This window comes from Micromys minutus, assembly GCF_963924665.1.
Source record: "Micromys minutus genome assembly, chromosome: 9".
NCBI classification, from domain to species: Eukaryota; Metazoa; Chordata; class Mammalia; order Rodentia; family Muridae; genus Micromys; species Micromys minutus.
Genome location: NC_137978.1, coordinates 37984565 through 38095874, shown reverse-complemented (window position 1 = coordinate 38095874; position 111310 = coordinate 37984565). Strand labels below are relative to the sequence as shown.

The 111310-nt window shown below is 45.0% G+C and overlaps 2 protein-coding genes across 3 annotated transcripts; both read right to left on the bottom strand.

Moving 5' to 3' along the window:
* Positions 1–35780: 35780 nt before the first annotated feature.
* Positions 35781–77323, bottom strand: TRIT1 (tRNA isopentenyltransferase 1; the record flags this gene model as incomplete). Its single annotated transcript, XM_080921324.1, has 11 exons — positions 35781–36568; positions 38035–38152; positions 38445–38554; positions 41066–41143; positions 41358–41470; positions 41812–41923; positions 43742–43884; positions 46065–46210; positions 46882–46980; positions 50498–50638; positions 77150–77323. The coding sequence occupies 11 exons, from the start codon at positions 77321–77323 to the stop codon at positions 36399–36401; spliced, it is 1404 nt and encodes a 467-aa protein (XP_080777450.1). The 3' UTR covers positions 35781–36398.
* Positions 77324–90532: 13209 nt separating this feature from the next.
* Positions 90533–96774, bottom strand: MYCL (MYCL proto-oncogene, bHLH transcription factor; the record flags this gene model as incomplete). Of its 2 annotated transcripts, XM_080921638.1 has the most annotated exons (3): positions 90533–92930; positions 95826–96330; positions 96694–96774. In XM_080921638.1, 3 exons carry the CDS (start codon positions 96772–96774, stop codon positions 92320–92322), a joined length of 1197 nt encoding a protein of 398 aa, XP_080777764.1. In that variant the 3' UTR covers positions 90533–92319. The 2 variants fall into 2 exon arrangements, with proteins under 2 accessions (XP_080777764.1, XP_080777765.1); XM_080921639.1 differs by lacking the exon at positions 96694–96774 and having other exon boundaries at positions 95826–96336.
* Positions 96775–111310: the final 14536 nt, after the last annotated feature.

The following is a 111310-nucleotide window of genomic DNA, read 5'->3' as shown; positions in this document are numbered from 1 at the left end:
CTCTCTGACAGCGGAGGCTTGTGCCTTCAGGCTGGACTTCTCTAGAACCTGGAGTGGAAGGAATCAGTCTTCCCGAAAACTCTTATCCCTTGCCTCACAGGTACGCATGAGCTTCACGGCTGGGTAGAGGTCTCCATGCGTGGGCTGGCTTGGGCTCTTCTTCACGTAAGCAGTTGATGGAAGCCACAAAGCATTCAAGAACTAGCCTGAAAATAGCTGGGATTCCCCCTAACTTGTGCTGTCTGAGAAAGTGTCTGAATCCCACCATGTTGAGGAATTCATTATAGTGAATGTCTGAAAGGTAAGATTGTTTGACCTCTATACAGAAACGGGCCTTGCTGGACAAGGTGGCACACCGCTTTAATCCCAGTATTTGGGAGGCAGAGGTAAGCAGATCTCTGTGAGCTCGAGGCCAGCCTGGTCTACATAGTGAGTTCCAGATAGGGCCACAAAACAAACAAGCAAACAAAACCAGAAAAGAATAACCATGTTGAAATAGTTAGAAATATAATCAGGAATCGCCAGGACGACACCCAAAGCAAAGACAACAAAGGAAAACTAATAAATTAATTGGACTTTTAGACCTTATCAGAATTTTAAATGTCACCAGATGTGATGGGGTGCACCTTTAAGAGTGTGAATTTCAGGTCACCGTGGGGTACATAGCAAGCTTGAGTCTAGCCTGGGCTATAAAGTTAGACCTGTCTCAAAAGTAAACAAAACACTACATTTGTGTGCCAAGGAAGAATTTCAAGAGAGTAAAAAGCACAAGGCTGAGTGTGGTGCTCACACCTGCAATCCCACACACAAGAGGCAGAGGTAGTGAGTTCTATGATCTCTGCATCCAGTTTTAGGCTAGCCTGGGCTACAGAGTGAGACTGTCTCAACAAACAAAAAAGGGACCCCACAAAATGGGGAAAACTTGGTTATTCGCTTTGGGCAAATGGTTAATACCCAGAAGTGTATATTTATTATTTTTATTGTGTTTGGTGTGTGTGTGTGTGTGTGTGCACACGTGCACTCGTGGTAGTAAGAGGGGAACTGTGGAAGTTTCAGTCCAGTTCTTGCTCCCAGCCTCATGCTCTCAGAAATAAGCATCAGACTCAAATTACATTTACGACACCTTGGCTGTATAGCTAGGCTCGTCTCTGACAAGATCATAACTAGAAAAACCCATTTGTTTTAACCTGTATTCTGCCACATGGCTGTTTACTTGTGCTCGGGTACCACGTGTCCGTCTCGTTACCTCTTCCCCCATGAATCTCTCCTGGCTCTGTCTCACAGAAGGAAAGCAGGAAAGGGCCCAAGTTAACAGAATCAGAGACGAAGGAGTATTGTTGCCACAGACTCTAATGAGATCCAGAACATCTGCAAGTAGAGAAAACTTTGAAAACGTATTCCCAAAAAGCTGGAAAACCTAGAAGAAATTGATGGAGTTTTCAACACACATGGACCTACCAAAGTTAAAACCAGAAACTATTTTTAAAAGGTCATACTGGAGTAAAAGTGATCACTTAGGTTCCTACATCAGTCACCAGTCTACTTCAGAGCCCACTAACCTGTCAGCTCTCTGTGTTCCTCCCCTTAATCAGGAACGCAGAGAGAAAGCCATTCTCTTGGGGTTCTGTTTATTTTGCCTGGTGGTGTTTTTTTTTTTTTTAAAGACAGGGTCTTACTAGCTTCGAACTAGTAATCTCCTTGCCTCAGTGGCAGGTGAGGTGGGTAGGTGTATATGAAGGTGGGTGTATTATGGAGGCTGTAGGAATATATGGAGGTGGGGATGGGGGGCGGGGAGTGGTGTGGTTGTGGGTGGGGGGTGGCGGATGGAGATGGGAGGCTGGGATTCCAGGTCTGAAAAACCAGGCCCTTATCTGTCACCACCTTACAGGAATGCAGACCGAACTGCTGATTACTAAAGGAAAGGGCGGATTTCTCAGGACTCCTTCTGGGTCTGGAGCATGGTGTGAACAGTAGTTACTGCTTTATGGAATGCAGGCTTAGGTACTTCCGGACTATCTGCCTGTTTTATTTCTTTGCTTACTTCCTGCTTTTTTTTTTTTTTTTTTTTTTTTTTTTTTTTTTTTTTTTTTTTTTTGAAGCAGGCTCTGGCTATGCAGCCCGGCCTGGCGTCATATTTGTGATACCCCGCTCCTTCTTCCTCCAGAGAGCTAGGATTAGCAAGGGAGACTGGATCCAAAGGGCAGTGTAATTATCAGCTATTCCAGAGAACCGAAAGTAGCCCTGGGGGGAGCCCTCGTTCCTAGTGGAAAGACGTTCCAAGGCCCACTTTCCCCATCCTTAAGCCCCGTGGGAGACATAGTAGGCCCACTTGCAGGCTGTCCAGACAGAGGGGCTCGCACCTTTGCTGAACTCATAGGCAAAGGCCCATCATCCCTCCATCATGTAGCAAACAAGTCACGTCTTCCCTGGGGATGTGTCATTGTCCAGCAGTCACATACTGGGTAACCTAATTTCATTTGCTCGTATGACCAGCTTGGCATGGGGGTAGGGGGTGGGGCGGTAAGCCTTGATGTTTATCATGATCAGCAAGGATATGCCGGACCACCCAAAGCTCAGATAGACTTTCCCACCAGAGATGAGACTCTGGGAGAATGTATACGTCACACAGCTATGCAATCCAGACAAAATGGCTTAAAACTACAAATGTCCAGAACAAAGGAAAGGGCTCTTGTGTTGCTTAATTCTCAGCTGGTAATGCTACTGAGAGATGATTGGATCATGAGCATGCTAGCCTCATCAATGGGTCCACCCATTGGTCAGTTCGTAGCTCAGTGGAGGTGGGGGCCAGGTTAAAGGGAGAGTCAGTAGGTCAACAGGGATAGTCTGCAGAAGGTGTATCTTGTTCCTGACACTCTCAGTCTGTCAGCTCAATGTTTTCCCTTGCCTCGGGCCACGGAGATGAGACATCACTACAGTCTGGACCTTCTGAAAGCGTGAGTCAAACGACTCTTTCATCTTCCAAGGCGTTTTTATCACGGTGATGAAAACTGGCTAGCTTCCTGCTTAATTAGTAGTACCTGCTGTACCAAAGTGACCTTCCTGATTCCACTTTTTGGAGGGTTGGGCCGAACGTTGGCTTCGTTCTACGTGGGTATTAATGGAGCGTGATGTCTATAATAGAAATAAGTCAGATGGAATAAAAAAGCAAATGGCTGATCTGAGAGAAGGTGTGTAGCCATTGCACCATTCCCTAGCTCTCTGCAATGACCGGATGAAAAATAAATAAACAAAAGAAAGCTGTAATATCTCTTTAGATTTATCTATTTTATGTACAAACGTTTCATCTGTATGTATATATGTGCTCCAGGTGCCTGGTGCCCTCAGAAGTCAAAAGGTGTTATATCCTTTGAAATGGAAGTAACAGCTGGTTGTGAACCACCGTTTCTGGGTGCTGGGACTTGAACCTGGGTCCTTTGCAAGAGCAGCCAGTTCTTTTAACCACTAAGCTATCTCTGCAGCCCATGTTGTAACTCTTAATATCAGAAAATTTTGAGGCAAAAAAAATCATTATTGGAGATAAATATTTTATGTCAAAGTTCAACCTGCAAGAAAAGTAAAATAATTCCAAACCTATATTTGCCAATAGCAGAGCATCAAAAATCTTAAAAGATGCCAAACATAGTGGTGCACGTCTTTCCCAGCACTCGGGAGGCAGGGGCAGGCAGATCTTGGGGTACAATCACAGCTACACAGAGAAACCCTGTCTCAGAGGGGAAAATAAAATAAAATCCCAAAGTAGGAGTACCTGAAACCCCACTGCTTGGGAAGTAGGCAGGAGGATCAGGGATTCAAACTCTTCTTTGGCAGGCTTGGTTACATGATTCTCTTGGCTCAAAATAAACAAAGAAAGAAAGAAAGGGAAACTTTTAATGTCGTTTTTCTTAGTTCAGCAGGATCTTTAAAAAGTTTCAAAATGATACATAGTGGGCTTTTAAGGAACAGTTATCTGCTTGTTAAGAACACTTGTCACCCTGGAGCAATTACTTTAATGGCGAAGGCATTAGAAGGGTTTAATGTCTAATAATGACTCAGACAACAGTTTGACTTAGCTAGTGACAACTGAAGTGTCCAAATAATTTGACAACTTTTGGAAACAAGGTGTAACTTGAAAGTCTTTAGGATAATCGGGCAAAGGCATTGACACCTCCAACCAAATCACTTGTCAGAGAGTCACACAATGTGTAGTTTTGGTTTTGATCCATAAAACAGTAAAGGGGAGACGGCTGTATACCAAGTGATGGGTACAGTATAACTGGAAGCAAAGCACATGGCTGGAGATGAGAGAGAGAGGGAGGGAGGGAGGGGGAGAGAAAGAGGGAGGGAGGGGGAGAGAGAGGGAGGGAGGGAGAGAGGAGGAGAGGGAGAGACAGAGTGACAGAGACAAAGACAGAGAGAGATAAGGAAAACACAAGGAAAAAAAAAAGAATAACCACAGAGACTGCGCAGAGGCCAGCAGATCAGGTTTCCGTTCTCTCAGAAACCTCATTCATCGAGCTGAAAACGTGGACATTTTTTCATCCATAGAGAGGCTTGTCCGTAGCATAGCCTCTACTCACAAAAATCCAAATTAAAAAAATAATAAATGCACTAGAAATGTTGACAGACGTTGTCTAATTGCTCTCCACAGTGGAAGTACCGTTTTTATACTCTCTCTGCAACTTTTTTCTTAAACAGCTGATTAAGTCAATTCATTAAAACGTGAGCATCTGCAATAGTGACAGTCCCCACTCAAAACTGCTGGAAGCGATCTGTTTAATAGTCTCAAGGGGATTGGAGAGCCCAGTGAGCCGCCCATGGATCTCTTGCCTTGACCCCTTCAGAAGGCACAGTGATTCTTGGCATCCTGGAAGCTCGGAAATTGGTCCCTCGATTTTGGATTCTTTTCCTTTGTGCCTCTAATCAAATCACAAGACTTCATCGTGGGGCTGATGAGAATTCGAGTTCCCTGAATCACCACCTCAGGTTCTGAAGCTGTCTTTAAAAGCTGCAGCTGGAGAGATGGCTCAGTGGTGAGGAGCACTGACTGTTCTTCCAGAGGTCCTGAGTTCGATTCTAGGCAACTACATGGTGGCTCATAACCGTCTGTAGTGGGATTCAATTTCTTCTTCTGCTGTGTCTAAAGACAGCTACAGTGTGTACTCATATGCATAAAATAAATAAATAAATCTTTTTAAAAAGAAATTAATACAAGCCGTGGCTAAGGCATGTCCTCCTGACCTACGGAGCAGATGGAACAGTCATGCGTCAGGAGGGAACAGAGCCCTGAAGCACCCACATCCCCATCTTAGACTTTGGAATTCACCTCATTTCCCCACAGCCTTTCCCAATCCATACTGCAAAGATTTTATTTATTTATTTATTTATTTATTTATTTATTTATTTATTTTCGGACAAGGTGTCCCTTTGCAGCTCTAGCTGGTCTTGAACTCATGGAGATGCGCCTGCCTCTGCCCCCTGAGTGCTGGGACTAAATGCATTTGTCATCATACTTAGTTCTTTAAATTTGTTTTTAATGTTATTTTATTACTTAGTTTTCCTTGATATGTATTAGTGTGTGCCTGCCTGTATGTATATGTACCATGTGCATGCCTGGTGCTCACAGAGCCCAGAAGGTGACAGATCCCCTAGAATTGGAATTGCAGGCAGTGTGAGCCACTGTGTGGGTGCTGAGAAACAAACCCAAGGACTCTCATATGTTAGGCAAGCACTCTACTATTGAACTACAGTCAAGCTTATTCAGTAATGTTTTTTTAAAAATAAATGTGTCTCAGGGACTAGAGAGATGGCTCAGAGGTTAAGAACACTGTCTGTTCTTCCAGAGGTCCTGAGTTCAATTCCCAGCAACCACATGGTGGCTCACAACCATCTGTAATAGGATCTGATGCCCTGCCTCTGGTGTGCAGGTGGACATGCAAAATCGAGCACTCACATACGTAAAATAAATCTTTTTAAAAATTATGTCTTTGAGGTGGGTATGGTGGCAACTGGCTTTAATCTTGGCACTAAGGAGGCTGATCTCTGTGAGTTTTAGGTCAGCCTGCTTTACAGAACAGGATAGTCTACAGTTCCAGAACAGCTATGGAGATATATATGTACATGTATCTATATCTATACCTAGATCATCTATATCTATATCTATATCTATATCTATATCTATATCTATACCTCAGGTAGCTACAAAGGACTATGAAGAAAAAAGTTGGGAGTGTGTAAACAAAGACTTCATGTACAAACCTTGGCTGGGGTCAGTGGCCTTTAAAAGGGCTTTCTGGGTGGGCTTTAGCACCCAGCCCCTGTGGGAGCAGAAATGAGATACCTGCCTAATCCCCAGCCTCTTTTCAGTCCCATAGCTTGTGACTATGAGTGCTCACCAGCGTGACTCAGGTAAGCACAGGACCTGCAGCCTGGCACGGGCATCCCGGGTCGTGCATAGACTAAGCATGTCACACAGTCATAGTCACATAGCTGTGATGGGGTGTCCATGGGACAGACGTCCTCACACTCTGCACGGGCTCCAGCTGGCTTTCAGGGGCAATGGATAGATTCGCTTCTTCTGTTCTTGCCACAGATTCTATAGAAATGAAACCCATTATGACCAGAAAATTTTGGAGGTGACCAAATGATCCTGTCCCCATTCCAGACAAGAGGAGAAAACCGGCTCCTGATATCCATTTGTGCCAAGCTTGAATCGTGAGACCCTGTGCTTACTTACTCAATAGTGTACACAGGGCCATGATCTCATGTGAAATATTTACCCACAGGTCGGGTTGGCCGTTTAGCACTGGAGTTGTTAACTATTGCTTTACTTTAGAGAGGTTTCCAGAAAATGGTTACATAGAAAAGAACTCTTTTGGAAAGAGCCTTGTCTTAATGCTCCCCTCAAGCTTATATATGTATATATGGAGAGAGAGGGAGAGAGGCTCTGTCTTAAAAAAGAAAAAGATTTTAAGTGGAGAAAGTGAAATCAGTAAAGACATTGTGTATAAGGACCTCCTGGATACAGTGTTTCTGGGACAACAGCTATCACATAGAAACAATGTTACAATTCAAGGAATGTAACAGAAAGAGAAAAACAAGTAAACAAACAAAAACACCAAAACTGGAAGGAAGGATCAGATCAGGAAAGGGACTTTTTAAAAAATGCAAAAGATCCGCAATGTAATACATTGGTTTGAAAAGAAAAACAAGGGTCTCTAGAGACCACTCAGCAGTTAGAGCAGTTACAGGGACAGGAGAGAGGAACCCCAGCTGGTCTTTCAGAGGACCCCAGTTTGGTTTCTAGCATCCACACGGAGCCTCACGGTATCTGTTATTCCAGTTCCAGGAGATCCAACACCATCCTCTGGCCTCTGTGGACACACTATGTACATATATTCAAGCCGGCAAGACACTCATACACATAAAGGAAAAGAAATACCACTGATGAAAAAAATCCGCAGATTGAGAAAGTCTTTGCTGGACTAGCTGAGTAAAAGTGACGAGCCAAGCAAACAAAACATGAGCTGGAAAGGCAGATTGTAATCCATAGCACAGGGTTGCAAAGACCAGGCCAGGCATGGAGGCACACACCCTTAATCTTAGCATCGGGGATGCAAACAGGTGGGTCTCTGTGTGCTGAGATCCCATCTGGCTCCAGGGCAGCTGGGACTAAATAGAGAGACTTCATCTCAAACAAACAAACAAACAAAAACACAGGGGGCTGGAAAGATGGTTCAGAGGTTCCCAGACAGCCAAAACTATACAGAGAAGCCCTGTCTTGAAAAACCATAACTGGGCTGGAGAGATGGCTCAGCGGTCAAGAGCACTGTCTGCCCTTCCAGAGGTCCTGAGTTCAACTCCCAGCAACTACATGATGGATCACAACCATCTATAATGGGATCTGATGCCCTCTTGTGGCCTGCAGGCATATGTGCAGGCAGAATGCTGTATACATAATAAACCTTTAACAAAAACAAAACAGGAGATGCAACGATCACTGAGGATTATTATGAACAGCTGCGGGGCAACGAATGGGCAGATTTCTGGGCACATACAAACCAACCAACCACAAAGGGACAGACAATAACAAGTAATGACAATGAAAACTGAAACTCCTACGTCTGGGTACAGTCACTGCAAATTTTATCAAATCTTTAAACATGCCAATTCTTCTCAAAGGATTCCGAAGAGCTGAGAAAGAGGAAACCCTTCAAACTCATTCTTTCTTGTTGTTTTTCAGACAAAGACTTATTATAGAGTCCTGGCTGGCCTTGAACTCAAAGACATCACGCTGCCTCTACCTCCCAAGAGCTGCGCCACATCACACAGCCTCCAATCTCACTCTGTGTGTCCTGCATTACCTCGCCATCCAAACCAGAGTTGCTGCCAAAGCTGAGTTCGCTCCCTGGAGCTACACAGCGGAGTGGTCACACAGCAGCAGGTTGACCTCTGAACTCCACATGGGTGACACACACATACACAAAAAACAAATGGTTTTTGATTGTTTGTTGGTTGGTTGGTTTTGGTTTTTCTTTTTGTTTTTTAAATTGCTTGTTGTTGGTGGTGGTGGTTTGTGTTTGTGTGTTTTAGAGATTTATTTATTTATTATATATAAGTGCACTGCAGCTGTCTTCAGACACACCAGAAAAGGGCATCAGATATCATTACAGATGGTTGTGAGCCACCATGTGGTTGCTGGGAATTGAACTCAGGACCTCTGGAAGGGCAGACAGTGCTCTTAACTGCTGAGCCATCTCTCCAGTCTGGTTTTGGTTTTTCAAGTTGGCTTTGAACTCACAGAGATCCACCTGCCTCTGTCTCCGCCTCCGCCTCCGCCTCTGTCTCTGCTCTGCCTCAGTGCTAGGATCAGAGAGTGTCACTACTGCCTGTCGAATAAATTTTAAAAACAAAACAAAATAGAAAATCCAAAGAAACAATGACAACGTTGACTATAAAACAATATCCCCGACAAACACATTTTCTCAAATAAAATCCAACGGCACATACACAGGGATCCAACAAAAGCAAACCGACAAACACAGTAAATTATCCGGGAGTGTGGGCTCACTCCTGTGAACCCAGCTCTCAAGAAGCGGAAACAACAGAGTGGAACGTGAGGTCCCCCACATCTCAAAGCAAAATAAAAAACAAAACACACAGCCCAGCAGGACTGAAAGATGCTCACGCAGTACTTTTGCCTTACAGGCTTGAGGGCCTGAGCTTGATCTCCAGAGCCCACTTAAAGGTGGAAGAGGAGGAGCCAGGAGGTGGTGGTACTCTCCTTTCATCCTGGGAGGCAGAGGCGGGTCTCTGAGTTCGAGGTCAGCCTGGTCCACAGAACAGCCAGGAGTACACAGAGAAACCGTGTGTTTAAAAACAAAACAAACAAGCAAAACGTGGAGAAAGAGACAAGACTCCACAAGGTTGTCCTCTGACCTCCACGTGTGTGCCATGTTACATACATGTTCACATGCAACAATACCTAAAATTTGAGTCAATAAAAAAAAAAAAAAGCCCGCAATACATCACATTAGCAAAAGGCAAGAACTGTATAATCATCAGGGGTAATGATCAACTAGGCAGGCAGAGGCAGTAGGATCTCTGTGAGTTCAAGGCCAACCTGCTCTACATAGTGAATTCCAGGACAGTCAATGTGCGGGTCCCTGCAAAGGAACTCTGTTCAGCATGACTTAGCCTGGCTGGTTGAAACTCTTGGAGTCTGAACTGGAGTGATTTATTTTTTAAATATTTGAACACAGTAAAACTGGGATTTTTTTTTCCCTCACCACAGTTATCAGAACAAAGCTTAAGGCACGGCTATATGGAAACTCCTTATAAAGTCCATCTCTTTACAAAGCACCTATGACCTCTTCCACAAGAGTGGGTTGTATTTCCTGAGAAACGGTCTTTAGGATAAGGGTCTAGGGAGGAAGGGTTTGTAATAAGCAAAATAGCGAACTGTTTTGTAGAGTGCTTGGGAACTCTTTCATCAGCATAGGTTCTATTGACTGAGAAACAATGCTCAGGATATGGTTGGGATTCAGTGAGGGCTGAGAGGAACAGCAAGAGATCACCAGGCGGTTAAGCACACACCCTATCTCTTCTGCTGAAGAAAGAAGGCTGCGAGTTCAACAATTCTGGTTTCTCTGTGTTCTCTGTAAGACCCTGTGCCCTCCAACAGCCAAGGCTCTATAGAGAAACCCTGTCTCAGAAAGCCTGAATAAATAAAGAAATAAACTCACAGAACGTGGTGTGTGTGTGTAATCCCAGGGCTGAGACAGTAGAATAAGACTGGTGGGGAAAAGCCAGACAAACACAGATATGATACCAGGGACATTGCCCTTAACCTCTGGCTTCTAATGCCTACCAATACACACACACACACACACACACTCACACACACTTTCACACACTCACTCTAACACATTTACACATTCACACACACTCACACATTCTCACACTCACATTCACACACATACACACATTCACACATACATTCACACACACTTACTCTCACACATTTACATACACACATATGCATACATACACACACACATTCTTTCACACAAACATACACACACATTCACACACTCACTCTAACACATTTACACATTCACACACATACACTCACACATTCTCACACTCACATTGACACATACTTTCACACATATACATACACATTCACACACACATTCACACACACATACACACATACAAACACTCACACACACATGCACTCACACATTCTCTCACACACACATACATTCGCACACATACATGCACATTCACATATACATTCACACACACTCACTCTCACACATTCTCACACACACACACACACACACACACACACACACACACGTGAACTCAAGGTTCAGAAAGGCAGATGTGGGGGTCAGAGCCCTGAGGACAGGGTGGAGGGGAGTGGACTTAAGTATCTTGAAGGAGGGGTGTTGGGAAGTGGGTCGTGGGACTAGAGGTAGGTACTGGAGATGCAGGAGAAGGGGTGGGGCTGGGGGCTGGGTGGTGAAACTCAGAGGGGAGACAGCATAAATACTGACCTTAGCAGACATACTGTGAGAGGAAAGTCACTGGGGCTGAGTGAGTTCTCAGGTTTGGAGATCAAGTGGAAACAGAGGCGCTGATAATGGGGGACCACGGGTGATTTCCAAGTTATGATTCAGCACGTCTCACAGGCTCTCTAAAATTTAGTCCTCGGCACATTCTGATGACGCTGGTAGTCTTAGAACTTTCGTTTTCGATAAAACAAAACTATATTTAACAGAGGGGAGGAAGCCTTACTAGAGATGGCGCCGAGTCCCCAACTTCCACTGAGTCAAGGCAAGTGTTCGGCTGCCCTCTCCCCCGGGTGCTATTCTACTTGTGGCCGCCAGGGGGCAGAAGGAGGCCAGAAATTCAGACAGGCCTGGATGTTCTTGAACTTCCCTGAGCCTTTCTTTGTGGCAAGAGGATTTTGACAATCAAATGGTTTGACCTTCTGTTTTTCATTTTGCCACAGGATAAACTGAGTTCCAGGGAGGAACAGTAACTGGCCCAGGCTACAGGACCAATCACAGGCAGAAGTGGGGCCAAATACCCTCACACTCACTGCCAGCAGCTTTGTCCCCTGCCTGGACTCGGCACCTGAAGGAAGGAGAGAAGACACCGTAGGCAAGGATTCTGAGCCGATCCTGTCACTCCACGGACATGGAGACTCCACGTGGCCCACACTGCCCGGCACACAGAAAGGGTAGAACAGCCATTTCCTGAGTGAGGCTCATGAGAACCTGGGACAGGGCCTGTTCTGAGACACAATGACAAGGACAGAAGCACCAGGCATGGACCTCACAGGAAGTGGCTGCCCCATTGCTGCTGCTGTCACCAGAAGCACAACATACTGCAGTCACTCAGGCAGGTTTCTGTCCCATGGGTCACCGAGGGCTCTGATTCTGAAGCCGGAGATGTGCAGCCCTGGGTTGCGCACCTAGCTGGACGTTTGTGCAGACTGGTACTGTGCCTGGCCCTTTGATGGCCCTCCTGGTCCTTTATGGTAAATGACAGGTGAGAAGAACATGCAGAAACTGAGGCAGGCCAGGGAAAAAGCTCCCAGAACTCCCAGATTGGGCCCAGAGCAGTGACCCCAGGGAACCGAAGGCCATTCCTGGGATTATGGCTTGTGTCACCCCTGCCTGATCAGCATTTGTTTACCTTCCATGCAAAGTCACATAATACTGGTCAGTGCATGCTCCAGAACACATCCTGCCTTGGGGGCAGCTTTAGGGTTACCCCTCAGTCGGGGGCTACTGCAGGGTTAGCTGCATCTGCTGGGAAGATGCTCCTGCCCATTGGTATTAGAGTGGGGTGGGAGGGGCTTCACACTCCTAAATCTCTCTGTGTGAAGTTGATGTGGGTTGGTGAGGTCAGAGGTCACTTCTGCATTGGCCTCCTTTTGTCCTGCTTTGGGAATATCCAGGTCAGGGGGCAGGGTTTGACCAGGGGGCAGGAGCTCACGTTCATGTTTTAGCATCCTTATAGGCACCGACCCTGTATGAGGTCATGCAAGATGAATCTGCAACAAGCTCCAAAAGATGAGGATTGAATGAGCCTTGAAGTTCAGCTCCACCCCTTGCCCTCCTTCGCACAGCTGGGGGTCTTGGTATGGGCTGCTCCCACCTAGAGAAACACTTGCTGTTCCTAGCCGCTATAGGCAGCTGCAGTTCTGACTCAGTGGCCCCTATGCACTGGACTGAGTGAGGGTTGATGTGGGCTTGGCCTGGGTTGGGACCAGCCCTATCTCAACGAAAGAGCCCCATTAAGATAGTCTGTTTTCTAGACGTGGGCCTTGAGCCCTTGCTCAAGGAGAGGCAGAATTTGGTCCTACTCAAGGGGCCCTATCTCCCCTGTGTGGACCTCCAGGTGCGGGGCCAGAAATAACTCAGCTATCCCACCCTCAGAACGCACGCTGACTTTACCATCGGCCACTTTGCCTTGTTTCAGGTTTCCTCTCCCAAACGCCCATTCTGTGTTGAATTCCTCTGGAGGGTAATTCTTCATCATAGACCCAGATCTGTCTAGTCTGCACTTTAGACAAACACTGTCACAAGGTAGGTGACACTGTGAAGCCTGCATGCCCTAGAAGAGGAGACAGCATTGGGAAGCTCAGAAACCCCAGAGCCCTGTACATCTGGGGTGACATTGCCTACCTCCGCCAGTCCAGGAAGCATCCCAGGAAGGGTATTACCTCAAGGACCATTGACAGCCTCCTGAGGCCATGTAAGGACCTGACCTAGCCTGGCCCTGAGGTCAGGTTCCTCAGCTGAGGGTCAGCAGGGAGAAGGCAGCCTGCTTGGCGGGAGGCCTCCTTTGTACCAAGTCTTTTCTCAACGGTGGAGCTAGGCTGCCTGCCAGGTGCCAGGGTGCGGCTCTGGCCTCCCGCCCCACAAGCAGTTTTGCCGCCAAGCCTTGTACCTGGCTCAGTAGCAATTTCCCGCACTTCCTCTGCCAGACCCGGCAAAGTGAGAGGCAGGGTGTGTAAGGAAGACAGAGTAAGCTGGCTTCCAGCTCCCCCAGCCCACAACTCTGGCAGGGACTCCAAGTCTAAACAAAAGACTGACTAAGGTTTTAGCATTTAGAACAGAATTCTCCCAAGGGAATGGGTTTAAATAAATAAATATTAATATTTTAAAGGTGTGTGTGTGTGTGTGTGTGTGTGTGTGTGTGTGTACTCTTGTTCAATAAAATGGAACCTCAGCCCCATCATGTATTAGCTGGCAGACAGGGACAAGTGACTTGACCTCTGTGCTTCATTTCTGTCTTGTTTGTAACTTAGGTTACAAACCTAGTCAGGATTAGATGAGTTTGTCCAGACCTCACTCAGAACTGAGTCTTGGGACACGGAGAGCTGTGGAGGCTCTGGCTGTGACTCTGACAGGGATATGAAGGGGACAAGGGGACAATGTTAAACATGATGGTTGGTTACACAAAAACAAAACTTCCTAACAAGTCTTCTGAGGTAGCACACAGAGCCCAAGACAACCAAACACCAAAGGGATTTTTAAATTTTTTCATTTATCTTGCTAATAATAATTTCATTAATATTCAGATCATTGTGTGTGTGCGTGCAACACAATCTGGTGTAGATATGGAAGTCTGTGGACCACTTGAGAGAGTCAGTCTTCTCCACCATGTGGGGTCCTGGGATCAAACCTGGTGGCAAGAACCTTTCTCTTCTGAACCAAATCACTAACGGAAGAGCCAGGACCTCCTTATACGTCATTGAGCCTAGTCAAGAGACTCCTCTGTCTCTCTGTCCCTCGATATCTCCTGATGGCCCATCCCTGAACTGTCATCACGTTCTCGGGACTCTTGGCAGATCCTCTGTGTCTCTGAAAACATAGGCAAACACAGCTCTGGATACTCAGGTCAGGTAAGCTGCAGGAATGGGACTAAGCAAGACCCCAAAAGTTCATGTGCTGGGAGTTTGGCCCAGAGTAGCAGAGTTGAGATCTTCAAGAGGTGAGAGGAAGGTGAGAAAGTCACGGGGAGCCCTGCCCTTGGAAGGAAACAAAGTAGATCTCAAGGGACCCAGGGTAGTTAGTTCTTTGAAGGGCAGCTCTACTAAGGGGTCCTTCTTGACCCTCTGTCTTCCTGAGATCTCTTCTGAATACTGTATTGCTGTGTCCCTGGCCTCCACTGAGCCTTCATCAGAACTAAGAAGAAGCTGCCACCATATCCCAGAGCCTGCAGGAATTTAAAGAAAACTCTTGTCTTTAGAAATTTATTCAACCTTGGGCATTGCGTCACAGTAACACAGAAAAGGAGCTAATACCAACTGTCCCCTCTGAAAATCCTAACAGTGGGAGGGAAACCTATTAAACAGTTTGAGTTATATATCAAGAACTCACCGACTATGGCCAAGAGCCCCGGGAAGCAGCGTTGGATGGGCAGGCATCCTGAAGGCATCTGCTGCTGTGGAGATCTGGAGTGGTTGTCAAGAAACCTGTTCAGGGTGCTGGCACTGCCACAGGCATCCCAGCACTTAGGCCGGATGGTGAATGTCACCATCTCCCTCCAAAGGTTGAGATTTTTATTCATTCCTTCAACGTAGTGCTGCCATCGGCTGCTGTGAGGTCCTCTCAGAGGTCCAGCTCCCTTAGTCACGTAAATGGATTGGCCTCATTGCTCAGTTTGTTCCAAGTTTGGGTCTTTGCTTTTAGACTGAGTGTGGAGAACCTGCCCTCTGTCTAACCAGACCTTCACAATTCCAGCACTGTTGGGAAAAGCGGGCGTCTCCAGAAAATGGCTGTGATGACACCCCTTTGCTGCGTGATTTGGGGACAAAAAGGGGACAGCTGACTGGAGAAAGGCGTTGGCAGTAAATGGGAAGAACAGCAGCAGCACTGGGGTTCCTGCACCAGAGACAACAGGACCTCTAGGATGCCACAGCTGGTCACTCGTGTGAGTGTGTGTGTGTGTGTGTGTGTGTGTGTGTGTACAGACGCATGTGCATGTGTGTGTGGAGGCCAAGAGTCAACCTCAGTGTTGAATTCCTCAGGGCTGTCTACCTTGATGAGACAGACTCTCTTGCTGGCCTAGAATTCCCCCCTAGGCTAGGCTGGCCAGTCAACAATCGTTAAGATTTTGTCCATTTTTACTCTACTGTGCTGGGATCAGGTGTGAGCTACATGCCTGTAGGTGCTGGGAATTGAACTTAGATTCTCATGTTCACTAACTGAGCCATTTCCCTACCCCTGGGGATGTCTTTTTTTTTTTTTTTTCTTCAATGATTTGCTTGTTTTTATTTAATGTGCATTGGAGTTCTGCCCGAATGCGAGTCTGTGTGAGGATGTCAGAGTTCTTGGAACTGGAGTTAACAAAGGAGGAAGAGAAGTTATCTCAGATCTAAGGCAAACCCTATGAGTGGCCATGTGGGTGCTGGGAATTGAACCTGAGTCCTCTAGAAGGGACAGCCTCTGAATGTTGATGTTGCGCCTTTTCATATCTGTCTCCACCTTAGCCCAGCCAATCTCTTCCAGAGCCAACTCATGTTCCTGATCCCAGCCTGAGCTGCCCCGGCCCAGCCTCCCTGTGAGGAAAATAAACCAGATACCTCCCAATGGCCTCTTTAGTTCACCAGCTCATGACTCCTGCTTCCTTCTGGAATATCACATTGGATACTGAAAACAAATATGTATATAGTTGTTTCAAGACAGGGTTTCTCTGGGTAGCTCTGCCTATTCTGAAACTTGCTCTTGCTCTTGACCTGGCTGGCCTTGAACTCGAGATCCACCCATTGGTGCTGGAATTAAAGGCAAGTGCCATTGTACACCGCTGCTTTGTCTTTTTGCTTTCTGACTGTAGAGATCCTTTGACGTAGGAGCTGGAGAGATGGCTCAGCAGTTAAGAGCAGCTGTTGTTTCTGCAGAGGTCTAGGCTTTGGTTCCCAGCACCCACATTATGGCTCACAATCATCTGTAACTTCGTTTCCAGGGGATCCAATGTCCTCTTCTGAACTCTGTGGGCATCAGACATGCACTCGGTGCCCATACACATAAAATAAGTCTGAAAAGAAAATTGAATAACACACACACCAATTTTTTTTCTATGTTGCAAATTGAACTTAAAGCCTTGGACATGCCAGACAAGCCCTTTCTCCATGAACTAAACTCCCAGTTCCCAAGGATGGGCTTGCAAAGGCAATGTGAATGCCTCTGGCTGACTAGGGGACAGAGGGTTACATATAAGGAAACATTAGTATTTCAAGATGTTTTCTTCCTACATGTATAGCCAAATGATTGCAGATGCAATCTCCAAGGGCCTCTGGTTAGGGGTGACAGACTTCCCAGAGTTCAAATGTTGTAGATCAGGAAACAGCCAGTTTACCTGTCTGCAGTGGGAGGGCCAAAGGGAGGTCTGTGCAGAGGTAGTCATGCATGAGGCATGCCTGGAAGGGAAGGGCAAAATTTTCCAGGGAAACGTGGCTGTGGAGAAGGTATTCCAGAAGGCACCAGGAGGGCAAAGGAACACCGAAGAAAGTAGAAAAAGTGACTTTGTGCCAAGTTGTCTCTCAAGAGCAATTTAACTGTCGCAACCTTTGAGGGCTTCAATTTTCCAGGATGAGAAAGGAAAGGTGCAGAGAGGTTAAGTTAATGGCCCAAGAACAGTCTGGCAAGGAGTAGCTGAGACTCCGGCCTGAGGAGTGTGGTTCCAAAAGCCCTGTGACTCATGTGTCCCTGACTGTCAGTGAGAGGTTCAGCTAAGGGAGTGAGGAGAAGAAAGAGCTCAGATAGAGGCCTGTCAGCAGAAAGGGGGTTGGGAAAAACTCACCATCAAGGCTGAGGCTTATAGCAGAATGCTTACCTAGCTTTGGCTTCTATGCCTAGCACTCCCCAGCCCCAGTCATACTCCTAACCCCATCCCTCTGACTCCCACCCCACCCCTCACCCCCTCACCCCAACTCACCCCACTCCACCCCTATCCCACTCCCACACCACACACCCCACCCCTCCCACTTCCCACCCCTAACCCCCTACCTCCCCCCACAAGGAAGATGCATGGTGGAAGTGGGTGGGAGGGGCAGGACAAGAGGCAGAGACCAATCAGAACAGGCTAGTAGGTGCCGCAGCCTGAAGCTCAGAGACCAGAAGAGTTCCAGGAGCTTATGTGGGTAGTTTGGTGTGAAAGGAGCCTCCAAAGATGCCCACACCCTAACCCTCAGAACCTGTGAGGGCCTTTTTCTGTGACAAAGGAGACCTACAAATGTAACTAAATTAAGGACCCTGAGATGGAATGACTTTTAGGTTTTCTGAGTGAGCCAAAGACAATTATGAGGCTCCTTAAAAGTCAGAGGCAGGGTGGTGGGCCGGGGAGGAGGAAGGTGTGTGCTCTTGAAGAAGCAGACACAGTGCAGATACAGAGTACGTGGCTGCAGGGCCTGGAAAGGACAAGGGACAGATTCCACTCTGAGGCCTCTAAAAAGAACTCTTAGTCTCATAACTCATGTCAGATTTATGGCCACTATAAATTCACAGTAAAAATCTACGTGCATCAAGCCGACAGGTCGTGGTTACATCGGCAATAGGAAAGCGATAGAGGTGCCGAGGCTCTTGTGGCCTTTTTTCCAGATAGGGTATCTCACTTACGTACCCCTGGGACTCTATGTAGACCAGGCTGGCCTTAAATTCACAGATCTCTGCCTGTGCTGGATTTCAAGATGCCAACATACCTGGCTTCTTGTGGCCTTGTAGGTAGAGTTGAGGATGGCGACTGAGCTCTTGGTTTGGCTGACGGGACAGGGAATGAGAGCATTAGAATCAGGACTGAGGGGCCTGTGATATGGCTCAGTATGTAAAGGTGCTTGCTGCCAAGTCTGACACTGCATTTGATCCCTGGGTGATAAGAGAGAAGGATTCCTACAGGTTGTTCTCTGAGCTCTACAGTAGCATTCCTTTTTTTTTTTTTTTTTTCTTTCTGTTTTAAAGATTTGTTTTTATTTTGCTAGGAATTGAACTCAGGACCTCTGGAAGAGCAACTAGTGCTCTTAACCACTGAGCCATCTCTCCAGCCCTACAGTATCATTTTTGTAGATGTTCGCACAGGCAAACACACTACACACACATACACACACACTATACACACACATACACACACATATACACATACATATACACACATACACACACACCACACACACACACATACATACACACACATACACACACATACACACACACTACACACACACACATACATACACACACATACACACATACATATACACACATACATACATACACATACATACACACACACACAAGCACATAAATAATATATTGTAACAAACAAGGACTGTGAAGAATGAGTTTGGGAGGGTCCCTGGGCTGAAAGGACCATGGTGTGTTCAGTCTTAGGTTTAGCAACGTTGGAAGTCCACAGGCCATCCAGGAGAGCCACCCCCCTTACACCTGCCCTCTCACTGACTTTCACTTCTAGTGTCTCCAGTAGACTCTGACCCTCAAGTGCCTTTAGGGTACCCAGAGGCCAGAGGTCAAAGCAGATGAGCTCTGATGAGCCTCTCCGGGTTAGCACTATCGGCTTGGTCCACTTCAGGATGCTACTGGTGTTCAGGGTTCGAGACTGTTGCACTCTAAATACACCTGTGAACAGCTCTGGGGGCGGGAGTGGGGGTTCTGAGAGCACCAGGCTTTCCTCTGCAGAGGCCAACCCTGAACTCATTCCAACCCTAAACACAAGTGCATGGGGGTAAAGGTCATTTATCATTTATAATAAAAAAGAGCCTGCTCAGCCTGGCAAACAGGTGGAGGGTAAGGCCTGAAAGCAGCGAAGATAGCTTAGGAAGGTGCTGGTCTGTGTGCCAGAGGCTACTTTCAAAGATCTCCTGCCCATCTGGGTGGGAGGGTTCAGTGAAGGGAAAAGAGCACGAACAGGGAGGGGGAAGGGCCTCTGGCCTCCCTGTTGCTCTGGCACTGAGCTGAGCTGGAGGAGGGCTGGCTGGTAAGGGTGGAGTATAGGGGGAGCTTCTGGTGGTGAAGCTTCAGGAGAGCGCTCTTCCCAGGCAATGTTACAGCTCTAGTGACAGATGCTCTCAGTTAACAGAGTAATTCTCACACCTTTATTCCTTCTGGATAGAATCTTAGATGCAGTTTTAGGGTGGGCTGCGGTCTGACAGTTCCTATCGGTTTGGTCTGAAATAATAGGGCTATCTCATCTGCATATGGAGGGGCTTTTTTTTTAATCCCAGAAAATGCCAAAACCAAAACATCACCTAGGGAAAAAATTGTCTATTGTCAATGTAAAAAACAAAACAGATATATATTAGCAATCCAAATAACTAAATTAGGCATGTAAGTGTGAAACTTGATTCTACTTAGAAAGAGTTTGAATGTCTATGGCCAAACCAACTTGAACATGAACTTCAAGGGAAGCTTTAGGTTGGGAAAAAGGGGGACTAGAGAGTTCACTCAGCTAACAGAGGACCTGGGTTTGATTCCTAGCACCCACATAGCGACTCACAACCGACTACAACTCCAGTCCCAGAGCAGCTGGTGCCCTCTATTGACTTCTTCAGGCATGGAGTACACATGTGTTATACATACATACATACATACATACATACATGCATGCAAATAAAGTACTTAACTTATACACATAAAATAATAGTGTAAATAAAGCTTAAAATGAAAAAGAAAAATGGAAAAAGGACTTAGGATAACAATAACATGAATACAAATCCATCTCAGGAAAATGATGGTCTGGAGCCGTGAATGAAATGTAGCCAGGTATGATGTTGCATGCCATAATCCCAGAAACTCAGGAGGTAGAGCCATGTGGATCTCTGTGAGTCCTGGGCAGCCTGATCTACAGAGTGAATTTCAGGACAGCCAGGGTTAAATAGTGAGACCCTGCCTCAAAGAAAGGAATGGAAAAAAGAAAGAAAGAGGGAGAGGGAGAAAGAGAAAGAGAGAGAGAATGAGGAGGAAGAGGAGGAGGAAGGGAGGGAAGGAGAGAGGGAAAGAAGGAAGACTCATTTACCTTTAAGATACTGTTACAGACCTACAAATCTAGAAACAAAGCCCACATTGGCTGTGGACAGCAAGGGCACCATCTCTCTCTCTCTCTCTCTCTCTCTCTCTCTCTCTCTCTCTCTCTCTCACACACACACACACACACACACACACATACACACATACAACATACAGTGGTAGGGGCGCATGTATAAGATATTCACAGGAAAGCGGGGTATTTTCTTGAGAACAGAGCTATCTGGGTATCTGGGGAACCTGAGGGCAGAGCTAGGCCCCAGGAGCTTCAGAACCCAGAAGGACATCAACAGGAAGTTCTTTATCTCTCCTCCTTGCCCAGGCTCAGCTCCTACATCTGCTCCTTCCTCCCTCCTCTGTGGACTTGTCTTCTCTGTTTTGCAGGGCACCCATTCACACAACAAATATTTATTTTGTGTGTATGCCCAAACACGGCTGTTCTCTTCTGTGTTGAGCAGACCCAGCCTGGACTAAGCTGCAGTCACCTTCCTGGTAACAGTGGAAGTGGATGAACCTGTGGGTCTTCCACTGGAACTGAGGGGGAGGGGGAGAAGGGAAGCACTTACTGTCCCAAGGGACTCAGTGACTCTAATCCCTTTCTCTGCAGGGAAATCTGTCATCTCAATGTAAGTCGCCCAGTGTGACATGATAAACTGGGGAGAGGGAGCCCCAAGGCACAGAAATAGCCTTCTTTCTCCTTTTCCCCCTCTCCCTCCTTCTCTCTCCTCTCTCTCCCCCTCTCCCTCTCCCTTTCTCTCTCCCCCTCTCTCTCTTGTTCTCTCTCTGTGTCTCTGTCTCTGTCTCTGTCTCACCCCCCCCCTCTCTCCCTCTCTCTCTCTTGTTCTCTCTCTGTGTCTCTGTCTCTGTCTCACCTCTCTCTCTCTCTCTCTCTCTCTCTCTCTCTCTCTCTCTCTCTCTCTCTCTCTCTCTCTTCTCTCTTCTCTCTCCTCTCCCCCCACCCCAGTCTATCTGCCAGTTTTTTTACTCTATGACCCAGGTTGGCTTGGAACTCAGGTGCCTTAGCCTCCTAAGTTCTGGACTTACAGATGTGAACTATGAGAGATAAATTAATATTAATCCATCCAATCTTCTGAGCTCCAGGCCTTGGTCCCAGCTAAGATATTCTTTTCAACTCCCTTCCCCTCCTCTCTTCTTTCCTCCCCTCTCCTTCCTCAGTTTCCCTTTTATTTCTTTGCCTGCTTGCTTGCTTACTTTTTGAGACTCGCTATGTAGTTCTGGCTGGTCTGAAACCTGCTATATAGACCTAGACCATACTAGCCTCGAACTCACAGACCCATGTGCCTCTGCCTTCCAAGTACACATGCCACCATGCCTGGCTTCTTGTTTACTTATTGGCTTGTTTGTTAAGGTAGGGTGTCATTTCCTTCAAACTCTCTGTCCTCCTCCTCAGCCTCCTAAGTACAGGAAACAGGCAAAGGCCATCAGACCCGGCTCAAACTCATCCTTAACCCATGACTGAGGTTCTATTCTTCCACTAGGCAAACAAACAAACTAAAAAGATTTTTGTGCCCCTTCTATTGCAACTGAACTAGAATACAACCTACTTTCTACAACCTACCAGGCTTTTCCTGGATCTACCCCGAGACCATGAGTCTGCCTTTTACAAACTCCAGCATCCACACTGGTCACTGCTCTCCCTCCCTTTTTCTTCCTTCCTTTCTTCTAAAATTTTTATATTTTATTTTTGTGCATTGCCATTTTGTCCATGTTTGTGAAGGTTTCAGATCCCTTGGAGCTGGAGTTAGAAACAGTGGTGAGCGGCCATGTGGGTGCTGGGAATTGAACCCATTCCTCTGGAGGAGCAGCCAGTGCTCTTAACCACTGAGCCATCTCTCCAGCCCCTACTCTCATCTTTCTTCTCCTTGACCACACATCAAGATACTGCCACCTGGGCACTGTCTACAGTCCCCTCTGCTCTGTGCTGAGGTGTGACTGACTTTTGTTCACCCCGATTAAGGGTCTTCCCTGACTGCGTCTCATGAACCCGGTAGAATCAGCAACACATCCTGGCAGCCCACTGTCTTCCTGGCTTCTCCAGTTTGGCCTCCCAGGACTTACTGGGACACTCTTGGTTGTTGGCCTGTATATTCTCCCTCCTCTCCACGAGAAGAAAACACTATCTAAGCAGGGACCTCGTCTGTCTCACCCTTTGCTGTTTTCCCAGCAACAGAGCTGAATCTGGCAGCTGGAAGACAGCACAGACCGCTCAGATGCCTGCCTAAATAACACAGCACAGCACACACAGCACCCCAAAGCGAGGCTTCCCACCTCATGCAAACACAGCACCTCATGCAAACACAGCTTTTCTGCACTTCTTTCTCATCATATGCATGACTGGGAGGATACAGGTCTTACCCTGTGGTGCTGACACAACCGACCATGTTCTCACATGCCATGGAGCAGGCATGCAAGATGTGTGCACCATCTCATATATACTAGTCAAGGTCCATCCTGGTTTCTTTCTCTCTCCCTCCCCACCCCCCACCTCTCTCTCTCTCTCTCTCTCTCTCTCTCTCTCTCTCTCTCTCTCTCTTTCAGATTTATTCATTTTATTTATGAGTACACTGTTGCTATCTTCAGACACACCAGAAGAGGGCATCAGATATCATTACAGATGGTTGTGACCCACCATGTGGTTGCTGTGATTTGAACTCAGGACCTCTGGAAGAACAGTCAGTGCTCTTAACCTCTGAGCCATCTCTCCAACACCCCCCCCCCCACCAACTCTTTGTAGGTCTTGTTTTCAGAGCTTGGTCAGTTTTATTTATGACCACGTTATTTACCGGGTCTGTCTGCTCTGTTCTTCGCTTTCGACTGCTCATCTGGCCGGTCACTGCTTCCATGTGAATCCTTCCTTCTTTCCCCCCAGTAACCACCTCCCTAATTGCCTTTTGATCTTTATCTCTGGCTAGTCCACTGATTGGTTGTTGCCTCTAAGTTAATTACATAGCGTCTTTTGGAACCTACCGGAAATCCTTCAGGTGTCCTTTATCTTCCCTTTTCTTCTGTGGTAGGGTTTTTCTGAGGGAAGTAGCTTCTTAAAACCCTCAGAGAAGTCACTCATTTTGCAACTCTAAAGAATTCCTATCTTGTCTACAGTGAGGGTGGGCAGCCATCTTGCTTTGTCCTCTCTGAGGGGTTTTCCAGATTTCAGTCTTAAAGCCAGATAGAGGCGGAAAGAAAAGGGGGTGAGCTGATGAACCCACTTCCACTGACAGGCAGCATGAAGGAACAGCTTTGGCCTTTACATGTCTCACAAAAGAAGGAACCCACTAATAGCTGTCACCAATAGCTCCTTCCAGTTCACATTTAATCTTGGGGAAGTCTCAGAAACAAAGGAAAGACTTCCTCTGACCCTAAGCCTTTCCTCTTCCCAGGGGACTTCAAAGACACAGCCACGGCCTCTCCTTTCTGTCTTCAAGCCACTGAATTGTGTGGCTTCTGTTTTCTAACTCTCAGCTAGCCCTTCTCTATCCAAGGTTACCGATGATGTCCATGTCACTAAAATCCTTAGTATACTTGGTCTCTCTCCAGCCTCTTCCTTGCCTATTTCTCCCCTCAGAGCTCTTTGAGATGATGTGTCTTTGTTCCAGGTTCTCTCTGGACGGCTCCTCCCCTCTCTGTGCCCCCTGTTCTAGTGATCTCATCTTCCACAGCTTCAGATACGATCCTGCTGACTCACAGACACATCTCCAGATCAGAATGAGACCTGGGCTCAACCTGAATATCCAGTTTCTTCCTTACTTTGGAAGATTCTTTTTCTTTTTCCTTTCTTTTGTGCTGGGAATTGAACCCAGGACCTTCCACCTGTGAGTCACTCCGCTAATGAGCTACATTCCCAGCCTTCCCTGCTGAGAACCTGAATTAACCTACCTACCTTTTGCTTCTGGTGAACTTGCTTTTGCCAATCCACTGTCCACAGAGCTTCAACTTATTTCTCCCATAAACCCACCTGGCAGTGTGATCACCTGACAGATGGCCTAGAGTACACTTTATGACTGGTTCCTGCAGGTACTTTTCTGCCTGGCTTGCTCCCAATATGCCTTAGATGCCATTTCTTCGGGAAAGTCTTCCCAGACTCCTCTGCATGGGTCAGGTAAAGCCACAAGTGTTCTCTGATAGCCTCTCTTCTGTTTTTATCACTGACAACCTCCCCCACCTCCAAATAGCACAGAAGGCTAGAACTCTTTGAAGACAGGAATGGTCTTGTTTTTGGATGTCTAGCACCTAGAATGGTGGACAGCAAGCACTTATTAAGTCTGCTGAATACATAACACAATCCTAATTAGAAAGCTTTTTATCTGTTTATAAGGTTAGACTCCCAGAACCCTCTACTCACCTTCATGTTCGTTCAGCACAAATTAAGTTTTGTTGGAGGTTTATTCAAAAGATAAAGAGAAGTGGCACCATACAGTACAAAACACACACACACACATACACACACATACACACAGACACACACATACACACATACACACACACATACACACACATACACACATACACATACACACACATACACACATACACATACACACACATACACACACACACACACACACAGGGCTCCAGAGAGACCACTCTGTACTCACTTGGTTCTGCTGTGGGGAAGTAAACCTTAAAGTGTGTCTCACAGGGGAAACCCAAGTTCTACACAGAACAGTGGAATTCATCTGTAGCTTTATTAAAAGAAAAGAGGCAGGGGGTCTACAGATAAGAGAAGTCTAGATTTAGGGCCAGCAAAATGACTCAGTGGGTAGTGGAGTTTGCCACCAACTCTGATGACCTGAGTCCAATCTCCAGAACCTGAATGGTAGAAGGAGAGAGCCCACTCCAGGAAGCCATCCTCCAGCCTTCACACGAATCTCACTCTCCCTGCTCAAACAAACAAATAAATAAATGTTCCGGGCATTAGAGTGTATGACATTAATCCCAACACTTGGGAGGCAGAGGCAGGGGGATCTCTAGGAATTCAAAAGCAGCCTGGTTACGAGACAGTCAGGGCCACACAGTAAAACTGTTTCAAGAAACAACAACCAAAACAAAAAATAAAAGCAAAACTTCAAAAGTTTTAAAATGTTGTGTTAAAACAGCAACAAGAAACATGCTTAAAAATAACTGAACTTTACTCTCAGGCTCCTTTACACACTGACATTGAAACACTGAAAGTCGGGAATGCTTTGAAGAACAGTTTCCGGTTTTGTGTGTTGTTTTGTTGTTGTTTGTTTGTTTTTGTTTCTGAGACAGGGTCTCACTATGCAGCCTCTTCTGTGTTGGGATTAAAGCCATACAGCAGCCTGCCTCACCTCAGAGAATACAATTTCTGAACTACTTAGAAAGTTTGCTTGTAACCAGGAGGAGTTACACAGGAGGCCCCAAGGCAGAAGATCAACTCCAGGAGCCTGGAGGCCTGGAGATCAGCCTGGACAACCGAATGGGGGCTTGGAGTGGGGAACAGACATATAAGAAAGGAAAATACATAGAGGAGAAGGGAGGGGTGGAAGGAGAGGTTGGGAAGAGAATAATTCTGGTTGTAAAAGCTAAGAGTAAGCTGGTGCTTGTGTGCCAAAGGGAATCCACCCGTTCCCATCCAACTTCACCTCACACAGATCAAGCAAAACAGACATACTGGGAAACCAACCCAGGGCCTCTCTAGACAAGTCCTCTACCACTGAGCTAAACACCATTTGTTCATTTGTTTTTAAACTTTGAAATACGTTCTCACTAAGCTGCCCAGGCTGGCCTTGAATCTATTCTGTAGTCATAGTTGGCCTTGATCTTCTCCTGCCTCAGTTTCCCAAGTAGCTGGTATAGTGGCCTCATTATCACCAGGCTAAATTGGAACAGATATTTTTGAATCTACAAATAACATTCATATGGAAGCTTATGTCCCTCAACTCCCTTGGGTTAAACACTGATGCTCAGGGTCTTCATTATCCCATTTTTGGTGACATGAAGTCTGACCCCAGCCTCATACCCAATGATGCACCATCCCAGGGGCCTTGTAGAGATGAAGCACTCCACAGCAGGCAAGCCTGAGCTAACATGTGTTACCAAACCCTGCATCCGGGATACCTGGGCTTCATACTGTGACCCTGCCGTGGCAACAGATCCAATCTCTATCACATTCAGAAAACTTTCCCAGCCCCATTCTCATCAAAGTCATCCCATTCGATCCCAGTGGGAATAACAACACACACCTCTCAGTTTTAGCCGGGGATGGACTTGGGACTCGGAACCATGTCTCTGCCGTGGATGAAAAGTGTGGGAGCTACGTGGCCATTTGGGCAGCACTGGTCTGCATGGAGAGCAAGTGCGGCAGGCAAACGGCACACAGAGCAGACAGAACGGGCAGTGTCTGAGTCATTGGTGGCAGTTGTTCTAAAGCCCAGCTGCACCGGCTGCCCCTGGGGAGGTGGGGGGGGGGACTTAGATGCCTGACTCCTCCTTGGATTCCACGAGTCAATAAATCCTCCTTTATACATAAATTTGTTCAAAGTGGCCTTTAGTTCTTCACAAGTGAATAATGCCAGCCCTGTTAAGTCACTTAAATGCTGACTCTGGTTCTTCATTTATACAAAGGGTTTTTGGGTAAGGGCTTGTGAGGTAAGTTGCTCTGTGGAAACACTGCTAAGCTATGCGTTTATAGGGAGTGATTATTACAGATATCTGATGGAGACATGGCAGAGCCACCTACGTGCAGTTTGAATCAACTTCGACCCAGCACTGCTGCCAGACAGCAGGTCATGTGCTCCCAGGTCTCGGACTCCAGAGTAACAATGCTCACTGCAGGCCGGACCTCAGCAGGGAGATACACCGTTGTATCTAGCACCCTCCCCGTTCTTCCAACCCTAGATATGACTGCAAGCCAATTATATTCACTTGGTTTCCACAAGAACTGTCTCATCTTTCTACAAATCAATCCCAACCTGAACTCTCTCCCCTCACCCCTGAGATATTTCTTAGGTAGCCCAGGCTTTCCTAGAACTTCACCTTTTCAAGGGATAGGGTTATAAACGCATACCATTCCACTTGTCTGCTTCCTAAGATTTATTTGTATCGGGGGCTGGAGAAATGCCTCAGAAGTTAAGAGCACTGACTGCTCTTCCAGAAGACTCAGGGTTGATTCTCAGCAGCCCCATGGTGGCTCACAGTTGTCTCTAACTGCAACCCCAGGGCATCCTATGCCTTCTCCTGGCCCTTTCAACCATCACACAAATGTGGCCATGTGCGTGCATTCAGGCAAAACGTTCAAACACATAAAATGAAAATCTTTACAATGTCTGCGGAGAGTCTTGGCAATTATCATCTCAAACATTTGTAAGGAGGATCCAAACCATTAAGCAGGTTGATTTCTGTGCAACTAACATCTAGCACATTTGGTTCTGCACAGCCCAAATTCTATGCAATTAAACAATTCCTATTTTCCCCTCTCCCTGGGCCCTGGCAGCATTGGGGTACTTCTGTTTCTACCCTCCAAATAAGTGGAACCATCTCTATTTGTCTTTTAGTAACTGTCTTATTTCCATTAGCAACATGTGATCAAAGTTCACTTATTATGTAGCATTTGTCAATACTTCCTCTGTGGCTAAATATTCCACCATACCTATACTCCATGTTTTTGTTTATCCATCTCCTAACCCAAGCAACACCTGGGTTGCTGCCTCTCCTTGGCTATTGTGAATGGTACTGCTGCTGCTATGAAAACAGATGTACAGAGATCTCTGAGATCCTGCTTTGGGGTTCTGAAATACGTATTTGGCAGTGGAAATGCCCGATCATATGGAGATTTTTAAATAATGTGTGATATTTATGTGTGGTGTACATGCCCGTCTATCAGAGCTCGGGGTAGTGTCTTCCTCTAGTACTCTCTACCTTATTGAGACAAGCTCTCTCACCAAACTGGCAGTCTGTCGTTTTGGTTAGGCTGGCTCCTAAAACCCATTTGTCTCTGCCCCGTAACACTGAGTCATTGGCTAATGAAGAGTGGGTCTCCTGGAGTTGAAATTATAGACAGTTGTGAGATGTGGGTGCTAGGAAAGAGACCCGGGGCCTGTGAAAACAGCAAGTGCTCTAACCACCGAGCCATCTCTCTAGCCCCTGTGGTTTTGATTTCTTGCACAGTAATCTCTATTCTCACCCACAGCATATAAGCTTCCATTTCTCCACATCCTTGTCAACACTGCTTACTGTCAGGGCACCAGGAACCCTAACAGGTGCGAGGACTCTCTCGGTACCCAGAACCGTTAAGAGGCGAAGCGTAGGTTTGTTACTGCTTCTGCTCAGGAGAGGAGGCATGTTCATAGAAAAGCGGTGAGCTGTTGGGTGAGGGCATCTCCACAGCCATGAGCTGAGTAGGGCAAGCTGTGTCTGAAGAAAGTTGTGTGTTCCTGGCCTTGACTTTATTGTAGCAGGGAGGGTCTTGACACTGGTCTCATTTACTAAGCTGGCCTCAAACTTGTGGCATTCCTTCTGCTTGAGGATCTTGATCGCTGGAATTAAAGGCATGCACAACAAAAGATAATCTAGTGGCCCGGTGATAAATTCACCTCCATACTTGAGCTTGAATTGGGGTTTATTTAATTTGTAATCATGAATCTTATATAGTTAGTGCTCTAGGAATTTTTGTCATGTCTTCTCTAGGTTCCTTCTTCTAGAAGTAGATACAGTGTAAATGATTTGTACATTAAAAAAAAAAACAAACCCTATAGGAACATGCTTAAAGAAGTAGAACATGAGCTTGGAGTCAGCCCATTCTGGCTTCAAATCCTAGTTCAAAAAATGTTAGTGAATGTTAACTAAATGGGCTAAGCATTTCATAATATATATCAAATCACTGTTATATACCTTAAATATATATTTGGTCAATAACACTCAACAAAGTTAGAAAGATGTAAAGACTGACTTAAAGCACAAAGGATTAAAAAAAAAAAAATAGAACCTAGCCGTGTTGGCAGATACCAATAATCCTGGTCCCTGGGAAGCCGAAGCATGAGTTGAAGGCAGACCTCAGATGCCTGGTGGACTCCAGCCTCAAGTCACACAACTGCAGACAGCCTCCAGCAGCAGTTGTGGGCGCCTCGCCCCCAGCCAGTACTCGGCCAGCATTCTCAGCCTGCCCATTCCTTTGTATAGTAGGGACAACACAATGGCTGGTCTGTTTAAGGGGACATTATGAAGCACACATGTGTTTAGCCTACAACGCCTGGCACAGTAAGTGCTCAATGAAGGGTAGCCGTGACCAGTGAGGCATGCCTTGCAGGATCCAGCCTGGATATCGGACTGACCACTACTGTTTCAGGTTGGTCTAGGATAAGGACTCACATCCTGGCAGAATTTCCAGTCCAGAGGGAGCAGGACAGTTACAGGTGGGATGTGTCCCAGTGGAACAGGGACACTGGTCAGACTGGAGCCACTCACCTCACTTCAGATCCCAGCCTGGCCTTGACTGCTTCCCTCAACTGTAAAGCAGAGCTGATAACAGCAGCTCCTTGGCTCCTTGGGGCCGTCGTGAAAACTGAGTTAGCCTGTGTAAAGATGCTAAGAGTGGTGCCTGGCAGCCAGTGTTATGTCAGCCCTCCCTTGTATGCTGTGTGATGTGTAAGCTGCTAACTACCATACAGTGAGGGAAGAGGCAAGAGTCACAGGAGTTTTGCTCTGAAACTTTTTACTTTTATTTTTGAATGTGTGTGTGTGTGTGTGTGTGTGTGTGTGTGTGTGTGTGTGTGTGTACACATGAGCACATGTGCCCTCAGAAACCAGGGGTGTGGGACCCCTCTGTATGGGATATGTGGAGTTAGAGGCAGCTCTGAGCTGCCTGGTGTAGGTGCTCTTGCAAGCTCTTAACTACTGAGCCATCGCCACATCCCAAAGAAGCCTTTTCTCTAAGTAGAGGACGAGATCTCGGCCTTGACGTGTGCACAGGTGCTTACTAGGCAAACAGTAAGGGACATGGCACTTCAAGTGCAATATAGCCAGAGCCAAAAGCTGAGACAGGGAAGAAAACAGACCTATTTGAGCAAGCAAGCTAAGACACTGACAACCAAACATGGGAGGTAAGATGGAGGCTCCACTTTTGGCCTTAATGTTCAGCTGGAATCTGAGAACCTGTCCTGATTGGCACTGAGAACGGATGCCGTCCCCTAAGTCAGCATGTTGGCAGCGTCACAGGGTTTCTCCATGAAACAGATTTAAGTCACACCCACTTCTTGCTAGACACTGCAGGGACAAGTGCCAGTACTGCTCACAAAAGGGCTTCACTTAATTCTTCCAGTGCCCTTTGGAATGGAGATAATTCCATTGTGTATATGAAGAGGCTACTTAACAATTATATAGAGAACAGATTAGGTAAGAGTGTGTTCAGTTACAACTACAAACAGTGGGGTTTCCCCCACTTAAGAGAATCGTAGGGTAGGGTGGTCAAACGGTGACAACTCAGTGTCCACGCCCCAACCCCCACCTCTCATCCCCTTCAGCACCTTGGTAGTTGACCAAGAACTTCAAATCCCTGGAATGACTTTATTCTTCTACCAGCCAGAAATCTGAGACCAGCTCATTACAAACCTGTAATTTGACAAATAAGAAAGAGAGAGAGGGGAGGGAGGGGAGAGAGGAGAGGGGAGAGAGGAAAGGAGGAGAGGAGAAGGTGAGAGAGAGATGACAGAGAGACAGAGACACAGGTTCCTAGCAAATCAACAGAGACAACTCACTAAACAAGTCTAGTTTAGTGTTCTAAACTCCAGATACCGATTTTGTGGAGGCCACACACTAACTACCCAAACCTGCACTCCTCAGTTCATTTCTTTGGTGGATAAATGTGGCCATGAGTAAGTTCTGGCCTGTGGACAGCAAGAAGCAGACTGACAGAGGACCCATCTCCTGCCTCCCCTCCCCTTCTTCCTCCAGTCTGGGACCAGCGATGAGGACTTCAAGGACACAGATGAGGACAGTGTTCCAGAGGATGCTGAAGTAACACGATACAAAGAACCCGTGTCCCTGAATGACCACTGGGAGCAGAGCTGCTCCACTGACCTGGTCTGCACTCTTCGGAAAGGCTACCTCGGAACCCAGAGCTGTTACATGGAAAGAATGAGCATGTTGTTCTTTAAGCCATTGCATTGCTGAGTCTTGGTTACAGCAGCTTAGCCTTTTACCTTAACAAATGCAACATGCCCCTTCTGCTGTATTCAGAATGGCTTCACAAACGACCAGTCAACATTGTAGAAACTGCCCTGACATCCAAGCAGGCACTAAACAATGAAATTCCTGCCTGTAGCTACCACCTCAAGACTGCCTCAGCTTGTGTAGAAACCATTTAGTGGTTGAAACAGACCACTTATGTTAAGGCTCATTTAGTTCTTATGCAGCTAGCCCAATTAGCATTTGACTATTTCTCCATGCTGGGCTACAGTCACTGAACTCACACAAGGTTACTTCTCGTGTGTGTGTGTGTGTGTGTGTGTGTGTGTGTGTGTGTGTGTGTGTGTGTGTGTGTGTGTGCCTGTTGTGTTGTTGGCTTTTATTGTGTTGTGAACTTTTTGGTTTTGTTGTGCTGTGGTTCAAACCTGGGCTTACAAATAATGGGCAAGCAATTTCAGTAGCACAAGATACCCTACTCTGTGTAATTTGTATGTGCTGTTTTAAATGGAAAATTCTTGTTGACAATAGGAGACTGTGTACAAATGATTATTGAGCATTACCAACGTGCAAACCATGTGCATAGAGCAAGAATGAACTCTTCCTAACTAGTCTTCAAAAGAAAGAAAATACATCTTTTTAAAATTTACATCTTATTAAGCCAGGCAGTGGTGGTGCATGCCTTTAATCCCAGCATTTGGGAGGCAGGGAAGGCAACCTGGTCTACAAAGGGAATTCCAGGGTAGCCAGGGCTACACATAGAAACCCTGTCTTGAAAAACATAACTAAATAAAATAAAATAGGGCCTGGAGGAAACCTGCTGGAGAGCTGGCTCAGTTGAGGCCATGTACTGTTCTCACAGGGGACCTGAGTTTAGTTCCCAGCAACCCCATGAGGTAGCTCCTGACCACCTGTAACTCCAACTCCAGAGGCTCTGACAACTCTGGTCTCCCAGGGCATCTGCATCACACATAATTGAAAAATAAACCTTAATCTTTCCCTCTTCTACTATGTGGAAAAGGAGTCTAAGTTTCACTGTGTGCAGGAATCCATCACCAAAGGCTCTCAGACAATGCAGCTGGTAGCAAACTGAAGCGACCTGCACCAAAGCACTGCTTGTCTAGGGATTAGCTAAGGCCAGATGGTGCAGTCTGAGCAAACAGCTCCTGCTAGCCTCCATGGTCCTTCCTAGCTAGCCACAGATTTGCTACCTGGGTGAAGAGATACCTCAGGTTGTGGGCATATTTATTCACATAGATATTAATCTCCAAAGAAGGGAGAAAGAAATGAGAATTATGTTTTCAAGGTTACATAGACAACAAATAAATCAATCCAGACCTTTGATCTCAATACTTGGGGAACAAAAGAAAGATATATAGGTTCCTTTTGAGTTCAAGGCCAGCCTAATCTACAAAGTAAATTCAAATCAGCATGGGCTACACAGAGAAACCTTGTCTCAATAAATAATAATTGTTTTAAATGATCAAATTAAGATGGTTGTAAATTCAATAGTTATGCTGATATGGTACATCTTCTTCAAGAGAGGTCAAAATAGAACAGACCTAGATAAGAAGGGGGCTCCTGGATTAAATCAGTCAAGACTTTTAATGCCTTCAAATTGCTAGATAAACAATATATATTGGAAGGTTCTCCAGGGAGATGTGATGAGGACTCGTGGTACCTGAGCACTGGCAACCAGCCAGCTATGTGCAAAATGTGGGCTAGAATAAATGGGATATTTTTAGTTATGTCTACTCAGAGAAGAGCCTAGCTGCATAGCCAACATATATTTTGAGTCTGAGTCTTACTTTTGGGAGTATAGGGCTAAGAGGAAGAACCAAGGCCAAACTTCTACACCAGGTGTCCTGGCTTTGCCACAACTTGCTCTGTGACTCTGGTCAACCCATGTTCTGGTTTCAGCTTCCATATGTACAAAGACTGATGGTTCTCCCATGTCTGACGGAGACGAAATGCTGAAGACTTTCTCTGCCTGCCTTCAGCAGGCTACTCAGAGGGCAGCAGGGCAGTGCCTGTCTAGAGTTCAGCCAATACCAGGCTTTTTGTTGTTGGTGTAGAAACTCCATCTCTGATCCTATCGCTTCGAACATGAGCAGTGGGCTCAACCACACTGCTTGAATTCAGCAGGCACTTGATAAAACCATTAGACACTGATTGTTGGGTAAGGCAGGTAAAAACATTCTCACATTCCAACAGACATAGAAGTGAGTTTGGAAAAGTTACTGCTCCTGGTCGGTACTTCAGATGGAAGGATTAAAGGCTGTTTGAGACAGAATTAGTAAAACTTGTTTTTCTTGATTGCTGACATTTTTAAAGCTCTAAAATATATTTAGCAACCTAAATGAAGCATTTCAGAAAACTAAGCTTCCTCTAAACACAGCGAGTTCTACACAGCACTTAACAGCTCGACTCTGCTGGCCTCACGACCAGCCCTGCCCTGCCCCCTTGGCAGAGCCCCTCCTGGGCTGGAAGAAGATAACAGACTTATGTGCTTCACGCTGTTTGACTCACTGCCATAAAGTGCACGGGTAACCACAAACTTTGAAGGGCTCCTTTGCTTCAATTTTGTGTATGTGTGTATGCATATCTGTATTGTGGGGGCAGGCCAGAGAAATGACCTTAAGTGTCACTCCTAGGGCACCATTCATCTTGCTGTGTGTGTATATGCATGTAGAACTCTACCTTTAAAAAACAATTACTATCGTGTAGGTATGTATGGTGTGAGTGTGCACATGTGGGAGTCAGAGCAACTTCTGGGAGCTGTCTCTCTTTCTCCCTTATTGAGCCAGAGCATCTTGTTCATGGATGCTATACACTCCAGGCTAGCTGATTAGAGGACTTCCAGATGATTCTCCTGTCAACTGTTCCCATCTCTCAGGAGTTGTGAATTACAGATTCTCACTCACACTGCACCCTGCACCCACTTTTTTATATAGGTATTTTTACTTGATGAGCCTCACCAGCCCTCTACCTTGATTTTTTTTTTTTTTTTTAAAGAAAGGGTCTCTCACTGAACCTGGATTTGATGGATTGGCTAGGCTGGCAGACAAAGAGCTCTAGAGATCTGCCTTTTTGCTGTTTTCCCTTCTCTGCCTCCAAGTGCTAGGAGTCAGAAATCAGACCCTAGTCCTTCCAAAGCAAGTACTTTACCCCTGGAGTCTCTGACACACTGCACCCCCACTTTTATTGACAGCGCCTCTCACTTGTCTGCTAGCAGCATGTTATAGTAGGCTAGACAGAGAAGGGACAAGACAATCCTGTCTCTGCCTTCCTAGTAAATGATATTAGAAGCAATATTTGTGTGACTAGAGATGGCTCACTGGTTAAAAGCACTTGGTGTTCTTCTAGAGGGCCTGGGTTTGATTCCCAGCACCACACAGCACTTCCCAATCATCTGTAACTCAAGTTCCAGACATCAGAGGACAGGCGTGCTTGTGGTGTGCAGTACAGCAGCAGGCTGCCGTTGTGCCAGGGTTTTTCTGTGGGTTCTGGGATCTAACCTGGGCCTTGTGCCTGTGTGATGTGTAATTTACAGATCCAACTTGTTTGTGTTGTACAGGGGTTGTTTTTGGTTTCAATATATAGTCAAAGCTGGCCTTGAGCACATAATTCCTATATGGCCTTCCAAGGGCTGGGATTCTAAAAATTAAGACCAGCAGAAATGCTTTTTGCTGATTTTGAGACAGGGCTTCTCTGTGTAGCCCTGTCAGGAACTCACTCTGTAGACTAAGCTGGCCTTGAACTTAGAGATCCATCTTCCTCTGCCTCCTGAGGCCTGGGATTGAAGGTCTGCACCACACTTGGCTCGAAAGACTCCTTCCCTCTCTTTTACACTGAACTCTTCAGCTTCCATGCCTCTCAGTACTTCTGTCTACAGTGGATGATAACAGAGATGGTCCTCCCCGTGCCCCACAGTCCTCTAATGGAGCAATATAAGTGTTCAGTATATATCTATAATGAATGTGGAGTTTGAGAAAAAGAAATCAAACTGACAATGCAGCATGCTGTATATACACTAAAGGGCTTTTACAAACCTTTATTCACATTTCAAAAGAATTGGGAGATTTCTGCTCTAGATGGACAGCAACGACAGCCACCGTGCATGGGAGCAGCTCAACAGGCTTAGATTCTTTCTTTAGTCTTCAAGATCCAGGTCACAACCACCTCAGCCTGACCCCCTCTTCTGTAGACCACAGAGCTGGGACAGCTTGCTTAATCATCTCTCTGGGCTACTCCTTCCTGTCGTTCTCAAGTCCAGAGCTCCTGACTGCGCCTTACAATACTTCAGTCATCTACAAAAGCATCTGGGAACGAGATATTTTTAGCCAGCGCCAGGGACAAGAACTCTCTTTAAAGGATGTACTGAATCTTGGTATTCACCACTAAAGATCCTCAAGTAGAAAATGTGCAATCTGTGCCTCTTTCTAAAATAAAACCTTTAAGGTTCAAAGGAAAAATCCCACTCTGAACTACATCATTACCAGACACAACAGGCACACACGGAGCTGAAAGGCCTGCTGTTTCCACTGCAGAACACACCACAGAATGAAAGAAGATGGTGGGGCCTTCTGCCCAGTGTTCCTCAGTCCAGGCATGGGAGAGTGACTCTCCCCTCCCTTCTGGGCTTGATCCCCACATCTCTGCAAAAGCCACTAGGCATGTCTCTCAAACACCGGCCTTTAGCTCTTCATCACGCTGCCCTGAGGATTCCCCCTCTCTGTGGTCCAGGTTACAGTCTGATGAATTACTTTGGCTTCCTAAGGCATGGATAGCGTCTAAGTCCAACTTTCTTCTCTTCTTCAATTGATGCAAGTGAGATTTGGATTTTATATGTGCTGAGAAGACAAAGACCAAATTAACAAAAAGTCATCAGGGTTTTCTAGAATTAATTAAACAAAACAAACAAAAACCATTATAATATAACTATACAATCTTTTAAGCTGTTAATAAATAACAGAGTAGACATGTTTACCGCTATTTGTTTAAGACAGATCTTACTAGGTAGCCCAGACTGACTTCAAACTTAGGCTTCTCCTGCCTTCACCTCCCACGTGCACGATTCTAGGCCTGTACTAAACACTGGCTAAGGCTCTGCTGGGCAGGTCTGCAACATGAACTGACTGGTCCTCTCACTTTTACCTGCTATTTCATATAGGTTCATTTTACTGTCCTATTCTGCAAAGGAACACCTAAAGAGAGAAATGGCCAGTCTAATTTTTAAACTTATGTATTTACTTATTTGTGTAAATACACGGGTGGGAGACTTGTGGAAGTAGAAGGTGGTTCTCCCTATACCATGCTGGTTCCAGGCACCGAATTCAAGCTTGGTGACAAACTTCATTACCCACTGAGCCTAGGCTAAATTCTTTTACACACATTAAAAGCATCATTTAAAAACTGGTTTGGACGTGTGAGTGAGCGTGGCAGAGTTTAGAGGCTGAGAGACGTGAGGGAAGAAGAGTCAGCTTTATTCTCTAACCAGAGCTGAAGGCGAACCTGGGCTCTGGGCTGCTTTCCATGGCAGCAGGGGATGGGAGCACGGACTCGACAGATGGCACTATAGAAGGCTCACACAGCCACGCTCACAAAGGCTCCCCCCAAAGGACATTCGACAAATCGAACCACTAAGTCTCCTTTACAAAGCAATCAGACGCCCCCTCTCTTCCCTTTCATCATTATATTCAACAACAATCGGGGCTTCTGCTGCTGCTCGGGCACACAGCCGTCCCTGTCTCTGACAATGGCGTGCATTTTGCCAGAGATGCCAGTTAATAGACCTAATCGTTGTATGGGGTGATATGGAGAGAAACATCTATCTAGTCTGAGAGTCCAGTGAAGCACACTTTGAACAGGCTTTCTGTGGCTGGGACAGGCTAGCTCAGGCTAGCTCTCATAGCATTTCTTATCTTCCATCACAGTTTGAGCCATTCACCAGTTCATCAACTTAGCTTGAGAGGGATGAAAGGCCTCTGGGCCTGAGGACCCCGTGATGCCTGCTCCCCTCCCAAATGTGCTTGCCCATTTAGCTTGCAAGAGTTCCCTAATGACTTTATTTCTATCTGTCCCACAGCTAAGTTCTATATAGAAAAGGCCAACAAACTTCTCTCAGCAGGATGCTCCTATACCAGCTGCATCGGGAGGCAATGGTCTTTTGCATGTCAGGGACAGAAGTAACTCCCTAGTTTGGGAAAGGTTTTCAGGAATCTGTCCTGTTACAAAGTTGACTCCAGCACTCAATTATTAAAGATTAAGTTTTAGAAAGTGTGACACCCCTCCCCCCAGCTCCTCATCTTCACTTTACCTGCCCATTCCCGATCCCCAATGATGATCCGGTCACAAAGGTCACATAAGTGGTAACTTCTCTTATTCTCAGTTTCGTTGTATGGCATCTTCACTGGAGTGGCTGTAGGTTTGTGACCCTAAGAAAGCAACAGGACATTCAATGCAAAGAGATTTGGGGACAAGTCTCTGATGTTAAAAGAGAATGGGATTCCCAAGATTCCTTTTTCATTCCCCAGAGAGCAGGTGAGCTGCTAACAGATTTTAGCAACAACCTTTCTAAAGTGAAAGCAAAAAAAGCTCCAGAGATGTAGCAGCAGTCAGCCCTGCTGCTTGATCCCATGGAAGACATTTGGCTCACCAGAATAGCAGCAAAAGGAAAAGAAAGTGGTCTGCAACCCAGACCTTAGACTGTGCCTCCTTGATAGTCACCTGGATGAAACTTTGTACTATATTGAGAGCAGGCTCCAGAACAGACTCCTCCCACTTGGAAATATCAGATACTTCTAAGCCATATACCGGGGGAACACCGGGACCAGGTCCTAACGATGACAAAGAAAAGTTGTGAGAGCCTGGCTTACAAGACCCAACCTATTCTGTTTCCAAGACTCTTAAAATCCTCAAGTAGGACACACTGGGCCAAAGGAGTGAACTCTGACCATGCTATCATTCTACTCTTAGTATGAGCCACAAGCTCCAGGACCCATAAGCCTGACTCGCAGGCAGTAAATACACATGCATGACGTGTAAACAGGGACTTGGGCGCAGAATCTTTAATTGGTAAGGAAATCAAAATGGAGTAACAGCTCTGGTGACCACTACATGGGCTATTATGATACAAAGACAGTACTTTATAGGAGGAACTAAGCAAAGACTTTGAGTGAGTGCCTCTACTAGCCGTGGGGTCGATCTAGTGGAATCTCACCATGCAAAAGCATGGAGGCATGCTTCGGAGGGGGTGTGTCAGAGACTCAGGTGGCCTGGCCCAGGCTTCCTCAAATTCACTAAGCACCCGAGTTTGGTCTTAGACCCCTGATCCTCCTGCCTCTCTAACTTCTAAGTGATGGAATTACAGCCATGTAGTACTGTAGTTCCTGACCACCTTCATTTAAGAACCATATGTAAAGGATGATTCAAACCCCACTCTCAAGTAAATACTTCTAAATGGACATGAGACTGGAGGGAGGAAGAAAAGGCGTCATACATCTGAGCCAACGGTGCTGCAACACTCTAGCTTCAGTTAGCCTCTGCATTCCACAGACATACTAGACTGCCTTCAACAGCTAGGTGAAGTCAGTTACCTGAAGGCAAGAAGCATTGTCCTATAGACAAAAAATATCAAAGGCACAGGGATGCCAACGGCTGGCAGGTGCTGGCCTTTTGAGTGTGCCAACCGCAAATAAGTTTCTCCATAGACTGAAATGGCCTACACCTGCCACCACAAGGAAAGGTGAGACCAGGGGAGTACAGGCAGCACCCACAGCACACCTGCCTTAGGCAAGCTCTGCACCTGTTTCTAGGCCACTCTACATTTCCCTTCTCCTCTACTCCTTTGTTGGGCTTCTGTGCCCTGTCTAAGCACCTTTCAACAAGTTCTCGGCTCCCAGCTGCTATTTCTGGCTTGGGTCCAAGGCCAAGCTGGGGTGGGGAAGTCCCTCTGGCTCTCTGCCAGGCCATATCCCAGCAGACTAGTCCTGGCCAATCAAATGTGGCTCCTGACTTACAGGGCAGCTGTGCCTTTCACTCTGGCACCAAGATTGAGCCTGCACAGAATGAGATGCCATTAACCCCTCCGGTCTCAGAGACAGGAGTTACCATGGCCTTACCACAAGAGGAAGTTCTAAATCATTACAAAAAGCTTTTGTTTCAGACTTAGTGTCAGACATGGGAAGGGAAGTTGCACTTGAGATCTGTGGTCCTGAACATGGAGTTCAGCTGAGACTAAGACAGGACCTATCTATTTATCAAGACAGGAGGCAAAGGGTAAACTGAAGGAAGTGACACCATACACCAAGGTGTACATGGTCAAAAGCACCAGAGAACAAGGGTAGAGGCTTCAGCTGGCCTAATCTGTAACTGAAAGCAGAACTCTACTGGCAAAAAGTAAACTGGAGATGACTCAGAAGAGTATTTTAAAAGTGTTGACAAGAAAAAAGTGGAGTTTCACTACACTTAAATTAATCTCCTTTTAGCTCATAAGCATACAATGAGGACTTAAGGGCCAATATGAATGCCAGGTACCCAATGGCATAGCTAAATGAAACATGAGCCCACACTTAAAGAGTCAGGCCTGTTATTTGGGCTCTCTTGCCTAGTAGCCAGGGGTGAAGGGGAGTTACTTGACTTTCACTAGGTCTTCATGTTCTTATCTGTAGAAACAATTACCTTCACCTTGAAGCCTCTATTCAACTATATATAGCACTAATTTTAGTGCCAAAGACATAGTATGAGACTTTCCTTCCTATCCAAGTCTGGAAGTGGTTATATACACCTTTAACCCCAGGGCTTAGGATGCAGAGATAGGTGGATCCCTGTGAGTTCAAGGTCAGCCTGGTCTACACATCAAGTTCCAGGGCAGCCAGAGCTGTTATACGGAGAAACATTGTCTTGAACCTTCCTCCCCCAAAAAGTTCTGTCCAATTAAAGTTTTATTTGAAGCAGTTCAAGTACCATGTATATAATCACAAAAATAATACAAGAAAAACATTTCATTTTGCTCTTTTTAGTAAAGATCACTTTAACTAGGAAAGTTCCCTGCAGATTTCTGCCTGCTCTTCAGGTACAAAAGTGAAGTTCGAATCAGATCTAAACACCTACTCTACTCATATGGTGCTATACCGCTCTTACATCCAGTTTGCAGCCACCACCATCTGTTCAAGGAAGAAAACTCTTCAATGGAAACTTAAATTGTTTCTCGTTTTTCCCCTGAGATGTCACCAGAAAATACCCCCCAAATAATCACCTATGCAAAAGACCTCAGGGGCCAAATTTTTAGGACAGATCAACATTCTGTCAAAAGGGATCCAGCAGATGAGAAGAGAAGTAGGACTTACTGCTCAAAAAGCGATTTTTAACCCATCGGTTCTGCTTCCGGGCGTATCTCTTAGTTACTTGTTTCAGAGCCTCAACACCTAGAGGACACAGCAGACACAGGGCATCTGGGTAAGCGGGTAAGCCCTTCCTTCTGTGAAGAGTCACCACCCTCCCAGCCCACGAACAAAAACAATAAGCACACTATTAGACTTCACAGGTAACAATCTTGATTTTTAGCTGAGACTCTTCTAGCCTCAGCTCAGACTATCACCCAAGGATGTCCAAGGCTAGGTTACACGGAGGAATTCACACCTTTCTTTAGAAGCTGGTTACTAGTCTCTGGTGTGCATTTCCCCTCAGTGGTCAGGAACTCGTGAAATTCCTTGAAGCCAATTGACTGGAAGATACCATGTTGATAGTCCTGGCTGGGAACAGGAGAGTGTCAGCAGTGAGCCAAAGCCTCTGGAAGCCAGCAGGGGCTTTGGAGGTTGGCACTGATGAGAACAGTGAGGTCCTGAGTGGTTACTGACTGAAATGTTCCCCTTCCCACCCCACCAGCCCCTAGGTCACTTCCTTAAAAAGTAACTTCCGGGAATGTCTGGGGGGAAAAAAAGCCAACTTCCACTTCAACAGGGATAATAACCTCCTTCAACAGGTCTTGGCAATACCAAGGCCAAAGATTAGGAAGTAGACCAGAGCCAGTACTAGTCTGTCCATGGTCTTGCAACCATGGGCAAACAAAGGAGAGCAGCAGCCAAATCCTCACCTATTTTCTGAAATGTTCTTAAGATTATAGCGTCTGTGAAAATCTCTCAGCTCTTCCAAGAGTCCAGCAGCCAGCATGTCATCCACTCTCTTATCCAAGCGCTCATCTAGAACTTGAGGCAGAACAGCCGTGAATAAGTAGCACGTGCAGGGGCCTATTCCATACTCACAATGAATGGACCAGGCTGCCGAAAAGAGGGGTTTCTAACTGAATGAAAGGATCCCTCTGATATAAAGATCCATACTGTATTTACCTGACTTTTGGACGGTGTAAGTCGACAGCAAAAAAGAACAGAGCACACACCTTCCTGTTATTTGAACAGCACCTAAGACAGCTGGAACCAAGGGCAGGCTCTTTACCGTGGACTACACACCCACTGCTTTTCAAAGTGGTCGAGGGTCCCTGGTTGACTTTTCTCTTCTCTTTGGTTTCCTGAGACAGTGTCTTACTCTGTAGACCAGGTTGGCCTGGAACTCTCAGAGTCGCCTTCCTTTGCCTCCCGAGTGCTGGGACTAAAGGGCATGTGTGTCACTACGTCCAGTGGCTGACTCCTCCTAACTTTGTCATATTTTTTTAAAACTCTAACTTTGTGTTGTTTCTATCAGACTCCCACCGTGTCGGTGCAGTGACCACACACAGACAGCCATGAGGCAACACCAGTAGTTTATACTCAACTGTAAAAACATCTCATTATGGAAAAGTTACAGTCTTCCATAAACTTATAACTGAGGGACTCAGGATGAACTCTTCTCACAAATTAGGACTGTCTGCCCTACCTGCTCACTGCTGCTGCCCCTCGGCCTCTAATGACCACAGCTCTTTCTCTTACCTTATTAAGATTTGTTACCAATGTTTTACTGTTTGCATAAAGCTATGAGCACTCTGCTGGGAACTGAACACAGGGTCTTGTGAATATCAAACAAGTGTTTTACTACTGAGCCATACTCCCAATCCCACAAATTTAATATTAGTTTATTGAATCCTTAATCAGTACTATGAGATACATACTATTATTACCATTTCTATTTTACTGAAGAGTTGGAATATATAATGGTAAATTAAATGCCCTTAAGAACTCACAGAGCAGCCTAGAGAGATAGTTCAGCAGTTAAGAGCACTGACTGCTTTTCCAGAGGTCCTGAGTTCAATTCCCAGCAACCACATGGTGGCTCACAACCATCTGTAATGGGATCTGATGCCGTCTTCTGGTGTGTCTGAAGACTACTGTGTACTCATATGATATGAATGAGTACATATGAATAAATCTAAAAGAAAGAAAGGAAGAAAGAGAAAAAGAAAGGGGAAAAGGGAGAGAAGGAGGGAGGGAGAGAAGAAAGGAAGGAAGGAAGGAAGGAAGGAAGGAAGGAAGGAAGGAAGGAAGGAAGGAAGGAAGGAAGGACAAACTCGCAGAACTAGGAGACATTGGAGGGAGTATGTGAGTTGAAACAATGTTTTCAAGCCTTGGTGATCCACCCAAGTGCTCAGGGATGTTTGCTGGGTCAAACAGTTCCCAGCATAGGGCATCAGGACACTTTAGCAACAAATACTATCAAGTTAGCTAGCCAATCATCACACCCATTTTTCAGGCCTAATGAGTGACCCCGCCAGCAACAAACCATGAGGTCTGACAGGAAACCTCCGGCCACAGGAAACCTTCCTTCATTCTGACTTTTCAACCTTCTCAACAGCAGTCTCTCTTCATTCTGCACATCTCTTCCTAGTCTACTCTAGTATCTGAAAACCAGTATTCTTCCCCGATTTCTAGAAACACCTAAGAAAACAGCATGGGGCCCAAGGTAAGGCATGGTGGCTGACACAATAAACTTAGTAGCTTACACTATTGTTCACTATTGTTAGTTCAAAGTACTTGACACGTAAAATCCTAGTATTCTTCCTTTTGCTCAGATGGACTCTAGACTGAAGCATTTACCTGCCTGGTCAGCATGAAGCCAGAGGATGCATGGGTTAGGGAACTTGAGAGGGCCTCCGAGAGGACCACCGCCTTCCTCTGCGTGTTGACGATGAAGAAATTCACTGTGAGAGATTCCTGTTTCTTCAAACACTTGCAAACTCCTAAGTTGTTTAAGAAAGAAGGTGGGGAGCCCATTAGGAACAGTCATTCTCAACTTGAATAAAGAGAAAGACTGTCTTGCAGAAAGCCTCATTTTTCAACTTCATGCATAAATTCCCAAACCAAGAAGCTCTGGCTTTACTCTAATCCTAGAGCTATTCAGAAAGGCACCTAAACTCTGGTGAGAAATAACACTGTTCTTTTAAAAACACATTCTAGAATTAGTTAAACGAGATCAGAAATAACAGGTTTCTTCTGTACACACAGAAGGAGCCTCACTTTCAAGCGAGCAGTACAGCTTGTTTGGACACTTTGTACAAGCCAACAAGTCTGCTCTCGCTGAGATGCCTTTCCCACAGTGCCAAAGCATGCTGCACATCCAGCTCGTCCACTTTCTTTTTAAATATGTCTAAAATTAATCAAGAACACTTCTGGCTAATCCAGACTATCAAAGACAGGGCCCACACACTTGTTCTTAAGCGGCTGTTCAGGTCTGTGTGCAGCCTGTTGTCACAGCACCAGGTAACTGAGCTCCCACAGCCACACTGCCCCACTTGGATGGCTGCAACTTATCAGCTGGAAAGCAATCTTTCCCTTCCTAACCTACTTTAGTTTCCTGAAACCCTAACACCAGAGGGACACCCCCTTGTTGTTCAATAGCCATGGTCACAGAGAACATCTAGAAGAAAAAACCTAGCAGCACCTCACCTACTTAAGTGAAGAATACACTTCTACCCAAAAAGGCGATGGTAAAAGTTCCCCATCTTCTCTACAGAAGAGACACTGGAGTTCTTGCTTGGAAGTTAGTGATTCTTTTTGAGGCATAGTTCTCATGTAGCATAAAATATAAAAATCTGAACCAGGTGGTGGTGGTGCAAGCCTTTAATCCCAGGCAGAGGTAGGTGGAACTGAGTACAAGGCCTGAGAAAAAGTTCCAGGACAACCAGAGAAACCCTGTCTCGAAAAACCATAAAGAAAGAGAGAAAGGAAGAAAAAGAAAGAAAGAAAGATAGAAAGATAGATCTGATCTGGAAAGGAGAGAAAACTAAAGACAGACTGTAAAAATCACAGCAGGCAGAACTGTGAATGGAACGTTCACTACAATGTTCCAGAGCTTCTTAAAAAAAAAAAAAGGAAAAAAATTGATTGAAATAAAACGTGTGGAGTCGGGATGGCGGCAAACACCAGACTCCAAGCACTGCTGACACAGACAAGAGACTAGGGGTCAAGGCCACCCTCAGCAGTCAGGACTACCACATGAGATCTTGACTCAATGAGAGCAAAGAACGGATGCCAAACAGCATTTCCCCAGACTCTCATTCATGCCAAGGTGATAATGCCTTCATGAGAACAGCGTTAGAATGGGGGCCCTCCAAGGAACCCTCTGTGTGGAAAAAAACTTTCTCCCTTAATGTAAAATTTCATTGGAAGAGGGCACAATGGGGTGAGGGGCATTCTAAATGGCTCTTCTAAGGCAGAATAGTGGAAAAGTATTAAGAAACACTGGTATTAAAAAATCTTTTGAGTAGAATACTCTCTAAGCCCCCAACACTAATGTTACCATAGCAAGTGACATGTGAAGTTAGCGCCCAGTAAATCCTTCCTTAGATGGTCTCCTGTGCCAAACACAGGAGCCACTCCCAACACTGCAGAAAAATAAAGCATCATACGAAGTTTCAATTCCAAAACACCGGGGAAGCATGTGAAGAGTTTATTCACCACCTCTCTTCCCTACTCCAAAGTTTCCATGTGCAAAGGTGAGCTAACTTATAAGACAGCTTATAAACACCACCTCCCACTGGGAAAACTACTGGGGCACAACCCAGCATTGCACAACCAAATTATGAAACTCAAGTCACAATGTAAAAGGATTACATGCCAGAAAAATTTTATATGAAAACTGTTATACAAGCAAAGATCAAATAGAAAATGAAGCAAGATTACATAAGCCCTGGGGGAAAGCAATACAGTACTATGCCTTTAAAATGTAACAACAAAGCAGAGAGCAACTGTTTATGGAGGGAGGGCGAGGCAGTACCTCAGGGCCTCCACATACCCTGGACTACAACAACAAATCAACTTCCACCATGACCAAGGCCCTCTATCACCCAGGTGACACAAACATTTTACTGTCTCCAAGCTCTATAAAGGGACTCTGGGGCAGTGGCCCAGGCTTTCTTACCTGGCCACTTTGCGCTTGTCATGTGGGTGTAGCTTGGCGGCCATTTCTGGGTCCACCTGGCTTAGCCGTTTATGGAGTTCGTGACCATCTTCCTTTTCAAGTTCTACTTTCCGATCAACCACTTTCCCGGTGCCCATTCCCTGGGGCTAGTACATGAAAGTTTAGAATAAATTTAACCCAACATTCAATAAACATTGAGACTATAAATGAGCTAGACATCTTGTTAAGCCTTAGAAATAAAGAACAGAGATGGATCTGAAGATCGTACCATACAGTGAGAAACAGATCATACTATAAGGCCACAATAAACGAAGAGTAGGGCGCTTGCCTCTTAGCGAAGTACTTGGCTACTTTGCTTGTTTAACTAGGCTACCACAGCTATTTTACATATTCAGCAATATAGTCCACACTCCTTAAGGGTGACCAAAGAGTGGACCAGAACAGCTAACACACTGCCATTTGCAAGTCTTGCCCTACACAGTAGCAGCTCCACAGGGAAGGTCAGTACTGGACATCTCTGACATATACACTACGCTGGCAGCCAAGAAATGCTGAGTCAGACAGATGCACTGTTAATTTACGGGGATGCTAATTAATCCACAGAGCCTTTTTCCCACAAACAACCCCTACCCTAAGGCCAGCTTGGAGGAGTACATTTCACATATGGAGGTGGCATTTGTTCAGAATATTAAGTAGGAAAATTACAGCTGCTGACTATAAGAAACAGTTAAGAGTCAACCTTCCTCCCACTAAAATTATTTGGCATGAAAAGATGAGAAGCCATTTCTTTAGTGAGTTACAAGTGAACTAGACTTACCTTGGTAGTCACAAGAACTTTCCAGAGCAGAGACTCAATGTAATAATTGGTTCCTCCCACCACAATGGGAATTTTGTCTCTAGCAAAAATATCTTCAATGTAAACATTAAGAAAGTTATTTAATATCAATAAGTGAATACTGACTCATGTGGGAAGAAGAGTATTAACAAGAAATTACAAAGGCCAGCATGTGTATGCATACCTCAGGCTTCCACCCACTTATGCTTCCGTGCACATGCACATACATGCACACATACTAATGAGTATACACAACACACACACATCAAAAATAGAAAACAAGGAAGAAGGCAGGCAGGCAGAGGGGCTGGAGAGATGGCTCAATGGCTAAAAGCACCGGCTGCTCTTCTAGAGAATTGATTCGATTCCCAGCACCCACATGTGGCTCTCAACCATCTGCAATTCCAGCCCCAGGGAATCAACTGTCTTCTGCCCTCCCATTCATCAGCCACATATGTGGTGCACAGACTTAAATGCAAGCAAAACAGTCATGTGGCACTTAAATACAATGGTTAATAAGATTTTTAAAAATCATGTATGTTTGGAGAGTGGAGGTCAAAGGGAGAAAGCAAAAGGGAGTGGCCCTGCCTTCAGTGCTTCCTGTAATTTCATGAAATCATTTTCTATTAGACCCGGAGGGACTTCCATAAACCAGACCCAGTATATGGGGGATGGGAGCCCTTGGCTTCATCTGAGCACCACATAAATTGGATGTGGTGGCACATATCTGCAATCCCAACACTCAGGAAGGGGAGGCAGAAAGATTAAAAGTTCAAGGCCAGTCTGGGATATATGAGTCCTTGTCTCAAAACAACAAAACAAGAGGGGACTGGAGAGATAGCTCAATGTTTAAGACTGCTTGCTGTTCTTACTAAAGGACCCAGGTTCAATTCTTAACACCTACATGGCAGCTTACAACATCTGTAACTCCAGCTCTAAGGGATCCAATGCCCTTATTTGACCTGTACTAGTACTAGTATCAGGCGTGCACATGGTGCACAGACATACATGTAAGCAAAACATTTACACACATTTTTTTAAATTTAAAAACAGAAACAAGAAAAAAGAAAAGGGAAAGAAAACTACATATAAGTTCATGATGACACCTGGTTCTAGAAATGCCTAGGTCTTACTATTCCCAAGGATGCTCATCAAGGTGACACACAGTGTGTGACTTGGCTTTCTGAGATAAGACACAGGTTAGTTCTCCCACGCCACAGTTGTGAGTCAGAGTCTGTCACTACTGAGTTGTAGTGCTCAGGTCAGCCACTGGAGACCTCACCAGACTCCAATTCTTAGAGCTGTCTGACCTTCAGCTTTCATCTCCAAACCCCAGAGTGTTTGCGAACATTAACTATGACTGAATCTAAAGCCTCTCCTGCAGTGCCTGAAAACCAGGAAGTACTCAACTTGCTTCAGCCACATATCTTTGCTTCTTGGGACTGATTCTCTTTAGATTTTCTGTTGAGCAGATAATTATTTGCTTTAACTAGGGTTCTGCTTGTTTAAAGAGAAAGTTGACTTTCAATACACAGTTAATCATTCACTTGCTCCTTCTTCCTGCCAGCCAGCCTGCAGTGTAGAACTACATGAGGGTTTCCACCAGAATCCTTCTAACTGGAAGAATAGGAAGATACCTCTAACAAAAGATTAAGGAGGGCCAGCACCAGGCATTACAGTCTATAATCTCAGCACTCAAGATGCTGAGGCAGAAGAATTCTATCAGTTCATGGCCAGCCTGTGTTACATAGCATATAAGACCAGCCAGGACTACACAGACCTTATCTCAAAGAACAGATAAGGGCAAGCAAGATGACTCAGTAGGTAAAGGTGCTTGCCACCAAGCCTGCCAACATGAGTACGGGCTGGCCTTGAACTCTCCATCTTCATGTACTAGAATTCTGGAGCTCACTGGATTACTTTCAATTTGACACTGTGACTTTTATGCTCTTAACCAAACTCCTATGCTTGGAAAACATCAAGCCCTCCCCACGCTGTGTCATTCTTTATAAGCAACCCGACTGTCTCAGAGTAAGACCTCATCTTTGGTGATAGCTGTCAATCTGAAAGGGATTCATATATATACTACTTCATCTGACAACAGCCCGACAAAGTAGGTAGACCTGAAATTATTATCTCCATTTTAGTCTACCCATTTGATAGGCAAAACCACTACCTCATTGTCTGGATTTGCATGTCCATGATTAGTATGGAGGGCAAACCTTTTCCATGCTCATCATCTGTGCTTGCTCCTACGTGAATTACAGACCAGGCCCTGTAAGTGTATTCACATTCACAAGAGAGTTCTTCATTTATTAAGAACATTAGTTATAGGCAGGAGATGGCTCAGCGGTTAAGAGCACTGACTGCTCTTCCAGAGGATCCAAGTTCAATTCCCAGCAACCACATGGTGGCTCATAACCATCTGTAATGGGGTCTGATGCCCTCTTCTGGAGTGTCTGAAGACAGCTACAGTGTACTTATAGACATAAAATAAATAAATAAATCTTTTTAAAAAAATAGTCACTTGTTCCCTATTTTATAAACATTTTCTCCCAAGTTTATATATATCCTGTTTGTTGAGAGATGGGTTGAGCTGCTGTATAGTCAGTGGCCTTCGTCCATTCCTAGGTGCTGGGATTGCAGCTGTGCACCATCACAGGAAGTATAGTTTTGCTTTTTACCTTCTGTAGTTACAACGGTGGCAAAAACCCACACGTATCCTGTAGTTCTCAACACTTACATTGTTTATAAAATCCTTCTACACTAATTGATGCACCTGGCTACAGTTTACTCATTTTTACCATTACAAAGAACCTCTCTGCATTAAGCAAATTTTGTACATTTTTGAGAGTAAGAATTTGGGTGTTTATTGCTATTAAGGGCAAAATTTCTATGCATACCTGGTCGAACTGCATGAACAAGAGTGTCCTAGGGCACATGCCTACGTGTTCTGGTTTGATAAGCCTTTTATTTTTTTGAGACATGTTTTCTCTCATAGGTTTGTCTAGACCTTCATATGCTGCCATGACCTTGACCCTCTGGTCTCTTTGCTCCTACCTCCCAGGTGTTGGGATTACAGGAACGAACCATCATGCCTAGTTTATACAGTGCTGGGGACCACACTCAGGGCTTTGTGCATGCTAGGCAAGCAGTTCACCTGAATCTGCAGTCTTGACATGTACCCTTACTGATGCAAAATCAATCAACCTATCTATCTATCTATCTATCTATCTATCTATCTATCTATCTATCTATCTATCTATCACCTATCTATCTATCTTTCTTTCTTTCCTTTCTTTTTCTTTCTTCCTTTCTTTCTTTTTTCTTCTTTTTTGGTTCGGCAACTAGGGTTTCTTTGTGTAGCCCTGGCCGTCCTAGAAGCTAACCTTAAATTCAGAGCAATCTGCCTATCTCTGCTTCCCCAAGTGCTAATCTAAAAGGTATGCACCACCACGAAGGGCTTCCATTCATTCTTTACCATTCTGAAATGCATAAGATAAATATATACATCCATTTCAACATACACCAAGTCTCCTATTATGTGCACACACACATACACACTCCCAGGTCTGGGCGCTAAGTTTCGTTAGGATATCAAGGCAGTTGCTCTGTTCCGAAAGTCCACCACGGTATAGCTGGTCACAAGTGGATCCACAAAGCTGATCATGTGGTGCTGGCACATCTTCTGCTCTTGGGCAGAGACCTTATTGGTGATGATGTCTAGCCCTTCATAGACCTATGAGGAAGAACATAAATGAGAGTCATTAGCTTCCACAGAATACACACTTGATGAACAGAAATGACAGTCTATTTCTCCCTCCAGCCAAATACTTGGCTGGCTAAAAGCAACAGATCTAGCTTTTGTCTGGAAGCATAGCCAGAGACACAAGAGTTAAGTCAGAAAAAGAAGAAAACCAAGCACTGGCTTGCTTGCCACACTGTAGCTGTTAGCCTGATTTAAGAGATTAAGGAGGTATGTAAATCCCTGCCAGAAAGAAGAAACTCTACAAGTATCTGAGACTTTTCTGGGCATTTAAAAACAGCTTCTTATTCAGCTCACCAGTCTCTACAAAGGAAAGGATCGTTTATAACTTCTCCAAAAGGCTCAGTAGTTCTTGGACTTAAGGGGCTCATATCAGATTGGTTCCATTTTATGAGGAAGTGGCAAATCCATGAACACACACATAACACACGTGGATCCTCACTACTGCCCTGTTCTACTAGTGACATAATGACCGGCCAGTGACTGCTCAGGTCAGCACTTAAAGTCTACATATTATCAGGCAATATGCTGCCTGCAAGCTCCTGATCTGCCAATTCTACTAAGAGTTCAAGAGCTTCTGTCTGGACGGAAGGTCTCACGAAGATGGAGGTGAGATTTGACAATACTAGTTTGGGAACAGGAATAAATGTTTGGGATGAAATGTTCTCTCTGTAACCACTGAGTCTGTAAAGAGCACTGAGTCAACAAATAGCAAGTTCCACAGAGCCCAAGGATGTTAAAGGTGTTCTCTATCTCACATCTCTTACACTAGTGTCGAGTATGTAGAGGACAGTGCTGTGGTTACCAAGAAGAGCCCTGTCGTCACGCCTTGCTCCCTCGAGTAACACCTGGCTCTGCCACTTCCTGGTTTTTATTCTTGAAGTACAAGGGTACTAACTCCCTGAACCCAATCCTCCATAAGTACAGTGGAGGTAATAACTCCTAACTCAGAGGTCGTGAAGGCTAAATGATTTAATCCATATAAAATATACTTCGTTTTCACCTGGTCCTTGCTAAACATTGTGTCCCTGTTCTATCACACACTCAAAGTACACTTTCATCCTGGGATCTGCCTTTAGAAATATCTTCTAGGGCAGTGGTTCTTCCTAATGTTATGTCCCTTTATATGTAAATATGATATGCAGACAGTCTTAGGGGGCCCCTGTAAAAGGGTCATTCAATCCTCCCACTACTACCAAGGTGGTGATGACCTACAGATTGAATACCACTCTTCTAGAGGCTCTCAAGATGGGGGATGGGGAGCAAGTTTACATTCTGGAGGCACAGGCAGGCAGACCTCTGAGTTTGAGGCCAGCCAGCATTGTCTACAGCCAAATTCAAGGACAGCCATGTCTTAAGACAAGGAAGCACTGCCTTGAAAACAAAACAAAACAAGCAAACATGTAAGTGTAATTCTGACAGAAGGTAGCCTTAGAAGTAGGCCCAAGTTATTACACACAGAACTGCTTCCCATGTGGTTTATAGTGCATACAAATACCAGAAATATCAGGAAAAACAAAATATTGACAGTTTAACTTGTATTCATGGGGTTAAAGACTATAATTCATGTAAAAATTAAAAATTCAATTACTAATGAGTTACATTTGTAAGGTTATCCTCTGCTCCTATAGTATCCAATTAGTTGGAACAGGACATAAAGATATGGGTGAGCTGGACATGGTACACTCATCTGTAAAGCCAGCATTGGAGAGGCTGAGGACCACAAGTTCAAGGCCAGACTGTATTTTATAGTGATCTCCTGTCTGGAAGAAACAAAAACAAGAAAGGCATGAAATAAGGACATATGTCACTTGAAATCTGAGTCAGGCAGCTTCTTAATGTGAACTTCACAGAATATACTTCTATAGACTAGGTTTGCTACAGTGTCCCTGGGTCATACAATCACACTGTACAGTGTTCTATGCTAAGTGTAACTATAAGAATGATAATGAAGACCCGAAACATGGCCAGCTCATAAACTAAAGCTACATGTCAGGCTTCTTTCTCTGTCTCTCTCTCTCTCTCTCTCTCTCTCTCTCTCTCTCTCTCTCTCTCTCTCTCTCTCTGTGTGTGTGTGTGTGTGTGTGTATGTGTGTGTGTGTGTGTGTGTGTGTGTGTGTGTGTTTGTGTGTGAGGGTAAAGGTAGAGAACAGGAAGCTCAGTGGGTAATAGCACTTGCCACCAAGCCTGATAACCTGAATTTGATCTTTGGGGCCCATTTTCCATCTCCTACAAGTTGTCCTCTGACCTCCACATGAAAGCCATGGCCTGTGCACCAACCCCCATACTAAATATAAATATAAAAATGACTGTGTGTGTGATATTGATCTTAACTAGGATTAGGAATGCAGTATTTGCCTAACTAACACACACAGAGTCCTAGTTTGATCACGACAGCACACAGGTAGAGAGGTATGATAGTTGATGCTTGTTGTAATCAACACTCTACAGGTGGAGGCAGGAGGATCAGAAATTCAAGGTCATCCTGGCTATATAGAATTATCAGCCAGCTTAGGCTGCATTAAACTTTATCTCATAATAAATTAAAATCTGAGCAAGAGTTTTACTGTGTAGCCTTGGCTGGCCTGGAACTTGCTATGTAGACCATGCTGAACTTAAACAGATCACCTGCCTCTGCCTTCCAAATGCTGAGACTTCTGGTCTGTGCCACCATGTTCAGCTTATTATTTGTTTCTTTAAGGTCTCAGGCAAGGCTGGGAGCGTGACTTAGGTGTAGTTCGTTTGCCTAGCAAGTGAGAGGTATCCTCTTTGGATTGTTAGCACTACTAGAAACAAATAAAAGAGCACAGAAAACAAATGCTGACAAGGGACATAAAGAATGAAACTTTTGGGACACTAGTATTTAGAAATTTAAAACAGTGTTTATACTCCAGAGCAGGGAGTAGCGCTCAGGCTCTGGGCTGGCTCTGCAGTCCCAGCTGACATCACCATGGCCTCTAAGCTGACTTTACCTACCCTCCCTCTGTTGCTACTGTTGGTTGGAAACAGAGCCTACTCAGGTCCACTACAATCCAGTGTGTGTGCAAGGGTAGAACAAAGGAAGAGAGTATCTCAGAGAGACACATCCCCAGCAGTCTATCCCTTGAACACATCATGGAATCTTCCACCTGAACAACAACAAATTTGATAACCAACTTAATCAGCAAAACAATAGCTGCACTACTGATGAACCCACCACACAACCCTTCATCCAATGTCTAACCAGTTACCCACCTCTCCACAGGTTCTCCTCCTCACCTCTCAACCAAGCCCTTCTGCACAGTACCTGTCACTCAGACTCTGGACAGTCATTCAGTGGAAGTGGACCACTCCACACACAGGTCCACCTGCAGACTTAAGACTGCAGTGAGAGAAACCTAGAGAGCATCCTCTCCTTACTGCAAGGACTCCGCCTGTATCTACCATGCCCCAAAGGCTTTCATATCCACAGGCATCACCCAGTTTCTCAGCTTTCCACAGTCCAGACATGGCCACAAAGAACACTTCTGTGAGTGTCCCTAAGCCTGTACAGTAGCAGCCCCAAATTCCTAGGCAATGACAGTGATAGCAACTAGGAGCTTGTCAGCACCAAACATAAGACCAGACAGCTGCTGGACAGTTTGTCTCAGACACCTGCCTTGTCCTTCTTGGTACTGTCTATGTGCCAAGTGGAAAAAAATACTGATAACAAAAGCTGGAGTTTCACATAAATTCTCCATGGGAAAAGTTCTCATAATATAAGTAGTGAGAAATATCTGAGGCCAAGCATTTAGTGCACATCTGTAATCCTGGCACTTAAGAAGTCGAAGAATAAAGATCACAAGTTTAGGTCAGCCTTGGCTACACAGAAAGACCCTGCCTCAAAACACAAAAATGAGCCAGATGTGGTGGCATACACCTTCAAACCCAGTAGTGGTAAGCAGGCCTCTGTCAATTCAAGGCAGCCTGGTCTATGCAGAAGTTCCAGGCCAGTCAAAATTACATCATGAGACCCTGTCTTTAAAATTAAGTGAAATAAGGAGCAAGAGGGCAAGGAGAGAAACAGCAAACAACAAAAGGATCCTGAAAGGCAGGAGGAGGCAACAGCAGGTCTCCTTTGCCTAAGCTTCACAACCCCATAGAGAAGCTGAACTAACACCAGAGACTTGCAACAGGCTCTTAGCCCACTGACTCTAAGATCATGAAGCTGTGGTCCATGTTCTAACCGACTTTCCTTGGTATCCCTGCATCAGAGTGAAGAACATGCACACTATGATTCACCGAGAGGTCAGAGCTCTCTGACTTTACTTATGACCTCATCTGTAGGCTGACAGACAACCTACAGGCAGCACTAGACCATGTGGGAGCTGACCAAGACAGGTGCAAGGGCAGCTGTGGTCTTTGACATTCTGTGGCCTGCCAATGGCTGATCTCTGAAGTATAACAGTCCTTCCTATCTCTGCTCTAGGGACTAGCAACATAAGTTCTCTGTATTCATGGGGCTAGCATTCAATTTGGGGCCTGAGACCTACAGAGGGCGATGTCAGGGCAAGCTCTACTTGGGCAAGCCTCAGCTATTTCAGTTACAACTCTGCTGGCTGCTGACCATCTAGACTCATGTCCAGACATCTCCTGCCTCATCTGTCCCCAACTAAAGTGCTCCTTAGAGATCTTTAAAAAAAAAAAAAAAAAAAAGTACTTGTTCCTATGAGCCCTTCGCTTTGGACCTGTTGTACTTGCAAAACCATGTTTTTGTAGTTTTGACCATTAGCCTCTACAAATAAAACCTGATAAACAAATAAGACCATGGGGGGGGGGGCAGGGGCTGGAAAGATGGCTCAGCAGTTAAGAGCACTTCCTGCTCTGGGGGGGGGGGTGTAACTCCGTGAGAGGGGCCTGGACTCCTGGGAGTTTAAGGAAGACCATCCCCTTAGAGTCACCAGGGCTTCAACCTTATCTCAACCAGGAACCAGTTGTGGGGCAGGCAGGCTGTGAAAGGTATCCTTGTTCCAGCCCCCTCCCCCCAGACTCCCCGGTAGAGAGATTTGTGGCCATCAGTCAAGTTAAAGTGGGACCAATCAAGCTCTCCCATATGTAGATGTATTCCTAAGCTCTCAGGCCAAGCCCACAGGAAGTACCTGCTGTCAAACCCTGACCCATCCCAAAACTGTGTATAAGAATCCTATCCAGAAGGAATAAAGGTGTGCAGGAACCACACCGTCATCTGAGAGCCTCTGTCACAAGAGCTGTAACACTGCTGCTTAGGAAAGAGATCTGCTTTCCTGAAATGGCCACCAGAAGCTTCCCCGAATCCCTCATTGGCTAGTCAGCCTCTTGCTGGCTCAGCCCCATCTTGGAGCAACTGAAGCAGCACCAGCAGTGGAGGCAGTTCTCCCTCTCGGCCCGAGTTCTCTCCCCTTCCCCTGAACCCACACATGGCTGGACCAGAGATCTCCATAGAAAGCCTCCAGTATGCAGGCCCACAGCAGAGGACCTGGATTTAGCTCTCAGGAGCCACGGGGAAGCTCACAACCAACTGTGATTCTAATTCCAGGAGATCCCATGCATTCTTTTGACCCTGGGCATTAGGCACACACATGATACACATACATATAATGGACTCAAACTCACTTTGTATCTGAGGCTAATCTTGAATTTCTAATCTTCCTGCCTCTACTTCCCAAGTGCTAGGTTTACAGGTGTGTGCTGTATACCAGCTTTAAAAAGAAAAACAGAGATGACAACTTAGGCAGTAAATATCAGTCATTAGCACTCCCCACAGAACTGATCCCTTAAACTTAGTGTGGTTACTTATTTTTTCCCTTTTGACCATTTACTGAGCCATGTGGACACAAATGATATGTTTTCTGGGTGTTATATTTTGTCCCTTAAAATCAGCTGCCACGATAAACAGTAAAAACAGGAGACTGGACAGATGGCTCAGTGGTTAAGAACACACAATGCTTTTACAAAAGACCTGAGTTCAGTTACAGCTCTCAGTTGGCTCACCAGGGCCTGTAACTAACTCCAGGGGAATCTGACGCCCTCTTCTGGCCTCTGTGGGCACTGCACTCATGTTAGACACATTTGCAGGAAGTCATACATGTAAAAATAAATAAACAAACAGCAAAACCTCAAGAGTAAGCTATTACTGATTATTCAAACACACCTATAGGGAACTGAAGGCATAGCTAGCTCAGTGGGGAGCAAGCACTTGTCGAGCACATCCTTAGTACCACAGAGAGAAAAACAAACAACAATAAAATAATAACAAATCCCAGAAACAAATCATTTGTAAAATTATACTTTTAGCCAGGCTTAAGTGACATCCATGTCTCAGATACTTCAGTCATGTTTAGAATTTTATTATTTATTTATGTCTAGGACCTTCTTTTCACCAGGTCAAATTAGACTTGTGGCTAAATGCCTTGCATACAACCTCGTACACAGTTTCACTTAGGTTCAGTGTGCTTCTACTTAATAGAACAGTCATTCTGGAAGCTGGAAGAGCTAAAAAAGAAATCTTTCAAAGACAGCAAGCCTCTCTGCTCCCATGGGAGCCTGTGATGGGAGCACACGGAAATGACAGTGCTGCGGGGGACCAGTTGATAGAGCACTGTGGTGGTACATGCCTGTTATCACAGCACTCTAAGACAGGAGAACAGAAGTTTAAGGTCACTCTAGACCGCATAAGTAATTCAAAGCCTGCCTGGGTTAGAGACCCTATCTTTAAAAAAAAAAGTGACAACAAGACTCACTCCGAAAAAAATCATATTTTGACAATAATAAGAGAACTCAGCCCATGGGAAGAACAAGGTTATCAACCAAACAAACCCACCACAGCTCCCAGTAACTAAAACACCAACCAATGAGTTCACATGGAGAGACCCATGGCCCCAGGTGCATATGCAGCAGAGGATGGCATTTTCTGGCATCAATGGGAGGAAAGGTCTTTGGTCCATCGAAGGCTCATTTTCCCAGTGCAGGGGAATGCCAAGGTGCTGAGGTGGGAGAGGGTGGTTGGGAGAGGGAGCACCTTCATGAAGGCAATGGGAGGGAGAGGGATAACATCTGAAATGTAAATACAGAGAATATTTTAAAAAGTGAGATATAAAATAAAATTATACTTTGTGTGAAAAAAAAAGAGAGAATTCAGTTTGTGATGTCTGGAATGTTCTCAAAATTTAGGGAGGAAAGAGGTAAAGGTTCAGCAGGTAAAGGTGCTTGCTGCCTAATTTAATCACTAGGATTCACATGGTGAAGGAGAGAAAGATTCCCGAAGGTCATCTTCTGACTTACATATGCCATGGCACATGCAAACATTGCATGATGTACACTACATCAAGGCTCTGAAGATTTTCTAAACACTTAATTAGAGGTTTATGTCAGTCAATGAGCTGACATAACTGACTTGTGGAAACATACATTCACTAAGCCCGTTACATTCAGATGTGAAGGATGCAAAGAAGATGAAGAAAAGTTCCTGCTGTGATCTCAGTGACATCTGGGAAGCTGAGCAGAATGACTGCATGTTCAAGACCAGCCTGGATAACTGAAGAGAGATGGAGGTAGCAAGGGAGGGAGGGGAAGAAGAAAAAGAAAAGATTAAGGATGTAGTTAGTGGTCCAGTGCTTACCCAACCCTTGCCTAACACTCCCTACCTTAAAAAAAGAAAAGTTCCTAGTCTCATTGAGGCCAAGTCTTAATTTAAAAGGGGAGTCAGAGGAGGCTACAACAGGAGGAATTCTGTGAGTTCAAGACTAGCCTAAACTATACAGTGAAGTCTAGGACAGCTTTGGCTAAAGAGTAAGACATTTTAAAAATAAAATGTTTAGGGCAGGAGAGACGGCTTGCAGCAAAGAGCACCTGCTTTGTAACCATGAGGATCCATCCATCCAGCTGCAAGGAGCAGAAACACACGGTGACTGTGGCTCCCTTACTTGGTTTTTTTTCTTCCAAGTTACTGACCCTTTAGACTTCATTTCCTTCCCACTCCAAATCAGATCCTAAAATCCCTCCTCGGATTAGACTTAGCTAAAAGACCACAGCCTCAGTTTTACAGACCATACAGCCACCACCTCTCTTTTCTGATTGCTGCCCCCACCTCAAGTGCTCTGTGGATGTCACTTACTGAGGTCACCTACCTGACAAATACAGCATCATCCACTCAACTTTCAAAACAAGTTCCAGAAAGCAGCAATGTGCTACTGCTGAGCACTCCGGTGTGGAAACTGTTCTCTTCAGAAACTCCATGGCACCATTTCTTCTCATCTCACTAGCCTTTCCTCAGTCTCAGCGAGCCACTCACATCTTAGCAATGCCTACCATATGAACACTACTGTGCCTCAGACTCTCCACTTACAAAGTTGGGGTGACCTTAAATCTACCCTCAGAGTTTTTGTCACAGTGAAATGAGTCATTTAAACACAAGCACACAGACTAGGGCCTTCCTTTATAGTGCTAATAAAGCTTAGCTAGCTAGCTATAGCTAGTATTACTGCCTTAACCCTATCACCGTCATCGCCCCCAAACAGGCCCCTAAAACCTGACATGCCGCAAACTGAACTGGTTACTTCTCTTGTATTATTCTTGAGTGAACCACCTAAGTAGTAAACCAGAAACTTTAAAGGATTCCTAGTACCTCTATCCCTAACACACTCCCTATCGACCTCAACTTTCACCCATGACAGTTTGTTTTTATTTATTTATTTTTTGAGACAGGGTCTCACTATGTACCCCTGGCTGGCCTGGAACATTAGACCAGGCTGGTCTCAAATGTTCAGAGATCTATTTGTCTCTGCCTCATAAGTGCTGAGATTAAAGTTGTGTAAATTACCACCATACCCAAGTCATGCTAATTTAAAAAAGATATCTCAACAGGCCAGTGAGATAGCTCAAAGGGAAAAGATGTTTGCCCCCAAGCCTGGTAACAGTCCAAGCTTTGGGGGATGGGGATGGGGGTTGAACATATGTAGATGAAAGGAAGGAAAATTTTTTTATAGAATTGATACCAGAAAGAAATTGTTTTTGTTTCATCTATTTATTTAGTTTTTCTAAGACGGTTTCTCTGTGTGTAGCCTTGGCTGCCCTGGAACTCACTCTGTAGACCAGGCCGGCCCTGAACTCATAGAGATCCACCTGTCTGAGTGCTGGGATTAAAGGAGTGTGACACCACTGCCCAGCTTGTTTTATTGTATAAGACAGGGTCTTACTATATAGCCATGACTGACCTGGTGTTCCCTATGTGGACCATGTCCTCCTCCATCTTGTGGCTATGCAAGACCCTCTCTTGCATGGGGGTCACCAATTCTGAGATTATAGATTTAGGCCAACAGGTTCACCTAAAAAACTGACCTCCTTTTATCAAATTCAACTAAGCAGATGCTCAACAGGGAAAAGTGCTGATCTTTCAACTAAGTTCACTTTCTTAAAAGGTAAATTTTTAAAATTTACAACTATTCTTGGTTAGAAAGAATGAGTGTGTTAAAGAATCATGACAATTGGGCCTCTTAGGTTTGTTTAGCAAAAATTCAGCTGAAGGTTTGTGTAGCAGTTAACAGCAAGCACTGCGCTAGCAGAGGACCTGATTCAGTTCCAGCATCTATAGTAATGGCTCGGCTCACAACACCCTCTTAAATCTAGCTCCAGGGGACCCAATACCCTCTTTCTGGCCTTCAAGGGTGCCTGTGTTCACATGCCAGTGCATGTATTCACATGTACATAAGTACACATAATTAATAATAAATCTTTGAATAATTCGTGTGCAGATGAAGATGTTCAGCCCAGGCCTGGTGTCCTATCCTAGCAGCTGCATGACTTGGAAGTGCATGTCTGCATCTGGGAAGGCAGTTCTGTATACAGTAAAAAGGAGCAGGCTGCTGGCTTTCAGTTTTGGTTTCCTTACCCAGCTGGAGCCTTCATTTGGCGGGTTAAAGAGCTAATTTTTATTTTTTCCTTAAGTTTCCTCATCTGTAAAGTGAGGATAATGAATGTATCTATATTCTTCACTGAATATTCTGATAATGAGTTAATATATGTAAAGTGTTTAGAACAGTGCCAGCAGACAGTAAATACTACATTAATTGACTGACATTATATTTAATATATTTAATTACTAGTGATTAAACATGATTTTCCTTGGCTCCTGGAGATGAGCCCCCTGGCAAGTGTTTGAAGGAAAAAAAAAAACACAATGTACCAGAGCAAAAAGTGTAACTGGCCTCAAAGTGTCGGGAGTCAGAGGGCAACTTGAGAAGTTGGTTTTCCCCTTCTACCATGTGGTTTTCTGGGGGATCAAACTCAGGTCCTTGCTTGGTGGCAATTCGACGGGCTGAAGAATGAGGCTATTCTAAAAAGACTCCTGTGCCCTTCCTACTGGCCCAGAGTCTATTCAAATACTGATTCCTGAGGAACTGCAATGTCCCCAAAAATCTCATGCTAGGAAAAGGAAAATGTTGAGCCCTAGTGCTACCAGATGAGGGGCTGAGGAAGACATTTCAGAGAGTTCTAACAACTTGTCAGACCACCCAGAGAGACTGGAGCTGAGACGGTGCTGCAACTCCACACCATAACCAGGATGTTGACCTCTTACATACCACTTAAACCTAGACCTCATGCCAAGACCACGCAGATGGACAGGGTTGGGGTGAGGTGTTAAGGATCCTGTTCTTTATCTGTTCTTACCAATGTGGCGATAGTTAACACACCTGCTTCCCAGCTTTCCACTGTGCTTGTCTGCTTAGCTGGCTCATTAAAGATGGGTGGTGGCACACACTTTCAGACAGAGCACTCACTTGGGAGCTAGAGGCAGGCAGATCTCTGAGTTCAAGGCCAGCCTGATCTATATAGAGTGTTACAGGCTATATAGTAAGATTACCTCAAAATAAATAAATGACAGGTGGCTAAACCGAACAGTCACGGCTGGCATGACCCAGGCTTAATCTGACCCTAACAGCTCCAATGACAAAAAGTGTTTTAATCACGAAGGCAGTGTAGGACCCTTAAAGCCTAAAATATTTACTAGTGGCTCCTAACAAAATATTGACAGCTGCTACTCTAACCCCAGCACATGTTCCTATTCTAACACATACAAAGGGGAAGATGAGAGGCAAAGAATCATGACATGTCCCGTTATACAGTAGCAGAGCTGAAAGCAACACCAGCTTTCCAGGTAAACAAACATGTCTACCAAGTAAAAGGAAGACCTTAGAGTAAGAGCGAACTGTAAATTAAAAACATTGGCTTTTGAAGTTTGCTGTCAACAGTTACTAGGATACTTGCTAATTGCTGTAATTCAGAGCAGTGCTTTTGACACTTTTCAATGACCGTTGTACCCCTAGTGTACAGCAAAGGTTGAGAACCACAGTCAAGTGCTGTGCTGGACTATAAGATATAAACAAGGAGAGAGGAGGACTGAGCACATGGCTCTATGAGTAAAGCACACAAGCAAACGGAACAGAGGTTGGACTTCCAGAACTCACATAAAGGCAGTACAGAAGTGTACAGCAAAGATGGGATTCTGAGCAAGATGAGCAAGCTCCATGCTCAGCAGAAGACCCTGCCTCAGTAAGTAAAAAAAAATGAACAGACCCAACATCAACTTTGGGCCTCCAAACACACCACATATATTAACAATATACACACTACAAACAAATATACATGCAAAGAAAAGAGATAGAGATAAAGAAAAGAGGGAAAGGAAGGGCGGAGAGTTGATAAAGAAGTCCTCATGGTCACCTACAACTGCCGACCAGAACATCCAGTAAACCCAGTGATGGTTTGAATAAAAATGGCTCCATAGGCTCATATATTTTAATGCTTGGTCATTAGGGAGTGCTGATATTCAACAGATTAGAAGATGAGGCCTAAAGGAAATGTATCACTGGGGATGAGCTTTGAGGTTTCAGATACTGGAGCCAGGCCCAGTACCTGTCTGTCTCTGTAGGACTCTCAGCTCCTTCTCCAGCACCATGTTTGCCTGTACACCATCGTGTTTCCTGCCTTGTCTCTGACTGTAAACCAGCCCTAACTAAATGCTTTCCTGTGTAAGAGTTGCCTTGATCGTGGTGTCTCTTCATACCAACAGAACAGAACACTGACTAAGACAAACCCCAAAGGATAGGAAGGAAAATAGGTAGGGGAGCCTTTTGCCTTTTTTTTAAGCTCACTATGTAATACAGGCTGATCCAAATTCAAATGAATTCCCTGTGGAAGCCTCCCAAATGCTGGGATTACAGATGTGAGTCCTGTAAATTCCGCCAATTCAGAAGGCTATAAACATCAGTATAAAATAGTAAATTCTTTAATAATATGCAAATTATAAGTTTGTAAGACAAAAAAAAATAGGAGGGGTAGGGAGTAGAGGCAAGTAACTCACTGAAAAATTAAATTAATACACGAGTCAATACCAACCAGGTATATGGGCATAGCTCTATGGGACCCAGCTCTGGGGATGAAAATGGGATGATAAGGAGTTCAAGACGTGGCTACAATCAGTTTGAGGCCTGCTTGAGCTGCATGAGTCCCTAGCTCAAAAGCCAGAACCACAACACACACACACCCACCACCACCACCAACAACAACAACAACTACAATAACAACAACAAAACACCAAGCATAATACCCAGAAAAGTCTTACAAATCAATAAATATACAATTGAAAACCATTATATAAAAGTGAACACAATAAGAATAGGAAATTCAGCAAGGCATATTGGCACACACCTTTAATCCCAACACTTGGGAGGCCAGCCTGGTCTGCAGAACAAGCTCCAGGACAACCAGGGTTATTATACAGAGAAGCTAGTCTCAAAACAAACTAACTACCTAACTACCTAACTACCTAACTACCTAACTAACTAACTAACTAACTAACTAACTAACTAACGCTAACTAATAAAAAAACAAAATTCAAAAGCAGAAAACCACAAAAAGCCAATATAGTCTTGAAAAGTAACTGACCCTATTAGAAAAAAGGAGGAGGAAGGCAGGCAGGCAATTTGTTTATCAGACTAAAAAAAAGAAAAAAAGAAACAAAGTTTCAAACATAGCAGTGGTGTATCAAAATATAATACATGCAACTCAACAACAAAAAAACAACCCATTTAAAAATAAGCAGCCAAAGCTTCCTAGGGGATGTTCAGGCTTTTAAGTTGGGCAATACCAAGAATGAAGTTCTTGCTGGAGTGGGGAAGAAGGGGCTGGGGTTTGTAGCTCGGCACTAGAACACTCAGCTAGCACAGGTTCCATCTCTATCACTAGGGAAAAGTGTCAACAAAACCATCAATAATCATTAGAAAACTATAAATCAAAACTGAAGTTAGATACCACTTTCAAAAACACTAGAATTCCCTTTTAAAATTAAGCTTCACCTGGGTAGAGACCAGAGACAATTTCCTAAGCCAGTGTTCCTCCTTCCATCACCTGGGTCCCAGGGATCAAATTCAGGTTGTCAGGCTTCAGACCTCACTCACTGAGCTATCTGTTTGAACATAACGTGTTTTAAAATATTTCCCCCCCTTGGAGACAGGGTCTCGCTATGTAGCTGACTGTCCTGTAACTCACTATGTAGACCAAGCTGGCATTAAACTCAGAGATCTGCCTCAGCCTCCCAAGTGCTGGAATTAAAGATATGTATCAATACACCCAGTTTTAAAATAAAAATTTTAAAAGAAAAATGTCAAGTATTAGAGATGATATGGAGAAACTGGTATCACTACTGGTGGGAATGTGAAATGGTGTGGTCATGTGGGAAAGTCAGAAAGTTCCTCAAAATACATAATTACCATATGACCTAGTAATGCTAGGTACATACCCAAATAACTGGGAGCGGGGTGAAATTTTAAAAGGTACTAAAACTCATGTACACACTTGTTCATGGCTTAGCATAAACAGGGGAAGAGAAAGCTGACTGAAAGCTCCTCACTAGAAGCTCCCGGCTGCTGGGGAAGCTGCTTAATAGCGAATGGGATATTTTTCTAGAGTGAGAATGTTTTATAACCAGATAAAAGTATTAGTTCACATAACATTGTGACTTATACCACAGAGCTGCTCTTTTTAAAAGGATTAATTTTATGTGAAATTTAAATAACCTTAATTAAAAAAAGAAAGCCAATAGAATTCCCCTTAGGTCTGGGATGCAGTTCAGCGGAAAAGCACATTCCAGGCATATGAACCCAGGGGTGAATCCCTGGACTCACTAACAAAACAACAAAAAGATCTAGAAAACCCAGGAATTATAGACTGCCACAGTGAATCTATCAGTTATGTCAGCCATAACTAACACAGGGTGGGGCTAGGGACTGGATATGGTAGTACACACCTGTAATGCCAGTATTTAGGGAAACTGAGGTAAGAGGATAACAATTCAAGACCAGCATATACACTGGCAAGCATGCTTGCACTCTCTCACACATACTTTCAGGTGTGAGCAAAAGGGGCTTATTACTAACTCCCAGGACTGCACACAGCACTGCAGCTGGCAATTTTGGATCTCAAAGAATTACTGAGACTACTTTGCATGTGATAAGTTACTCTAAGAAATAAATATATTATAAACAATGAGAAGGTGATTTCTGTTTGCAATTTTTCCCCCTCACTCACCCCCTTTCTAAAATAGGGTCTCAAGTAGCCCAGGCTAGCCTCAAACTCAGTATGTAGTCAAGACTGACCTGGAACTCCTATTCTTCTATCTCTGTCTCTAGAGGGTAGGATTACAGGCCTGCACCTATAACACCTGGTTTACTGTGGTACTGGGAATGGAATCCAGAGCTTTGTGTTCATCCAAGGCAAGCATTCTACCTGTTAATGCTGCATCCTTAGCCAAAATGTTTTCAGCCTTCTGCTTGTTTGGGGTTTTCTGTTATTGTATATTTGGTGGTCGGCTTGATTTTGGTTCTTTTTAAATTTTTTCTATTATTATATGAGTGTGTGTGAAATGTCTGCATGAGTGTCTGTCTTGTTTCATCTGGTTTGTCCTAATTTCTTACAATTCGCCATGACATGTTGAGAACTTGAGAAGTGCCACAGGCATGAGCCTGGGTCCTGACCTATGCATGTGGCCTTTTACCACCAAGGTCACTTCTCTAGGTCAGGATCTGGTGTAAGATACCACATTGTATTTAATGATCATATGCCTTTGGTTCTGTCGAGGTGGGACAGGCTTCAGTGTTTATCTTCACATCTTGACTCTTCTGAAGGGCACTGGTCAGCTCTTTTCTTGAAAGTCCCTCAATTTGAGTTTTGGCTTCTCAGAATTAAACTGGTGATACTGTCCTCACTGCATTTCATCAGGAATAATCCATGAGTTATTATTGGTGGTGTGAACCCTGCTCAGTTACAGCTGTATTTGTTCTGATACTCTCTTTCCACATTGCTTTGTCTTTCCATTTCAGTAATGACAGCATCTTTTTCAAACTCCTTAAAAATGAGTTGCCAAAATGGTCCCTCACTGAATGGGAGAGGAATTACAGCCTTATATCCTGCATGGATAGATGTTGGCAGGGATGCTTGCACAAAAATGTTATTAACATGACAGTGGTACTGGGAATGATAACACATGCCTGAAATCCCAGCGCTCTGGTGACTGAAGCAAGAGTACTGTACATTTGAGGCTATCCTGGGTGACAGAGTTAGACTCTGTCTTAAAAACAAAACAAACAAACAAACAAACAAAAAACCCAGCAGGTAAGAGTGGTTACCACAGAGCCTGATGGTTTGAGTTCAAGCCCCAGAACCTGCAGAAAACCAACTCCAAGTCTTCCAGACCTCCCGGTATGTGCACTGCGGCATGCTCATAAACACGTACACAAAATACAGGTACACATACACAAAATAAATACAAATTAGAAGTCTAGAAAGAAAGCTCTTTCTACAGCTCTGGTCAAGACGGTGTCATAGCAAGACATGAAACCTAAAAGATCAACTTGGAGGTTTGATTTGTCCCTGTTCATCCAGTAGAAGATAGAAATGTTGAACAGTTTTTATGGGCAAAGGTTAAAGTCGATGGCAAAACTGGAAATCTCAGGAATATTGTTCTCACTGAAGGCTTGAAGAATAAAATCACAGTTGTTCCTGAGAAACGGTTCTAAAGGCACCGAGAAATGCTTAAGAAGAGTCTTGGCACCTGACAAGGAGATTATGACCTTGATTAATTACAGACCAGCAGAAATGAAGCTGGTCAGCAGAGTCTGAGGACCATTTGGCCTTTGTTCTTGAATAAAATGCAAGTATACTATATAAAGAAATTTAAAAACAGACTTCAGCTTATCGGGGAATCAAAACCACTGTACTCTTAAGGAAATTCTAGGAAGAAAGGAATGTCTAATTCTTCCAGCCACGCAGACAGGCACTGCAGAGCTGGGCTAGCGCCCTCTCTGAGCCAGTCGGAGTCAGTCTCACTTCCCTGATAAAACCCCAGACCATCATGGTGTGGTTTTTAAGGGCCTTCACAATGTGTTCCTAGGGTCTGTGTTTTTAGTTTCACCTCCTATGACTGTCCCTCAGGAATCCTTTGTGCCAGATGGTCACCAGCCATTCCTGAAAGTATAAAAGGGCATGCGCTTTTGAGAGAGCAGACAATGCAAAGGCCTTCATTACAGTATTTTCTTTTTCAAAAATAACTTTTTGGGTTTTTGATTTTATGTTATGAGTGTTTTATATGCGTTTATGTGTGTGCACATATATGCTGATGCAGGAATAGGTCAGAAGAGGGCATCAAAGCCTCTGGAACTGGAATTAGCAACTGGTGAGCCATCTCTGAAACTTAACTGTCGCTGAAGCATCAGGGAGTACCTCAGCTCAGCAGCCTGAATCTCCAGCCCCCTCTGTGCTCGCCTGTGGCTTCCTATTTAGCTAGTAGTCACTTCCCACTTCTGCTTTCTAACATGGAGGGGTCCCCTTGCAGCAGCAAAAAGGGACCATATATGCAGAACCTACAAAGTAAAACTATATTTAACATGGAAGGAAACCAAGCAGGCTAGAAGGCCCCCCCACTCTGCGCACACGCATACACATATACACACACACACACACACACACACACACAGTACATGAGTCAAAAACATCTGAAACTTCCTTCTTGGCCTCTTGTCATGTTCAGTCGGTCATTTTAAAGACTGTGTCTGCCAGCTGTGATAAAGAGCCTCGGGCTAGCCCTGTCTCTCTCCTGGTTAAATGTCTGTGTGCCTTTTATCTGAGTCCTATGAAGCCACTATGAGGCAGCACCCCACCTCTTCTTTCACATCCATCCCGTGCCTCCCAGATCTCCCTTAAGCACTAGCAGACAGACAGTACTTTAGTACAAAACACTGTTTCTAAATTATGCCCCAAAAGCAGACGAAAAGAACACAGAGTTCCACATCTATTAGCTGACACAGAGCCTGCTGACTAGTTAAGTCTGCCAAAAGCCGTTTGCTCTGCTATAGCTTTGAGAAAACACAGCAGGAACTGTGCTCCTATGTCTGATATTGCTTCTCCCCAGGACAGAATTAAGGCATCAGAGATATTTCCTCTCTACAAACCCAAACAGAACACTTTATCTCCTCTTAGCCTATACTTGGCAGATTCTATTCTCAAGCAGGCAGTATACCTGTTCAGCAACCTCCTTCATGTTTTACAGTCACTGAAGGTGGTGCACTCTGCCTTGGATTTGCATGCCAAGATGACAACCCAGACTGAAAGGAAGACCTTCAGTATCATCTTCCTGCACTGGATCAGACTCTGCAAATGAGTTTGAAGATCCAGATCCAATTTCCAGGTGTGCAGATGTCTTGCAGGATGATCTCTAGGCAGCTCTTTAATCTTTCTGTACCTTGGTTTTTCCATCCTGGAAAGCAGGGATTGTGTTACTACTGTGCGGCCTCCCCTTGAATTCTGACTCTCAATGCTGAATGAGAACACTTATGTTTCTATACATTGAGAAACCGTTGGAGTTTAGAAAAACCAGACGATCAGTACAAGTGGTCACTTCTGTCAGAGCCACACAGAAATGCATAAGAGAACCCAGAAGTAATCTCTAGGACAGTAAATCTTCAAAGATGCCCCACTTTACAAATCATATGCCTAAGCTAACTAGATGCAAAGCAGGACCTTAAGATGCTAGACGCTCAAGCCATTGTTTATTAGGCTCCCAACATGAAAATCATCACTTCAGACCTGTGTATGTTATTTGACCTCAGTGCTTAAATTTAACACTCACTTCTCCCCCTGCCCCCTTCCTTTTTTCTGCTGGGGTAGCCTCATATTCATGGGAATCCTCCTACCTCAGCTCAAGTGCAAGGATTACAGGCATGAGCCTTGTCATTAAAACACTTATTCAATGCTTATCAAAAAAAGTACTCCCTAGAAAAGTTAGTGCCTTGTAAAGGTTGCCATGGAGTCATTCTGTCCTACTTAGGGTTTCTATGATAAGCACCATGACTAAAATCAACTTGGAGAAGAAAGGGTTTATTGTATCTTGTAACTTTCATGTCAAACTCCATTACTGAGAGAAGTCAAAACAGAAATTTAGAGGCAGGGACTGATGCAGAGGCCATGGAGGAATGCTGCTTATTAGCTTGCTCCCTGTTTCTTGCTCAACCTCCTTTCTTATATCACCTAAGACTTAAACCCTCAGATAGCACTGCCCAAAGAGAGTTGGGTCATCTTTCATCAATCAAGAAAATGCACCTCAGGCTAATTTGGTGGGAATATTTTTATGAATGGTGGTTTATTCATCCCAAATGATTCTAGATTATGTCAAATTGACAAAAAATTACCTAGGATAGACCCTATGGTTAAGTGAGAACAAAGAATAGCAGAAGTACAACAAGTAAGACAACTGAAGACAAAGGGTTAAGGCTCCAGCCTTGTGTGTACTGGCCAAGCTCAATTCTTACCACCACTGAAGGAAGAAAAGGAGGGAGGGAGGAAGGGAGGGAGAGAGGAAGGAAGGAAAAAAGGAAACATCTAGCTAGGTTTAGTAACACAGTGATCTCACACTTCAGACACCCCACTGAGTTCAAGGAAGAAAGATTAAGGGAATGAAGACAGTTCAGGTTATGAGAACCTATGAAAGGAGAGAGGATGGAAGGAAGGTTAACCTAAAACAGTATTTTACAAGGGATAGGGAAATAGTTCAGTGAGTACAAGTGCTTGCTATGCAGTCATGAGGACCTGAGTACAGATCCCTGACACCCATGCAAAGGCTAATGGAACAGTACACATCTATAACCCCAGCACCCGGTGAGATGGAGACAGGCAGGCGCATGGGCTAGTCCATCTAGCAAATATCAGCAAGCTGCAGGCTCAGTGAAAACTGTTTAAAAAAAAAAAAAAAAAAAATATATATATATATATATATATGGGGGGGGGGGGTCCAGAGATTTGGCCTGGTGGTTAAAAACATTTGCTGCTCTTACAGGTAACTTGAGTTTGGTTCCCAGCACCCACAAGGTGGCTCACAACTATCTGCAACTCCAGTTCTAGGGGATCCAATGCCCTCTTCTGATCTCTACAGGCACTGCGTGCACAAAGATGTAAGCAGGCAAAACAACTGCACACTAAAGCAAGCAAGCAAGCTAGTTAGCTGGGTGGTAGTGGCACCTTTAATTCCAGCACTGGGGAGGCAGAAGCAGGAGGATCTCTGTAAGTTAGTTTGAGGTCAGACTAGTCTATAGAGTGAGTTCCACACCATATACCCCCCTCTCCCATCTAATCTGTACTTATGTGGAACAAAATTTTACAATTTTGTTGTCAGTGGTACATTTCTGAATATAAATATCCAAGGAGCACATCTAAATGGCATATTAATATGTAAAAATAGTAAGTCAGAGTCTAGCTACTTAGGAGGCTGAGGTGGAGGATCACTTGTGCCCATGAATTTAAAATTAGCCTCAATAATACAACCAGACCCCATTTTAAAATATAAACCAATAAAAATAAATTAACACTCATCTTGGAAACTTGAAAAGCCCTTCTAATTACCATTCCCCACTTGTCTCCCTTTCATCTGTGGCTGTTAACAAGGAAGTTTCCAACAGACTGGGCTCCCCACAAGACTGAGTTCCTCTTTTGTCTCAATAAGCATCCATCTTGAGTATCAACTTGATGCTAAATTCTATTTCTTAGCTCTATCAAGTTTTAGCCTCTAACAACATATCTAGTGGCCACCAGTCTGCCCAAAACTCCATCTGACATACCTTGACACTATGAATCTCATTCTTGGTGACTTTTTAAAAACTATATTATGGGGGAGGGGAGTTCACATATGCCACAGAATGTGTATGGAGGTCAGGTCCTTCCTACCACCATGCTGGTGCCAGGGATCAAACTCGGGTCCTCAAGCTCAGCTCAAGCACTATTCCTACTAAACCATCTCATGAGCCCTGCTGTTTTGTTCTGACACAGAATCTTATGCAGCCTATGTAACCCTGGCCTCAAACACACTATATAGCTGGGAATGACTTGAACTTCTGGTCCTTCTGCCTCTACTGCCCAAGTATTACTAGTCGGATACTCTTTAACCAGGCTTCATCTTTTGAATCTTAAAAGATATGTTTTTAGATCTTGATCAAAATGTAGCATATTCCCATGAGGGATGAGTGGAATATAGTGGAACATAGGTTAAGAACCATTCTCTGTGACTGAATGCTACAGTGCTTACCTCATCTACTAGACATGTAGAGAACTAAGCTCAATAACAGATCTACAGATCTTCCGCATATTTCCTAAACTGTTAAGTAATATCTACTTTATGCAACTTAGTGTGAGGGTTTAAAAGAAACATTACAGGACTCAAGAAGGCACATCAGTTAAGAGCACTTACTGATGCTCTAGCAGAAGATGCAAGTTCAGTCCTCAGCACCCACATGGCAGCTCACTCCAGCTCTGAGAAATCTGAAGCCCTCTCTTGCTTCCATGGGAATCCCCATACATGAAATATTCACACACACAATTATTATACACATTTTTTTAAATTTAAATCATGCCTAGGAGCTGAAGGGACAGCTCAGTGGTTAAAAACACAGGCTGCTGTTCCAAAGGACCTGGCCTTGATTCCCAGAATCAAGAGCTACTTGGTGGCTCATAACCAACTGTTACTCCAGGCCTAAGGGATCCAGTGCCCTCTTCTGTTTCCACAAACAGTCCCAGCATTCAGGACAGCGGGGCAGGTAGATTTATATAAGTCGGAGGCCAGCCTGGTGTATAAAGTAAGTTCTAAGACAGTCAGGGCTACACAGAGAAACCCTGTCTCAAAACAGTACAACACCAACCTCCCACCAAATGCAGCCAAAACACCTAAAATTGTAATAATAATTTTAATTTCTAAAAAGTATATTAAGTGGGGCTGGAGAGATGGCTCAGTGGTTAAGAGCACTAACTGCTCTTCCAGAGGTCCTGAGTTCAATTCCCAGCAGCCACATGGTGGCTCACAAACATCTGTAATGGGATCTGATGCCTTCTTCTGAATACAGCTACAGTGTACTCATATACATAGAATAAATAAATTTTTTTAAAAAAGTATAGAGCTGCTGGGTGGTGGTACACACACCTTTAATCCTAACACTTGGGAGGCCAAGTCTGAGTATAACACCAGCCTGGGGGTTGGGGATTTAGCTCAGTGGTAGAGTGCTTGCCTAGCAAGCGCGAGGCCCTGGGTTCGGTCCTCAGCTCTGAAAAAAAAAAAAAATAAAAGACTTCAGAGGGAGTTCCAGGACAGCCAGGGGTACACAGAGAAACCCTTTCCTGAAAAAATAAAAATAAAATAAGGAGCATAAAGCTAGGTGTGGTAACATATACCCACAACCCCAGTGTTTTGGAGGAGAAGGCAGGAAGATGAGGAGTCTGGAGTTCAGTTATATACTGAGTTTGAAAGCAACCTCGGCCACTTGAGACCTTGTCTTCAAAAAGACATTTTGTTTACATACTTAATTATTCTAGTTCCAGGGGATCCAATTCTCTCTTCTGGCCTCTACAAAGCACTGTATGCTCATGGTACACATACACGCATGCAAGCAAACATACATAAAATAAAACATACATAAATCAAAAATAAATCTTTCTTTTAACAGTATCTCCATTTGAGAAGCTGAAGCAGGCAAGCCTGTGAGTTCAGGGCCAGCCTGGGTTACACATCGAGGAGACTCTGCTTCAAAAAACAAAGTAATAATAACAAAAAGCTTCTCCTCCTTCTACTGGCTAAAAAGTGAGCTACAGTTGTAACAGTGCACAATGGTAAGCAAAGACAGAAATGAGGAACTTGGTGTGCCTGTGTATACTTTATTGCACATTTGCACCCAAAAGTTAAAAAGAAAAAAGATTAAAGATCTCCAATTGGGAGCTAGAGGAAATGTTATAAACATCCAAAATTAAACACAATCTAAAATTAAAGTTCAGAAAGCTCAAAAATCTTGTTTTTCATATATTAATAATCATCAAGGATAAAGGAAATTTAATTCTCAAATTCTAGTCACAAATGTGCAATTCTGAATGTGAATGTACACTCCCAGGGAGCAGAAGAAGCCACAATGGAGTGCAGGGGTTTGAGAGAACTACAGAAGAGGACTTAGAGCCTCTCCTTCCCCACAGGCGAGATCCCAGAAAAAGAACACTGAGGCTGCAGAAACCAGCAGCTCCCACTTGCCCCTCCTCTGTGCAGTTAGTACCAAACAGAGCCTGCTAGAGCCAGAGGACTGAGAACTTTATTTTTCAGCTCAGCAGCTGTGCCAGCCAATTCACTCCATAAACTAATGCAGTCCTCAAGCTTGGTCAGAGACGTTTGTTTTTGCAGTGGGCATCAGTCAATGCAGGGACTCATTGAGTAACTGGTCAAAGAGCTAAGAATAATTGACTGTGAACTGCTCAGCTCTAAACAAGACATCTGTATCAACCCCCACAAGGGTCAGGGAACAGAGAAAGGGGTGGGGGTGGGGCAGAAAGAGCTGAAGGATGAGGCTGATGAGGCATGACATGGTCCAGTGGGTAAGAGCACTGGCTGCTTGCTATTCCAGAGGATCCAGGTTCAATTCATAGCACCCACATGGTGGCTCACAACCATCTGTAACTTCAGTCCCAGGAGGTCTGATTCCCTCTTCTGGTTTCCACAGTCCCTGAATACTTGTGATGTGCAGATACACATGCAGGCAAAACACTCATATACATAAAAGATGGATGGATGGGCAGAAGAAAAGGAGGGAGGGAGGGAGGGAGGGAGGGAAGAAGGGAGGGAGGGAAGGAAGGAAGTATGGTAAAACGAATGTTTTACCGCTGTCTTCTGAATGTGTCAAGACTGAGGCTCTCATGGACTCAGAGTACCTGCACAAGATCAGTGCAGTCAAAATTCTGTTGTGAATGGAGGAGAAAGTCCTGAGGCTCCAATCCTAGCTGAGGTGAGATCAGCAGTTCATGGCTGCTAGGGGAGAGGAAGGACTTGGGTTGTGGCCACTGCTAAGCTGCCCATCATGCAGGCAATGATAACTGGACTCAGTGGATGTGAATGTGGGAGGCCTGTGCTGGGAAGACCAGATTCTGTCCTTCTCAGAAACAGATAAAATGGCAAGCAGCACCTAAGCAATGACACCCAAGGTTATTCTCTGGACTCTACCCACATGTCCACATGTCCAGACACCTGCACGTACACAAGCCCACAAACACAAGATGTGCTATTTGGGGCTTCGAGTGTGGCCAAATGGTTGCACAATTGTCCTAGCATGCCCTAGGTTTGATTCTTAGCACCAAGGGGGGGGGGGAGCCAAAAAAGTACCATTTTAATGAAATATTTTGTAAAATATGAAAGTTTTACCACATTGTCAGCATTATACAAGTCAGAGTATCCTGGTGTCCTACTCTATAATGACAAAGAATGCTAATTTACCTTATAGACTTAGCTTTGAGAAAATACCCATTTCTGAGAATACAGTAGAACATCCAACCCTAGTTACCAGAACCCATTCAATTACTTTACAAGTCATGTAGGTTAAATGACTGCTACAAACCTGAAGCCTGTCTGGACTATAGAGTAGGATCCTTTCTCAAGAAAATAACAAAAAAAAAAAAAAAAAAAAAACAAACTTCAGATGTGTGTTTGACAGGGACTCGGTTGGCTATATGAGGAATGATATCCAAGAAAGATCTGAGCAAAGATACGGAGCACATTGAGTTTAAGAGCAGGAGGATGAATCCAAGAACGTAGAATATGATAACATCTACAGCACTCCTCACACATCTACTAACAGACTTCCTCTTGGATGCCCTGCAAGATCTTCCTGACTTGGAGCTTGGTCATTCTTCCAGGCCCCCAACTCTGAATCCTGCATCACCTCTGGCTTACCATTCTTTCTGCCACAACCAGAACATCTCCACCAAGCTTTACCAGCCCAGAATTATAGAACACAAGGACTGGTATGGACAGTTAGTGCAGCAGCACCTTACAAAAGCCCTGGGCAATCAGTCTCCAAAGTCTCAGGGTATGCAGCTATAACTGCACCACACTGGAACTGCATCATTTGCTTCTCCCAACCATTAAGCACACTGCTTACACATCAACGTTCCTAACCTATTGCTCTTATCCTGAACTCACTTCCTGATCCAGAAGACGCTGGGAGACTTTCCTGCAGAAGTCTCCTGAGTGTCCTACAAACTCTCTTCACCATTCTAAGTCTTCCTTCACGTTCCTATTACATGTTATTCCATTCTTATTTTTCAACCCTTCATATTATTTTATTTTGTTTTCTGAGACCAGGCTCACTGTGTAGTCCTGGCTGGCCTGGAACTTCCTATGTATACCAGGCTGACCTCCAGGTTATGGCAGCTCTCTTGCCTCGGCTTCCAAAAAGAGTGAAGATCACAGCATATGCCACCTTGCCCAACTTCAATCTCTTTTCTTTTAAAATTCATATTGACCTAATTGGTTTTTTTTTTCAATTTGTGAGTGTGTGTGTGAGTGTGTGTGTGTGTGTGTGTGTGAGTGCATGTGTGTGTACAGACATGCATGTAGAGGCCAGAGAGGTCAGTGTCAGGGTCTCTCCAGACTAGGCACCTCTTTAAAGACTTACCATGACCTCCACTGATTTCTCCCTTCTCAAGAATCCTAGAGCATTAAATAGTGTATCAGGAAATCCAGCACTTGTAGTCTCTCTGAACCTGCCCACCTGCAAATGCTCTATAAATAGCTATGTTCACTTACTAGTTCTGCCTTACATCATGTTTAGCCAGACTAACATCCCCCAATATCTGCACACACACACACACCAACACACACACCACAGCCACCATAGTTTTCACTGTTACCATATTTTTTAACACTTGTCATTAAGTTGTATTAAGTGTTTCATGTATCATATTTCATTTAATGATCACAGGGTTGTTTTTGATGTTCGTCCTATTTTACCAAAGAAAGAAAGGTCTCACCATTCAAGTATTGCAAAGTTGGGGGAAAAAAAGATCAGGCTGAGATTCAAGCTAAACTCCATTTCCCTAAGCTGGCACAAAGCAGGGTACAAACAACTATTTATTTCATTACCTTTTACTATATGCTGATGGTCTTCTCACAGAAAAACAAATTATGAGGGTAGAAACCATGTCAGGAGCCTTATGAGGTAAACTGGGGTAAAGAACTACCCTTTCAGGTTACTGCCCATTAGTTTAAGGTTCATCGACTGGTTGTGTATGTTCCACACCTTTGAACATGCTAAACAGCTGTTGTAATCCTTCTCACACTCACTCAAAATGTCACCTACTGTCTAGCACAAATGCTCCTAGTCCCTTCTGAGCGTCCTATCACAAAGAAGACAAACGGATTAAAAAACAAAAACAAAAAACCACCTTCAGCTTCAGCCAATATTTACAATAGGATTAAAAAACAAAAACAATGAAACTCTCAGCTTCAGCCAATATTTACCACAATGTCTCACCTTCAGAGAGGGCCTCCCAGCTCTCCACTGCAACACTCCAATGTCTCACTTATTAAACACTGTGACTGTGAGACAAATGACATTTCCTCCACTTCACAAATAAAATGTTCAAATAAAGAGCACTGTTGATCTGAAATCACGTGGCTAATGGCTACCTCTGACTGCTCTAGTGCCCAAGCGGACACTCACAGGTGGCATCTGACTTGCCCTGGGCTAGAATTAAAATTATGGCAAATTTTCGGAATAGTTTACACTGATTGAAATTCACCGGATGTCAACCGCATACATTCCAATATCTCTCCTCCATTTATTTGCAATGTGCCACGCACAAGGTCCCTTCACCTCCCCAACCCCCAACATTTTTATCCATGAATTAAATTGTTGGTACTATCTGAGATAGAGTAATGGCCTGAGAAGTTACTCAAGCGATCACAAGACACAATGAACACTGTCTGCCCTTGGATGGGTACCTAGCAGGTGTATGTTCCTTTCATCTGGATCCTCATACACCTCCGGACTCACCCACTACAGCCACGAGACAGTGTGTCCACGAGTCCTGAGGCCCGCACGCGACCTCCAGGGTTCCCAGGCCCCAGGGCCGAGCAGGCTGCCATACCTGCATGGAGTCGGCGCTGACAATCTCGCCACCGAGCCGCTGGCCTAACTGCAGAGCCAAGGTGGACTTGCCAGTGCCAGTAGCCCCAAGAATCACTACAAGTGGCAGTGTTCGCTGCAGGCCTCGGAATCCAGAGCTCACAGGAACCGCTCGTGCAGCAGCCGCAGCCGCCATCTTGAAGTCATCTGAGCATGCGCCGAAGCAGCTGTCCCCATGGCAACAGTCAGTGCGCCGGCGCGGATCTCCGGCTGGGAGCGGGGGGGGAGGGGGGAGAGTGCAAGGGAGGAGGAAACTGCGGGACAAAGATACAAAGCATGGGAGGACCATGACGTAACTGCCTTCCACTAGCTGAGATTATTGCTTGCTCAAAGGAGAGATAAGAGCCCATCTAAAATATTTCTGTCTACATTGTGTCCAGGCACCCGATTCTTTTTCCTCATTAATCAAAGATAAAACTGTATAACTGGCCTCTAGTTTATTGTCCGAGTTCTACTACAGGCTGTGAGTTTCACAAAGACAAGAGGCACATTCCGACTATGTCATTGCTGTATCTCCTGTGCCTTGCACAAGCACCCAATAATGATTAAATGGACAGAAAAGGACTTGCCTACTTAGCGTTGAATCTAATAAGCTCAGAGAGTGGCATTTTTCAAAATCAGGTCTGTCCAATTCTCAGTCAAGGGCATGGCTCTAATGTTTTAATTCTACAGTTATTTAGATACAACTAGAAAGCAGGACAAAACTCTCCATTGGCATTAAACAGTCGAGAGATAGGCTAAAATCAAAAGAACAAGCAAGTGAGCAACAACCCAAAAATTAGAAGAGGGTGTGGAAGAAAAACAAAGGCTAAAGCAGATACATGTAAAAGAAAGAAAAACCAAAGACAAAGATGACCACATGGCTTTAGGAGTCCAGAGAGATGGCATAGCAGGTAAAGTTGCCTGACCTGAGTTCAATCTACAGGATCCATATGGTGGAAGGAGAGAGCTGATGCTGATCTCTGTGTACACACACACACACACACACACACACACACACACACAAGTTTAAAATTAAGAAAGGATGATTATGGAACCATTCACTTAATGAACTTAAATTCAAATTCCAGCCCTCAGACTTATCTGCTGAGAGCTGATTAATTCTTATCAGAATTAATTCCATTAACATCATTTTATTCTCTTTGTTTGAAGATTGAACCCAGGGCCCCCTGGGGCCTGAATATACACTATGGCTCTGAGCATACCTCAGACCCTTACTTCACCTCTTAACCTCAGCGATTTTATCTTTCGGTTCAGTTTCAAAGAAAAAGTGAAATAATGTCTGGAAAGTGTTTGCTGGAAATGCACTGGCACATAACAAGCACCATTTGTGGAACAGTTTGTGTTATTGTAATTGTACAGTCCCATCTGCCTCCCTAAGTAAGAGCAAAAGCCTAAGGGCAGATAGTCTCTCAATAATGTGTAAAGACACTTAAATACCCTGTCTGCTAGCCTCTATCGAGTTGGGCAGTTTAAGGGGCCTGAGGATGCAGGTTTAGTGGTAGAGCATTTGCTTAGTAAGCATGAGGCTCTGGGTTCAGTCGGCGCTTGGGATGGGGGCGGGGCATAACCGCTTTTTCTCTGAGACTGCTTCTGTCTAGCTCCCAGGTAAAACCAGGACTTCTTCTGTCAGAGTAGTCTGATACGGTTTGTACTGTGGTGGCATGATGCGGACCCGCTGAGGCACCCCACCCCGTACCAGCCATACGGTGGGATGAGTCTAGTATAAAATGAAGTTTATTTGGGGGTATGGGAAGTGGGGGAGGGTGAGAAGGGAGTAGAGGCAGAGAAAGAAAGGGAACAGAGGATAGAAAGAGAGGAGGAAAAAAGATAGGAAGAGGCTGGCGGGGGGGGAGAGAGGGGGAGAGAGAGAGAGAGAGAGAGAGAGAGAGAGAGAGAGAGAGAGAGAGGAAGCTTGAACAGTCTAAGTGAGCCAGACTTATACCTGGCTGTTGCTAGGTAACTGTTGGGCGGAGCCTAGGAGAAAAGCTAGCATAGTCCCCCCACACACTCAGAAATCCGGAGTATGTCACTGGCCTACTTAGAATGACTGCCATTATAGTTTTCATCAATTCAGTCTTCTTAGGCTAAATGGCCACTCTCTCAGACCTAGGCTAAAGCATGGAGCTATGTATATTGTTTGGGAGAACTTCCTAATCCTTGGTTCCTAAGATCTCCTTTACTCAATGTAGGCGATTTTGATGGAAAGCCTGTTCTCTCTAATTTGTGGTACCCGCCTGGGGCTGAGTTTAAAATGGAGATGTGTGGCCACATATCTGACAGACACTCTCACATGATGGTTGTTAACTGTAGAGTCATTGCCTGGAGACTTTCAGAGGGTATGGTTACCATGACAACCACCAGAAAGATGGCAGGCTGCAGGAATGATGTACATAAAGAGAAAGAGGAGTCTGATTTCATGATGACAGTCTGCCGATGACAGACTATGCTCACTGACAGATAGGCTTACATTGTCCAAGTCATGACCAGGTGACTGTTCCTAGAAAAAGGGAAAAACAGGAGGGAGGAATTGACCACCAAGAGACCAGAAGAGGAAGAGGCTCGTTACCAAGGCAACTGGAGAGAAAGGAATGAAAAAAAAAAAAAAAAAAAAATAGGGCTTTACCACAGCAGCAGAAAATTGCTTCTAGCCAAGCAACACGGGGCTGTTGCTATAGTAACAAGGAGAACAGGGATCCTGTAGACCATGGGGAGAATTATCACTGAAATGCTGAGCAGCAAAGACTCCTAAATCAGAATGGAGCCTGTGGTCCAAAACAAATGAGGAGACGGAAGAAAAAACATCCCGCCGTTTCCATTCATTGCGTTTCTACTGGTCCTACTGAAAGAAAACAAGGGCATCTTAAACCACCCCCACCCGACATGATCTGTTGTTCTACTACCCTAGTCTTCTGAACTCTGAGTTATACTAAAAACAGTTCCTGAAAGATGTCCTTTAATTCAAAATTCTAGTCAGAGGCGTTGTGTTGGAGGGGAAGGTAGGGAATGGAGGCGTATGTCCAGGAGAAGATAAGTACTTCTGAAACAACAGAAGCCAGCCCTCTGACAGAGCATTGTGGGGTAATAAGGAAATAAAGGGGCAGCACGGGGCATTCAGGAAAGCTGTTTGTACCCACCCCCGGGGACTGAGCTTGACCCGTCTCTTTCATGAGACCAGGTGGGAAGAAACTCATTCTACTTTGAAAAGGTGCTCAAGAGAAAAGAATAGACATCTCACTTTAAAAGGTATGTGCATACCCCAGGAAGAAGGCTGTTTCAGAAGCCCACATCTAACGCACTTCATGCATCATGCTCAGACTATTGCAAACAAAGAAATCCTGGAGGGGTTTTGTTTGTTCATTTGTTTGTGTGGCTCTGGAGGAAAAAAAAAAAAAAAAAACAGGCTGGGAGGGGTCCATGTTTTCTAGGGAGGTACTCTACTGCCAAGCTAAACCCTCTGATAAGAAATTCGATTTTTGTTTATTTCAGCAGATTCTTCTTATTTAGCCCAGGATGGTCCTGAACTCAACATCCTCCTAGCTCTGCCTCTCAAACACTGGCATTAGAAGCATGGGCACCATGATAGGTGTTCAGGCATTTTAGTTTTAAATTGGAGGTGGCACAAGTCTACAGCCCCGGCATTCAGAAGTCTGAGACAGGAGGATTGTTACTAGTTTGAGGGCAGCCTGGACCACATAGGAGATACCAAGTCAGCCAGGTCTATATACTAAGACATGATTTGAGCACCCACCCCTATCTTTCCCCTAAAAAATAAATCTTAGTTTCCAAGGTAAAAATGCCAAGATAGGTTGAATTTGGAAGATTACATTAAACATATAGGAATCAGGTCCTATGAACACCCAGGTTACTTAGAAAGTAATGATTCCCTCTTACCCTTCTGAAATCCCAGGGATAGCCACCTAATTTTCACAATGTGTATGTTTCCTTGGGAGAAAGCATGTAAGTCTGGCTCTCTGTGTACCTTTCTCATCATCTTTTAAAAACAAAGAATAGTACATAGGATGCGGTGGGCATGTGGAAATGGCAGAAAGAAGAAAAATGGTGTGTAGAAAGAAAATGATGATCCCTGAGTGCTTATTACATTATCTCCAGTACTCTTATAGGATAGAGATTGACATAAAGTATCTTCCTTAGTTACCCTCAAACTTTTTTTTTTTTTTTGAAACATAGTCTCTCACTGAACTTGAGGTTTACCAGTTTGGCTAGACTAGCTGGCCACCAACCCCGGGAATCCTCCTGTCTCTGTTGAGATTGCAGGTGCATGCCACCTGTCCAGCTTTTTATGTGGATGCTGGGAACCTGAACTCAGGTCCTTGTGTTTGGACAGCAAGCATCTTCCCGACAGAGTCATCTCCCCAACCCCCAAATAACCTACTTATTTGGGGGGGGGGATGTAAAAAGCCGAAAGATGAAGCCATTAGAGTAGAGAGTTCACCTAAAGCAGATCATATAGAAGACAGACAATTCAGATAAATTCTGGAAGATACTGTGGTGCTCAGAGCAGAAAAACCGAACAGGCCTTGGGAAGCTTGAATTGTTGGTCTTCGAGGTAAGAAAGCAGGCTCAAAAGCAAACAAACTGGGCATGGTGGCACATGCCTACAATGTCAGAACTTGGAAGGCAAAGACAGAGGCAGAGACAGGCAAATTGCTGTAAGTTCAATGCCAGCCTGGTCTACAGGGTGAGTTCAGGCTAGCCAGGAATACATAGAAGACTGTCTTAGTTAGGGTTTTACTGCTGTGAACAGATACCATGACCATAACAATTCTTATAATGGCAACATTCATTTGGGGCTAACTTACAGGTTCAGAGGCTCAGTCCATTATTATCAAGGTGGAAGAGGGCTAGAGAGATGAGTCAGCAGTTAAGAGCACTGACTGCTCTTCCAGAGGTCCTGAGTTCAATTCCCAGCAACCACATGGTAGCTCACAACCATCTATAATAGAATCTGATGCCCTTTTCTGGTGTGTCTGAAAATAGGTACAGTGTACTCATATAAATATAGTAAATAAATCTTTTTAAAAAGTGGGAGAATGGCAACGTTCAGGCAGGAATATTGCAGGAGGAACTGAGAATTCTACATCTTCATCTGAAGGCCACTAGGATAAGACTGGCTCAGGGCTGGAGAGACGGCTCAGCAGTCAAGAACACTGATTGCTTCTCCAGAGGTCCTGAGTTCAGTTCTCAGCAACCACATGGTGACTCACAACCATCTGTAATGAAATCTGATGTCCAGTTTGTCTGAAGACAGAAACAGTGTACTCATATACATAAAATAATAAATACTTCTTTAAAAAAAAAAAGACGGCTCCAATGTGGTTAGGAGGAGAGGACCTCATTGCCCAGTCCCACAGTGCCACAGTGACACACTTTCTCCAAGAAGGCTACACCTACTCCAACAAGGCCACACCTCCTAATAGTACCAAGCATATTCAAACCACCACAGAGACTCTATCTCAAAAAAGGGTGGTGGAAGGGGGGAACAATCTAAGATGCCCTTCATCCTAATTCAAATAAATATATCTATCTATCTATCTATCTATATATATATATATATATATATGCATATACATACATACATACATACATACATACATACATACATGCATGCATGCCTATATAATCCCAAAGAAAAAGTATTTTCTGTGGGAAATATTTCATAATAAACTTAGTACCTAAATTTACATTTAATTTCTACAGCTCCCATAACAAATTACTATAAACTGGGTGGGTTAAAATGAGAGAAGTTAATTGTCATATGGTTTTAGAGACCAAATATCTAAAGTCAAGTTGTCCAAAGGTTCTACCCATGTGCTCTCAATGGGGTAGGATATATATTTTGTTCTTTTTGCTTTAGGTAGTTTCCAGCAGCCCTTCCTATTCCTTGGTTTATGGCCATATAACCCCAATCTCTGTCTCTTTTATGTGAGCTGTTTCCTCTCTTTGTATCTGTCTGAACTGTTCCTTCTTAATACAGAAATGAAGTAGAATCTTTCCAATTCAGTTACATCTGAGTCTTAAGTATTAAATTTGAGTACACCTGCAAATACTGTTTCTAAAGAAGGTAACACTCACAGGTTCTGTCTGGTCCACATCTGTAGAGTAATCACAGTTGTCACATTGTTTTCTGAATCATTGTTTGTTCTAGGGACCAGCCTGTTGAAATTTGGGGCATCATAATTGCTCAAAATAAGGAAAAGGAAGAAGAGAGTAGTTCTCTCTTTGTTCTTGAGTTTGTGTTCCACCAAGTGGAGTCCTAGAGTTTGCCCCAGAGCATACCAGAAGATTCTGAGACCGCCTGTTCAGCCCTGTAGAAAATCTGCACACTCAGGTGGTGGAGAATCAGAAAGCATAGACCATCAGAAAGACTTCCCCATCCTAAGCTCATAGGTGTTTCAAACTCTTCCCCTCACCACCACCTCCCCCACCCGCCACTCCTTTCTGTCACCCTTTCTCTGTCTTTATGTCTTTGTGAGTTTCAAATTTGTGTCTTCTAATTGAAATTCTTTAAAAATTTGTATTATGTCTTATTTGTTTTTATCATTGTGTGTGCATGCACGTGGGTATGTGCTATGGTGTGTGAGAGAAAGGCTAAGGACAGTTTTCAGGAAAAGTTAGTTATCTCCTACCATGGGGATGCAAGGAACTGAACTCAGTTCTCAGGTCTGGCAGCAAGCACCTTTAGTGGCTGAGCCACTTCACCATTGAAACTCGCCCCCACCTTCTTTCCTTTTTTAAAATCTTTTGAAACTTGGTCTTTCTATGTAGCCCTGGTTGGTGTCAAACTCACGACAACCTAACTGACTTGGACTGCTAAATATTAGGTCAAACCCCTCCAAAAATTATATTTTCAGCTCTCCGTTGGGCGACCCCATCATTTCAGTCTTACTGTTCTCCAAACCACAGTTTTCAGTTTCTTCCCTTGACTTCTCTCTGTGTGTGTGTGTGTGTGTTGTTGTTGTTGTTGTTGTTGTGTTTATATATTGCTTAAACCAGAGCTCAGTGTGTTTATATACATTCTCTGGTCTGTCTGTCTGTCCCTCCTCCCCTCAGCCCCACAGTGTGTATGCGAATGCACTGCTTAGGACAGAGTTTCGAACTTGATGCTCATTAGGCAAATGCTCCTATTAAGCTACATCCCCAGTTTTGACTTCCCTTTCAAAGACTTTCAAGTTGGTATTTGCCTCCAACAAGATCCCCTCAGAGCTCTAACGTGATTCTAATTTGTCAAAATGAGAGTGCTGAGCTGGTAAATGGCACTAGATTGCTCCCCTAAACCTAGATCTAGAACAAACTTCCCAACTGCTTCTTGATCCTCCCTGATCCCAGAACATGTTCCTCTCCAACTACATTTAAATACACTACCTGTGCAAGGACTTATTGGTAGGACAACCACTGAAATGCTTTTCTCCTTCTGAGTCTGCAGGCCTTGTCCATGACCCTGTGAATAGACTCTTGAACAGTATGCCTGGCTAGTTTTATGTCAACTTGACATCTAAGAGGGAGGAACCTCAATTGAGTAAATGCTCCTATAAGTCTAGGCTATAGGCATGCATGTAGAGCATGTTCTTATTTAGTGACTGATAATGGGAAGGTCTCAGCCCATTCTGGTCCTGAGTTCTGTAAGAAAACAGGCTGAGCAAACCATGATGAGCAAGCCAGTAAGCAGCACTCCTCTGTGGTCTCTGCACCAGCCTCTGCCTCCGGGTTGCTTCTGGGTCTGAGTTCAGGCCCTGGCTTTCCTCCATGGACTGTGGCTTGGGATATTTAAGCCAAATTAACCCTTTCCTCCCCAAGATGGTTTTGGTAGTGGCGTTTCATCACGGCTATAGCAACCCTAACTAAGACAAACTTCCAGAAGGGAGAAAACAGAGCTGCAGGTCCTGCTGCACACATTGGTATTACCACATGGCAGATGAGAGCCTGGACCAGTGAGGTCTTCTCTGCCTTACCTTCACTAGCTTGCTTGCCTGTTAGCAGTACAAAGTCAGGATCCGACACTAACCTGTGACAGTCTTGGCAATGGTTTGAGATTTTTTTTTTTTTTTTTTTTTTTTTTTTTTTTTTTTTTTTAGCCAGGCCTGATGAGGAGGCCTAACTTTGCAGGAGGCTTAAGCAAGAGAACGGCAGGTTTGAGACCTTCCTGGACAACTTGGATGGACCTATCTCAAAATAAAAGTTGAGTTGGCCAGGTGTTTATGATACGTGCCTTTAATCCCAGCACTCAGAAAGCAGAGGCAGGCAGATCTCTCTGAGCACCCACCTGTAATCCTAGTGCCTTGGGAGGCTGATACAGGAGGATTACTGCAAATTCCAAGACAATTTGATCTAATAGTAAGTTCCAGACCAACCCTGTTTACTGAGTGAGATCTGGCCTCAAATTTATTAAGAGTCTGGATAGAATAAATGAAGTTTTCTATGTGTATCTAAGGCACCAGGTGCCCTGTGAGGTACAATGGAGGGGGTAAAACAGGCTTATAGACCTACTGTGGGCCCTGGATGCTGGGGGCCAGTCGGAGGTGCAGGTCTTTGCTATCACCTTCTTTCTCAGCCTATGTCATTCTCTCACGTTGGCTCTCCTTGAGTGATGATTCGCCACCATGGGAGTACACTAGCGTGAGCAAATTCATTCATGAAATCTTCAGGTGTAAGGAGGTTGGGGTGCAGTGTGTGTGTGTGTGTGTGTGTGTGTGTGTGTGTGTGTGTGTGTACATTAGAGACTGTGTAGAGGCCAGAGATCAATTTCCCTCAGACACCATCCACAGGGTCTCTCTCTTCCTGGGACCTGGGTCTTGATGGTTAGGCTAGGCTGTCCGGCCATCCACCTGTCTCCACCTCTCCCAACACCCAGCACTGGGATTACAAGCACACGCCACCATGTGTGGCTTTTTGCTTTTAAATCTGTTCTAAAGATTGAGGCTCAGGTCCCAATGCTTTATCCACTTGAGCCATTTTCCCATCTCTTGCTAGGAAGGTTTCTCATTTTACCAGTTTCTCTGCCCTGTAGCCTTTCACAGATGACTAATCTGGCCTAGCGACGGTGGTGCATGCCTTTCATCCTAGCTCTCAGGAGGCAGAGGCAGGTGGAGAGTCCAGCCTGGTCTACAGAGTTAGTTCCAGAATAGCCAGGGCTATATAGAGGCCAATTTGTTGTCTAAGTGTGGCCTGATTTTAAAAAATCTTAATGTGTGTGGATGTTTTGCTTGTATGTATGTATCTGAACAACATGCATGTCTGATGCCTGTGGAGGTCAGGAGAATCCCCTGGGACTGGAGTTAGACATTGTGGGCTTTCCTGTGATGCTGGCAATCCTGTTGCTCTGGAAAAGCAGCCAGTGCTCTTAAACTCTTGAGTCATATCTCCAGCCCACTAAATTAGCTTTATATGGGCTTCAATAATACCAACTGTTTACTGAATAGCTACCGTTAATCACAACAGCCTAGTTAGAAAGACACTATTTTTTTTTTTTTTTTACCGTTTTTCAACTTTTAACAGTTAGAAAAATTGGAGCCAGGCAACATTAGTAGCTTGCCAAAAGTCATACAGTTAGAAAATTGCAGAGCCAAGGTTTGGAATTGAGGTTCAGAGGGACTGAGTGGCCTCTTAACTGTACTTTCCCCCTCAAGTTTAAAGACAATCCAGCATCAGCTAGGCGCCTACTAGACCCCCTGGCTCTGTCCCTAATCAGTCAATAGCACACCTGATTAAAGACTTTAAGGGCATGTTTACATTTCCTTGCCAAGAGAATGGTAACATTGCTATAGTTGATCTCTTTGGCAGAGTAGTTCTAAATAAACAGACATTAACAAAAGGCCGCCCACTGGGTTTGCCTAGTAAGGTCCACAGTAAGGGAACTTTAAAATGACACATTTAGATACTTTGCTTACTCCTACCAAGTCACTCAATCCTCTGTGGTTTCCGGTTATCTTAGCCCTAGAAGAAATCCTCTCTAGCACTCCTGATCCCTTTTCCTCTTCTAACTGGAACAGTCTGGAACACAGGGACCTCAGGAACACCTTTGGCCAATTCAAATCAAATATGATGGTCTATCACATTTCACCCCTCCCCCCCCATAACTGCCAGTTGGAGCAGGAGTTTAGCCTTCCCTTTAGCCTGGTATTGCTGTCTAAAGACGATGACCCACTTTCTGTGCTGAGTGTATCTTTTCCAGGGCCTCTTGCAGCATGCATACCAAGATGGGTGTGTAGCCCTGTAGGTATCCCGTTCAGGGGCAAACCCAATTTGTAGGCACAGCTCTCTGAAATCTAGGAATAAACTCTTGGTTATTTTCAGACAAAAACAGAGGTAGGAGTTTGTAGAACTGAGCTAGGAAGGAGCTTAAAATACTTTACATTCCAGAAACTCCTTCCCTTCCCCCAAGGAGGAGGCTTGATTCCCACTCCTTTCTCAGCCAACTTGACTCAGAGCTAGCAGCTGGTACTGTGTGTGAGTTTAGATGACTTTGCTGCCCGGGAACTCTCCACTTTGCTTATCTGGGAAAAGGGGCCGCCGCTGCCCGCTGCTCTCCAGGTTACCATAAAGGTGAAGATCCGCAAAGAAGCTAGCTTCCCACAACTTCCCCCTGGGTCCTTATCATTCTAGGAATATTAAGGTGTGGTGGTGGTGGTGTCATCCTACAAATCAGTCTCTTGACAAATGACCTCATAATAGTATCGAACGCAAAAGGTATCGGGTCCTGAGTTCTATTTCTAGCACTATCAAATACACCAAAATAAATAAGGAAGCCATTGGGAGCTTTGATTTTATCCTTTCTTGTGTGCATTGGTTGTTTTGCCTGCATGTATATCTGAGAGGATACCAGGTTCCTTGGAACTGGACAGCTATGAGTTGCTATATTGGTACTGGGAACTGAACCCAGGTCCTCTGTAAGAGGACCATCTGAGCCATCTCTCCAGTCCCAGAGAGTTTAAAGAAAAGCTGTCTTTGCCAGGTGTGAGGGCATAAGCCTGTAACCCCAGCACTCTAGAGGTGGATGGGGTGGGTGTCAGGAGTTCAAGGTCATACTTAACTACACAGTGAATCCAAGACCAGTCTGGGCTATAGAGATCCTGTTCCAAAACAACCACAACCTCAACCACCACCACCACCACAACAACAACAGTACAGGAAAGAAAAAAAAAAAAAAGGAAAAAAAATGTTCCAGCAGTTCTAGTCTGTCTCATAAACCATCTTGGGGCTGGAGAGATGGCTCAATGGTTAAGAGCACTGGCTGCTCTTTTCCCAGAGGATCTGCAATCAGTTCCCAGTACCACATGGCTGTATCACAACTGTCTGGGGTTCCAGTTTCTGGGTGTCTGTGGCTTCAGACACAGATGTGGTATAAACCATACATGCAGATAAATATTCACACATATAAAATAAAAATAATGGATACGTCCTTCAAAATTAAAAAGAGAGAAAAGTTTTCTGAAATATCTTCTTAGGTTCTAGGTGTGTGGCTTGGAGACAACTGGTCCAGAGAGAAGCAGAGAGAGGGAAAGTTTATTTGATAAAACATCAGGCTTGTAGATGTGACTTCACTATATGACTTTGGGCAAAAAAACGTACTGAGCTCTGGTACAATATGGTGGCTTCATTACCAGGCTGCCGTAAAGACCACCTTGGCAAGCTGAGGAGTTAGGAGCTTTTTTGTTTTTGATGCTGTCTGGGATTGAACTCAGAGATTTGCACATTCCAGGCAAGTACTCCACTACTGGGCTATATCCCAATCCCCAAGAGAAACTTCCAGAAGTTTCTTGACCCTATTCTGGCTCTGCAGGGATCTAGGCATCAGGCAGGCAATAAGACCCCTAAGTGTAAGGGAGAAATAGCAGAGACCCAAGCAGCTTTCTCTAACCATGATGCTCATGGCCTTTTGAACAGCAACTGTTTCCTTTTACCCAGAGGTCATGTTTTAAGTAAAACTATCCAACCCGTCCACAGATGTTGCAGTGTGACAGGCTGATCATGGAATATTTGTTCCACTGCTTCTCAGAAAGGGCCAGGCTACTTCATAACTGTAACTTTACAACTGTTAAGAATCATAATGTGAACACCTGATATGCAAGATATCTGGCATGTGACCCCCAAAGGGGTCATAACCTCACAGTCATCATTTGTATCCCTGGCAAAGTGGGGTTGGCTTAATCCACTGTGAAGCCACATGCAATGCTCCATCAGAAAGTTACTGACAAATCCACCCACTTTGCATTTACATCAAATTAATCAAAGAACCACAGAGAGCCTGATTTTTCCATTCCTTAGTTGAGGGAGAGAAAAACAAAAAAAACAAAACAAAAAAAAACCAACAACAACAAAAAAAAAAAAAAAAAAAACCCAGACAAACAAACAAACTAAAAAACAACCCCAAAGAAATTACACTAAAAATCCTCAGAGAAATGTTTTAAAAATCATCTTACAAATGGATGGGTGTCAATGTGGCACTCTTTAGTTTCAGTACTAAAAAGGCAGAGGCAGCCAAACTCTGAGTTCAAGACCAGGCTGGTCTATACAGGCCAACCAAGGCTATCTAATTTAAAAAAAAAAAAAAAAAAAAAAAACCTTTGTCTCAAAAGACCAAAGCGGGGCTGAATCATGCCTTTAATCTCAGCACATAGGAAGCAGGATCTCTGAGTTCGAGGCTAGCTTGGTCTATGAGTTTCAGGACAGGCGATGTAGGGAGACCCTGTCTCAAAACAAACAGCTCCCCCCAAGACTAAAACCAAACAAAATAAGAACTTCATAAGAACAACCCCCATATTCAAAAGCTGTATGTTTTAGAAAGTAATTCAAGGTCTACAACTTTACTTGAAACCTGAAACAAAGAAAACAAACAAACAAACAAAAAAAACCACCCAATTCCCCCAGTGAAATAGTTACCCTCGTCTGGCAGATAAAGCATCAAGGATTCAGAAAGGCAAAGATAAAAGGTCATAGAAGTGGTAGAGCTGGGATTTCAAGCCTTGTAACTTACAATTCAGCACTCTGCAATTCACTGGAGAATTTGTTCTCACAGAGTACTGAGCCGACAGGACATTGTTTAGGCATGTCTGAAAGGGCATTCAGGGACCCAGAGTTGAATGACCAGGTTAGCAACATGGTTGAAAAATGCAGCCACCCAGAGCGCTCGTGACTACTCCAAAATCGTTTTCTCTGGTTCAGGAAGACTTCGATGGCATATGCTACTCCCACTCAGACATTTTTGAGAAATCTTTTATTAGAAGATGTCCCAGAAGGCAACAGTTTAAAATCAAGCAATTAATGATTACAACTAAATACAAAATTTCAGGTAAACTTGCCTTTCAAAATAAACCAGACCCTTGCAACAGTTTTGTTTTTTGCTTTTTGTTTTTTTTTTTTCTTATACAAAAACAGTTAACACCACTTTGCAAAAAAGCATACAAAAATACAGTATTAAAAAAAAAAAAAAAAGATGCCCACAGCATATTTCCCAGAAGCAGCTTATAAAACACAAGCCATTCAGATGAGACATTAGCCTGTTCACCACGTGGTCCTCCCAAGATAGTTCCAGGAGTTTCTTGGTGCCTACAAGTCCTGCCCCAAGAGGTACAAAAGCTACCTCCAAAGCTTCTCTAGGACTCCGGGCCAGGAAGCAATTGGAGGCCATCATGGTTGGGAACCGATTTGGAAGTTGGTATAGCTGGGTTTTTTTGAGAGCCACAGTTTGTATTTACTGTCTGTCCCTGACACTGTTCCCCTACTTCCAAGCCCAGGGCCAGCAGGGAGGGATCTGCCTTCCTGGGTAGAGTTCTGGAAAGGCTGATTTTTCTTTCAGGCAAAACTTAGGCTCTCCCTCCCAAGGATGCTCACAGGACTGCTGCTAGCTTGGGTGACTTTCCTAGACTGGGGGCTGTTCTTAGATCCCACCTGGAGCTACAGAACACAGCTGGAGCAGACTCTCCTAGTCGGCTGTAAGGGGCATCAGGTGAATCCAAGTGGCTCCAGTGAATCTCTCTGTAAGGCCCAGATTCCTGGGGAAGGATGTGACTCAGGCTGGCAAAGAAGCGGGATGGTGGCTGCAGAGCTGGCAAACTCCAAGTTTTGCTGGAGAAGGACAGGTTTGCACTGTTCCGGCAGAAGGTAGACAGTGTCGAGATCTGACACGAGAGGTGGGTGGGAAAGAGGAAGTGATGGGGCTGGTCCTTCCGAGGTACCTTATGTCCACCTTGAGAAAAGGTTCCAAGATGGGCCTCAAATAGCCCTGCAGAAGACTTGGGCATGGAACGTTGATCATGAGTCAGGATGCCAAGCCTTCCCCAGGTCCTGGGCTGTGACCCATTTCCCTATGTCCCGGGGAAATATTTCTGGTCTGTGTGAAAGGGTGCTGTGGTGGCCATTGCATAACAAAGGCAGGAAGAAACAAAAAGGTCCCTTGTGAGGATAGAAAGGTCCCTCTCTGAGAAGGCCCAGAGAGCTCAGAGACAAAGACTCTACAGGCCAAGCCCTTTCAATGTTCTCAAAGTCATAACATAGAAAGTGGAGGGAAGGGTGTGGCTTAACATCCTAAGATATCGTAAAGGTTTCCACTCCTCAGCTACTGTAAAGTGTCTGACAATGAGGTAATGGCCCATGCTGATCAAGTCGGCCGAGCTTGTCTTTGCCCAGGACAGCTCGCTTGTCCTGAAAAACAGAGCCTGGGGGACAGGATCCAGGCCCAGCTGTCCTCATATCATCCCCAGAGACAGCAGTGAGAGCAGCATCCTTTCCTAGCCTAAAGCCCCAGCACAGTGTGAGATTTCATGTAGGCTGCAGCCCGGACATCGTCCACCACCTGTTGCATAGCATCTGTCAGCCTTTCGTCAGGAGCTAGTGAGCTAAGCAGACCCCAAATCTCCTCAGTAGCTGCCTGCTGAGAAGCCGAAGGCGCCAGAGAAGGACAGCATTCCCATGAGTCAGGGAAGAGGGAGAATTGGGTTTCGAGGTTACCAAGAATGCAAGCCCTTATTGTGTGTGCACTGGCTGCAATGCATTCTGGGATCTACTGTCCAGACTGCCCCGCTGTAACCAAAATGTGCAAATTACTAAAAGGGAGAGAGAGGATGAAAAATAAGCTTGTGTCTGTAAGACAGAGAAGTCAGGCTTTTTGGTCGGTCAGTAGCCACTGAGGTATGCTATTCTTTTTTGCAGTTGCTGTTGCCGACACCGCAGTTGCCTTTTCTCTGTAGCCATTTTCTTTTCAGCCCCCACCAAAGCCTGCAAGTATTCTAATGCCTTGCTTAGGATCACGACTTTGGGGGCCTTAGAGCAGCTGGCCAGGGTGGGAACCTGGTCCCGCAGGGCCAGGAACCGTGAGCGGAGGTCATTCCTCCTTTTTCGTTCCAAGAAGTTATGGTTCTTCCTCTTGGTCACGTCCTCAGTATCAGAATTGACAGATTTGGGGTGGCAGGACTGGGGAGCCTCACTTTCTATAGGTGGGGGGCTCACGATCTCTTCCTCCTCCTCTTCCTCCTCCTCCTCCTCTTTCTCCTTGGGAGCTTCTATCTCCAGAGCCTCTTCCTGGGGACCTGGCTCAGGCTCCCCATCTTGAGAGCAGCTTTCTGGAGGAAAACGGGCAGCATAGTTATGCTGCTGTTGGTGGATAGAGATGTGGAAGTGTTTCATGCACGGGTCCAGGGGGTCTGCTCGCACTGTGATGGTGACCGGCTTTCGGATGTCCAGAGATCGCCTCTTCTCCACCGTCACCACATCAATCTCTTCGCCTTCTGTCCAAGAGGAGATAAGAAGAGAAGAAACATACCCCAGTGAGGACCACATGCATACACACACCCTACAGCCTCAGTTCTCAGAGTCTCCTGTGAGAGCTCACGACACGTCCATGTTTTAGATATCACCAAACTGAAGTGAGAAGGGAGACAGTCAACTCATTTATACCAGAGAAATACCATAGTGAAGGTGGGCGGGGGGATAAGCAAGGAAAATAAGTCTCCGGTTTCCTTCTGCACAACAAGGCTTGGATAAGAACAAAAGGTAGACCCAAACCAGCGGCCCCCAGTCTGTACAGACTCTCTCTTCCCCCACTGAGGGGGATGGAGAGAAAGAGCTACCAGCCTGGGACAAAGTTTAGCTATAAAGATCTTCCCCATTCGGGCTCTTTCATGCCCCATCAGAATTGTAAATGAGGGGTCTGTGGGCAGAGTTGCCCTTTGTTCCTGCCCAGCCTGCCCAGCACAGCCTGCACTAGGGGATTGTTACTTTTCACAAGTTATAAATCCTATTATCCCCCCACCTCTCTATTCTGCCCTCCTTTCAGCTGGAGACGCAGAGAAGGGGAGGGCTACAACGGGCTCTCTTCAGCCACAGAGAGGAGGGGAAGGGTTTCCCTCAGGAGCATTTTGTTTCTGGGTTCAATGGGTTTCTAAAGCCATCCATCATTTATAGGTCATCTGCCCCACCCCCACCTCTGGACCAGAAGAGGGTCGTATTTATAATCACAGGTCACAAGAGCCTCAGGAACTTTGCAAATGTACAAGCGACCATTTCCCAATAAGCTGCACCAGGGGCGGAGAAGGAACAGTATAGACCCAGATACAAAGGCCAACATGCCAGGGACTCGGGATACATCACAAAGTGTCCCTACCATTCCCTAGCTGGAAGCTCTATTAGATGAAGCCAATCTGATCAGGCAATTAGGGAAAGACCCTCCTGCTCCCCATATCTTGTGGTCCTCAACACAGAAAGCCACCTTTAAAGCATTCTGGCGGCACCAGAAGAGTTGCGTCCTTCACCTCTTTTGCATATCAGGAGGCTTGAGCCCCTTTGTCAGGAAGGTTTCCATTGTGTGGACAATCGCATTATTTCTCCATTAATAAAACCTGACCATTCAGCCCCCTGGTCTCAAAGCCTGTGATTGGCTGCCTAAGCAGTGTTTGGAATGCTGTTTTCTCCAGCCCCTAATCTCTATTGGTCGAGCTGTGCCGTCAGTCACATTCCCCACCCCACCTCCTCATTGTTTGCAATCTGTTGCATTTTGTTCTAGGCCATGTGGCCAGAGTGAACCAGGAGCCCACAAACAGGTTCAGGTTAAAGGGCAGGTCAGAAAATGATTAAAGTTTCTGTACAACTCAAACCTCTAATTTTCATTGTTAAATCTCGCAGCACAGAAGGCTGTATCCAAGGAAGGTATCATTTAAGACACCGTTCTCCCTTGCAGAAAGTAGTATCAGATTCTACAAGATAAGGGGGTGTCCTCAGCCGGACATCCAAGTTCATCCCTCCTCATTTTCAAAAGAAGAAACGGAGGTCCAGATCAGCCTCATTCCCTGCTCTTTTTATAATGGTCAGGATTGCAAATCAAGATCTCTAAACTTCCAAAATGATCATCTTTCTACTCTTAACAGCCTTTGTAGAGCTGGTTCTTCATTTGTTTCTTGATCTCAAGATTCCTATTTGAGCCATTGGATACCATAAATTCCTGTTGCAGGTTAAAAATAACCTTAACACAATGCATCGAAGAAAAAGAGACTTTTAATTTTGTTCTCATTTCCCTCCATATATGAACAACTTCCACATCCAATTCCCCAGTTCCCTCTCAAAAGCCCATTATTCATTTCGCTGAAGTGACTTTTCTCTGTCGTAGTAGATGTGGCCACAGCCTCCTGCTACACCCACAATAGCACCCTTTCCTGTACTTCTAATGAGTAGTGGGTGCAGGAACGGGCAGGGAAGAGCAAGGTGATCTGACCTCAGTGAGGTCTGCTCTTCTTCAGGATGGAGGGAGGCCTGGAGCGCTATAACCTCAATACCAGGTCTTCTCTCAGAGACTGGACAGAGTAGGAATGCTGAATGTGGAAGAGCAGTGCAAGCCCACAGATGTATTGGGAGATTGGACACCTTCCTAAAGCCACAGCAACAGGCATCGTGTAGCTCTTCTCAAAGAAGCTATGAGGAAGACCCTCTAAACACCAGGGAAGATGGGCAAGAGAGTTGGGGAAAGAAGGAGGCTAGACAGCAGGAGGCTGGGGCTCCCTTTACTTATTTCCTGTCTCTAAGCCTCAGTCTTCCCATCTGTTCAAAGGAGCGATTATTCTTCCTTCACCTGCCTCACTGGTCACTAGTGATGAGAATGTGGTAAGGACTAGGACTGGGGTAAGAGAAGAGAATTAGCAATTTCAAGTACAGCAGGCAGGAGATGGAGGTTTTCGAGTAGAAGAAGGCTTTTGGTTCTGCACAAAAGGTATTTTAGTCTTTTCTTCCTTAGGGAAGTGTGAGTTTCTCAGGGAAAGAGGCAGCAACAAAAAAGCTTCAAGCTTGGAGTGACTCTTAAGGGAACCTTTCAACCGCACAGGGACAGAAATCCCCTACAGTCCAAGCCGAGTATTGTCCTCTCTAAGCGCCAACCCTCACCAAGTCGCCCTGATCCCCTGGGGCTCCAATCACCATCAGAGGGACGCTGGCTCCCTCCCCACTTCTCCAAACTGTTTACCAACACACCCACGTGCCAGACAGACACAGCTGGGGGCTACACCGAACGCTTCAGTCTGAAAATGGGGAGGTGATAGGAAGGTTTAAGATCTAACGCCTGATCTCTAACAGCCGTAGATAGAGCTCTGGCCACCCATGGGGTGCCTCCCTCTTAGTTAGCCCGGGGTGGTCCTTACCGGAATCGCTGGGGCTCTCGGACCCGGAGCAGGCCTGAGTCTTGGGCTCTCCCAGCTGACACTGGGTGGCGGGCGCCGGGTTACTGGTTTCCAGACTAGGAGTGCTGTCCGGGGTAGCGGGCGCTTTGGGCGGGTTCCCCCGGGGCGCGCCTGGGGTCAGCCTGTCGCTCACCACTCTCTCCAGCCGTTCCCGGGCGGAGAAGCCGCTCCACATGCAGTCTCGGCGAATGATGGAAGCATAATTCCTGCCCCAAGCTTTCGAATGGCCCCGAGATTCCGCCTCATCCCCGGCACCCCCTCCAGGCCACGGCTCCCCGGGACTAATCCCAGAGGCTGGGTCCACGGCGCCGGGACCGGAGCCCCAGGGCGGCGACGTGGGGGGCGACGGCACCAGCTCGAATTTCTTCCAGATGTCCTCGCTGGGCGCCGTGGAGCGGTAGAAATCCTCTCCGCAGTCATAGTCGTAGAAATAGTGCTGATACGAGTCGAAGTCCATGTCCGCTCCCTGCGGGAGGGAAGGGGGAGACGTGCTGACTGTGGTGCCCGCCGAGGGAAGAGGCGGCTCCGAGTCCCTCGCTGCAGCCGGCTGCGGGGCTCTGGTCCCTCCCCAGGCCCACTAGCCTGCAGCCCGCGCCCTGGTCCCTGCTCCTGGGAAGCCTGGCCTGGGGTCAGCTCGCTCAGGGCAGCTCGCAGCCGGCCGAGCAGGCTGCGGGAAGCGAGTTCAAAGCAAACTTTGCCAGCACCGCCCGGAGCTCAGCTCTCGGGGCACAGCAGGGCCGGGCGGGGGCGCGCTGTCTCGAAGGCAGTCTGCAGCCTTGCAGCCCGCCGGTCCCCCGGGAACCCCTGCCCCGGCCACCCGCAGCCTCACCTCGCTCCCGCCGCCCGCCACCTGGAGCGGAGCGGCTCCCCGCCGGCTCGGGGAAGCCCGGCAGCCCGCACACACACACATGCGCGCCACCGAGCGCGCGGCCCCGCACTCACGAGCGCGCCCCCCGCGCGCGCTCCCCCCGCCTCGCTCGCACACGGCAGCCAGGACGCTCCCGGGATCGACGCGGGAGCGCGATCTGCAGGCGCATTGTTTCCCGACTGCTTTATATCTCGTCGCGTGCCCGGGGCTTGGGGACCAGGAGGGGGGGTGGTCCCTAGGAGACAAGCCCCTCCCCCTCCCGCCCCTCTCTCTACTGGCGACAGGTGGGGCCGGCCCCACCTCCTGGCTGAACTGGTCGTTTCTATTCTATTCCTTGAAGCTCCCTAATAAATTGTACGCTGGGGAGCGCACAGCAGAAGAGCTGATGCAGCCCCGCAGTCTCCTGGTGGAGGCGTGACTCTTCCAGAGGCTCCCGCGGTCCAGGCGACTTAACTAAAGCGGCGCTCCTCGCCTACTCAGAGCCACAAGAGCTGCTCCCAGCCCCACCCTGCTAGCCTACTTCCCAGGGCGCACCCCACTGGGTTCAGGTGCGTCCCACCCATGACAGCGGTGGTGGTGGTAGTGGTGGCGGTGGTGGCTGGGCACACACTGCACCTACACCGCGCCACCTGGCGGCACTAGGCTCAAAACCCAGGCTTCTTCAACCCATCGCTTCCGCAACCGTTAAGCCCATTCTTTAGCTTAGTGGCTCAAACCTGAATAGCAGTGAAGATTCCGGGCTAGGAAGCCCTCGGAGCTCCACTTTCACCGGTGAAATGAAGGGATGGTAATGACTTCACAGGGTCGCTTGAAAAAATTCGTCCACTAAAAGATAGAGCATCTTAGGAAAGGACATGGGAAAATTCGAACAACAGCAGCTTTGTCTTTGGGGAGGGTAGTGAGACCTCCCTCCTCCCCCAGGTCACAGCTGTCACTTGGCCCTTCCTTCACTACCTTGACTCCCAGTATTCGCCCTCCACACAAAACTCTCCTAAGAGCTGTTTTAGAGATAGGGGTGTGGAAACTTCATTCAAGCCCCTGTTTTGTGCTTTCTAGCTGTGGGATCAAACAAAGTGTTTGAAGTTTTGCCTGGAATCCCTGGCCGAGATGATGGATATATAATTCCTTTGTGTTATCATAAACAGGCTACCTTCTGAGAGAGGAAAAAAAAACTAACTATGCAGACTGAGATTTAGGTTTAAGGAAGGTAACTTAGGATAGCAGCCAATAGAACCCTCCACCTGGCATCAAGGTCTGGTATCTGGTTGTGTGCCATACTTTTCTTCCTCCCACTCTCTCTCTCTCTCTTTTTTTTTTTTTTTTTTTTTTTTTTGTCTAACTACTCCAAACTACATGCTGTTGCCGTCCTAACAGACTGAAGCCAGAAGGATAAACACTTCCCTTTGTTTTGGACCAGGGGACAGGAGGTACAAGGTGACCCATGAGTTGGGTGAGAAGGCAGGGGTGGGGGTGTGACTCTCCGTTTTCCATTTGTTGTGTCTGAGGTGTGTGTAGGACATCCTTGGAAGCAGGAATTGGCTCTTGCTTGCTTTGTAGTCCCTGCACCTAGAGTGACTTCTGGCAATATTTGTGCACTGGCTTCCTGAGTGACCTCGCCAACCAGATTTTATTGAGACGGCTTGTGGGCTTGCGTGCCCTGCTTGGTGCTGAACTGAGAGGTCCACAACAGGTTTGTTTGCAGCCTTGGCACAGAGGGATTGGACTGCCTTTCTGTGTCTCTTCCCCAAGTTTGCAGATGTCTGCCAAGGTTGCTACACTGTCCAGGGTCTTGGTCACAATAGCGGAAAACAATGTAAGCAGGAAAATAACCTTTAAGGGCAATGTTGTTGCATAGAATTCACAGGAGACTCAGAACTGATGTTTGGAAAATAGGCCTACCTGATTATTCATTTTGTTCTTTCTTTTCTTTTTTCTTTCTTTCTTTCTTTCTTTCTTTCTTTCTTTCTTTCTTTCTTTTTTTTTTTTTTGAAACAGCTGACCTCACTATGTAAGGCCAGGTATGGTGTCTCATGCTTGTATTCCAATACAACCTTCTATTGCTATAACACAAGGGTGTTCCAATTTCCTCCCTGGAGACAATCTAGCCTATGCTCTGATTAAAGATTTTAATGTACCGAGGGCACATGCCGGTAATCCTAGCTACCTGGGACGCTAACTATGGAAGAATCATTTGAGCATTGGCCAACTTGTTGAAACCCAGTCTGAAGATTAAAATGATTTTTCTTCAGGGGTGGAAGTTGAACCCAGGGTCTGATATAGGCTTGGGCAAAGGCTCTACCCCTAAGCCATAATAACCCCAGACCAAAAGTACTGATATAACTAAGAAAGTATTGGTGCTAGGCCAAAGGTCCGGACTTCAGAGAAAGCCAGAGATTGTGGAGAGTTGCCATGGTAATCACCACCAAGATGTCTCTTGGTGCAAAAAGCTGGTCCAGAGACAGAAGAGATGGAGTCTGACTTAAACTCCTGATCCTTTTGTCTCTGCCTCCCGAGTGCTGGCATTAATTGCATTTAAAAATGTTATTTATTTGACTAGGTGGGACTTTTGTTTGTTTTTAAAACAAGGTCTTATTTAACCGAAGCTAGCCTGGAAATCTGTAAATTGTTCTGTTCCAACCATCCAAGTACTGGAATTATCTACCTTTCACTAATTTATTTTTGTTTTGCTTCAAGACAGAGTCTCAGGGCTGGAGAGATGGTTCATCCCTTAAAGGCTAAGCTAACAACCAAAAATATAAGTCAGAGTCTCACTTTGTAGTCCAGGGTGACTTTGAACTCATGGCAATCCTAAGGTAAGTGTGTGTGTGTGTGTGTGTGTGTGTGTGTGTGTGTGTGTGTGTGTGTGTATGTTACCAGTCCAGCAAGTGGTTACCAACCACTCCTTTCTTAAGTAGTTTTCAGTTGACTTGCTTCATTTTTTGTTTGTTTCTATGTATGTAAGGTATTGGAACACACCCCTCCCATGCACACCAGCTACAAAGGTTGCTTAAGCTGGTACTTCATACCAGGTTATCAATCTGTCAGTTACATTTCTCTTTTCTTAGAATTATTGTCTGCAACCGTTTGCCTTCCTACTGAAATCTGGACTTAGTGGTTTCTTGGCAGGTTCCACCAGTCTCAGCCTAGTCTCTGATCCTGGAAATCCCACCTGCTTCTCTCCTGTGTTGATGGCCTGTCATCTAGAGCTCATTTCTTCCTTTCTTGATTTACTTCCTTACTCTGGTTGGAACACATTCTCTAACATCTGCCTGAGAAAGTATGCTTGGAAAGAAAAGATTCTGAGATCCAGCCCTTCTGGAGTGGTGTTTATTTACACCCTTGGCTTTGGTTGATAGTTTGGCTTGGTATAAAATTTTAGCTTTCCCCCTGAGAATTGTAAGGCTGTTGCTTTCTTGTTTCCTAGCAACTGGTGTTGTGCTGAGAAGACTGACATCATTTGTTTTCTGATCCTCTGTATTTTTCTTAACATTTTGAGGTTGTACTCTGTCTCTAGCATTCTGAAAAGAATGCCCTTTGTCCCTTGTCCTTGGGAGGCAGGAAAAGAGTTTTGGAATTCCCCAAGTACCTGAAATTATCTTTCTTATTCATGGTGACCTTAATAGTTTATATTTATAAGGTGATTCATTGTGGACCCTTACATAGTTTAAGATGACTCATGCCAGAGAGAATAATCATGTGATTAAAAATTGGTGCTTTGAGCCATCTGATATCAGTCTAATCTCTCTGGGATATGAGATGATACAGCACCCAAAATTGAGTTTAGTTTAGTTTTTTTTTTAAAGATTTACTTATTTTATATATATGTATGTATGAGTGTGTATATATATGTACACACACACACACACACACACACATATATATATATACATGAACCCATGAACTTCCCTGATCAGACTATGAGCTAATATTTTTTTTACCATTTTATTTTAAATTTTGTTTCCTGTTTTTTCTTTATTTCCCAAATGCTCCCTTTCCTCCTTTTTCTTCCACTTCCTCTTCTCTGTTATTTTTTTCAGACAGTATTTGGCTTTATAATCCTAATTAACACCAAACTCACGATGTAGCCCAGGTTGGTTTTGAACTTCTTATCCTCTGCATGCTGGGACTGCAAGTGTCAAACATAATGTCTCTAAAAGTTTTTTCTTTTTGTAGCTTCCTGTTCTTTTTTTCTCTGGTAAAGTTGTTCTCCTCCCTTCTCCATCAGGCTTCTAATGAGCTTTATATTAATTATAAAGCTTGATATTTTTCCTTTTCCTGTCCCTTTGAATTCTTCTTCTTCTTCTTCTTCTTCTTCTTCTTCTTCTTCTTCTTCTTCTTCTTCTTCTTCTTCTTCTTCTTCTTCTTCTTCTTCTTCTTCTTCTTCTTCTTCTTCTTCTTCTTCTTCTTCTTCTTCTTCTCCTCTTTCTCCTCCTCCTCCTCCTCCTCCTCCTCCTCCTCCTCCTCCTCCCTCCTCCTTCTTCTTTTTGGCTATGGTCTGTAGGTTGTTTGTTTGTTTGTTGTTGTTGTAGGACTTCCTCAAATGCATGGTAAGCCTTATTGTCTGATTAAGAAATATATTAAAAAATTAAGCTGAGCCGGACAATGGTGGTTCATGCCTTTAATCTCAGCACTTGGGAGGTAGAGACAGGTGGATTTTTCTGAGTTTGAGCCAGCCTGGTCTACAGGGGGAATTCCAGGACAGCCAAGGCTCTACAGAAAAAAAAACCTGTCTAAAAAATTATTTATGTGTACACCACTTACCTGCCTGGTGCCTACAGGAGGTCAGAAGAGGGTATATCCCTAGAAATGGATGTTACAGATGGTTATAAACTTCCATGTAGGAGCTAGGGATTGAACCTGGGTCCTGTGCAAGAACAGCCAGTGTCCCTTACCACTGAGCCATCTCTCTAGTCCCTTTTTTCACTTTCTTGATAGTGTCCTGGATTCATAATACTTTTGTTAATGATAAAAATTTGGCTTCATGGTTTAAAATTTTTATTTATTTAAAAATTTTATTTTGTGTATGTGAATGTTTTACCTGCATCTCTCTCTGTGCACTACTTGTGTTTGGTTCCCTCAGAGGCCAGAAGAAACCATCAGATCTCCTAAAACTGGAGTTACAGATGGTTGTGAGCCACCATGTCGGCCCTGGGAATTGAACTCAGATCCCTGGAAGAACAACTCCTAACTGCTGAACCATCTCTCCAGCCCCTTTTACTTTATTTAGTTGGTGGTTGTGGTAGGATAAACATGTGTGTCAGGGCACATATATGCAGGTCAGAGATTTTTCTGTCCCTTCACCTTCATGTGAAGTAAGGGACATGTTTCAGTTGCAAGGCTTGTTTGGCAAGCAATGACCTGCTGGCTCTTTTTCTTTCCTATCTTTTTAAAAGAGTTACTTATTTATTTATGTGAGTACACTGTCCCTCTCTCCCGACACACTAGAAGAGGGCATCAGATCCCATTACAGATGGTTGTGGACTACTATGTGGTTGCTGGGAATTGAACTCAGGACCTCTGGAAGAGCAGTCAGTGCTCTTAACCGCTGAGCCATCTCTCCAGCCCTTCTTTTCTTATCTTTTTACTCTCATTTTTTCTTTCTTTTAAATTCATTTCTATTTTCATTCTTTCTTTTTCTTATCATTTTATTCCCCCCCCATTTTAAATTTATTTTCAGGGACTGGAGAGATGGCTCAGCAGTTAAGAGCACTGACTGCTCTTCCACAGGCTCTGAGTTCAAATCCACATGGTGGCTCACAATTATCTGTAATGAGATCTGATGCCCTCTTCTGGTGTGTCTGAAGACAGCAACAGTGTGTATGTATACATATATGTATGTATATGTATGAATATATATATGTGTGTGTGTATAATAAATCTTTAAATTTATTTTCAGTTTGTGACAGGGTTTTGGCTGAAATTGGCCTTGAACTCCTATTGTCCTGTCTCCACCTCCTAGGTTCCAGGATTACAAGGAGCCACCACTGTACCCTCCCTGCTTTTGTTCATCTTTTATTATTTATTTTTTTAAGATTTATTTATTCATTATATCTAAATACACTGTAGCTGTCTTCAGACACACCAGAAGAGGGCATCAGATCTCATTACAGATGGTTGTGAGCCACCATGTGGTTACTGGGATTTGAACTCAGGACCTCTGAAGGAGCAGTCAGTGTTCTTAACCCTGAGCCACCTCTCCAGCTCCTGTTAATCTTTTAAAATGTGTGTGTGTATGTGTGTGTGTGTGTGTGTGTGTGTGTGTGTGTGAATTGCTTTTAAAATATTTTTTCTGACTTGTCTGTCAATGTTTGATTTTTCTACCTATTTTATAGACTTACATACCCAGAGTAATGTATAAATTTCCCAGGTGACGTCAGATATAATGGCACATATCCTTAGTCCCAGCACTCAGGAGGCAAAGGCTGACCAGCCTGGTTTACACTGAGCTCCAGACTAGCCACTTGAGATCCTCTCCCAAAATAAAAACTCAGATAAAAGGGGTTGAGAATGGAAAGAGTTTAAGGGGCTTCAGTACAAATGTTTTTAATGTCTCTCTGTAGCACAGGCTAGCCAGCAATGCCCATGTAACCCAGGCTGGTTTATGAACTAAAAATCTTTCTTCCTCAGCCTTCAGAATGTTGGGATTACAACTGTGAGCCACCATGCCTGACTGGGTTTTTAATTTTGATATAGTCTTTGAAAAGTAGAGTTCTAGCTCTTTTATTTAAGTTGAGATCTTTGTGTGTGCATGCATCTGTGGTATATGCACATATGTACGTACAGGTGTGCACAGAGGCCAGAGAAAGGCATTAGGTGTCCTTTTCTACTGTCTCCTCACCTTTCCTTTTCTTCATTTTGGTTTTTGAGACATAGTTTCTCTGTGTAACCTTGGCTGTCCTAGAACTTGCTCTGAAGACCAGGCTGGCCTCTAACTCGCAGAGATCCACCTGCCTCTGCCTCCTGAGTACTAGGATCAAAGGTGTGTGTCTTCACTGGCTGCCTCCTTACCACCTCCTTTTCTTTGATGCAGGGTCCCTTGCTGAAACTGGAACTTGTATTTTGGCATTGGCTGGCAGCTGGCCGACAAGCCCCAGCACTCATTCTGTGCCAGCCCCTCAGTGCTGGAGTTGCAGGTTTGTGTGAGAGCGCACCTGGCTGGGGTCTGACCTCCAGTCCGTGTGCTTGTGAGGAAGTGCTTTCAAACACAAGGCCATGTTTTCAGCCCCTATATTTGGATCCATTTGAATTTTCTCTCCCTCTCTTCTCTTCTACCATCCTCTCTTTCTTTTTTGACAGGGTCTTGCAAAATAGTATAGGCTGGATTGGAATCTTCCATTCCCCTGCCTCAGCCTCTGGGGTGCTGGGATTCCAAGCATTAGAGACAAAACCCGGCATGAGTTTTAGTTTTCATATGATAGGAGGGGTGTATCTAACTTTTTCAAATGTCTCTTTCATTTTTCCCTTGTGTGCTGTGAGAAACATCGTTTTCCTAAACTACTTGTAACATCAGTGGAACTGTTGGAGTGGGGATGGTGACCACGTGTACTCCACCTTCACACTCAGCCGGAAACCAGCTCTTTCTTTCACACTTCCTTCATTCATCAGATTGGGATAGGCAGGGAGAAGGGGAATTCAGTTTGAGCCTTGAAGGTGTCTAGGATTCTAGGGGCTGGAAATGTCACATGGGCAAGGCTCCGAGACTGGGGCTCAGCACTGCGAAAAGTGAATCTCCTAGTAGAAATGAAGAGATTTGACGTGTTTAACCAGATCAAGGGCTAATTTTTCATTCGACATTGGCCGTTCTGCTATCTCAGCTTATGTTTCACTGCAAAGCCACACTTCCCTTAGAAGCCTCTAAAGTATGTGGCCTTGCCCTAAGCACAGTGGGAAAGGGTTCTTGGGAACTTTGTGCTTATCTCTGCAGACAACCTGAGAAAGTGGCCAGGCCCAGAGGGACAACGGCAGCTTTCACAAGGAGAAGCAGGTTGTACAGAAAATGTCTCTTAAAAGACATCTTAAAAGACGCTTCGAACTAGACCAGCTGGCACCAGTCCTCAGTTTCCCCATCTGTAAGGTGGTTATCCCCACTTGGCAATGCACTGCAGAATTAAACCGCAATCTGCTTAGTGGGGTGACTTGCCTGGCCAAGAGAACTTCCAAAGTATCGATTTTCTGCTCTTTAAAAAAAATGGTGGTGGTCGTGGGGTTTGGGGCAATGACCTTGTGATTTCTCAGCCAAGGCTTAACTGCTTGCCAGAGAAGGTGGAGAGGAAAACGATAGGGAGTCACAGGTTTGGGGAGAAAGAAACCCAAGTGGATTTCCAGTTTGGGAAGCACAGTGAGGGAAAGGGTATTCTGAGCTCAGTCCTGTATCTCATTGGTTCCTGTTCCTCTTCTGTGGACATCCAGCCTTGCATCCCAAAGCGGCTCTTCCAATTTGCCTTCTTTGAGAGAAATTGATAATTGGAAAGGGAGCGTTGGCACCCAAGCCTGAGGGGCTCATGTAGCCATCCTATACTGCTAAATAAGATACCAGATTGTGAGTGTGTGCACGTGCACACACTCCTGGGCCACATGGTCCCTACCGAGGTCAGGGGACAACTCATTGGGGTTGATTCCCTCCCAACATGGTAGATTCCAAAGTCAGCAAGCACTTCAACCGGCTGAGTCACCTCACCGGCTATAGACTATTTGCTCATTTACATGTATGTGCTCATGTACATGCAGGTGTGTGTAGGTGCCAACAGAGGACAGGCTAAGGTGATAAATCTGGAGATGTGTTACACTCAGCTATGAGTTTCCCAAGGTGCTAGAAGCTGAAGTCTGTTCCTCTATATGAGCAATACACTCTTTAAACAAACTACTGAGGCATTTCTCCAGTGTGTGTGTGTGTGTGTGTGTGTGTGTGTGTGTGTATGATGTGTATATGTATGTATGTTTGTGTATGATTTGTGTGTATGTGTATTTGTGTATGTATGTGTTTGTATGATGTGTGTGTTGTATATATGTATGTGTTTATATGATGTATGTATATGTTTGTGTGTATGTATGATGTATGTATATGGTTCTGTGTATGCATGATGTATGTGTATGATTTGTGTGTATATGTGTGTGTTTCTGTATATGGTGTGTGTGTGTGTGAGGCATGTGAATGGAGGCCAGAGATGAACTCAAGTGTCAGTTTTCACCTCCTACCTTCTGTGCAACAGACACAGACTACCCACCTGGCCTCTGGGCTTCCAGGACTTCACTTCTTTCTACCCGCCTGCTCATTGTTGGTATTCTGGGAATACAAATGCATGCTACTCTATGTGGGTTTTAGGGATCTAAATCCTGTTCTCACAACTGTAAGGTAAAAGTGTTAATGCACTGAACCATTTCTCCAGCTAAGAGATAGGTTTTGTTTTGTTTTTTAAAAAGAAATCTCGGAGATAATGCTGAGATGGAATGCCAGGTGTGTAGTACTTTAGGACAATTGAGAAGCTATTGTTTTTCCTTCCTTCCTTCCTTCCTTTCTTCCTTCCTTTCTCCCTCCCTCCCTTCCTCCCTCCCTCCCTTCCTTCCTTCCTTCCTTCCTTCTTTCCTTGGTTTTTTTTCCTAGACAGGGTTTCACTGTAGCCCTGGCTGTCCTGGAACTCACTCTAGACCAGGCAGACCTCAAACTCACAGAGACCCGCCTGCCTCTGCCTCCCTAGAGCTAGGATTTAAAGGTTCCGCTCCTGGGCTATTGTCTTTCTTGGAAGGACTTTTTTATGCGTATCCATTCTTGCATAGAGACACATAAATAAGTAAATTAAAAAAAAAAAAAAGCTCTTGTCCCTGTGTCACACAAACCTAGTGACTCTATGCTGGGTGGTTGTGCTCTGGGCACAGGTGCAGTTACTGGGAAATCACTCTTCTGTCCACTAGAGGGAAACCCAGGCTCAAGAGACGGAGAACCCAATCAAGTCAGATAAAAAAACGGAAGCTTAGGATCAGAGTAATGATGTAAACCCAGTGTTGTGTGGGAGCTGCTTGTACTGGCTTGATGAGAGACACCGGTTGCATTTTCAGACCTCATGGGAGCTGGTTGTTAAACATAGTCATTAAAAATTAAGCTATACAAACTTGCACTTAAATCAACTGAATGAAAAATGCCTGCAGCCAGGCAAGATGGCACATGACTGTAATCTCAGCCCCTGGGAGGAAGAGGCAAGTTCCGTAGTTCAAGACTGGCCTGGACCATGAGACCCTATCTCAAAATAAACAATGACTCCAAACATAATTGTTCTTTTTTTTTTTTTTTTTTTAACCATACTTTACTGGTACCATCACTCTGGTACCCAGAGAGTATTAGAGAGTAGTGTGCCATTGTCTATCTTTAAGGCTGATAACTTGAAGTTGGCATGAAAGATACCCACACATGCTACAAACCAAGGTTCCTCACTTCTGCTTCCTCTCCACTGTAGACTGCTTTTGACGTCTGGTAGAACATCTCTGTTTAGGTCTTTTCCACACCAGAAGCTGTACGGAGGGGCTGGGCTTTTCCAGTTCTAACCAGGTACACATTCAGAAATCTCGCCGTGAAGGGACTCAACCATTTTATCAGGCCTGGATGTTGGGGGCCCTTTGGATGTGTCACCACTGTGTTATTTGTCCAAGGTTGGCCTGGAGGTGCTGGCCTCAGGCTCAGGGTCTGCTACAGTGAAGCCTACTCCAGAGACTCGGCCATGCCTAGTGGCAAATTGAGCATCACCATCTCCCTTCCTGCAATGGAACGTTTTTTTTCTCATCAGACAGGGAGCTTCCTGAGGATCAGGGTTAGCTGGCTTCATCTATGTCTTCCGGCTGGCTTTAGAACACAGCAGCACAAGACACTGTAGAAACTAAGCTTGTGCTACCTGCTAGCAGTATGACCAGAGAAAGGCACTTTAAGCAACAGACCTGGTCTTCTCTTAGCTTGTAAAACAAGGTGAATTCTCTCTCTTTCTCTCCCCCAACCCTTTTTTTTAAAACCGTGTGTGTGTGTGTGTGTGTGTGTGTGTGTGTGTGTGTGTGTGTGTGTGTGTGATTTGTGGAAGTCTCCTCATATGTGGGATCCTGGAATTGAACTCAGGTGAACGGAACTGGAAACAGGCACCCTTTCTTGTTGAGTCATTTCCCCAACCCAGGTAAATACCTGTTTATCATCAGGTCTGGCTTCTGTGTAGGCACAATGAGTTCATTCAAGCAAAGCTCTCATCCGGCTATTTCCATAACCAAGAAGGTGTCCCATGACGTAAAAGGTGCCGAACTAAAGGGGCGTGCCCTCATTACCCTGGCATTGTGTGTCAAGGAAGGACGTAGGGAGGCAATGGGGCAAAACCTGCTAGCAGTATGTGCGATGGATGGACACACAGCCTGAAAAGTACACCCTTAACACCAGCTCTCTGAGCCAAGACTCTGCCAAGTGCTCCATGCCTGATTAGGGGCACCTCTTCCCTAAGGCCATCCGGCCCACCTTTGCCTGGGTCTGGGATGAAGGCAGCGGAAGTGGCAGGCCCAGGGCTGCGCTGCAGGAAGCAGCGGTCGGGGCTGTCCTGAGCCTCAAAGTAACGGAAGGGAGGGAGCGGCCAGCACCTGCATTGTGTGAGCCCCGCTCCCGCTGAGCCACTGAGGACCCCCTTGAACACATTCAGGGCCCGTGGTTCTCAGGCAGATATGGACGGAACCAGAAGAGGATTCTATGTTTTTGCTCATTGCTTTTTTTACCCATTTGCTCTTTCATGCATCAGTTTTTTTGAGCAGAGGCACTAGTAAACACAAACACTGCTCATGATCCCACAGATCTTCTGAATCGTCTAAATTCGAGGCTGTTTCTGCAAAGTAGGTTGGAATCGTGGTTCCTCTACCAACTAGAGAAGTGAATTTCTCTGAGTTTCTCCGTGTTGGATTAAAAGTGTGGTAGGCGTTCCATTGCTCCGGAGACTGCTAGAGTCCAGGAATCCTGTATGAGGCACATCAGCAGCTAGTAAAAAGGCGAAGGGTTTTTGAGTGCTAATTTTTATTTTTATTACGACAAAAGATCATTTCTGGTGTGAAGGATGGGCTGGAGCCCGAAGCTGCAAACTGGAAGCCAGCACAGTGGTTTCAAATACTTTTGTGAAATTTCAGCTCAGTGTCTGGTGTCTTTAATAAGAAAATACTGATACCGTGGGAGTCTGTGTTTTATAAGCCATTGTTATTCTACAGGCGGGCTCTCTCTCTTCATTGTAATGTTGTGTGCCTCTTGCAAAGTGGAGTTAACTGTTGTATAAGTTAAAAAAACACTCTTGGGCAATTGTCTGTTGCAAGGCTCTGAAAGGCAAATTTATTTTGAAACACAGACTTTTTTTTTTTTTTTTAATTTAGTTGGCATCCTTGATTGGCTGATCTTTTTTTTTTTTTTTTTTTTTTTTTAAATTGGCCTTCTGGGACATCTAATAAAAATGTTTTAAAAATATGTCATAATGAGGTAGCATGTGTCATGAGAGTACCCCAAACCCAAGGAAAAGGCCTGAGTCAGCAGAACTGGGCTGGGGTTGGGAGTGGGGGAGGAGTCAGTAACTGGGAAAAGGTGGCCATTTCACCACGTGGGCAGAGTGGATTAGACAAGTGACATGACAGGTGCTTTAAAATAGGATTGATAGGACATGGAAGTGAAAAGGGATAAGATTGATTTTTGTGTTTCTAACCTGGGAGGATGGGTGGAAGGCAGTCTTAATTACTGTCTTGAGGGTCTACAGGAGGGCCTGCCTTTTGGCCCTGTAGGGTCAGTTACTTACAGGGAGACTGATGGGTCACCAGACCCCTTGTGGATGGAGAGGGATCTGGGTTTAAAGTTCATCTTTGGTGAGGTGAGAAACCTGGGTAGGGGTACCATCAACTCCAGTGTTGAGGGCAGTCAGCTTGGACCAGCTATGAGGATCCATTTATAGTTACAAAATTATGTTTAAGAGGATGGAGGGATGTTAAGGGAGATGAGGTACCTAAAAAACTCACCTCTAACCTGTATGGATACCCAACCATAGAATGACTGAGAATGGGTAGGTAGGCCAAGGGACTCTGATTGGGTCCTCCTGTAGTCAAATAAAGGATGAGGTACGGCAAAGTTCCAGACTTCTGAATACCCTTCAGGACAGCTTCCTGCCCTCCAGGGCCACTTGGTAGACGGGGCCCCTGGGACACTGCTGGGAGAGGAGGAAGGACCCAACTTTCTGAAGAGCAAGAGAACAGGACTCCAGGCTATTCTTCTCAGCCAGGGGTGATGTGGCTGCCATGTCAGCTCCCCAGACTGTTTCTTCCTCGCTTCCTGGAGTGAACATGGCCATCGCTGAGATCAGCCAGCATCTCATGCAGAAGCCAGAGATCTGATACAACCACTGTGTATGGCTTGCTCTCAGAATGTTTTGTCTAGCCCTCATATATCTCCTCCGGAGGAAGCAGACCTTTTCCCACTCAGTAGAAGAAGAAAGTCAGTCTTGGAGGGAAGAAGTCAAAGCTGGAAAGACAAACCTGTCTCTCTGGTTTCTCCTGATGTGGCCCCATTCTGCAATTGTCTTTAACCTTTCTGCCTGCTTGTTGCCTTGCTAGGCTCCACTTTCTTTCATACTCCACCTGTTGTAGTAACCTCTCCAACCCAAATAAGCCCATGCAATGTAAACACAACTCAATTAATACGAATACAAGCAGCGTGCCTAGATTGGGCAGATTTACCACTACACTACTCTGTCTCCCTGCTAAGAAATCCCTTATAACTCTTGGTTTCTCCAAGTCACATGCTTCAGCTCCATTTTCCTTCTACCTCCTCCTCCAGAGCCTCTCTCTTCTCTCTCCAACCCCACCTTCCCTTCTCCTGCCCAATCACTGGCTCTCGCCTTTAGTTTACAAATTAAAATGGGAGGAAGGTTCTGATGAAGTAGGTCACCTGAGTGCATGACTAGGCTGCTCTTCTGCAGGAAGTGGAATCAGCATCAAAATACAAACAACTCCAAAGGAGCTCCTACTTTTCTGCAGGCCCAGCATCTGCTCCCTCTTCCTTTACTCATGGGTCACTGTACACGTGGTGCTCCTGGCCTGGCTGTGCCATTGGCTGCCTCTCTGGTCTCCCCACCTCCAGTCTTTTGCTCATATCAGCAACCAGAGAGTTCGTCTACAGCAGGAATCTGACCACGTCACCATCCTTAACTTCTGCCAATGATATCCCCTTGCCCTCTGAATAAAGTTCACATTTCTAACCAAGTCACCAGATTCTACGAGTTCTTATCACCAGCTTCAGCAGCTAATGCCACTATCCTGAGCCCAGATGTGTACACCAGCCGCTGGAAAGCTTGCCTGTCTCTTCTGAAGGAGCCCTGTCCTTTCTTTCTTTTAGGTCTTTGCCTCCAGCACCTATTCCAACTACCATAATTTCTTCCCACTTTGAACTCTCTCACCCAGCTCTTCCAGTTGAGGTTTGGATCACCCTTTGAGCCCAGCTCCATGGAGGGTCCCTTGTCAGAACATGCTAAACCTGCCTCTCCCTTGTAAACAGGTGAGCACCTACATTCCTCCCTCTGTGCTCAGCACTGCACCTTATGTA